General features: G+C 39.5%; 3 protein-coding genes and 6 long non-coding RNA genes across 14 annotated transcripts; 1 reads left to right on the top strand and 8 right to left on the bottom strand.

Annotated features, from left to right (window-relative positions):
- Positions 1 to 3,020: 3,020 nt before the first annotated feature.
- Positions 3,021 to 14,977, bottom strand: LOC121233287. The gene is made up of 4 exons (XR_005932324.1): positions 14,830 to 14,977; positions 11,217 to 11,388; positions 10,252 to 10,355; positions 3,021 to 3,264 (listed from the first exon to the last, which is right to left on the bottom strand). It is a non-coding gene; the product is annotated as an uncharacterized LOC121233287 (long non-coding RNA).
- A 2,107-nt stretch (positions 14,978 to 17,084) lies between these two features.
- Positions 17,085 to 50,042, top strand: IL16 (interleukin 16). Of its 4 annotated transcripts, none has more exons than XM_030014262.2 (20): positions 17,085 to 17,497; positions 27,784 to 27,920; positions 28,613 to 28,745; positions 31,001 to 31,094; positions 31,550 to 31,692; positions 33,861 to 33,971; positions 34,546 to 34,660; positions 34,877 to 34,950; positions 35,044 to 35,257; positions 36,324 to 36,441; positions 37,630 to 37,762; positions 38,702 to 38,789; positions 39,525 to 40,000; positions 42,498 to 42,636; positions 43,834 to 44,923; positions 45,438 to 45,621; positions 47,253 to 47,354; positions 48,058 to 48,310; positions 49,204 to 49,329; positions 49,590 to 50,042. In XM_030014262.2, the coding sequence occupies exons 1-20, from the start codon at positions 17,129 to 17,131 to the stop codon at positions 49,781 to 49,783; spliced, it is 4,293 nt and encodes a 1,430-aa protein (XP_029870122.1). In that variant the 5' UTR covers positions 17,085 to 17,128; the 3' UTR covers positions 49,784 to 50,042. The 4 variants fall into 4 exon arrangements, with proteins under 4 accessions (XP_029870122.1, XP_029870121.1, XP_029870120.1 ...); XM_030014261.2 differs by having other exon boundaries at positions 42,495 to 42,636; XM_030014260.2 differs by lacking the exon at positions 17,085 to 17,497 and adding an exon at positions 26,868 to 26,925 and having other exon boundaries at positions 42,495 to 42,636.
- Positions 17,383 to 21,368, bottom strand: LOC121233289. Its single transcript, XR_005932326.1, has 3 exons — positions 21,224 to 21,368; positions 18,598 to 20,086; positions 17,383 to 17,447 (listed from the first exon to the last, which is right to left on the bottom strand). It is a non-coding gene; the product is annotated as an uncharacterized LOC121233289 (long non-coding RNA).
- On the bottom strand, positions 21,738 to 31,577 carry LOC115341384. Its single transcript, XR_003923379.2, has 4 exons — positions 31,479 to 31,577; positions 26,233 to 26,311; positions 23,569 to 23,771; positions 21,738 to 21,896 (listed from the first exon to the last, which is right to left on the bottom strand). It is a non-coding gene; the product is annotated as an uncharacterized LOC115341384 (long non-coding RNA).
- LOC115341387 lies at positions 33,983 to 36,055 on the bottom strand. Its single transcript, XR_003923381.1, has 2 exons — positions 35,793 to 36,055; positions 33,983 to 34,208 (listed from the first exon to the last, which is right to left on the bottom strand). It is a non-coding gene; the product is annotated as an uncharacterized LOC115341387 (long non-coding RNA).
- Positions 50,043 to 52,553: 2,511 nt separating the features above from the next.
- STARD5 (StAR related lipid transfer domain containing 5) lies at positions 52,554 to 57,786 on the bottom strand. The gene is made up of 6 exons (XM_030014267.2): positions 57,620 to 57,786; positions 57,459 to 57,508; positions 57,187 to 57,319; positions 55,697 to 55,814; positions 54,608 to 54,701; positions 52,554 to 54,038 (listed from the first exon to the last, which is right to left on the bottom strand). Exons 1-6 carry the CDS (start codon positions 57,707 to 57,709, stop codon positions 53,891 to 53,893), a joined length of 633 nt encoding a protein of 210 aa, XP_029870127.2. The 5' UTR covers positions 57,710 to 57,786; the 3' UTR covers positions 52,554 to 53,890.
- A 906-nt stretch (positions 57,787 to 58,692) lies between these two features.
- TMC3 (transmembrane channel like 3) lies at positions 58,693 to 81,958 on the bottom strand. Of its 3 annotated transcripts, XM_030014264.2 has the most exons (22): positions 81,413 to 81,958; positions 79,996 to 80,139; positions 78,579 to 78,654; positions 75,501 to 75,582; positions 74,683 to 74,789; positions 73,611 to 73,709; positions 73,375 to 73,517; positions 71,178 to 71,325; positions 70,210 to 70,253; positions 69,896 to 70,043; positions 69,007 to 69,116; positions 68,773 to 68,851; positions 68,038 to 68,277; positions 66,295 to 66,423; positions 65,563 to 65,630; positions 65,208 to 65,336; positions 64,305 to 64,415; positions 63,648 to 63,773; positions 62,205 to 62,283; positions 61,965 to 62,007; positions 60,594 to 60,891; positions 58,693 to 59,859 (listed from the first exon to the last, which is right to left on the bottom strand). In XM_030014264.2, the coding sequence occupies exons 1-22, from the start codon at positions 81,520 to 81,522 to the stop codon at positions 59,019 to 59,021; spliced, it is 3,354 nt and encodes a 1,117-aa protein (XP_029870124.1). In that variant the 5' UTR covers positions 81,523 to 81,958; the 3' UTR covers positions 58,693 to 59,018. The 3 variants fall into 3 exon arrangements, with proteins under 3 accessions (XP_029870124.1, XP_029870125.1, XP_029870126.1); XM_030014265.2 differs by lacking the exons at positions 78,579 to 78,654; positions 81,413 to 81,958 and having other exon boundaries at positions 79,996 to 80,446; XM_030014266.2 differs by lacking the exons at positions 73,611 to 73,709; positions 78,579 to 78,654; positions 79,996 to 80,139; positions 81,413 to 81,958 and having other exon boundaries at positions 74,251 to 74,789; positions 75,501 to 75,514.
- Positions 81,959 to 84,549: 2,591 nt separating this feature from the next.
- On the bottom strand, positions 84,550 to 95,128 carry LOC115341386. Its single transcript, XR_003923380.2, has 5 exons — positions 95,012 to 95,128; positions 94,590 to 94,679; positions 92,939 to 93,164; positions 92,324 to 92,468; positions 84,550 to 89,919 (listed from the first exon to the last, which is right to left on the bottom strand). It is a non-coding gene; the product is annotated as an uncharacterized LOC115341386 (long non-coding RNA).
- A 21,969-nt stretch (positions 95,129 to 117,097) lies between these two features.
- Positions 117,098 to 122,361, bottom strand: LOC121233335. Its single transcript, XR_005932483.1, has 4 exons — positions 122,278 to 122,361; positions 119,831 to 119,941; positions 117,385 to 117,482; positions 117,098 to 117,231 (listed from the first exon to the last, which is right to left on the bottom strand). It is a non-coding gene; the product is annotated as an uncharacterized LOC121233335 (long non-coding RNA).
- Positions 122,362 to 124,384: the final 2,023 nt, after the last annotated feature.

The raw sequence follows: 124,384 nt of genomic DNA, 5'->3' as shown, positions 1-124,384 counted from the left end.
AAACAAGGATAGCCGATCCACTGACCTTTATCATATATACAGAGATGAATGGATGAAAAGTGGCATACAGACTGTGGATGAACTTCTTTTGAGCACAAGGCCTGAATGTCATTTCCCTGCTGCTCCAGAGAAAAAGGGAAGTGTCAGTTCCTCACTGAACCTCTTCTCTGCTCTCCCCTGAGCCCAGTCTGCAGGGTCCAATCCAGTATCACATCTTATCCAGCTTAGGTTCAGCTGATGCCTATACCCAGCACCTTCTATTCAATCTTTACCCACATCCTCAAATCCAGCCTAACATCCTAACTTCAGACCTTTCCTGCTTTAATCCCTTCCTTCCCCTCATGCCCTGCACTTACATATCTGAACTACTCTCTGCTGCTTCCACTGTCTCACACTAGTTACCCCACTGCTCCCCACATGGCTTTTTAGCCCACTTTCCTCTCATGGCAGGCACAGCTCACCAGCTTAGTTCCTTCAGTGTCTGCCGTCACGATTATCAGCACTGTTAGACATCCATTAATTTGCCTCCCCTGCTGTACCTACACAGCAGGTCTCTTCCCCGTGTTCTGCAGACCACTGGTAGAAGCGCAGGATGCTGTTGACATTATCAATTACTATTCATGGTAAACAAGAAAAAATAAAATCAGAGGTTAATTTACAGCAAAGAAACACCCACCACCCAGCTTATGGCTATAGCATGTCTCAAATCATGTATTGCTTAGATACTAATTAAGGTGGGAGGCTTCTCTCCTAATTACTTGACATACCAGGCTGAAAGCTGTCCTGCGGATTATGGACAATGATACACACCAACCTCTGTGGTTCCTAGGGTAGAGTGCTTGCTATAAATAGAAGTCAGGTTTGTAAATTTAACATTGTTTAGTCTGAGGATAAGTGAGGAAAATGGGAAAATCATTTGCCCAGCAGTGGGAGGGTGTGGAGTGTTGTTTTCTGCTGGGGATTTTTATTACTAAACTCTTGAGAGCCTAGAGATGTCACAAGGTCCTTTTGCCGTTCTGGGCTGTGAAACCAGGAGGGGAAAATATGAACTGATGCAGTTATATAAACCTTACAAATGTGTTTAGCATTTTCTGTGACAGTGAAGGCAGTCAGAAAATTTAACTGTTTCCTTTGTGAACTTTATTTTGTTTGTCTGGAAGTTTGCTCTGTTCCAGCAGAACCAGCAGTAGTCTTGTCCAGAGCAGGGGCAGAACATTTTCCGACATAAGCAAAATAAATTCTAATTACAATAAAAAGGGGAGGAAAAAAAGAAAAATTAAAGTTATGCTGTGAAATGGCATTATTACCTCTCTAACAGGAAGCATATGGAATAGTAGCATGCACATAGGTCTAAGAGCCAGGAATAAATCAGTGCTAGTCTAGACATGCTGATTCCAGCTGTGGTCCTGAAGCAGGCTGTTAGGGCTAGAATTTGATTAAGTCTAATACCAATCTGGAGAGGATGATGAACGAAGGCAGAGTAACACTGTCCCATCAGAGTTGTGCTAGAGGTACTTATATTATGGCTGGGACACAGGCAGGACAACAAGGGTTACCCATTGTAATCCCCTCCTTCTAACAGTGACTGGGTCCACAGCCAGTATCAGAAATCAGGGTGGTACATCCTATGGAAAAATAACTTATCATGTAGCCCCGTTCTCTCCAGTATAGATAAAGGAGCAGAGGAAATGTCTTAGCTCAGTCCTGTTTTCCACTTCTTAGTATGGCCCTTACTCATGATTTCACTTGTGCTTTCCCCACTCTGGCTATTACATTCAATTAATTAATATTTATAAGCACCCAGAAGACAGAAAGCCTACATATCATCTATTTAGGGTAATTGCCTCACAAAAAATACATAAATAAGTGTTGACCAATGATGTAATTTCAGAGAGTAAAGCACTAGCAGAGTCTTACAAACCCTCACAAAAATACTTCCTCTCTCCTTCTGGATCCACTCGCTTCCCCAAAATAGTGAATCCTTCTCAAGTGATCTGATATGAATATTATTTGCACCTCCTTTACTATTATCTTATTTTCACACAGCAAAAGGATCCTAGTTTGTGTCTGTTTGTTTTAGCTTGATTTCTGCCATCCTCAGACAAAACTCTTCCCTCCACTACACAGACTTTATTCACCAAAGAAAAACCTCCCAAAGCCCTTGCAGACCTTATGAAAGGCGTTTTCACTCACTTGGGTTAAATAAGCACTGTGTGTTTTCCTTCTTTTTTTTGGGGGGGTGGGGGGTGGGAAGGGAGGGTAAAAAGTAATAAATGAATCATTTCAACTTTGGGTGAGAAGTTTAGGTGTTGTGTTTGTACCATGCAACTACATAAACACAGAACGAGCCAGTTAACCAATGAATTGCAGGAATAAGAAGCAATGAGATGATCTAAAACGTTTTAACACATTTTCCATATATTAGCCCTTGGACTAGTTGTGTTTTGCTTTCTTAAAACAGACACAAGTCAGTAAAAGTCCAAAAGGAAAGTCTGAGGTTTTACATTTCTGTTTGTGGTACAGGAAAAGGGTTACGATCTCAGTGGTTGATTCAGTGAAATAACATCTCTTTTATACACATCTGCCTAGCAAGTAGGGCGGTAGTTGGAAATACCCAATCTAAAGCATTAAAGATTTGCTGGCAAATAGCAAGGCATTTTCTGCAGAGGAAAAGTTGTTATATTGAGTAGTCACTTTGAATGCTTAGGAGTTACAGTCAAATACCCAAACACTGTGGAGTTACACTGCATTTATTATTTTGTTAAGTATTTAACACACTGGGAATTGACTCTGCTGCATATTTCATATCCAAGAAGGCATGATAACAGTGGACTTAAATAAGAAGATACTTGGCAATGGTAAGTAATATTTTTATAGCAAATTATTTAAGCATCATACAGTCGGCACTTTTTACATGTCAGTATGTATCATTTTGAACTGTTTTAATTTGAGAATTTAAAAGAGTAAACATGTAAGAGGTAAAACTAGAGGTGTTTCACAAACTATGTTTTTGTCTGCCTATTCACTGTGATCACTTTTGCTTTTAAATTATTTGACAAATTTGAAGTAAATTATTGTTGTTCAATAATCAGCATTATGACTTAAAGCAGAGATGCTCTACATGGAAGTACCTTAATTTAGGACACCTTTAGTTTGTTGTATAATATTTCCCCTATTTCTTCTGACACATATAAAAGCCAGCAGAGTGGACCAGAGACTTTTGTGAGTTTGTAGCTTTCTTCAGTTTTGAAGGCCTCTCTAAACCTGCAAAGTTATGAGGCAGAAAAGAAACAAAATCACAAATCAAATGGTTCATTACTCAAAACCATTTTAAATCTACAAAATCTCTCTCACTAGCAATTAAACTTCATAAATAAGAGGAATGAATTAATTTAAAAAACAGATGAAAAGGAGAGGCTATAGGAATTTTTTTCTTTTTTAGCTTTTGCTAAATCTTTTTTTTCCCTGAATTGTTTCTAACCTTTCTAGTCATTTCAACTCTGCTGCATAACTGCAGGATATATTCTTTAAATATTTTTTCTTTAAAGAGGCAATGCAGAAAAATGCATTTCTTCATGAGAACTGGATAGGGGTAGTATCTAATCCTCTGAAAAAACATACACGTTTCCAAACCACTTTAAAATTAAACATTAATATGATTATCTACTACAGTTTCAGAGTATAGTTCCAAGCAAGACATCCAAATGCACTATTTACTTGAATCTCTGTATGAACTAGCCTATACAGGAAGTCAGTAAATTGCTCCAGAGTCTCAGCCTCAAAGGGGATACGTATTTGTTTAGTCATATACTATAAATAACATCTGTAGACTTGAAACCTTGCCAGCATTATTAATGCAGTGTTCACTTCATAGCATCCTTTATTATGAGCCTCATTAGTAACTCATTCATACAGTATAAGCCTACAGAAAAAACATGCAGGCAAGTATAGCACACACATATTGATGATATATTATCCACCCTGCCAGTGTAACCTCATTTGTTGTGGAGCTGGTATGCTCTGAGCTGAGCGCACACCTCCTGGCAAGCAGCCCCTTGGGAGATGCAGCCAGGGCAGAGACTTCTGGAGCATCCCTTGCTGCTCCTCTGCAGGGGGATTGCTGTCAGGGTGCAGGTGGGGCCAAACCACTCCCCTCTTTCCCCACTGTACCAGCCTGTGGCTGTGAATGGGTGGCATAAAGCTATGGGGCTGTCAAATTGCTTCAATTTATGCTGAAGGACTGACCTAACAGACGATGGCCTCATCATCACTTTTACAGCTCTTTGCTATTAGAGAGCACCAGTGATGTGATCTGCTGCTTTTATTTGCCTAGGGCTGCTATAACAGAATATTTATGCTGTCTATATTACAGTATGACACATAGTGTACACTGTAAAATAACTTGCATGCTTTATCATATGGAATAAAATTTGTATGCGATCGATTCTGCATAACAAGAGATGGGTTGGTGTAGGATATCATTATTTGACACCAGCAAATTCTTATTGTTTTCTAAGAGTAGTTGTTAATTGTTTTGTTCATTGTCCCAGTAAAAAAACCCCAACATTTAATTATTTTAGTGCTTTTCATCAGAGAAATCCCCACCCCACACATCCAAGAAAGAAGGTGACATCCACAACCCATTTTCATTGATGAGGACAAGGATTCAGAAGTGATGGAAAGTAAAAGTATCTAGGGTCAAAACCACAGGTCACTATCAGAGCTGGAACGAGGTCTCCAGACTCAATATAGTGTTCTGTCAAAAAATGAGCTGGGGCAGATTGTTACTGCTTTATAGTGAATGGTGTGTATTAGATGTGGTTGGTAAGGTTCAGTTATAGGTCATTTATCCCTTTGCCCAAGATTAATGCTGAGCCCAAACTGATATTGTCAAAATCTTAACAGTTTTCCTCTACTCATTTTATGCATTTAGGGTCCACTCCTGTTCTTGCATGCAACCCCCAAAGGTCTGCGTATTCTTACCTCTTGAATGTTTGATTCAAGTCTTTTAGGATTCACTCCACGAATTAGAAGACAAAATTTATAATCAGTTTAAAAGATGTTGAAGGAAAAGGGAAGAACCAGAATGGAAATCCTGGGTTATGTTGGTGGTTGTATGGTTGTCTTGGAACATGATTTTGGACAATTACTTGGGACTTAAATTCCAGAAGAGGATGTTTCATTTGGGAAATCCAAACTGAGACAAAGGATATAGTATTAATTCCTCTGGAGAGATGATTAGATATTCTCTAGATCAAAAATGAGCATACATAAGGAAAGGTCACTTGAAAATTTGACCTCCCTAAGCACATCTCTGCTCTAGTGTCAGGGTCATTCAGTGGCTGCCCTCAGGAGTAAGCCTACTGTAGTACATTGCATTGTGTGAACCTCAACATGGTGTTTTACACACTCACAGGCATACCAGCTTGTTGTGCATATCCAGACAGCCTTTCCAGATAGTCTATTCACAAGACAGCCATGTATCTGGAGGCAGACAATCTGTCACACAATCCAATCATATATCTGCTCTTGTCCCCTCCATCAGCTGCAAAATAAATATAGTACCTGTGATCTGAGTTATACCGATTTCTTACGGATTAAGGTATCCTTTCCACTCCCTAATGCTATGGAGCTTAATTAGTTACTATCTGGTAGCCCTGGACTACAGACACTGTGGACCTAACAGTTATCTTTCCAGTGTTTAAACTGACATCATCACAAAACCCCCAAAGCAATCAAATATTAGATCATGCAATAAAGTTCCGTGATACCTTCCACCCCATGGTCCCCCTTACTGACCTTCACAAAAAATGCTGGGGAAGTGATCATGGGCCATAACAGTAATAGTCAAGCTCTTTTAGACAAATACAGAAATAAAAGCAAATGAGTATCAGGACACAGCAATGTTTAAAAGAAATGGTAACTAAACAGTGTAACAATCTACCTGAAAGTATAGTAAATTTTCAAGATTAGTAGAATAATATCTGTACGTTCAGATTTGTTGCTTATTTTCAAAGATATGCTTTAGCTGGAGCAGAAATTATTGCCATCAGTACAGGAATTACAGGTTAAATTTTTCTCTTTGACAGGTTGATTAGACTAGCTAATTAGAACAACTTCTTCTGGGCTTGAAACCTGTGTTCTGTAGGAAAAACAAAACCCAAGATCAGGAATCCTCAGCTGAGATATCTCAGTCACTAGCTCCAAGTTATTTAACATTAGACACTGCTCTGAAGGTGTAGGCTGATTTCAAAACATGAAAAAAAAGTCATCTCCCAAAGACACTAGATCCTAGACTGTTTAGGATGCTACAGCTGACTCCAGCACCATCTATCATACCTATGAGCAGGGTGTCATCAGATCTCATGAAGCACCAGAAGCATTGTGTTTTGTGTCTTAACAGGAAGCTATTTATATGACAGATTATACTGTTTCACTCATGAGAAAGCTGTAAAATAATCTAGTCTCATTTTGCTGTCATCAATAATGCTAGTGAGTAACATTCGTGGTGTGCATTATTACAACTAAAGTTAGTGTTAAATGCTACAGTATTGCAGAAGATAAGAGCAAGAGAGCTGCCATTGTGGCTTTATACTGTTATCTTCAACACCACAAATAAAAACTATCTATTCAGCTTCATTCTGATTGTCACAGCCTTAGAGAGAAAGTGAAGCAGCAGAAATGTGAAGGGTCCTCAAGACCTGTTTAGTGCAGAGTTAAGCAGCAGCGTGTATTAAGTAGCTTTGCCTCTGCCAGGCACCAGGAATGGCAATTACTCAGAAGCAGCAACTGCTAAAGCCTTGCAGTTGAAATGATGACTGTACTTATAAATGTGGTAAAGTCATCTTATTCAGGCATAGATATCCAAGAGAAGAGATTGCATAATTCCTCATCAATCACTGACAATACTAATTAAAAAAAAAAACAAAACACCAAACCAAAAAACTCCACAACATCCCCCCTTAAAAAAAAACCACCCCAAACCCAAACAAACTAACAAACCCAACAACCAAGACAGGACCATGCATGCTATCTGTGAAATGCTAAAGGATAACAAGCCCCTGACTTTGGTGAGACTGAGATCAGGCTGCTGTAGAAAGTAGTGTCTGTACCAGAGCGTAAAATATGGAGCAAATTCTGCCATGGTACTCAGATGGACCAAATGTATTCACCTTTTCAGTACTTCCATTCATTTATATCTGGCTGTTCAAGGAGTAAAGGAGAAGGCAGTAGCAATGAATATAACAGAATACAACATGGACTCGCAATAAAATGTAAAACCAGACAGGCCTAAATATACCTTTTATACTGAACTCATGAAAAATACAGAGAAAATTTTCATATGATTTTTGTATGTAGAGTAAGTTCATTTTTCTTTTGCCCTTTACTTTTTTTCCTGATAAATCATAGTTTTGGCAATTGATAATTCTCCTTTCATTCAACCTAAAGGGCCCCTTGTGTCAGCCTACAGTTCAGGGGAATATAAATCAAAAGGAATGCAAAGTCAGATGAAAAAGGAACATTATGTGATTGGAAATGTGGAAAGAAGAGGTAAAGTCATAACTTTTTAAAATATTTGTTTTAAATTAGAATGACACCATACAGGGGAGCTCACATAATGTTTTACTACTCTGGTGCTGCAGTAAGTTATAAACTGTGTATTGGTCAATGGCTTTAAAAAAATTGATGGACCTTTTCGTCAGTACCAGGTATTTAGCAACTTCATAGCTGACAAAAATATTCTGCAGTGTTTCACTAAGCCCAACATAATCTCTTACACATAGTCTATATACCCAGTACAAAAATATTAAAATAACAAACACAACCCACAACTCTTTGTTAAAAGGGTACCTTTCTTGCTATGCCTCATACACCACTCCTTGGCTACAGACAATGCCTTTTATACTGACAGTGCTGTAATTTTGCAATCACACACTCTTACCGCAATACTTAGTAGATCACATGGGCTACTTTTTCTGTAAGCATTGTACGTATACAGTAATATACTCTTCATAGAGTTCCAGGATATGTTCTCAAGATGACGTAAAAATACTTTTTGATGAGTGTACACTTAGTATTAGACCCTCTTCCATGGAAGTAGATAGCAATATTTTACAGTTTATCTTTAAGTCACTGCAACAAGTAAGGACACCAGAAAAAGGTTAGTAATCACGCAGAGTGTGAGCGCATGTCATGCGACACAAACATATTTGGGAAGACAAGTCTAGGAAATTTTATTAACTCACAGGAAGGCAATTCACTGGAAAACAGTCTAGAAGGCTGCAGAGCTGGATACCATTATGAAAGAGTCAGGTAATAAAGTTCACAAAAGGAAGCGGAATTTTAAAAAAGGATCTGAAGAAAAAGGAGGAGATCCAAACATATGAAAGCAGCATGAAGCTGACAGAAGGAGGGGCAGAAGAATAAAAGATAAAACTATGTAGAAGATAGAGGATGACATCAGTACAGAGATCAAAGAGAAAAGGATTCTACAGAGACTTGAAGATCAGGATATTTTTCCTAGTACAAGAACTGAACAAATCTTAGAGGCAACGGATTTAAAACAATTGCAAGGAAGTACATTTTTATGTAATACATGAAACTCGTTGCCTCTGGATACTCTTGAAATCAAAAGCTTAATGGGAACCAGAAATGGATAAATTACAGTTGCATTACACAGGATTCATTTCATCTGTAGAAGGAAACAAAAATTTTTTGTGCTTCCTAGCAAAAGTTAGGTACTAAGTGATGAAAGGAATTAGAGAGAGATTTACGTAATCTGACATAATGAAATACTTATCCATTATGGGGCAGCTGTAGCTTCTGCTAAAACAAGACTATCCAACTGTAATGTAAAAAGCTCCAACAATTTTGGAATACATACAAAACCTCAGAGTGCCAGCTTACTCTTACCAATAAGGTACTCAGAAGAAACTCTTCCTGAAAGCAAGCTCTTGATTCTTTTTTTTTTTTTTTTTTTTACAAGGCAATTCCTTTGAAGCAATTGCTATTAGCCATTGATGGAGAGGCATACTGGATTAACTGTGTTTATAGGGTGACTCAATGTGCCATGTTGCTATGTTTTGACGGATGGAAGGGCAGAGTGAAAGTTGCGAAACCCAAGACAGAGATGACTAATCCAGTCCTGGCTTAGCAGCAACGAGGGGAGGGATTGTCCTGTGCAACATAACTGTTGTCTGGAGTATGGCAAAATATGAAAATTGTGACTGTGTTTAAGGCAAAAGTAATTCATCAGTTTGCTGAGCAATGTAATGACAGGACAAAAACTAGAACACTCCAAACTATTGGCTTTCTTTCCTATTGACACAAGCAGTATTTGAAGTTGGGTGGAGATCAGGACTGAGAATAAGTTCCATCACTACTTAGATTTGCTTTGCCCAGCACTAATGTTCTGTTTAAATTTATATGCTCCTTTTTGGAAAAGGTTGTCACCAGTAGCAACGGGCAAAATATTTACTACTGAATAGTCTGCATACTTGTCCTCTTGATCCAAACCTTTGGATATGGAAAATAATTTGGGGAAAAGAGGGATCAGCTCCTGTATCTGCTGTGGTTCTAGACACATCCTGATTTTAGTCAGGCAAAAGAGAAGAACTGTCATAAAAAATAAATTCAATGGCTCCTCTATTTCCTTTTCCCACCTCCAATAGATACTAACTCCAGACATCAGAAAAGTTACTCCACTTTATGGTAACTAGGACCCTATCCCTCGGCAGAAGTATCACTCTACCTGTGAATGGTGCCATTTGACTTTTATTCTGAAGCAAGAGTTGCTGCCCCTTCTGCATGCTATTCCCTTTAACTGCAGATATTATTGTCATCAACTCACCTCTTGGGGTGAAATCTCTGTCCCACTGAAATCAAAGGCAAAACAGCTAACTTCAAAGTGCTCATAATTTCTGCTATCTTCTTGTTCCACACATTAATTATGCTTTAGGTTTCAAGTATTTCCTTTTATTTGTTTGAACTCTCTTCATTTTACTGTATTCTTCTTTCCTGTCCCTCGCATGAGAAGGCAGTAAAGAAACCCAGCTGATTTTCCTTATAATACCTATTATTTCATAAACCTTTATCAATGCAGCTCCTTTCTGCAAAGGAGAGTCCACATAATTTCAATCTTTTAATACAAAATTCCAGCCTCTGATCAGTGTGTTCATTGCCCTTTTCCTGGTACAATACTTTTGAGCTAAGTAATGAAGATTGACCACAGTATTCAATATCAAAGCATACCATTAGTGCAACATGGCAGGCGCAGCAGAGGTTCTCTCTCTCTCCTTTTTCTTATGGCTTCTGAAAAACTGCTTTTCTGTGCACCACTGGGCACTGAACAATTACTGTACAGAGAAGATGGAAAAAACTGCAAAAGGTTAGAGTGAAACAACATGAAAAAACAGCCCCTCCTTGTGATATTTATGTTTCTGCTGCTGGCCCTGGCAGAAGTCCAGATTCTGAATGAACAAAACTCCCAGTGGCTTAGGGACTACAGTATTCAGCCCATAGTCAGGAAATGCAATAGCATGTGACAATGGGAAGAAATAAAAAAAACTTTCCAATGCTTTTGAGCTTCCAGCTCAATCAGTTTGGATCAAAACTCAGGGGCTGTTGAGATTTGTGTGAATGAGTTCTCTATTGCTAAACAAAAAACTGTGTGTGTTACAGTGTAAGACAGTTAAGTGGTAAACAGTATGTGGCTTTGCTTTCTCATTAATATTTCATTTTTACAGTTCTAGCACTGTAAAACCCCATTTTATGTACAAGGCCACTGTCCTCTTTATTCAAATACAGTGAGGAACTCTTTCCCAAAACACAAAGTCAGCTTCCTATTTCTCCTCCTTTCCAGAAAAGCTACTTGATAACTGTTGTTCACTACTCAGTGTCAAATCTCAGTTCTTCTACAAGGTTAGAATTTAAAAGAGTTGGGTAATGTTCCATGTTTATTGGCATCCAGTGATTCAGGTTAAAACTGTGTCCTTTACAACAGATTTCCTTTGGGGAACTAACATCCTGAAAACTTAATTTTTGGGAAAATGATGTCAAATTCTCTTCTTTTTGTAAACATTTAAAATATAAACGAGCCACAACTGTATTTTCAGGGACAGAAATTTTCAGGGCTCCTGTAGACACTATATAGAGCAGAGATTTCATCTTCACTTTTTCTCCCAGTAAGTACATCATTCTCATGGGGCAGATAATACCTTCACAGTTTATAATTTCTCTCTCTTTTGCAAATTTAGTGACAGACCAATAAAACCAGGACCTTCAAGCCACAGAATGCAGAGGGCAGCAGGTGTCTAAGCACTCTCATGTTGACCATTTCCATGACCAGACAGGGCCAGGTGTAAAATTCAGGTTTCTGTTTACATTTTCCTGAAAAGTATAGGATTTATAGTTTGTGAGAACATTCCAAAGAGGCCTCACTATTTCAACAAACTAACATTAACTGTTTCAGAGACAATTCTTTCTTTTATGGAACATTTTTTTTAATTTTACAAACTCCCTACCTATCTTATCACACAAATTCACTGAAGAAAGGTTTCTGCAGCAAGATTGTTATTTGTCAGTGTGAGCAGAACTGAGGATTGACAGACGGGGACTGACAGATTGATCTGCGTGATCAGTGAAAAACAGCTAAGCGTGCCTAGGGATGTGGCAGAAAGGTGGCTGCCTGCTCCCACAACTGAAGGTGGACACAACTCAAGCAGTGTTTCATGGGGTGAGTCGCCACAATAGTAGAATAGATCATGAACCATTTACTTTGCAGCAAATGAAAGGTGTAATTGAGGCAATTAGGAATCCGTGGCATAGTTCTCATGTCCCAGATGCTCTACAGGAAAAGCAACAATTTTCTGAGTCCTTGATCAGGTTGGATCACAAAGTTCCAGTCTAGCCCATAAAGGGGAGAGTATTTAAGAATTGGTAGGTTAAAGGGACCATGCCACTTCATGGTGAGCAATATAAAGGCTTGGCATTCAAAAGTGGCTCCTATTATGTTTTGCTCCTGGAGCAGAAGGGGTCTATGAAATTCTTACTAGCTTAATGTTTAAAATATCTGCTAAAAATTATGAGAAACATGCTTGCCATCTCAGCCTCCAGCAGGAAATCCTGCACTTGATTAGCACGGTTTCTGGCTGCTCCCCCCCACCTCCTCCCTAGTAGGTTTAACATGCCTGAACCCCATCAATCCTAGGACCAGAGAGCGATGGGTAAAAACAAATGACACAAACTCCTTAAATGGTCTTGCCTTCTCCGGGTAGCTGGGAGCCTGCTGGAAACAGTTTCCCCCATACTGCATCCCATTGCTTTTGTTTATCTATCCTTGCTGACATTTTCTTCAATTAGGAAACAATAGCTCCGTTCCAATGTACTGAGCAGAATTACTGAAACCAAGTCACGTGACACCATGAGAGTGTGTTTTCAATTATTCACTCTATCTTTTTTTGCCAGGCCTATGAAGAGGACCAGCCTTCTGCAGGAGTCAGGTTTGTCTGCCTCGCTGTTGTAAGTTCCTCCTTTTGAATTTTTATTTTCCAATTAGGTATTTATTTTTTTTTTTAATTTTTAACAGTAAATTCAACTCTCCAAGAGTTTCTTAATCTTTATTAGAAAACTTCCAAATCTCTAGCTCTTCCTACTGCCTGGAAATCCTAGACAGCTGCAATAGTTCAGTGCTAATAGTACTGCTCAGTAATGAATCTGACAAAGATCACAAGATCTAGATTAAAATGGGATGCAAGATATCATGTTGTTAGCACTTGGTAATGTAAAATTCATCTTGTCCTTGCTAGTAAAGAAAAGTTTTATCTTTCCTACTGTCTGGTTAACAGCAGAGCATTCGCATTCAATCTGGGAGCTACACCAAATTATTTGCGTCTTGTAAATGCTCGGTTTAATATCCAACCAAAAATTTGAACCAAATGGGCACAGCTCAAATCATGTATTTTGTTTGCAGAAAACAGACTGAGTTAGGGCTTTTTAGACTTAAAGCTGGAAAAATAAAGCTTGGGAAAAAAAAAGAAACAGAGAAGGAACATTTGGTTTGCATTACAAACCACAGACAACTTCCATCAGGCGTGCTGGAGGTATAAGAATGGCAAGAGAAAATGACAAGCAGTGAGTGCACTGGAGGAAAAGATGAATGGTTTAGAGAATCGACTTTGAAGTAATTGTCCATGCCACCAATACCTTGAATTAAATTTGGTGGAAGATGGCAATGAATCATAAAGCTTCTCTGGCACTTGTGATATTGTTTTCTGTGTAAAATAACATTTCTGGATATTTTTATTGGAAAACTTATAGACTATGTTTTTGGTACCTCCTATATTTCTGTCACTTATGCAGCCCTGAATCAGCAGCTCTGGAAAGGATGTTGCCTTAGTTAAGACTTGGGCTGTGATCTAATACTTAGAGCAAGAGCAAGTATTTAACTGGAACTCTTCAGGTCTGCTGGGTTTGTTTTCACCTCAGCCACTGGCTTGCTTTGAGATATTAGGTAAGTCATTCAGGGTTAAACGTGGTCTGAGCCAATGGAGCTCTGATGGGAGTGGGGGAGGAGGAAATAGCTAATGCAGCAGGGCAAAAGAGATGTTCTCTCTGCATAAGGTAAAATTCCTCAGGAGCATTGCAGGGGGGAGGGATGGCAGAATGCACTTCGAGCAATGTTTCCTTCACTGTTTCAACAGGTGCTTCTATGTGTTCCCTGCATCCCAGATGCTTAGCATTGTCAGAGAGGTACCTCTTGGAGCATTTAGTACTGATGGCAGTGCTCCCTTCTTAAGCTCAGCAGCTTCAGGCAGAGTGAGAAAGGGCTCCTGCATCTCTCCATCCTTCATTCTAGCATGCCAGTCCCCAGAGATCTGTATTTTGACCATTAAGCTATCGAGTCCTCTGCTTACCCATGTGCTTAACAGCTCTTTTAAAATTCTTTCACTTTGGAGAAGTACGAGTGCAGTTAATGTTTGTACAACACTGAAATCCTTGAATGTAAAGTGCTATTTCTTCTAATTTTCCCCCATAGGCATGATTGTTTAGCTCTGAATATGCAACTCAGGCTTATTTCTGACATTCTTATTGCTAGTGTCTAATAACAATTGCCAGAATCACAGAAGGAGCACCAATCCCTGTTGCAGACTTTCAAGTGATGCGCATTCCACAGACCTTCAGCAAGTAGTTCTGTTGCTTCGAACCCAGGTGCTGAGGGGAGGTACTTGCAGAAGTTCCCCTCATCCTAGCCATCCTATTGCTTTTTGAACTCCACATTCTGGTCTAATGGGCCAGATTTCATTTTTACCTACCTTCAGACATACCGGAAGAGCAACATTAAGCTTTGCAAGATTAATTTCCTAATATACTGGGGATGCTAACAGGGATTTCCCAACTCAAAAATTGCAATTAGGTACATACATATTATGGTAGACTAAAGCTTTAGCCTTACCAAAACACTAAAACATGTCTTTTTTAAAAGAAACAAACAAAGAAAATCTCCAAACCTTGAAAGTCTTTACATATTAGTAGGGATAACCATCAGTCAGCTTTTAACTAAAGTAATCAACAAAAAAGCATACAAAAAAATTGCAAACTTGTGATGCTGAATCACACCACCACCAACTACTTATTTCAGTTCTCAGAATTATTGTTCTGAGATAATTCATGGCACTTTTCATCTCTGTACTTCAAAATAAATTACCACATAGAGACTCTGAAAAGTATGTTCTCTCAATAGTGCAGGAGGGGAGATTAATCCTAGAGAAATAAGACCCCATGTCAACTACAAAGCCCATGTGTTGAAGCTGAGCTCCATCTATGTCATACCTTTCCCCATCCCCTCTGGCCTCTGTGTCCTTACACATAGGCTTGGATGTCCTTTTATTCAGCGTGTGCTCTGTGTCACAGGAAGGAAGCATGGCTGTGCTATTGGGCAGTCCTCCATCTACACCATGGCTGCATTCAGTCATGGTTGCAAATCTTGTTATTCATAAGAAGAGAGGCTACTCTGAAAAAGAAAAAAAGTAGAACATTCTGTGTACTGAGGGGAATGGAGATTATGCTAGTTCAGTTTGACCCTGAAAACTTCCCTTATGCCAGTGTGGGGGAGGCTGGAAGCCTTCAGTTCCATTATTCCTATCCAGTGGGGTCAGCCTGTCCCACAGGAGAAGAGAGGATCACAAAGACACACAGAAGAGGGGCAGAAAACACACCAGCTTTATGGAACTTGACATGTTCTCTGGATACTTTCAAACTTAAACTTTGCCCTGGAATAGTGTCCTGCTAGGAAATTTGATGAGTTCCAATACTCAGGGCATGAGTTTCTGAAGTGTTGGAGATTTTATTTTGGAAAAGAGACATCAGGGAGCAGAGCAATATTAGGACTGGTATGACAGAAAATAAATTAGGATGGAAGGCTGTAGGAGCGTTACGTATCATAAATGCCAGAAAGGACTGCACAAATAAATATCCTTCTCCCTCAGAGATGAAGGGATCCCTTTGCTGCTTCTGAAAAAGCTACATGCAAATTTTTTTTCTTTTACAAATCCAAACAAATTCAGATTCATGCTGAACTGTGTATTTCTCCAGCAATGCCATGTAGCTCCTTTAGACAGGTATCCAAGGACATAGTGTTTATCATCTGTTTTTGTTCTTCCTGGTTATTTGTATCAGATGGGGGAAAAAAAAATCCTGCAGATTTATTATAAGGCTGGCTTGGATTTATTATATGAATCTGTCTTGGTCAGAACTTGCAGGCCTGTGTTTATTGTTGTGACTGTAAGGAGCCTTTAGAAAACCTGCTTTATTCTATTTCTATAGCACCAGTGGCATTTCAGGTACAAAGTGCATACATACCTACCTAATTCTGCATAGAAGCTGGGAAAAAAATACCTCAGACAAACACAACAACCCAGTTTACAGCACAATGTACAAACCTTTTCTCTCAATAGTATACTTAAGAAGTGCTTTTCAAATTAAATTGATTTTCAATTTTGTGTATAACACCTACAGCATCTTTGATTTATGCAAATCCTTTACTTTTAATAGGTATTTTCTCTAGAACAGCAGCCTACAGTATCAATTAGGTACTGTGAAGAGAATAGAAAAAAATGTGTAATAAAACTGATAATAAAAATCAAGTAAGAAAGTCGAAGTGATTAATTTAGACTTCCTCTTGTTGAATTTTCAGCACTGACACATACCTACCAAAATATTTCTAGAAAACTTTTTCTGAGAGAAAAAGGAAACAGTTTAACAAAGCTTCCCTTTGTTACCTTAACGTGCTCATTACTCATTTTACAAAAGCTCCAACTTTTACCACATTTTGATTGTATAGCATTTCTTCCATTTTCTCTTAATTTTGTATGCTGAATCATACTCTGAAACAAACCACTTCTGTAATGGGATGCTTTTTGATTGATGTATTGGAGCTGTATTCCTTTATAGAGTTCAATCCCTAATCAGATATTCACATCTTAAGTGCTTCACTGGATCTCTCTGTTACTGTTAAATGCACGGTCTTAAGTGAGTTCTGGTCTGCAAAGGTAGGAGTTTTATAGCAGCCTGACATTCCTTACTCTCTCATGGCTAAGATCTACTTTTGCTAAACCACTTACAAATCAGATGTGCCAGGTGGAGAACTTAACCTCGACAATTTGATTAATCTTCTTTGAATTATAGTGGTTTCATGAATCAAACTTCAGAAGGAGCTTCCTCTTTCCAAATAATGTTAGAAGGACAGAATAATGCTTTTAAAGTATCTTCCTTTTCAATTTGGGATTTCAACATGCAAATTCAGCAGAAGCCCAAAGGAAGCAGCACAATGGAAACATCAAAAACATTTATTAAAAGCACTCCGTTGTGCTTGGGGAGCATGGGAAGAGAATGAAAAGGTGAAGGAGAATTTAGTAGAGCACTGCACAGAAACAGAATTAGCAAGTCATGAGATACCACGTGGCTGTTAGCAGACTGAAAGGCTCTGTTGATTCGATTTATTCATTAGGGCTTTTCAGTAGTGTAGGTTATTAAGTGGGAGAAAGTGGGGTATATTACAACTTACTTTTTATATTTCCTTTCCTGGAGAATATTTCACACCAGAGGAGCAAAGAAAGTTACTGAAAGTATCATGCCACATAAATGGGAGAATGATAGGAAAAAGAGCAGCACCACCAGCTCTCTGAAGATGGATCGAAAGAGCAATGCTGGGAACAGGAAGTCAAGAAAATTTCGTTCCATTTCGAGATCACTTATACTTTGCAATGCCAAGAACAGTGACGATGGGTCAAGTCCTGATGAGAGATGCCCTGATCCCTTTGAGATCTCTACCAGTTGGGGTCAAGAGGATTTTGACTGCTGTCCTAGAACACAACTGCCATGCTCATCAGAGACAGAAGACAGCCCACCTGATCCTCCGCGTGTGATTACCAGCATGGTCCAGTCCAAAGCTGCAGCAAATGAGAATTGCAACAATATGAGAAGACAGTTACTCACCAAGGTAGGCAGCTCTGTGCAGTATATTGTAATCTTTCCCATTGCAGTAGTTCCTAAATGGATTAATTCATATTTCTCAGGAACACAGGATTCTACTTGACTTTTTCAGAGCCTATGAGCCTGCAGTGTTCCTGCTCTGTATAAACAGCATGAAAATGTATTAGCTTCCCTGCTGTGTTGTTGTACTCTGCTGATTGATGTTCTGCTGAAATCAGTGACTGCTAGGCCACTCTCAGTGTATTCAGACTAGCACAGCTGGTGCTTTCTACCTGTAATATAGTATTCAGCTCAAAATAGAAAACTGTCACAATAGTAAAGTGCATTTGTAAAGTGTGATACCATGAGATCTCACAAGCTATGCAATTATGAATTATATTAATACTATGAAAGACACAGCAGATTCAGCAGGCAGATGTTCTTTCTCTCTGATTCAGGAAGGAGGTTGTGATTGCTCTAAAACCCCCAGAGATGTAAAAAATCTTAACAGCCTCATATTACAACATTATTCTTTAATCAAGAAGTAACTATGTTAACCCTAATGATCTGAACAATTTTTCAGTCTGAGCAATATATTTTAGATGCCTTTAGAAAGTTCCTTTTCAGTGACATATCCTAATTTTTCCACTTTCTCTCTACCTATTGGTGTGATGTGTGAAAGGGACCTCACTGCAAGTATGACATGTCTTTTAATACAGTTTGTGTCCTCCTGGCACCTCCCTTATTATATGCCTTTTACCTGTCCAAATAGTGGCTTATATGAAAGAACTGATTCTTTCACCTAAAATATTTCTTTCATATATATTCTATTTTATTTTACATACCTTCAATAGAAATTGGTGAAAACTAGACCTCTACATCTAAACACACAGTGGCACAGTGGTACTGAAAATCAGAATGTCCCCTTACTCCTTGAGTTTCTTGCTAATGATCAGAGCATGCAGCCCAATATTGCAGAGACTGCAGCAGGACAGTTCTGGATGTGAGGTGTTTCAGCCCCTGGCAAAGTCCCAGCATGAGGACAAAAACAAGCCAACTTTCTCTTACATTCTGACAGAAAACACAAATAGGTAACACTGACCCAAGTCCCAAAATACACTCAGTTACCTGCAAAACCATACCGTCTCCTCCCTTTTGGAAACAGTCCATATGCACTCTGCTGATTTCCTTCTGTGACTGAAGAAGGAGCTGGTCTCTGTGGACTCTCCCTCTTCTCTTTTAACAAAGCTGAAGCACTTTCTTAGGTGTGTGTCAGCTGCCAGTCTACTTGCTTGCATACCTCAAAAATATGCAGGGCTCCAATAACTGTTGTGAGCCATACCCGTATGAAACGACTCAGTATCTTCTTGCAGACTGTAAGTTTAGATCATTTGCTTTTATAGCTAGCAAGCAGCTCAAATAGGGATCTGGGGAACAGAGTAAGTCTCATTACTAATGCCATTGCACAGATAAAATATAACTGCTAAGGGTATAAATCCACTCTTAGGCTGGAGCGTTCGTGTCACTGAACAGGATGGTTCAGGAGTCTGGATGGAGACATAAATTAGTCAGCAACCCAGTCCCTTACAGCAGTGTTTGGGTTGCTTAGTGCCACTGTAGACAATAGGTACATTAAATTCCCTCTCCAAAGCTCTCATAGCAATATAAACCTTTTCAGATGCTGCTTGCTGATTTTCCAAACCTTTCAGAGTCATGGATCGATGAGTGATTCTAAAAAGTCTTATCTCAGCATGCTAAATAGGATGAACTTTGGTCACAGCTACACTGACTTTATCCTGTACTACTATTGCTGAGGCTTTGCTCTATATTATGAAAGCAGTGATCTCTATCTTCCATATGGCACAAAAGCCTGTCAGAACAATCTTCCTGTACCACATGTCTTAGAAAGCTTAAAAGCTCTTTCTTTAAGAAAGGAGTCAACAAGCATTTTTCAAGTCCCAGCGTAATGCTCACTCTCTCCATCTCCATGTGACACTTCAGAAATCCATGATGTGTGACTCAGAGCTGAAGGATCCTTCTTTTTGTTCAAGAAAATTGATTCCATTCTTTCTGTGGTGTTGCTGAGGATATTCCACTATTCTGCTTTCCAGGGCCTGCAGCCCTAAGCATGACTCTGAAGGTGCTAATAACTCCCACAGAACTGAACAACTTAATTTTTCGTGTCACATTGGAAGGAAAGAAGAATGTTTAAAAGTGCTGCATGATTTAATGCTCCCTGTACATTTCTCCTCCAGAGCTAAGGGGGAACCTGGAACATCAGTATTCCAAATACTAGTTCCTCTCTTCAGTTCAAAAACTTAAGCATCTGTCTGACCCATACTCTGCCGATTGCATGGGATTCACCATAAGCAATAAACCATGAGCAAATCAGTGTTTTAGGACTTCTGCATATGTATTAGAGGCATGTTTTCCTGATTTCAAAGTCTTTAGGATCCCACGGAATAGTCCTATTTCCCATTACTAACAGTCTGAGAAACTAGGTGCTACTTACAAGAAGGAAATGAGAGGTAAGAGGACGATTTTTGAAGAGAGGGCATCTATGCACCATGACATCAATTCCTTTCACTTCAGTCTTCAATATAAAACGTTGCTGCAGCTGTTGAGGGAAGCACTGCAGCATGAGCACAACCTATATTAGACTACAGAGAATCCCCACAGAAACACAGTTCTTATTGCACTACCTGTAGAAAAGACTTTGAGCTGGAACTCAGGTCTTATTATACAATAGAGAATTTCAGAAGGCTGAAATTCCGATGATACGAGGTTTTGTTCGTTCTTCTTTCCAATAAAATATGCACAGGTTTTGGTGCCAATAGTACTACACTGATTGGGGTGGGACTGCAAGTTGATATCACTGCTCCTCTATCATCTGACTCAGCACAGTGCTAGCATGTGTGTGTGAAGGGACCACAACCTCATATCTTGAGTAAATTTGGCTCTTGTGAGGAGTGCTGCAAAGGCTGGACCCAGATGCAAAAAACTGGCTTGTACCTGTGCAGGTATTTTTGATTTTAACCGAAGCATCCAGAGTCTGCATTTACACCACTAGTGTGCACCAAAAGGGCAGAGGATGGACATTATTTAACCATGATGCTGCCTACCACTTTTACTGTGAAGAAGGCAACTTCTTTAACCAACAGTATGTGGCATGGTGGCACACTCAGCTGCAGGGATTGACCTTTCATCTGTATAGAAGTTGTAACAGGTGGAAGAAAATAAGGTTGAGACAAGGCTTAAATAGGAGCCCATCAACAACTCTTCAGTGGTTCATTACATTCAGGGCAAAAACCTCAGTCAGTGCTACATCCATGTGAACTGTGCAGTTACCTCAGACATTTGGATGACCAGATGGTCATTCACATCCTGCCAAGTCATGGCCACTATATGTCACATAGGGCCCTGTGTAACAGTCCTTAGTGGTTATGTCCTCCTTTGACCTCAGCCTACCCTACTGCCACAGATATCTCACTTTACTGCTGGAGTCCTATTTCCAGTCATTTTTTGTCACAGAAACGCTGCTGCCATGACACACAGAGAATGGAATAAAACAGGAGATAATCTGGGAAAACGGAAATAGAGAGGGAAGAGAGAGTGTGGAATTACAAAGACAGGAAAAGAGGAAACAGTTGACTATGGAATACTTTAAAACAAGCGAAGTGAGGGGAGGAGAAGCAACAGTCAGGAGCAGTGAAGGAATCGTATCTGCAGCAAAGTGCATCACCTGACTACTCACCACTTCCTACCAAATGCCACTTTCTTCTTTCTTTTCTTCTCTGTGTCCTCAGCACATTTTGTGCATTGCAACAGCAGCTTCATTCACCTACATGCTGCTCAGCAGAAAGGCAGGTAGAGATGTTCCCACTAAGGACTATCATTTCATAAACTTCCCAGCCATCTCCTTCTGCCTGGGTGATTGTACAGGAAAGAAGTAGAAGCAAATAATAAATCACCATGCATGCCCAGGCAAAGAAAAGCTGTATCAAAATCTTATAGCACATAATAACTTATGTTTTGTGAGATAGCACCTGGGAAAGAATGTCTCAGTCTGATCCATTAATGTCTACATCCTCTTCAAAGTATCTCCCTTCATTATATATTCTAAATAGGAAAGATTTTTTTTTTTCCCTTCTCTAATGTACTCTCAGCAACAGATAAAGAATGTTTTAATTCATTTGGTTTCTGTGTTCCAATATTCACTCTTATTGACTATGGATCATTGTGTCTAGAGCACCCAGGATTACCTGGGTGTCTGTCATCTGTTCAGCCAGCTCCCAGACCACTTAGGTTCCAAGATGAGTTGCACTTAGTCTGGTATGGACAGAGCTGGAAAGCCAGCTTGTCAGTGTATAAACAAGCAGATCTCCTTTACAGTTTGCTTCTCACAAAATCAGCAATTTTCAGGTGGCCTGAAAGGAAAAGAAAACAAAAAAATTGTAAGCAGTATCTGATACCTTGTGCGCTGACACAGCAAACACTGTGGAAGATGGCCTTGCCTGCTCGTGTCATTACAAAGTCTGAAACTATGCCAGTTGTAGGGAGAACGGACAGGACTAGATAGTATCAACTCGTATTTTTCAGAGAACATCAGTCTCTGCTGAGTTTGAGAGATGCTTCAAGAAGCATTCCATTACCTCCTCCCTGCACCACCAACACCCTGGGAAGCACCAAGATTTACCAGCCAGATGGGCTGGTAGCAGGGTTGAAATAGTATCTAGAATAAAACATAACAGGGAAGGGCTCACACTTTATGCAAACTTTATGCAGATCCAAGCTGATGTGACTGGCACGGCTCCACTTAGTTCTAGGAACTTCTCTGTCGTTGCTTCCTTTGGTCCCTGACCCTCTGCTTGAAGGAGGAAAAAAGCAAAAGGTCATTTTTCTCCCTTGGTCATCACCAGAATATATTTTTAACTCACCTTCATGCAAACACCAGTTAGCTGGCCCTTTGGTCCCAGGTCAAGTGTTATGACAACAGACTGTAATGTTACAAACATTAGCCTACGGGCAGGATGGAAAAACAAAGCCAAGAGAGGAGACTGCATTTATTTAGACATTTATTTCTTCTCCTCCCTTTTCCTACTTGTTCTCTCTTTCTGTCTTTCTGGCCTTCTTGCATTTGTGACATCAGGGCCATGTCGTCTCCAGAGCAAGTTGGGAAAGAGGCTGTTATATTAAGACAGTGTGTGCTGCAAAACGCAGGCCAGGGCAAAGGCTCCCAGAAAAACACACTGAAGGCCAGATGATGGGTGGAAATGTCCGTCTGTAACATCTGATGTGCTGAATCGTCTGTCTAGGGCAGAACCTTAATCCCATGCCCTGCTTCTTGCATCATCCAAAGGCTTTCTAGCTTCTGCCATTTTATTAATTGCAAAGGGAATATGCTGCTGGGAAAATGAATTACATCCAGTATAAATATTTTGAAAAGACCAAGGCATCGGCTAGGGTACGTCAGAATCAGTGGAGTCGTGTCAGTTTATGCCAGAGAGACTCTGGCCCTTTCTTTGTTAGAACTGATGCAGAAAAAAATGCTTCTTGAAGAAAATCCCCAAAGACTATATTCTCTTAATCTTCCACTTGGAAATCCCAGCCATTTCATAGTCAGGAGACCAGAAAAGCTAAATATTTAAATTCATTGTTGTACTGTTGTTAGATTTTTTTTTTTTAATTATTTTTTTGCTTTTTTTAAAACAGCAGTCAATCAGCTCATTGTCATATACTTGGTTAACTGAGTCAAAGACCTTACTTGAACTACCCTTGTATAACACTTCATTTCAGACAATCCAACTACTGTGTCTTACTTAAGAGTGCACAAAAGTTTTTCAGTTTTCCACAGATGCCATGGTTACCCTTATTTCTAAACAACATCTGGAATTAGATGTTTTGAGATGGGACTCTGAGCTAGAAACATCTAATGAGAGCATGAAGGAAAAAGAAATCTTTTAAATAGCAGATAGAAAAGCATCCTTAGAAGCTTTGCATTTTGCATGACAAAAAAAGGGGAGCAGGAAGAGAGAGGTGACCTAGACATGCAAGTTACTTCTCCAGAACTAAACACCTGAAAAATTAATCTCCTCTCACCTGTGACAAAAATGCATTCAAGAAGGCTCTTGAACTCCACCTTTGATTTTTATCTTTCAGCCAAGTAGATTCAGCTTAAAGACGAATTTTGCTTATAATGCACTCCCACAGACTTTCTTCATTTTGTTTTCACAGCAATGAGTGGATATTATAATGCAGATACAAGTTCTCCCAGAGTCTTGAAGTGCTTGGTGGCAAAGCCCCTTATGAGAAGAGAGACTTTATTCACTAGCAGCAAATATGCATTTAAACATATGTTCTAATAATGAGTAGGCAAGGTTGACCTAGAATCCACCTGCCCACACACCAAACCTGCCAACCTTATTTTAGCAAATTTTCAGCATTCACTACATTCAGAGCTATAAATCACCTTTCAAAATGAGCAGGACACTTTAAAAAGGAGGAGGATGCAAAATAAATACTGTCTTTACTCTTGGAAACATCAGCAGTATTTCTATGCATAAAATAATAAGTGAGACAGGAAATAAAAGATATTAAAGAACAAAACCCAAAGCAAATTGACTGCTGGCACATGAATTGGTCAAATGTTTATTTTTCTAAAGAACAGCTTTTATTAATTTTCTGTCATGTTGCAATAACTTGGATGTGAATATAGTGATCTATATCCAGGACCCAAAAAAGTGCAGATGCTGACAACATACAGATATTTGCCACATGTCCCTACAGCCCAACAGAAACTTTTTTTTTAAGTAATTCACATAAATGAATCGCAGAAACGATTGACACACAGAGCTTATTTGAAATGTAGCCCAACTTGGATTTAAACAAAAATTGTTCCCAAGATTTTTCTGTGGTGCACAATGGATTTAACCTCTACTTTCCTTCTGAGTAAGTGCATGCAACTTACTGCTCTTGGAAAGAATATTCATATCAGTTTTTATTTGGTGTCATTTCACATATATGTCTCAATACAACCCAGAATTTCCAGCCTGGCATGTGTCCCATTGTACAAAATACAATGTCTTGCCCAAAGGATTTACGTAGTGCTGCAATGAAAAACCCCAGAGCCAAACCCACTGCACTCTGTGATGTCCCGTGAAACTGATGAGAGCCAAATAACTTTTGGACAATTAATTGTGAGGATTTTTATAAATACCATGAAGGCAGCAGCTATACACTGTGAACAAGTTATAGGAAAGGCATAAGCATGACTGTGCTCTTAACAGAGAAGAGTTTGGGACAGTCTGAAAAGGCCCACTATCAAGTTAAAATCAAGAACAAAATGAAGTGTTGAGAACAGCTATGCAAAGTTCCGTGTGTGTGTGTCCTGGTTAAACTATGACAGTGTGCCTGACCAGTATCTGTGAGAGGATACATAGATATTTCAAGGGAGCAGTACACAAGAGTAAGGACTCCTAAGAAGAGAAGTTGGCAAGTCCAAACATGAATTCTGACTACAGAAAAAAAGGGAAACAACTTTTTTTAAACACTGACTCTGTAATACAATTCTTCTTTCACAACAGCCCCAATCCATGATCAGCTGAGATCTCAAAATACTTAGCCAACTGGCAGAATAATTTCCTACCTTTAATATCTATCTTACATTTCTCATGTTTTAGAACAAGCACACTACCCTATTGAAAATCCTGTGAGTTTAATGGATGCTTCGTGTATGTAGAATCTGGCCTGTAATTTCTTACTGATAAGTGACAATGTTCTGCACAACATCCTTGTCTCTAAATTGGAGAGACATGGATTTGACCAATGGACCATGGTGTGGATAAGGAATTGGCTGGATGGCCGCAATCCAAGAGTTGCGCTTAACAGCTGGATGTCCAAGTGGAGAGCAGTGACGAGTGGCATTCCTCAGGGGTCGGTACTGCGACCGGTGGTGTTTAACATCTTTGTCGGCAATACAGAGAGTGGCACTGAGTGCACCCTCAGGAATTTTGCCTACGACACCAAGCTGTGTGGTGCAATCGACACACTGGAGGGAAGGGATGCCATCCAGAGGGACCTTGACAGGCTTGAGAGGTGGGCCCATGCGAACCTCATGAAGTTCAACAAAGCCAAGTACAAGGTCCTGCACATTGGTCAGGGCAATCCCAAGCATGAATACAGGCTGGGTGATGAGTGGATTGAAAGCAGCCCTGAGGAGAGGGACTTGGGGGTATTAGTGGATGAAAAACTGAAAGAGGGTAGGTTTAGATTAGGTATTAGGAAAAAATTCTTTACTGTGAGGGTGGTGAGACACTGGAACAGGTTGCCCAGAAAGGCTGCGGATGCCCCATCCCTGGAAGTGTTCAAGGCCAGGTTGGATGGGGCTTTGAGCAACCTGATCTAGTGGAATGTGTCCCTGCCCATTGTGGGGGGTGGAACTAGATGATCTTTAAGGTCCCTTCCAACCCAAACTATTCTATGATTCTAAAACAAAGGACCAATGCAAACAAACAGAAAAGGTAGCTCACATTTTTGGCTACTCAAGATCTGAAATTTTAAGGCATCAGAATTCTAATCTTTATTTTGTTACCATGCTGAAGACTACTATAGGATAAAAAAGAACATAATGTAGTCCCAATTTCAAGTATGTATTTCCCAAGATATTTACCTTAGGTGAAAATTAAATATAGAAGCTCCAAAACAAATATTAGAGTTCAAAAAAACTGGTTTAAAATAGAATTCTGTCTATGCTTATACACTTACCTGTTACTCACTAGAAGCACTATTCATGAACAAAAGAGGCTTCGTAAAATTCAGACACTCCTCATTAATAGCAGACAATCTGGAATGCAAGCAAACCCACAGAGTTAACTAGGCAGTCAATACAAGTATAGCCCTTACCCATTACCTACTGAATTCAGCCTGCAGTGAGCCTAGGGCTCCAAGTTAAATACTTCATTCACAGACTTAGATTTACTCTGGCAGGTTTCAGAATGGGAGCCAGGCTTCAACAGTCAGCCTGGAAGATGATGACCTTTGTTGACATTACTGTAAATTTGAAGTTTGTGTTTGCTGTCAGTCAGGTATGATGTGATCCCTATTGATTTGTGGTGAAAGGGCGTAATGATTCTAACCCTCAGGGCTGGATGAACTCTGCTTAGGGCAGAAATTAAGCCCTACTGATGGTGAAGAAGATGGTTACACAGCTTTCCTTGTGCTGTCAGGCTACAGATGACTAGAAATAGTTCATGCCACTCTCGCCAGGGGACCCAGGAACAATACAGACAGTTGACCACTGCTATATTTTGTGGCCTGTCCTAACATATGAAATTTGCCTCCCCTTCAGAAATCTATACCTCAGTCATACAAATCTTTTGGGAACAAGCCTGGATCCAGGATACACTGAGAGCTCTCTTCACTTTGTGGAGTATGGAGAGGCTGGCAAGGGCAGAGGAGGTGGGTTCAGCTGGGAGTAGAACGAGTGGATACTTAAAGTAGAGGATTTACTAAGCAAATGGAAAAGCAGTTGTGTGCTAACTTTCCAGCTTTCCTTGTCTCTTTAGAATTTTTACGTGTTCACGCATTTGTGCTGCAGGAGTATATTTCCTAGACAAATGTGTTGTCCTTCATGTGCTTAGTCAATCCATTGTTTGCTTTACTTACTCATACGACTTAAGACACTATTTCTCTTTCTGTATGGCCATATGTTAATGATTCATAACAGTGTTAAAAATGTGCTTGCAATTAGTCCTCCAGATGCAACACATAGACTACAGCAACCTCAAACAGTCTGGAGTGGACAAAGAATCTTCCGCTGTTGCAGACCTCACCACTCCCCTGCCCCCACTTAACAAGTCAGCAGGAGGGGTGGAGCTTCTAGTGTTTTGTATACACTTATTTTCCATTCAGATTCTGTTTTCCAGAGTATTTCCTTTTCTGGCATATGTTTATTTTCCTCCCTGTCTTTTCTTGTAATAGTTAGCATAGGCAAAATTTATCCAGTTACTATGAAAAGCCTATTACCTGTTCTCTTCCACTCTATGCAAAGGGGCCATCTATTCTAATACTTCTTGTAGCCAGAAGCCACTGAAGTCCTAATGAAAACAACTTTTTTGTAAACACTGACTCTGTAATACAATTATTCTATCACAACTGCACAGTGTTAAAGGCCTGTTCCTGTTCTACTTGGAGGCAATCTGGTTTTAAGAACAAGAACATTTTCCGTATTTCTTAAAAAGGCTCAAGATAACTGTAAATAACCTTTAACATCCTTGGTACATTTTATTTCATGCAACCTTTCATCTTCTGAATCAGGACAGCTGCATCTGCAGGCTGTGTACAACCACAGGGAACAGCAGCTCAGGAGTCAAGCTCTCTAGGAATCCAAAATGTGCATCTCTCTGGAAAGGGTTCACAGGCAGCCATGTGCCTGCTGGAGACGCAGCAAACAGGTACGGTACATGTGGAGTCAACAAGCTTATTAGGGAGCCATTTGTCTGCATGAATTTTGCATGACCCGCTTTCTGTGACAAGCTATGCCTTGAAGCTCAGTTTCAGAGAAAGGCAGTGATGTTTGGGAATCATTTCTTACAACGCTTCCAGTTGGAGAGACAGGTCAAGACTAGAAAAATAAAACTGTGACCATTCAGTGATCTAATGCTTCTTAATTACACTAAGAAATAAAACCTGGAAGAATGAAAGATTGTACATAACATCAAGTTTTCAAATGGTGTTTTCCTAGTTGCCCTATTAAAGGGCAATGTAGGATGTCACCAGCCTAGCAAGGCCACTGGAAAGCAATGTGAGCCAAAGTTCCTCAAAGGGAGTAAAGTGTATAGTCTCTGATCAATTTGCAAATCCAAGATGGTGAGAGAGGATGAATATTTTGCCTGGATGTAAGCTATATGTGGAAAGGCAGCCTTTGATCACCAGGACTGAGCAGAAGAGAGCAGCAACAGGAAAAAAATCTAGCAGGGGATGGGGTGCCTCACACATCAAGACATCTCATGGCAGCTCTTTTCAAGGCAAATGGAGGATTGCAGCCAATTCCTCAGTTAGTGAAACACTTAGCACAATAGTGCCGTATTGTTCTTTGTAAAATGATATACAAGCATGTTCCTTTTTTCTTTTTTTTTTTTTTAAGGGATGGTCGTCTGAGCCCAAGGGATGAACTGTTAACACTAAATGGACAATCACTTAAAGATCTGTCCACCAAGGAGGCCGAATCTTTCATTCACCCAGCAACACAGCTGATGAACATCATGATGGCTAGTAAAGTAAGCATGAAAGTTGTGGTCCCCTCCCACAACGGTGGGGTGATTTGACAACATTTACTTGAGAGAAAAGGGGAATTTATGCATCAGACATTTGAAGAACGTGGTTTTGCTCTTCCTGACAAAACCCCAAACCTCTTGTGGTCAGACTCTGGTGACTTTCAGCATAGCTTTTTCCCAGATAAACAGAGGCTATGGGGAGGCCAAGGCCCTGGGAAATTCTAGCATGGACTGTACAACCCCTCCTTTTAGAAACACATAGCTTGCCAATGTTAATTTTTCATTTGGAAGTTGAGCAAAGACAGAGGTGGATTTAAGGGACGATCCATGAATCAAGAAGCCAGAGAGCAGGCCCTGTACTGAAGTAGTTCTGTGGACCTATGATCTACAGCTAGGAAATTCCCATGGTGAATCTTACTGGAGTCTGCTACAGAGAGAGGGGAACAGGAGGCAGTATTAACAGGTCAGCAACCCAGGATTATCACCAAATCTTTCAGTGGAAAATCCTTTTGAACTTTCTTTCAGAGTCCATTTCATTGGATTAGACACATTTCATTTCAGGTTTCTTGTCCTCTCAACCCCACCCCAAACTAGATGGCACCAAAGGCTTTTCACTCGCAAATTCTGGAGGAAACCCAAGGATGATGAATGGACTGAGTTAGTCCCCTACCATACATTTACCACTTTGAAGACAATAGAGCTCAGCCAGAGATTTGTTGCAGGCTTAAGATCTTGATACTCAAGGAAAAAAGGCACTTTCTGCTTGTTACCTGCAATAAGGTCACGCAGAAAGCTCTGATATGATCCTAGACTGAGAAAACACCCCTGACTGGAGCTGCTATCAGGTCTGAGTGTGCTTCTTTCTAGGACAGCAGTGAACTGTCTCACCCAGATGTCTGCTGGATTCTGCCAAGATTTTTGTTTATTTTCTCTCCTTTAAATGCCTAAGTGGCCAGAGATGAACTATATTAAACTTTTGTAGCATAGTACCACTCAAGAGGCAGCCAGGTGAACTGTGCATTTCAAGACAAGCCTGCACCAAATTAATTAATGGTTAATAGCAAAGGCTTTTCAAGCTAGCTAGCTTGGTAAGAGAAACACCGCAGAATCATTTTCAAAATGCCTCTTTGTCTTCTCTGCGTTTCTTATTCTGAAGAGTTCCCTAGGGGAATGGGACTGGAAAGCCCTAGCAGGATTTTGCTACTGGGCAATGCCTCCACCTGCTGTCGAAAAGGAAAATTATCATTCATTAGTTCTTGAGGTATCTCCAGACAGCACTACTAAAATCAGGCTTCTGGAAGAAAGCGTTAGTCTTAGTTGGCTCCAGACAGATTAGAACGTATAGATCCTGCTGTAATGCTGCTCTTGTGGCCTGCAGCCCCTGCAGAATATCACAGGACAAAACCCTTTTATATTTGGAAGTTTGCTATATTTCAATCAATTTCCATATGCTGTCTACATTTAGTAATGTTCTTCCTTTAACTATGATTCCCTCAGGATTAATAGCATTCCCCATGTCATAACAGGAGGAGGACTTTCAGGAACCATACACATCCAGAAATTATTCATAACATCAACTGTTATTCAGATGTGATCATTTATTTATTTTCAAACTGTTCTAAAAACATGCCTGTTTTATCTACCAGTTTTTAAATGCTAGAATTAGTGGCCATATTTTCAAAAGCAACTAAAAGTTTCCAAGTAGAAGGGGCTGAATTTTTAGAAAACACTAAAGCCTAGTCCTCAAAGGTTTTTAAGCACCTGGATCATATTTTGACTAAAACCCATCCCTCTGAAATCAGGAGAAGACACCTATCCACCACTGCAAAGCTGGGCCTAAGAATTTTCCTTTTGAAAATAAGGCCTTTCTAAGGTGATGGAAACCGAGTACCCAAAACCACCAGTTATCTCCAGAAATTAGAAAAGCACGGCTACAATTTATCCATAAATCAAAATATTAGTCTGTCTGAACCAACTGGGGGTGTCCAATTAATTTTCTGTCCATTTTGACTAAAGACCAGAATCTATTTCTATCTTATTACTTTGGCAAGTTATAATCATGTTTATAGCAAAGTTTTGAGCTGTATTCTCCTTTATCATCCTAGTCATTTTAAATAATTAATTTTTCTCCATGTATTTTGATTCAGGCTGAAATTTGTGCAAGCCAAATTAGGAGAAATTCTATTTGTAAGTTTAGATCGCTTTCAAGAATTTCTTGCATAGCAATAGATTTTTTTTTTTTTTTTTTTTTTTTTTAGGAAACACCAACCTGTAAGGAAAGGCCTTTGGAAATACAAAATGGTTTTCTGCACAGTAAAGCTGCATGTCAACGGACTCGCAGTAACTCAACCAGTAAGCTGCTAAGAAGTAATCTTTTCTCTTGTAATATTCAGGGAGCACACAGTACAGCACTTCATCATGTGATGGTACTGCAGTGTTGAAAGAAATTGCAGCTGTTGTCCAAATTTAGTCTGGGATCCTCAGCTAAGAATTGCTGATGCATAAAAGCATCAGCTTTTTATATTCACAATATCCTACAGTCATGAGTTTTGTGCATAATCATTCCATTTTATGTTTTTTAAGGTGTATTCTAAATAGGCCAATGCTTTTTTGGCAGGGAATGTTTGCTTTTTACTATGTTTAACATTAATGGCTACCCCTACAGGGAGGATTGAAAAGATCACTCCCTTCACAGAGAGATTTACAAGAGGAAAAACATTTCTAAGTAACATTTACCTGGCAAAATGAATGTGCAGAAGTGTCCAATGCTCAAGAAATAACCCAGCCTCTCTCTCCACGTCTGACAGGTGTAAACCCGTACTGGATCGGGGAGATGGACTGCACAGCACCCCAGAAAGCTGTGCCCTTCAGAGACCGGCAGCCCCACGCTCTCCACACCAGCCGCAAATCTCTTTCCCAACAGCTGGACTGCTCTGGAGGGAGAACCCCAGTAAGTGCTGCAGGAAATCACCTGAAAAACAGACGAAACTGTCTCCAGTAAGAATCTCTCAACGACCTTGGCAGTCATGTTTCCTGCCAAAACCTACCTTCCTTGCAGGCCCTGTCAGGGAAGATGGCACACGCCTGCTTCCTCCACTTTTTAACCCCATCCCTCCTCTGCGAGGACTAGGAGAGCAGGAAAGGCTCTGTGCCAGCAAACTCCCATTTCTTCAGCAGCTTCTCCCTCCCGTTGCCCCGGCAGGTTTTACAGTGTGTGTAAATCCCCCTGTGTGGTTCGCACCACCTTGGTAGCCACCCGAAGCCGCCTCAGAGCTCACCGCTGGAGAGGCCCTTCCCAGGCGTCTCCCCGCCGCTGGCCGTGGAGATGCTCTGTGCACATGGCTGATAAAACCTCGGCCTGAGCTTTGGGCCCCGCCGCCGCGAGCCTCCCGAGTCACCTCCGTTGGCCCAGCCATGGCCACAAGCAGGTATGGACTCGCCTCATGGCTGGTAATCGCTGCCCTCAGCTGCGCTGGCTGCGCGAGGCATCCCCCTTTCTGCCCCACAGTGAATCGGACATATTTAAACCACCTTGTCAATGTAGGCTAGAGACGGACAGTCTCTTGCTCTCCAGATGGATGCGAAGTGATTCACCACAGACTAGGAGAGCGGAGGCTGGGCAAGGTGGAAAGGGTGGGGGTATTTATGGCCAAAGGTCCCCAGGCTCAAGCCTGGAGTGGGAAGATGGAGGTGAAGCTCCTCACGCACAGCTGCCAGCTCCCGCCCTGCCTGAGGCCTGGCTGGGGGACTCGCTCCTCCTCCCCTGTCTTTTCCTGGCCAGTCCCTCACCCTGGAGGCACCACAGCCTGATCTAGGGCTTTAATGGGGGTGAGGAGGTGGCAAAGCGGAGCACAAACCCCAACCAAACGCCACCTCTGCAGAGTGACAGACCGACCCTCGGGGATATGCCGGGCAGTCCTGCATGGGCAGATGCTGCTCGTTGGCAAGGGCTCTTCGGTGGCATCCCTGTTTTGGGTATCGTTACCCACCACACACAGAAATACAAAAGATACCCCCTCACACAGAAGCAAAAGAAATTTGAAAACTTCTGATTTCAGATTCAGAAGACCCACAACAGACTAAGCGATCACCCTGATCTGGCAGAGGTACACTTCCTGGAGAGCACATTTTTGGTATTGCACAGACATTTCCCGCTTAGTCGTGTTCCCAATCCCATGTTGAATAAATAATCTTGTTTTCATGTCAAAACTGAGACATATTTTCTCATATATGCAGAAGCTGAAATCTTGGCTGATGTTCCACACACTTCAACACCTGTTAGTTTCACTTTGCTGCATTAAAAAAAAGTGTTGAACTCTCTTGGACTTGTAATGAGTGCAATTAACTCTGGCCCTGCTGAACTTCATGCATAGTTAGCTTTAGGTAATGACTTTTGCCAGTGCTTAAATTAGTTTGTGATACCCAATTCCATGTTCAAATAGAAGGTTTTCATTAAGTATTTCATTAAAGGTTCATTAAAATGGGTCAGATCTCAGGGGCTGGAGTTAAGAAATCCACCATCTGTGGAATGAAGGGAGGAAATGCACTGAGAAATTGCTTACCTTGGTTATCAAACAGTAGAAAGAAACCTATGTGGTGGCTTAACAGAGGCAGCACAGGGTAGTTCACAGTCTGAAGAACTTTTGTGAGCACTAATTCATATCTTGGGGGAAATGCTGAAAACAGGTTCTATTTGTCCCAAGATAAAGTTATTTAGTTGCAAGATGAGGGAAGGAGTTAGAATTTCTTGTTTCTTAGTTCAGTTCATAGAGGCAAATATGATAATACTTGTTTAGGACCCCTAATGGCCACAAATGGGATTTTGGCATGGAGAACCAAGTGAGAGCACAAATATATCTTTCTACACCATCGCACCACTTCAAGGGCCAACATTCTAGTTTAGTCACTGTGGGACAATTTCAGTGAGTAGTGATTGTCTGAGTAACAAGTGGCTTCTGAAAATTAGAGAGAATTGATTTTTTTTTTTTTTAAATATTTAGTACTAACAGTTATAAGGAGGAAAAACTGAAATAAACAAGTTGTCCTAATGTATGTCCAAGAATTTCTGGTTCTGCGTTAAAATGATTTTTGTGTGTGTGTGTGTGTGTGTGTTCACAGGCAATTTCAAGGCCATCTAGATCACTAAGTACAGCACAGCTAGTGCACACATCCTGTGGCTCACAGGCTTCAGTAATCTCAAACATCGTACTGATGAAAGGACAAGGGAAGGTAAGACTGGGTCTGTTGATTTACCATAGAGTTTTACTTCATTTCAGAAATGTAATCTGCAAAGTGCAGGGAAGTGACTTCAGGTATTAAGGTTGCTACTTCTGGGTTGCCAATTCATATCCAGGCTTTGCCAGGAGTGATTAGTTGCTTCTTAACCTTCTGAAGTATCTTTTTGCTGAGGCACAGTTTTCAGGTTCTAGTAACACATCCACATCAAGCTCTGACATTCGCTCTTACCTTTATGGGAGAGGAAATTAAAGAGAAGAACAGATAAATACATCTCTCGAGACTGCTTATTGGTTTAAGGACAAAAAAAAAAAATAATTTAGACACCTTCCTGTGTGTTTATAATAGTGAATTAATTGCTTGCAACAAACAAAAAGTAAATCATGAGGGTATTCCACTGAAATTTTAATTTGCTTTTACTACTAGCACGTAGTTGACTATTTTTTCATGGATTATACTACTCCATTGACTAGTACTGCCCATGTAGGTAACGCAGAAGAAACTGCAAATGAACTATTATAAGAACTGAACATGGGCTCTCACACACTGGTTTTCTTCCATAAATTAGGGTTTGGGCTTCAGTATTGTTGGAGGGAAAGACAGCATTTATGGACCAATAGGCATCTATGTCAAAACCATCTTTCCTGGTGGAGCTGCTGCTGCTGATGGAAGGCTACAAGAAGGTGGGAAATCCCTCTTCTCTCCCTTTTCCCACTCCAGATTCACAAATAATAATACTTAAAGGCAGATTAAAGTGAAGCTGAAATGAGCCATAAGTGACTCTTATACCTGCATCCATTACTGCATTTGCAAGACTCCTTTTGAGTACATGTATCTATCATGAACTTATTGCACTATCAGTAATAGTAACATAGTACAATTTTTCTCTTTAAAAACAGGTGATGAAATCCTGGAACTGAATGGAGAATCCATGCATGGATTAACACATTATGATGCTTTACAAAAATTCAAGGTTATGTACTCTCCTTCCAGAACAATTTCTGTCTTTACACACAACGTGCATGTGAACTCAACCCATTCATTCATTAACTTTTCTTTCTAGCAGGCCAAAAAGGGTCTTCTGACACTTACAGTCAGGACAAGCTTCAGCACGCCTCATTCTGCTTCCAGCTGTCTGTCACCCCACTTGTGTCAGTCACTGAGCTCTAGTACATGCATAACCAAAGAAAACAGCTCTTTCAGTTCGGAAAGTGCAGCATTCTCATTAAATGCTGCAAAGCCCAACGACAGGGTCATAATGGAAGTTACCCTAAACAAAGGTAAGTGCTAAAATTAACTGAGTACTAGCAAACAAGGCACTGATTGACAAAACACTGGTCATTTGCTCTCTGAATGTCTTTCCTCACTAATTGATTCTTTTCCTGAACTAAGTTTTTTTAATACACTACATTAGATCTTGGTTCCTGTCAGTGCTAACAACTATCTATCAACAGCAGGATTTTGAACACCATCTGTCCTCAAGAGCCAATCACTCATTTTTTTTCATTCAAGCATTAGAGTCACATTCATATCCTTAATGTGAAAAAGTAAACCCCTTGGCAACAACTACCAATTATTAAGCAGATTATGCAACTCTTACCCATAATTATGCAAGCAGTTCATTTAATTCTTGAAAAGGCTTAAAAACAAATAAAATATATATTTATATCTTCTTGTAGTTCTTTCACCTCCCTTCCAACTGTCATCATCTTCTATTTATAAACAACCACTTGCAAAATGAAATAAACTTTTAAATATGGGAACATGAAAGAAATGAACAAAGCAAAGTCTCTATGAGGTAACAGTATGACTCACCAAACACACGGTATGGGATCTGACATCAGAATGACTGTCCAGAGCAGAGGGTAAATCCACAAAAATCTTAAACTGTATTATATAAAACAGAAAGGGGATTGAGATGATACAGCCAACAATAGCCACATATCTTTAATTTTTGTTCTTTTTTTTTTTCTATTCAGTCTCCTTGTAAAATCATTTGAATTCTTCTGTAATGACAGGTATTTTGCAAAATTAACCTGCATTGTATTGTGTCTGTGACACCAATAATAAATTGCAAACCAGATCTTGGAACCCCAGAAGAAATATTGGTGTGCACTCACTTTAATCATGGTGGTGGTGGGGGGGAACAGAAAGGGAAAAAAAAAAAAAAGAAAAAAGCAGTAGGAGCAGCAGCTAATATTGAATGTGAAACATTTGTGAACACAAGACTTTGGTTCTGGTTTGTATAGAAAAAAATAATTAAATTGAAGACAGCTTTAAAAAAGATAATTCCAATGGTTTGTTTTGACTGCTTACATCTTTTTTAATTATTATTAATTCTTTCAGAGCCAGGTGTTGGCCTTGGAATCGGGTTATGTAGCATCCCTTACTTCCAGTGTATTTCAGGGATTTTTATTCACACCCTCTCACCAGGCTCAGTGGCACATATGGATGGGAGACTCAGGTAGGATGAGAAAGACTGTCTGTCTTATGCCACAAGTTTTTCATTGCTCTGTGTTATGGGTTTATTTTTGACTTGTTTGGGCAGGAAGTCTTAGTGCTTTCTTGGAGTTTTGCGTTTAAAGCATATGTGCTATTTTGAGGGTTTGAGCATGCGTATTTAGGATATGTGGGATTTACAGATCTATAGCAACCCAGTGAAATTACTGTCTTTTGTCCAGGCTGGGCTAGCTTTGAAGGTCTCAGACAAGCATATAGCATTCTTCCTGGAGGAGATTTCCAAATGAGGAAGTATCTGGAAAAACCCAAACATACAGCATAATCTGGCTTGTTTGACCACTAGTTTTTCCTGATACAAGCTCCTCAAATTCTACCCCTTCTTGCACAATAGAAATACAGATTTGCTGAAATGAGCTTTGGTGGGAGTGTAGAAATTCACTTTGTAAGATTTATGACCAATTAGTAGTGTTGAACATATTTAGAATTGAACAGAACACAGCATTATCAGTGAAGGCTTTTTGTTTAATTTTAGGTGCTGTGTAACGCTCCTCTCTACATGGCTAAGACTTTAGCTGAAAGAACCGTGGTCTTAGACTTTGAAAGTTTGTATAATAATGAATCAGTGCCTTCAGTCAGCCTCTTAACGTATGTGGGTATTTGCAGTAAGGCAGAGAAAGGCAGTCTCAGTTTCCACGTGGGCCAAATTTGGATTTCACCTAGACAGATTCAGTCTAGCAGCCAGCAGGATTACAACAGTTTGGCATTAGAATTCTTCTGTTAACAAGTTATTCATACGTAGCAGAAACACAACATCCTTTCTGACCTTAAATAACACTAGCAGACCATAAAGATGTGAAAAGTGTTAACCTGAAGAAAGGAAGATGTAGGTGGAAGCAGCAGCAGAGCTGCATTCAGCAGAAAGATCACAGACACAAAGTGTGCATAGCTGAACACGAAGAAAGCTCAAAGGTCACATGCAACAAGGCAGTTAGATCAAAAAAACCCTTAATGTCCAACTCATTCCCATTCCATTTTCTGTAACAGGAACAGAGAGACATAATGATTTAATCTGTGATTAAATTAGAGGTCAACCACATGAATTTGCTTTTTGTATACTTTCACGTGGGTGAGACAAGTTTGGGAGAAAATCTGTTTTGTTTACATCCTCACTCTTTTTTTAATACCTCTGTAGGTGTGGAGACGAAATTATTGAAATCAACGAAGCTTCAGTACAAAATACGACTCTTAATGAAGTTTATGCTGTGCTAAGCCATTGTGATCCTGGTGCAGTGCAGATTATTATTAGCAGACACCCTGAACCACAGGTAGCATGCTGTATTCTTTCTGACTTTCAATAAAGGACATGCTGATAACTAAGTGAGGGAACAGGTGCCAATCTAAAACAGGTGGAAAAAAGTTGATAACAAAGATGTTGATCTCTTTATAAGCATCACTGCACACAAACAAACCTGAGATATGCACTATCTTAAATATAATCATGTAAGATTTAAAGATCACTGGAGACAGTCTTGCATGAGTTTCTGTGCTGTGAACAAGGAAACTACAAAAATAACACTTAAGGAATAAACCAAAATATATTTCTTATGCAAGAAAGAATTCCCAGTAATAAGAAAATAATTTGAAAGAGGGAACATACCCTCAAAATAAAGAAATGTTTATACACCTGTCTTTCAATAATTAAAATTCAGGTCTTGCCCAGCCAATATTTATAATTAAATTAATATTAAAGTAAAATATTTTATTCTTGCAAGGTTTTTCTACAAAATCATTCCTAACACCAATTACTGTATAAATGATTATCAGGTTTAAATTGTTGCATTAATTATCATAAAACCATGCTTATACCAGTAAACCCAGAACTCCACTTCTAGTGAAATATGCAAAAGAACATTTATCTTTGAAAGATCCCATTTTATCTAAACAACCACTATAAACAGGACATACATAGATATACTTCACTGTCCTAGTTTCAGCTGGGATAGAGTTAACTGTCTTCCTAGTAGCTGGTACGGTGCTATGTTTTGAGTTAAACCACGACATTCACCTATACTGGAATATATACAAATATAATAGTGTGCCCTTACTTAGCTTTAAAATTAATTGATGTGTGATATAACTAGGTTTATTCACTTCCATTAGAGGACTTGCAGGACTTGGAAATCTTTGTGAAAGGAATAAATGTTAAATGTTACTCACCACCCCACAGCAATCTCATGAGAGTATAATGGCATGATATTTCCTAGGTGTCTGAGCAACAGCTAAAAGAAGCTGTCGCACAAGCTGTGGAAAGCAACAGACTTGGAAAGGAGAGACACCAATGGAGTACTGAAGGTAAGGGAGTAAGTGCATTCACTGAGACATGGTAATTTTGACTTAAAAGATACATAGGATGAGTACACACTGTATTAGAATCCTTGGTAACAGTCAAGTAAGCCAGAGCAAAAAGGAAGAGGAGGAAACCTCACAGGACAGCGCTCCTAACATGCCTCCTAAAATATGTTACCAGAGTGATGAGAAAAGACCACATCTGTCTGATTGCCAGCAAAAATTTTTGTGCAAACTTCCTCCTGCTGTTGCTCATCCTTTCCAATTCATAACCTCTGCTCAAAGCTTTTCAAACACCTGTCAGTAGCAGACAGGACTATGATAGCAAGGAACTGCACAATGCAGGTGATGTCCTGGGGACAAATAGCTTGTTAATACCCCTTGGAAAGGCATATGCAATCATGGTTAGAGCTATTTGCCCAGTTCAGGTATGACATCCTCCCACGGTAACATATTGCAATGATACTCCTTTTAGTGTCCTCATTTCTCCTAAAGGGCCAAAGGTAACAGAAAACTATACTGCTGAGATATATATATATATATATGTAGGGAAAATGTAACATTATTTTACTGTCCAAGAATGTTAACTGTTGACTTGTCAATCTACAAGCCTTTAATGCATAAATCATACCTTTGCATCAACCAACGATGGTATTTAGCTGCAAATTCAATTGGCTGAATCTTAGAAGTGAGCACTTTCCATGTAACTGAAAAGACATTTTGAACATGTTCCTGATACAGGTGTTAAAAAACTAGAAACGAGCTGGCACGGAAGACACCCATGTGAAAAGCATATTGAAAGGAATGCTGCTCATTGCAGCCGCAGGACACAGAAGCTAATGACCCGCTCCAGCAGTGACAGCAGCTACAACCCTAGGTCCTCATGTAGTAATGGTGCTGCATGCCAACTGGTTGACTTGAAAGCAAGAGTACATAGCATCGATGTACCAATTACCAGACAACCTGGCCTGCTGTACTCATTGTCTGGTAATAATTCAGAGAGAAGTTCCCCTCCTACTTGTAGTGAGGGAGGTCGACCCTTGCAAAACACTAAGAAATCCTCAGAGATCCTCGTTAGAAAACCTAAATCATCAAAGCCCAAACCTCCACCAAGGAAATATTTTAAGCAGGACTGTACATGTAATGACCAGTGTAATGCAGACAGAAGAGAAAAGCTTGTATCAGAAGTGGCTGTATCACCTCCTGCAAGCATTCAGGTAAAGCAAAATTTGCAAAATTTTTCTTGTGTTTGAGTATTTGTGAGGCAGGGGAAGGAGAAAGGCAAAGTGACTTTGTATGATGGCAGGAAGAAGGGCAGGGAAGAATGAGAAAGCGTGAATACATATGTGAGGACCGGGGGAAGGGGATGAGGCTCTTCTCTTTTCAAAATAACATATGTATCTTAGTGAAGCCAGTTTTGTTCAAAATGTGATGTTCAAACTACGGTCAGAAGACAGAGAAGTGTCTAAAGGAAATTTTCTTCCATATCAAGGAATCTGAGTTAAAATCCCAGTGAGAGCAGCAGTGAGAATAAATTTGAGTCCCTCACTGTCATTCCTTGTGAACACGTGCCACTGGTGGTATTGAGCGCTCTCTGGTTCCAGTACGACTGGAACAGCAATGTACTCTGGGCTGGGACTACAGGAGTTTTCACAGCCTCTGATATCAGCTTGGTACGGTTGACCCTAACCTCGACACTCAGAGTCAAATCATTTATGAAGTTAAGAAGTCGTGAAAAAATTTCCTTGTTTCAGTAGTGGATTTTTATTGGAAGAAAGCACTAATGTTATGTACAGCAGGTAATCTTGGGCTCATATACATTTCTTGAGACCAGGAGGTACTAAACTCATTTAGATTGCGAGGCACATATATATTTGTTGATGAGCTACAGTATTTGAAAACTGACTATATATTTGTACATTACTACATTTCAGTTCCCTCTCTCATCTAAGATAGAACAGAAAGACAGTATTTCACGTCTGCATGAGTGTGAGAGATTGTGAGAGCTGCATGTTGAAACAAAGTTGTGGTTTGTTTAAAAATGAAACCTCTTTCCCCTCGGTTTAGTAATATGCCAGTAGAAACAAACAGATCTCAATGCAATGCAAAAAAACCCCCACAAAAAAACCCAAACCAGTTCCCAAGCTGCAGAGATCGAAATAAAATGATACAGCTCAGACTGAAGTCCACCTATAATGTTAATATCCAAGACAGTTTCAATTCAGCACCTCGCGTGAGATCGCTCTTACCATCCCCTAAGAAGAGAGCAGTAGAAACATATTCATCAACAGCTACTACAAAATCACCTTTCAGAATTAAAATTCAGGGAAGTAAGTACTTGTTGAACTTATCACTGCATGCAACTTACTATTCTTCAGTACTCAGTTATTCTAAATGATATGGAGAAAAAAAAAAATTAAGATCAATAAAGTCCATGAAAAGTCAAGCTGTGTTAGTGAAGATAACTTCCTCTAGTAACACAGTCTGTATATCTCAGGGCAATAGCTCCTTTAAGTCCCCAGGAGAGAGGGTTTCTTGTCAGCATGTGTTTCAGATCATTAAGAGAAGGCTTTATTATTGCTTTTTTAAATTATCTGTGTTTAACCTGTACTCCCCAAACATTTTGTATTAGTTTGAGGCCTGTATACCACAGTTTTATATGGGGATTCTGTAGACTGTAAGGTTGCTTTTTCATAACCAAGAATGCTTAACTGATATTTTCAACTGTGCTTTAAGCTACATCAGTCAAAAGGTAGGTGTAACTGGATCAGTAAAGAGTCAGATCAAACTGTGTGTTCATAGTGCTTCCAGATTGGCTACTTCACTTACTGAACATCTGATGCCCACGTCTAACAGCAACAGAACACAAGTGCAACTTTCAAGAAGGACCTTAGTTAGCAGGGGATGGAGACAGGCTTTCCTAGAATAAGAAAGTTGCATAACAAACACGAGCCCATTACAGAAAATCTAAGAGATTGTTCAATTACTGATTTTGTCAGGACAATCTCATTTGTTTCTAGACCTTCACTTTCTGTCCTGCTTGGTTTTGGTTCCTATTAGTAGACCTGAAGCTTAACTACATAGCAGAGAGCACTTCTGGTGTCACAGCAGGGCAGAGGGTAACTTGGTATCATTGGCTACAAAGGAATCAAGTAATTCCAGAGCATGTGTTAATGATGTTGAGCATAGCATTTACCACAACCTCAAACTAATACTCTCACCCTATGTTTCCAGCCAAAACCAAAAAAAGGGAGAGCTCTGAAACTGCAGTGATGATTTAGCTTGTCTAGCTTGTGCTTAAGGGCAAAAGGCTTCAACAGGAAAGAGACATTAATATGAAGTTAGAGGAAATTTGCTTGACTGGTTTGCAAAAGTCTACTGAATGGCTGATTTTACAAAAAATTAAAATTATAGTAGGCAGTCTTTTAGTTTATTATAAAGTTTATTAGTGATTTTTTGAGATGTTAATTGCAGATTTTCACAGTCTGTTTACAAGTGTAACCATAAAATATCATGCCAGCACTCTTGAAATATAGAATAAATTAAGTCCTATGAAGATTACCTCCCAAGCAGAAGTGAAAGCTTGATTTCTATTCAATATTTCTTTTCAGATTAAAAACAAATGAAAATATGGTGGGAGTTTTTTTCAGATTCATATATAGTGTGGTTTGTATAATTACATTGACACATTTCTATTTCCTGTTTGTTCAGCAGGAAGTTGGAGAACCAATGCTAGAGGGACATCAAACTGATGTAACCCACAGTGTCTTTACCACTTCTCCTACAGCATATGATACTGAACACATAACTGCTGTTCCAGTGGGCAGAGATCAAGAAAGAAAAGCAAACTTAGGTATGTTTAATTCCATGGACTTTTTTTTGCAGCTAAACCTAGCATTTAGTTTGGATTCCAAAATAGGTATCAAGCTGACTTCACCTTTCTCTTTTAATGTACACTTCAACTCATATCTGTAAATTTTGGGGTGACAGGTAAAATTTCAAATTATTGATTAATCTTTGAAAAAAAGGGAAACTATATCAAAAGAAGCATAATAGATGATTTATTGTGAAAAAAGTGTTAATGGACAGGTACACACTACTGCTGTATTTCTTCAGATGAAACTGCTTATTTGTATTGAAGATTTGATATTAAAGGTTAGTTTTAGCATTTCTAAAGGACATTTTTAGGCATAGTTTCAAGGCTCAAGTGTTGCAATGGTACAAACTACTGATAATAAGTTAGTATTCTGTTGTGCTAGTTAGAATTAAGGAAACTTAGTGTTAAGGGAACTAGACAATCTCAAGAGGTCTCTTACAACCTAAACAGTTACATAATTCTGTAACTTACGGCTCAGATCATTAAAAAAATAATGATACCTAAAAAAAAAAATCATTTACACCAAAGCTGATAACAGTAACTATGCAACTGCACAAACAAAAGTTTGCTGCCGTTCAGCTCTATGTCTAACATTAAAATGCTTAATCAGTCTGTGATGTAAAAAATATTCGTGTATTAGAATTAAGTTTTATTTACTAGAAAAATACAACTGGAAATGCCTAAACAAATTTAAGAAAGCATAAATGTCAATCAAAGATCTTAATGGGAGAGTTTTTTTACAGTGGGATTTACTTAGAAATGTAGGAAAGAAAAATGATTTTTTTTTAAAGAATTTACTGTAACATCAGCTTTTTCATGAGTCTGCAAACAACATTGCAATTTTGGCCTTCTATTTTAGCTGTTATAACCTATATTATTACTTCAGCACCCCAGAATTTCAGGTTACCTTTAGAAGTTGCATGCCCTTTAGACAAGGGATATTGTACATAAGCATGGAAGAGCCTTGTTTTTCAGTTAATTTCAGTGTCAGGAATCGGAACTTGTAGATCAAGAGTTGTGCATTTTAAAAAAGTTTAAACTTTTTAGAAACTTAAAAAAATACCTATCGGAGGGTTGAATGAAATTCAAATTTAATTAATTAAGAACAATGCTTAGATAAGGGATGGAGAAGCAGAAGGAGGCTTGTTTATAATCAATGTTTCTCTAATACAGGGAATCCACTTTCATCAATACAAAGACCTATACTTAAAAGACAAGCACGGGTAGATTACAGTCTTGATACAACAACAGAAGACCCTTGGGTTAAAATTTCTGACTGCATAAAAAGCTTATTTAATCCTACCATGACGGAAGACAGCGTCCACTTAGATTTGCAACCTGACATCAGTACAAACAAGGAGAATCAAAATCGAAGCAGCTCAGAGACAGTTCTGAAGAAATCAGAATCGGAAATAGGTGGTTCAAAAGTGCTAAAATCAGATGGAAATGACAGTGTGAAAAAGGGTCCTCCTGTTGCACCTAAGCCAGCCTGGTTTCGCCAAAGTCTGAAAGGATTGAGGAAAGCAAATTCAGATCTAAAAACGCAGGCAGATAGAAGCCCTCCTGACCTTGAGAGTATTTCCAGGAAAGAACTGCAATCCAGCTTACCCCGTGTCTCTCCTAGGGGATCATCAATAAAACAAAGAATAAGCTCATTTGAATCCTTCAGTGCCCCGCAGTCACCTGAAAAAATACACCGAAGATTTAGCCTGAAACCATCAGTCCAGAAAGAACACTCTGCCACTGCAACAGGGTCAGAAGCGGCTCCAGCCCATTTAAACCAAGCCTTTCTCCAACTCTGTGAAACTAGCCAACAACAGTCACCTGTGGTCACGGGTACAAAGAGCCTAGATAGATCTTCCTCTCCCAGGGAGGTCCTTGTGGCTAGCTCAGAGACAAGCAACACCACTAACACTGAAAATTCCTCGGGTCTCTTAACTACAGAAGCCATTGCAACTTCCCATCTTGTATCGGTAGCAAAAGCACAAAGCCTAAGATCACAAAGCTTCCCACTTACTGCCACCCAGTCTTGTGAGATGATGAAACCATATGATGAAAAGTGTAGCAAAATCTATTCCATCAGTAGCCAGGTGTCATCTGCTTTAATGAAATCTTTGCTTTGCCTTCCTCAGTCTCCAGCCTCTTCTGGGAACAGTGCATCTGAAACTCTAGACACATTGTCCCAGTCCTCTGTGGAGGAGGATGGGACTTCTCTTTCACCTGCAAGTGAGAATCATCACCTGGACACTGGGTTTTCACTAAAGTAAGATACCATATTTAAAAATCAGATTTACAGATCAGCATTGGTGAGCATCTGTGCTGATCCACTGACAGATTAACATTCTAAGGTAGTAGCACACAATAGTAAAGTACACACCAAGTTAAGAACATTTTAGAGCAAAGGTCAAATGACTCACATGCCTGTTACACTTGTTTTTAATTTGTACTATATAAGCTTATGTACATTTCAAACTCCTTCTTGCTTAAGGAGGAATATTTCTAGCACCTCCATGACAAAGGAGATTTAAATCTGCTTTTGCCTGGGGCCAAGAGATTATTCCTATTCTTTTATGTGATGGCTCCTACTTCTGTTAGGCTAACATGATTAATTTACATTTGTATGTATTTATAATACTTATTATTATAGGAGGTACCACCCCAATTAAATGCTAATAAGATCAGAAGATGACTGCTCAAAAATTGTCTGTGCTATGCTTTTGTGGGTATGTTCTTTCATAACTCGATGTTTCTTTTTTATTCTTGTCACAATGGGACAGCCTCTCAGAGTTGAGAGAATATACTGTGGGCCTAGCAGACAATGAGAAAGAGGAAGAGAAACAGGAACACGGCTCACCTCAAGCATCTGGTGTGTCAGGGCAGTCTGTCATCTCTCTGCTTTCCCCTGAAGAGTTAGCAAAGCTTATAGAGGAAGTCAAATCGCTAGACGAAGCAACCTTAAAGGTAAATTGGCTTTTTCTTTTTGTGCATGATTTTCAGAAAGCTGTGGAGTGAATGCACCTGGTTAAATCCTTTCAACTTGATATTATAACAAATAAAACAGTCATCTTGATATTTAGTAGTAGAAATGTTTATCTCTTTTGATCAAAAATCTTGAAGAAGTCTTCAAAGATAACTAAGCAAGAGTAATACCCATTTAACTAATGGGATAACAGTTATTCAGCAGGTAAGGTCAGTGTATTTAGAAGCATGCACTGAAATTTTGGAGGCCTTTTTTTTTATTTGGGTTGCCAGTCTGAGACACTCAATGCCTCATTTTTGGGTTATTGAGCAACCTTTAGTCTTGCTGGATTAATCTAGAATTGCAATAAAGCTCAGAATAAGTCAAAATCAAGGTTAAACGTGTGCAATTCAGAGCTAGAAAGACTTTTGAAGACTGCTCACACTCAGAAAAAGCAGATAACATCCAGAGTTCTGCATTGAAAATAGTTCAGCTTCTGCTGGCAGCTACGTGCTTGCTGTGTTAAAGACACTCCAAGCTGTACAAAAGCAGCATAACTGCATTAATGCATCAGTGAGGCTAAGCTAACGCAGTTTTTGCCTCTTAGCTAACTGCAGTGGCATGTGTCCCAGGTTAGTCCTGGTTTGTGTCTGTACTGCATGGAGCACAGATAGTGAATTCATGTCTGCCTATCAGAATACTAGGTAGACATATCCTCGTGTCAGAGACAAATTCTTACTGACTACATCAAACTTTGCTAGTATGTTGCAAACAAAAAGCAGTTCAACAGGCAGAATTTATGAAAGCCAAATTTTGTATAAATTTGTGTTTCTCGTCAACATCCCATGTTGATATTTTTGGTCTGATTAGCAGTAAAAGCTATGTTGCATCGTTGCCCTCAATGGGACATTAGCGTCTCACATCAAGTTGTCTATTTTCATGGAACTTTCAGGACAACCTCTGAGGAGCACATACCCTCTGCCTGGTTGCAGCTGGCTGGTGGATTCAATTGTGGAAGGAAACAAGACACAGTATCAAAAGATGCAACTACAATTGCTCACATACTGAACGTAACTGTGAAATTGTGGTCAAGAAAGCTGTGTTTCCTAGGAAACTAAGTTAAACAGGAGTTGTTGCCCTATACAAACTCATCTTTGGGATAACATAGTCAGAGACAGCTTACTCTACCTGTTAGTAGAACATTGTTAAAAAATAAAAATAAGAATGAGAAGCAATTTTTAAGCTGTGACACTTGTATCCATGCAAGTTGCATGCCAAATTATTTTTCCACTTTTTCAATGAAAAGGTCCTCTAACACAATTCAGCAATATTTTCTTTTTCTACAGTACTTGTTATCTATACTCTTTAATATAATTCAATTTATGGTCCAGATCCAACTGATAACCTGTTTACCAAACCAGAACAACTTTAGACACAGAATAGCATTTTATAAAATAGGTAATTGATAGGTAAATTTGATGAAAACCAAATACTAAACACATCTCCGTATTATGCTTATGCCACTAAGTTTCATTATAAAATGCACAATGAACAAAAAGAAAACATGCTGATTTTCCAATCATCTTGACATATCTATCGGGAAGTTCTTGACTTCATCTCTTTCTCTGCCTAGGAATTTGATGATATTCATGTTACAATTTTGCATAAAGAAGAAGATACTGGGCTTGGATTCAGCCTGGCAGGGGGCATTGATCTAGAAAACAAAGTGATAACAGTAAGTAGCATCTTTCTTAAAAACTACTCCAAAACCAACTACTCTTTCTAAAAATATATAACTTACTGGTTTTCTACTACAGAGGTTGGCTTTCGGCATATTCAAAGTAGGCAGCTGTACTGATAGAGTCAGAAGAATCATGGTCTTAACGGGTGAAAACAGGATCCTTCTGCATAGAGATGCCCTCTGCAGGTGGTGGGCAGTCCTCTTTCCTTGGGCACCATACTCCCCAACAGCTCTGAAAGCCAAGGCAGAACAACACACAGCCCTCAGCAGGAAGTAACCAATACTTATTCATGTGCTTAGAGAAGACCATACAGGGTGGTCAGGAGGAATGAGGTGAGCACGTAGACACGTAAGGGGTCTGGAAGCTAGAGACTGGCCTCACGCCGCCTTCCTCCCACTAGCAGACCAGTGAGAGGGTCAGGAAGTAGCACAGGCAAGGTATGTACCGTGGGTAGAAAGGCTTTGGCCACCTGATGCTGGGGCTAAACAGATTGCCTAGCTGCTTGAGGAGGGCTGTGCACAGGAGAACTTCTCTGTACAAATTTATTCAGCCCTCAGTCCTGAAACATGCTAGAAGCAACTTGTTCCTGGCAAAGAATGGAAAATGCACATGGTGAAAAGTATTAACTGAGTGATACAGTGATTTGTCATTTTTTTCCTCTTTCCTTGTGCGTGTGGTGACTGGGCTCTTCAATAGGTTCACAAAGTGTTTCCCAATGGACTAGCATCTCAGGAAGGAACTATTCAGAAAGGAGATGAAGTACTATCCATTAATGGAAAGTCTCTTAAAGGTGCAACTCACAACGATGCCTCAGCAATCATGCGACAGGCTCGACAACCCAGACAAGCTGTCGTTGTCACTAGAAAAGCTAAAGATGCAGAAAAAACCCTCAATGTTTCAACTGGCTCTAGCACATCTTCAGTAGCAAGTGATGTCTCACAAGAGTCTGGTGAGTAAGTTCAGTTACATTACCCTGCAGCCCCCACCTGCTAAGTCTTTACTCATCACCTGAAATCCATGTGTTCATAAAGAAGCTCAGCATTGGCTGTGTAAATCTGAGAACCATGATTAAAGATAGCATGGTTAATAAAATATTCCTGAAACATACATTTGGAATAACTTTGTTGGAAAGAGAAAGAATTAATGGATTTCTAAAATAAAGGAACCCTCTGAAAAAAATGAATGTGATCATCTGTATGAATTTCTGTGGACATACAAAGATTATTATTGTAGTAACACATCTAATTGAAGGTATAAATAATGACAACTCAGTGAACAGTGATTCTCTATTCTAATATTATTAGATTCTAGTTTACAAGACTTTTCCTCTGTGAAAGAGAATTTCAGTTTGAACAAACAATGTACTATTGTTTGATATAGCAGGTGGCTACATCTGAAACATAGCAATGTCAGATTTTTGCAGAACCTTAAGATATTTTCGTGGGTTTTTTTTCTAAAGCATGATCTGGAGATATGTAGCTTTATTTATATACTGCAAATAAACATTAGCAGCTTTGTAGATGATAATTTCATAACTAACATAAAGTCAAATATGCTTACCTTAAATTCTGTTCATTGAACAGATTTTTCTATTTCTAGTAAATGTCACCAGCTTTCATCCTTATATTTCCATTCTGCCATGAACTCAAACACAACTTTCTCTCCCCAGCTTCCCAGAGGGCCTTACAATGACAAAAAGAGGAATTAGAAGTCATAGTTTTCTCTTTCATTTGGCAGTTTATGGTGCCTTTGCAAACAAAACAGAAGTTCATTTTTTGTAACAGATGTTTTAGCTTTTCAGACTATGTGGTGCCCATCTGCTAACTTTCTGTTTGTTTCCAGCAACTGAAGATACAATCTGCACTGTAACTCTAGAAAAAACACCTGCCGGTTTAGGATTCAGTTTGGAAGGAGGGAAGGGCTCTATTCATGGAGATAAACCCATCATCATCAACAGGATATTTAAAGGTAAACACACTTAAATGCATACACAGCAGGTCCTTAGCTGATGCCAACTTGTGCAGTTCATAACTGGCTGCTGATTTATACCCATGAAAATGGTATTTTTTGTAAATGCAGCATTCTCCTTTGCAGTGCCAGTAATTTATTGTTTGCTGAGACCAGGTGGTTTATACCAAACATGCTAGTGATCCTCAATAAGTGAAAGATATATTAAAGTCTCCTCCACACAAAGAATTAAAGGAAATTAATTTTCTTTCTTTCTCCAGGGACTGCATTAGAACAAAGCAGCCCTGTTCAGCCTGGTGATGAGCTATTACAAGTGCACACAACTGCCATGCAAGGACTGACTCGTTTTGAAGCATGGAATATAATCAAGGCATTACCTGAGGGGCCCATCACAGCTATCATCAAGAGAAAGAATCCGAGCTCTGTTACCACCAAGTCATCTGAAACTTTGTAAGAGGAGGAATTAGACTACTGTCAATATTACAAACAAAAAAGGATTTTATTACTTGCAGCCATTTGGCTAGCCCAGCAAGATACTCAGAAAGCGCATATGAAAAGCACATACACATGATCTTACTGCCACTTACAGAGGAAGCTGTCTATGATAAAATAAGATGTGCATAAAATGTGCATGACTTATTTCAACATTCAGAAACAGATGTTACAAAGTGTAGAATTATAAAATGACTTTAATAATAAAATACTGGTTGTAATAAAATACGTCACAGCTATAGTACTCTCCTATTTTAAGCCATTAACCTAACAAGTATCAGAAGCACATTCTGTGCTAAGTTTTCAGTCCTACTCTTCAAGTCTTGCTCCCTACCTTACCTTCCCAGGAAGAAATGCGTCTACAAGCCTACAACTAAACACTGCCTTAAAGAATGTGTAAAGCCTTAGAGAATGTGTAAGGAGCAGAGAAAGGGGGATACAACTTTGTGTGTCAAAACAACAACGTGCCCTGGAAAACTCCAGATTTTCTGTTCAAACCACACAACATCCAGGACAGCCCAAACCTTTCAAGGCAACTTTCTACTAGCAGTTGACAGAGCCATCTCAACTCCAGCAGGCAAACACAGGGTGCGGCAGAAAGGAGTGTCTCATGGTATTGCAAGGGTGAGGCAGGAAGCTGAGGGTAATACAGCAGAGGTTTCACTAACCTTCCTCTGGCCAGAGGTCTCAAGAGGACTACAGCAGGAGAGTAACAAGGCCATTCAGAACCAGGCCACCACACGTATTTTTTGAAATGCCTTTGCGTTAATTTTGTAAGGGAAAGTACCAGTGAGAGTATTTGGGAATGAGAAGTTCTGAATCCAAATGTTTATTCTGGAAACACTAAATAACTTGGAGACAAACCTACGCTTCAAATGCTGCTATCAGCATTCTGGCAGTGCTCTCTAAGCATTATATGGAATTCTACCAGCAGCAGCATGTGTATCTATGGTAAGATGGTCTTGTGCACCCATTTGGTCTTCTCTGACCTACTTCACTAAAGGGAGAGAGGCAACATCAGGATGGAAGTAGCGACTCACCAGTTGAAAGCCAGATGGCTGCACTGATTACTGTCCTTAGCTGCTCACCTTCCCATAGTTGGGACTTTGCTGCACCCTTCTTTGGTCACTTAATGTCACCAAACCATAAACTGCAGGAGTTCAGAAGTTATTTTCCATGCACTTAACGCATTGTCACAGAAATAGCAATTGAGAGAAAGGGAAGTAGGACAGACAGCAGAAGGTATTAGTTGCATACAGGCACATAACTTGCTTTATCCTTTCCTCATGAGTCAACTCTATGTTAATCCCTGAAAGAACGTTCTTGACAAGCCATCTGCCCCCATGCTTCCAAACCCCCTCCCAATTGAGTTGCCTTTTCCAAAAACAAACCAAACAATCCTCAAAACAAAGTTTCTACGAATCAGGTAGCAACCAAAATAGGAGAAAAATGTGAGAGGGAATCTTTTTGTACATTTTTTTTAACTGGTACCTACATGAAACACTCTGAATATTTCAGGTTTTTTTTGTAGAATTTCCTGTATTTAACTTAATCCACATTATTGGCTTAGGCTTAACAAATCTCAGTAAAGGCCTGGTGCATATAAAAGATTCTAAGATTTTTCAACCACTTGCCCATACCACCAATATAGGAAAAATATTAATGATTTCTGTACAGAAAAGCAGGCCTGAACTCTTTAGCACTGTTAAAGCTATTTCCTGCAAAAGACAGATCACACTTTTTGGTCAGCTGCGTAACTTTATAACAACAGAGACTGGACTAGCTACAGCCATGGCACAGAATGCCTTAATTACTTCAATGCTATCTGCTGAAGGTGTCCTCACCTGAAACAGCTATTTAATTTCATCAATTTAAGAACTGATATAGAACCACCAAGACAGGTTTGATCTCGTTCTTTTCCAGAGGTGCTCTTCTCACTTCAACTCCTAAGCTTCTCAGTTTTTGCATGCCTCTGCATTTCCTGGCATTTGCCAAGATCAAAAGTAGTCAAAACATGCTGTGTGACAGGCAGCACATCTCACTGGGGAGTCCTCCAAGACCTTACATGATGATCTTTGCCAAGACATTTCCATCTCTAATTTGGCAGCAGAGAAAGCTGAATGTTAAGGGCTTTTAATTCCTGCTGCATAGAATGTGTTGAGCACTCAGAAAAAGGATCCTTAAATTATTTCAAGGAAGATCTTTCTTGCTCAGAGCAATTAAAAAAAATTAAATATATAATAAATAGCTAATAAAAAGCCCCATTGTCTGCAAAAGTTTTACTTGCAGGAATAATGAGTGGTGACTTGAGCTCTGCTCCTTGACCTTTCTGCTAATTAAATTAATCATAATCCTGCAAAGTCTTGCCAAGATACTTAACTTCACGCCCAACAACTTTAGTACATTTAGATAAGTTATGTATGAGCCTCTGTAATTATCAGGGCCCAAATCTCTCCTCAGTAAATTTGTTACTCTTCTTATGTACAGAAAGCAGCAATCTAAATTGGAAATAAGGACCAACCAAGGGCAAAGAAGTTGGGAGAGTGAGTGCTCTCACCAAAACACGCTTATCCTGTTAGTGGGGAGTGTAAATGGGACAGAAGGCTTTTCCCTGCCTTGTTGCTTGGAATTCAGAGAGATGCTGGAGGTCCAAGTGGCTCTTACATTTCCTTGCTGGCAAAGCAGGTACATGAGGAACTATTTTAAAGGATGATCCAGGAAAACCAGCAAGATGTAGCACAAATATATTTATTATATCACACTCATACAAGTTTTTACATCTTTGTAGACACAGGAGACTAGATTAAAAACTGATTCCTTGAAAATTCTATTCCATAGGGTGAGATTTACAGTGGGAAACTTTGTGTGCAAGTCCATGCCCTATACTAAATATAAAACAAATACAGCAACAGAAAGCAGAGCATATTAACCTTGTTAAATAATTGAATTACAGCATTAAAATCACAACCTGCATTTAAATTCCTAATTCAGCAATTAGTTTTCCTTTTGTAATTATATGTAATCCATAGTAACGTCTGACATTCCTGCAGTAACCAGCACCATTAAGTATTTTCTAAACCTGGACGCATCATTGCACACAAGATCAGAAGCTGGTTTCCCAAGACAGTGCTGTGAGGCAAACCAGTCTTAGAGAAAAAACCAATGTCCTTATAGACTGTCAAGTCAAGATTAAGCTACAGAAAAGATTATTTACCCGTTAAAACCTCTCACCACAAGAGACCAAAAAACATTCAAGTGCAGTTTAAAAAATGGCAAGTAAAGTGCTTAATCCTCTTAATTTATTGCCACTATGTCAGTGCAGTTTGTTTCACAACACTGTGGAAATCACTGGTTTTGGTACAGAGGGGAGAAAGGAAGAGTGTCTGTTTGCCAACCCACAGACCTGTGAATTGATTTGCACTGCTAGACCTTGATTTAGGAAAAAAGCATGTAAGGCGTATTTACCGTCAGTACTGAATTCTGCTGGAACAAACAAGTGGGATCCTCCACACATCCCAATTTGTTCTGGCTTTTACCATTTGCTGGTTTGAACCCACTGAAGCATCTCAGCAGCTCTACAAGTGCTGGCAGCACAACAGCTACCTCTTCTTTTGGGGAAGCAACGCCTGTTCCACAGGTGTCTACAGGGAGCTTCAGAGACAAACCAGGGCTGGCCTGCACCTGGCTAATGCTGTAGAGCTAAGTGGATTTTACCAATGCTCCTCCTCACAGACACTGACACAGTATGGCTATGAACAGATCCAGTATGTGTGCCTTCTCCCCACAGACAGCCACCAGTGCTGCCTCCAGGATTCTTCCAGCCTCTGGTGTGGTATTTTTCTAATTATGAAAATGTAGGAAATCATATTAGAAAAGATGCATTGCTTTGCATAGAGACAGGTAGAAAGTGCTGTTTTAAACATTTGCTTTACTCAATTCATTGTTCCCCTTTCACCTTTCCTAAGTATCTTTGCTGGTAGAAAAGTCCTGTAGGCCAACTTCCTACTTCTACCCTCAAGCTGCCAGGTTTTTTCCTACCCTCAGCTGGCGATGTCAGCAATTGGTCTTGTCACGCTTTTAATGCTTTAACAGCTTTGGTCAGGTTACTGTAAAATCCAGCTATACTAGCTGGAAAGAAGGAATCCACCACCGTCTGGGGAAGATAGCCACCAAGATCAGTCTGAAAGAAACTGAGGAGTTGAGTCCTGTCTGGCTCCCTGCAAAGACAATGCAAGTGATTTTATAGCCAGTGGTTTAAAAGCATTAAGAACTTTACAATGACTCTTATATGTATTGTCCGATGATAGATATTTCCAAGTACTTTTTTTTTTTCTTTAAACAAACAACAGACACTAATTCCAAATGTCAATGAATGTAGCTATCCCCACAGGTCAAATTACAGTTAAACTAGGCCCTAATTAGGTACATGACTCTGTTTATGAATTATGGCAACGTAATAAACAACCGGATACTCATTTACCAAAAATTAAGACCATACTTGTATGTTCTGCTAAATCTCTGCTTAAGAGGTCAGCGAGAGTCCTACCATGATGATGGTTCCTGTAACATTAAAGACTTCCCTCAAGGAAATGAAGGGAGACTAATTCGTTGCTCAAAAAAGAGAACAAAAGGGGCACTCAGTCGTAATGATGACCAGTCAAAGGAAGACAGAAACTCGCCATTGCCAAGAGGCTACAGATCACATGTGGTCATATACACATAAACACCCACACAGTGGATGCGAAGGCCTTTAGAACACATAACATTCAAACAGATCGCTTCTTACCCTGGTAGAGGTATACAGAAACAGCCACAGGGGTAATTAAAACCTCTCACAAAATTTGGTTGAGGAGGACACAGCGGGTGTTCCACATTGGTGGCTAGAAGAAAAAGCATTCAAGAAAAGCATCATTTTCACAGAAGATGGGAAAGAGTCCTTGGTAGTCAAAGCACCATCTGGGAAGCAAACTCATGGTATGAGAATATATTTAAGAAGAATGGCGGTATAACTTTTTCAATGTGGGGCTGTGCCATACAAGTGGTCAGAAAAGACCATTAAAAGGAACCACTCTGGCCATGGAATGGGGAAATCAAAGAAGTGTTGAATTTAGAAGCAATTGTTACTTCAAGCAAGACACTTTGAGGGAGTTGTGTGAGGGCATTGCTTTTCTGGAGAGATCATTCAAGTTACTTCCTTACTTCCAACAAATCCATGCCCCAGAGGTACATACCACTTGACTGCTGAGAAGCTGAACTCTAGCAAGTATATAATTTCCTGGCAAGGCACTCCTGAACAGGATGGGAAAATGGGACAGCTGAACAGTGGGGCAATAAAAGCACTGACTTGTAACAGGTAAACAACAGGATGAGTGAAAAAACAAAGAAACATCCTTCCACGTGGTGGCAGCACCTTAAAAATCAGCACTATTTGGTTTCATAAGAACAATTATTTCCACATACAGGAGTAGTACATTTATTCAGTGGCTTCATCAAAATCTAGAGACAGTCCAAAAAAAAAGTTAAAACAGGATTTACCCTAAATAGGACTCATTTTAGAAAGTTCTGTAAATTCTTAAAAAAACCAACAACAAAGCCCACAGAACTTAATAGTAAATTAAATAGTTATTTGATCTCAAAAGCATACCAAGGGAAGAAACCACAGGCCAACAATAACATCATTACCTGAATGTTAAGATGACATACATACTCTGAGAACAACAATGTAGAGAGACCACTAATATTTTATCTTCTGATCAAGATCAGATCAACAACTACTGAATAGCATGTTACCTATTTTTTATTTTATATTTATTTCCAGTAGCTGCTGGTTATCTCCTAACATAACGTGAACACATCGAGAACACAAGCATCTTACCAGCAGACAGCATCGTCCCATCTTCAAATTGCTTCATTAGTACCACATCCACAAATTCTCTTGGTGAAATAATCCTCATGAAAGCTGAAGGAGTTGTGGTTCTGCATACAGAGACAGTCTGGAAATCACAAAACAGAGTTATGTCAGTTGATGCTTTCAAAAGTATAGCAGAAAAATCCCAGTACTTTCTGATACTCTTTCAGTTACACTTTCTAAACTATATCAAGGAGTTCTATTACACCCTTTGTTGAACTAAATGCAAATCAGCACAGTCAAAAGGCACTATAGTGTGTTGATGAAGGACAATTTAATGGAGAAAAACAGAGTACTAATACATTGCTTCCAGGCTGTTTAAGGACAGATACCACAAGGGATGCTGAAAAGCAAATCTGGCACATCTGTGCTCATAGGACAGTTAAAATGCTTCTCCTTTCCAGGAAGCTAAAGATAAAGATAACTTCTTTATATCGTATCACATGGGATACAACTTGATAACCAGATTTGTTACACTGCAGAAACGTTAACACTACCATCCCCTCTGTGGTGGCTCTTGTGGTGACAGGCTCCCCAAAACAGAGTTTTCTACCACACTGGTAAGTGCTGGCAAGTTTGATAAGTCTATGAATTTCAAGTGGCAGGTTGCAGCATTCCTGAAGTTGAAGTTTATAATTAATACTAAACACCTGTAATGTTCCCCCAAGAAAAAGAATCTTCCCAGGACTTCTATGAACATTCCTGGGACTGGCTGTGTTTGCACCCTGGCTGTCTCTGAGCACCTACAACCACTTAAGATTTGGGGATCTAAATCCAATGCCTTTTTAAGGTTCTGACACACTTAAAAATAAAAGGAAATTGGACTGTATAACCACAGCAGCAGAAACTACTGCTCACACGTAACCCTTTTCATCTGTAATGCTCCAAGTTGCAGCAGCTCTATTTTAATGACAGAGACACCAGGGCAAAGCGCTGGGTCCCAAGGTCGGTCAGCCAGTTAAAGACAGAGTGTGACGCGCACAGCGCAGAGTGTCTTGAGCTGCCACGGTGAAAGATGGGGCCTGAATTAACAGCTGATGATAGGAAAGCTTCACTGCTTAGCTAAGTCTACATATTCTCTAAACCTCCTCTTCCCTCACAAATAGCTTGTTAAAAATAACCACGCTTGGCTTGATTTGCAGCGTTAACAACAACATAGCGCAGGAATCTTTAACGTTATACATTTACATGTTTTAAGTATGCAGTATTTAGCCAAGAATGTATTAGTAGGTCCTTTCAGAAAGATAAGCTATTATTAAGAGAACATATGCAATTTAGGGAAAAGAAAAGAAAAAAAAAAGATTCCTAATCCCAGTGTTGTCAGACTGATCCAGGCAGAGAGGCTGTCCCTGCCCATAACACTGCCCGTCTCGTGAGGCACGACAACTTTGTGGGGCCCAAAGCTTCTAAATGCAACACTGCGTTAATCACACCAGAACGGTTTTTAAGGAACTTACAGCGCTGACGGCTTCGACGACCTCGAAGTCCTTCACGTTTTGGTCCCACTTGGTCCTGGGCCCGCCGGCCACCGGCTTTATGCATTCCCAGACGTCCTGGGGGCTGGCAGGCAGGATCCCCTCTCCCCTGTACCTGCGGCCGGACGAAACGAAACCAAAACCCGGGGCTCTACCCTGCGCGGCCCCAAGCACCCCGCGGCAGCACCGCGGGGAGGGGCGATCCCTCACCCCGGCACCTCGGGAAACGAACGCGGGGCGCCGGGCGTACTCACGCGTTGCCAGCAAACTCCGCGGAGGGTCTCCAAGAAACCGAAACCTCGCTCTGCGGGGAGAGGAAGCTTTCAGCCGCCACGCCGGGCCAGCCCCCCGCCCCTCCTCAGCCGCTCCTGCCGCAGCCCCTGCGCCGCCCCCGCTCCCCCCAACCCCCGCTCACCGTGCGCCGGCAGCCCCGCCAGCCGCCGGGGTCCCGCCGGTAGAGCCCCATCTTCTCGGCCGCCGCCTCGGCGAGCCCCGCGTAGTCCATGGCCGGGCAGGGCAGGGCCGGGCCGAGCCGCCGCTCGGCCGCCGCCTCGCAGGGCGCCGCTCCGCCCCGCCCCCATGGGCCGATGGCGGCGCCGCCCCCTCACCTGAGGGGCCGCGGCCTCCCGCCGGGCAGGGCGGCCGCCACCGCGGAGGAGGCGGCTCGCCTCGCTTCTCCTCTCGGCGGGGAGGGAGAGAGGGCGGCGGGGCCGGGCGGGCACCAGGCGACAGGCAGCTGTGAGGAATCGCCTCGGCGGGGAGCCGAGGGCAGAGGCTTTGCTGTTCTCCCACCTAAAGATGGGGCCACCCGGCTCACCCGCTTGCAGTCCGGCTGCGGTGCGGCCGTGCCGGCTGACGGCCGGTCAGAGGCACCCCGGCAAGGCCTGGGGCTGCGGGGCGGCCGGCGGGAGGGGGGCGGCCGTCCTCCGTCCGGCCTTGGGCGGCACGGCACGGCTTGGCGGAACCGACTGGAAGGGGATGGCGCGGTTCTGGCTAAAGGCCAACGTCCTTTATGCCGCTGTCATCCAAATGACATGAAAATAATAAAAAAAAAAGCAATCTTCGGCATCTAAAGAAGGTGTAAAATTGCAATGGTGTGTGAAAAACAGGATAGAATTAAATTGGGAATAATGAAGCAAGTTTTTTAAAAGCCAGGAATAGAAAGTTTTCCACACTGAAGCTTATCGGGCTGGGCCGAGGAGTCTCGCCAGAAAATTTCTAGTGGTTTCATCTCGAAGGCTGGCATGCGTTGCTACGATCAAGGAACTCCATTGCCTGTGCAAATGCACTCTAAAGAAACTCAATATTCTCTGTAATTAACCTATTGCTGATTTGCTCGAGCTACACGATATTCAAACTAGGCACATCAAGATGTCATAAATTATACTGTAAATAGCAACTCTATTTGTAGGAAGCTGATTACCTGCTGAATTCATTCAGTGGAAGCATCTTTAGCTGTGACTGTGTCAAAGAGAGCCTCATCTGACATATTTTTGTACTGGTTTAATTAAAGTGCCCCAAGTACATTGCTTTTGATTTACCAGTAGGTGGGGTTTTTGGTTTTTAACAGCCTGACAGTAAGTAATAAGCAAGAATAATTTTCTCTTCCAAATTTTGCAGTGTATCAGTTTTGATATTAAAGCAAGGTACAGTGAACAGCAAAACACAAGGCTAACTATGCTTTTCCCACCTTGAGAGGCTGCGTACACTGTTGCTGCAAAGACTATGTCGTAGTTATTCTGATAGACCTCAAACAGCAAGTACAACAAATGCACGTACACCAGTTGAAAACACAAAAAGGTTGGGGTGCTTTCTCAGACATTTGAGCATACCAGTTCATTAGACTCAGACATATTTAGATCAACACTGTTTTTTGATTTCTTTTTGGTGAGTTTTGTCCCAGGTTTTGGATACTTTTCCTTGCTATGAATGACCTGGATATACTGGTCATTGCTGCTGTTCTGTGGATCACTGCTGGATTCAACGGAAATAGAATCAGATTCTGTTAGAGATTGCTCCAGCTTTTGCTTTGATTTTGGTTTCACATGTGGCTCAGGATAGTTCAGGTGCACTTTCTTGTAAGCATATGGAGGCCTGTCCAGGTCTAGCTCAAAACCATCGTCCCAGGATTTGTAATGCACTCTGGCTAGATCCTTGCTCATAAGAATGTGGCCATCAGCACGTTCCCCAATGTAAAATCGTGGTGCTGGGCGAAGATCAGACAGTGAGCGAGGGCGATGGGATCTGGTAATGAATTCTCTCCCAAGTTCCTCGTCGTCCTCCTCATCTTCACTGGGATGAGGGGAATACATCTGGTGTGGTGTTCGAACCACATATCTTCTGACATTGCGTGGGTACAACTCAATAATGTCTCCCGATTCGCCCTTTCTGAAGTGCCTTTGGAGTCGGGAGGTAGAACGGAGTGATTTTTTGCGGGACTCATTTTCATTAACAAGAAAATACCTGGTAGCATATGGTCTACGTCCCACAAAAACAGGAGCCCCTGCCCCAAGGGCATCCGGATTTACCTGCCGAATCCCTTTTCTGAAGAGAGGCTCAGAATGAACATCTTCAGTGTGCTTTTTGAAAGTCACTGGCGTGTAGGGCTTTGTTTTGCAGAGCTCACTTGCACTCCCATGCACAACACTTGGGTACCTTTAGGAAGGAAAAAAAGTAAGGAAATATTGACATACACATTTATCTATTAATGTAGTTAAAACGTATAAAAGATTCATTGCTCTGGAAAGTCAAAGACTAGGTTGTAAGGGTGGAGATTACAGAATCTCCATTGATCCCAATATTTAGGACCAGTTTGAGAAACATACCCTAGAAATTAGGAGATATATTTGTTCTTCCCTGGGAAAAGGCAGCAGACAATTGACCTCTCAAGTTACGTTCCCGTTCTGTTTTCTTATTATTCTGAGAACTGTTTAAAAATGCTCTTTACCTGATCCCTTGGGAAAAAACCAACAGGTAGCTTAAAGCGTCAGTCTGCTGATGTCCAAAACTGGTTGTCCTACAAGGGATTCTGCATAGAGTTCCTTCACTCTTACTGTGTTTGTCTTGTTCATGTAAACAGTATCCTGCACAAACTATTTTAGTTACATGCTTGAGGGAAAGCTTAGTGTTTACCGTTGCTTGAGGTGTCTGTAAACTCCATCAGCTACATGATTTCAAAAGTTTTATAAACCCATCTCAATAAAGGGAAAGTTAAGGAGGTGGTGTCACCAGCAATCTGAATAGTACCCATAATTGAATCTGCTTTTAAAAAATTCCTCAGCTGTTTTACTGCTCCAGGCAGTCTGAATACACATCTATTTTGTAAATAAACACAGGTATGTCATGGAGCTGCTAGAAGAAATGCCATTTCAAAACCAAAGCAGTCTTGCCTGTTTGTGATATTATCATTTCTTGGTTTCTGTACGCTTGATACTGAGGGAGCTGGCGTTAAAGAGGCTGAAGTCGTGGGAGTTGCATTGACAGGTCTTGCAACATCAGTTGAGGGCACAGTTTGGGGCACAGACTGGGAAATGGTTTGTATTCTGGTGCCTTTGCTCACAGGAGATTCAAAGTTCAAGACACTGCCATTCTTTCGGGGAGTTGAGGACCGAACAGAAGACTCCTGGCTGATAATATCACTTTCTTGCTCTGGTCTCTTGTCATTCCCATCCAGATTTTGGATTCGGGCTAGAAAACAGAAATTATTACAGGAACTGTCCAGGTTTCTAAATTTAGAAGCTGCTGTGTAAATGCAGTGGCTCAAATTCACCCTTCAGTCAGGACATCCAATGCCAACAGAACCCCACTGTGTTCAGAAAAGAGAAACTGGTGTCACACTGGGAGACATGGTGATAAAGGGGTGGATCGGCATACTACGGTACATGGCAGATGTGGTGCTGGGGAACATAGCAAAAACACTAGACATTGCACTGTAGGATTCCAAAATGAACAACAAGCCAATGCCTCTTTTCAAGAGTCCCGTTTCAGTTCACAATGTACACCGCTTCCAGTATGAAGGTGGCCCCATTCAGCAAACTGCCTCCAGTGACTGTGCTGGTCCAACTAGGACACATACCTTATTACCCTTAATAGTCAATCCTGATCACTATATTGCTATACATCAGGTATTTCACCATTTACATGTCCACTGGAGAGCTCTAAGGGGGTCACAGTAGCATTAAGATCTAGCCATAAGGCTACTGAATCCTGTCTTCCCTTTGGCTTGGCAAATTTTTACTTGTTCCTTTCACTGGGAGGTATTAGAAGGACGGCATCCTTTCTATGGTTTCTCGTTGCTAAAATCTGAGAAGTGGAAGGTGCAGGTTCAAAATCCCTCAGGCACAGTAGACAATTAAGTCTGAAATCTTTTCATTGCTGATTAAATATTCAACCATCGCAGGTCAAAGAATAGGGACCATTCCCTTCCTCCTTTCTGCCTACTAGCCTCTGAATTTTATGCAAGGTCTGACATGATTTGAATCATCAGAGATGCCTCCCAGGTTCTGCCCTGTTGGTGGTAAAAGCAGGAACATACCCAGTCCAAAGATCCCAGCAGAAATTAGGTATAAACTACACACCTTGTCTTTCAGTGCTGCCAAGATTAAGTCAAGCTGAGCTCAAAAACCATCTAAAAGGAAGACTCCACAGGAAATACAGGTTTTTTAAATGTAGTTGAACTTCCCTATGTGTATGAGAAATCAAAATGGCTTTGCATCCAAATGCTTTATTAATAGTGGCATTTCTAAAGCTCACCAACTTACCTACTGCCATCTGAACTACCTTTTTCTTATCTTCAGTTCTTTCCTAAAATACATTCAGAAGAATGAGAAGCAGTAAATTACTATGGATTAGAGAGTAAATACACTGCTGTGTAAGGATGAAAAATACAGGATTGGTTTTAAACTGTGAAACACTGAAAGTGACTTCAGAGTTTTAATTGGGCTAGTACTTTACTGAAGACCCACCAAATTGCATGTAAAAGCACTTTGTGCTGTACTTACTGTTTGGATCTTCATTCTCAGTTGATTGTTGGTGAATTTTAATGATCTTGCAATACTTTGTAGGTAATAGATTAACATGCTAGAAGTGAAACAGGTGATTACAAGTCATTTCAAACATTCTTGACAGTTTTTTCTTTGAGGGTTTATAGGTCATCAAAATGATGTACAGGTTCAGTTGCTGCTTTGTAGCATTTCCTTTATAACTGATAATGGATCACAGCCTTCTTTCAAGCAAACATACATGAAAGAAAGAAATGACACTGAAACCAGAATTAACAGCAGTTCTAATTATGCCTGTGCTTTTTGCAGGTCTTTTTATTGTGCATGTAACCCTGGGTGCATTTCTAGCTTTTTTTTTTGTTTACATTCTGGACACGCTCATAACGAAAATTTTGATAAATATTTTCTTGGGTTTTTTTTCCCAGTCCAAGGTTATGGAAGAGAGACACCAGAATTACAGCTGAGTTTGCACACTCATACCAATGTAATTTTGTTGACTGACTGGAATAAGACCTTGTTTACACTGGCACAGCTGAGATCAGATCTGGCTTGACATAATGGATTACACTGGCTTTCAGATGAAGTAAAGTCTTATAGCTAGGCTTCATACCACAAACATCTGCACATGTGCTTAGCCATCAGTTTGAAGCAGTCAATAGATCTACTTATATTTGTAAATATGTTCATATTTACATGGCTGGGACCTCTGAGGAAAAAGTTACAAATAGGAAGCATTGCTTCAGACTTTTTGATTTGCCTGAAAAGCCCACTGGTGGGACGAACTGCATTCATCTGTAGTTTACATGGAAAAAAACGATGCAAAGGTACATGCAAGACAAATGATACTTCATAGAAGTAAAGTGAATTTCAAACAGCTCAAAATAAATATTAATTCCCAGCTGTGAACAATTATTTAGAAACTAGAGTAAGAAAGGACTTCCACTGGAAAGTCTGCAGCAAATTATATTACATAAACACTTAAGAGCAGAACTTCATAATTGATTTATCTTGTCAGAAATCAGGATGACTGAGTAGCTTCTTTAAATGATAGACTGAGCCCTGTTCACAATCATAAACTGAATGAATGACCCTGAGGAAATGGAAAATTAATTTCTGAGGAGCTCTTGAGAGGGAAGAAGGATCTTAAAACTTCCTGGAACCAGCAGCACTGCAAGCCTTGACACAATATAGTGAACTTGCTCTAACACAGTATCCCAGAACAAGAAATTCCTTTTGAAAACGTGATGACAGTCTGTTTAACATACTCTCATTCCTGTCTGATCCATATACCGTATATTCAATAAGGTGGTTTTTTTTCAGATATGCTTAATAAAATTACAATAATGCAGTGTTTGTTCCTCAGCATCAACATTTGACTCTCCAGAGATAAGGCCAGTATTAATACAATCAATTTAACCTGCCTGTGAAAACCAAAGTACTTACAATAAAAGTAGTAGTGCAGGGAGGACAACCACAGGACTGCTGATGTAAGTAATCACTGTGTTGAACCATGTGGGAAAATCATTTTGAATCGTTTCAGAAACAATATCATATATTTTTTCTTGTCCACTACAAGAGGAAAAAAAAAAAAGGTAAAATTAAGTCGTAAGAAATCCTAGGTACATCAGTTTGTTAAGCAGTGTTGCACTGAATAAACAAGGACTTTCATCCAAAACTGCTTTGGAACAGTATAGTGAAAGGGGGAAGGAAAAAAAAAAAAAAAAAAAAAAAAAGCAACTCATTCATTATTTGCTTTTTGACAATTTTTCCAAAGCACAAAAGCATTGCCCAGGCTTGGAGGGTGCTTGAGTTGAGACACAAGACGATGATGTGTGCCAGATTGCTCAGTGGCACATTGCAGTATGTAAACATAAAATAACAGAGCCATGTATATAAAGCAAAATGTCAAGCCTCACTCAGAACGTTGACATATTTGCCTAATTAAATCTTAACTGAAAAATATTGGCAGCAGAAAAACATTGTCCTGTCTATCAATTATTTTTTTTTAATTGATAATTTGGGTATTATTGAACCTGATGAATTTATCATGAGAGGGTAAAATAAAACCTTTGCAATTTTCATTAGTCTGTTATAACTTACCTGAAGGGACCACAGCTTAAAGATGGCTTATATCGGGCAATAGCAAAAATTGTTGGTAACATGCATAAGAACAACATGAACAGCAACATGGCCAAGTAGAAATTATTGGATCTGCAAGAAGGAATAACATGTTTCAGATTATACTAATCAGAGAGAAAAACAGAGGCAACATAAAAGGTGCAAGTCTCTGTCTACCTAACAAGTTCAAGATCTAAATTTCTGGAAGATCAAAATCATTCTGCCATGATTAGAAAGTATGAACAGAGCCAGTTTAAACAGACTTAATTATCAAAATCTTATTTGCACTGCTTTCCAGATACCACTGCTGCAGCCAGGGAACTGTTTATAGCACCCTTCTGTAAAAACTGACCTTACTGCCCAGTTGTGTTGGCAGAGAAAAATAACAGTGGCAGAAGCTGATTCATCTTCAAAACATGTTAGAAATAACTGACTCTTAAGAATTAAAGATGCCCTAAATTATTTCCATTTTGAGTAAACAAGATATTCATCATGATAGAAGAAAAATGGGGAAATCTGTTGTGCAACGCAACAGACAAAAGCAGGTATTTCATAGCTTTCAAAGAAAGAAACATCAAGAAATGGAACTTGCAACAGTTAACACCTGTAGGTTATTGTGCTCAATCAGATTTGTAGGGAAATAAAGCATTTATGTTAGGCCACATATTCCCTGACATATTTTTCAGTTCTTGCATATCTTTACAAACCCTCCAGTTTCTCAGTAACTATGTTTTTTTCACAGACCTTTGCTATCAGTATTACTGTCAAATTTGATTGTTAACTTTCAGAGCTAATATCTCCCGTCATTTTGTTCCTATACACAGAAGACATTTCCATTGTCTGCATTTGATTTATTCTTTATCTTTTGTTCTTATTTTGACTAACCGAGATGCTCTGAAAACCTGCTGATGTGGTACATTACACGTTAGCACAGCCCAGCTCCTCAGGTACATGAGTCCAATCAACTTGAGAACATTGAATGCTGGTAAGCAAGGTGAAAAGAAAGCTCCCATCCTGGAAGAATAATATCATGTCAGTGCTCAGTGTTGCCAGAAGCAAAAGAACATATGAAGAAAAAACCAGGTAAAAACCAACTCACTATCAGCAGGCAATCTCTTATAATAAAGTATAAAAGACTGCATTACCAGTATCCTACTTGAATAAGTTTAATTGGAAATCATTAGATTGCCTTAGTAATCAGCCAACAAAAGACAAGAAAAATCTCTTATGGACTACATACCAGATCATTCCTTGGTTGTAGACCAAATGCAATACATTCTCTGCAATTTTGAATTCTCCATATTCTGGCTACAAGAAACACAGTGTAGGATGAATACTTTGTCTTAATCGTTTTTTCAGATCATTTATTAGAAGCATTTGACTGAATCAGTTTGCAGACAGCACATAGCCTGAAACATCCAGATCAAATACCAGCTTTTGGCAGGCAGTGAGAACACAGTAAAACCTACTCTGCAGCAGGGGATTAAATAAACTAATTCGTCTCTAGTTCACTTCACTTCTTTAGTTAAGGACAAAGAACAGTCCTCAGCCTTTCATACCAACAGCTTATTCCTAACCGTAATTTTCTTAAAGGGCTATATGCTTTTGATTATTGTTTCTTGGACCACTGTCTACATTATGGATAGATGTTACAGCTACAGAAAAGAGGATGTGGGGAGAAACTCCATGCCCTCTGTCTCATCTTTGACTCTGGGATTTCTTCATGATCTCATTTTGGGAAAGACAAAGATTGTTGCACCATGGCCATGGGAGTAGGCTTGAGAAAATAATCCAGTCTCAGCATTTACCCTGTGCCCTCCAATTTAAACTCAGTTTGAGCTGTGCCTTTATATATATGTGTGCTACCAAGAAATTATTTATCTGTTGAAAGGCTTTAAGGACATTCAGTACTAAGGGAAGGACCCTACCCGTCTTCAGCATCTTAGTTTGATAAAATAAAGACTATACTTACAAACTTGCTTTCTAGATCCCAGCACCAGCAATCACTTAAATATCGAACACACAGTCCACGGAAAAAATCAATTAACAGGATGCTTGCGACTGTGAAAATCATGTCGATAATTGAAAGCTTTAGCATCTCCTGAAATACATATTGTTCACACATACTGAGTAATTCTGGAAGCAAATGGACTGCATACGGCTCTTTTGCATTTGTGCTTGTATTTTGGTTCAAGCTTAGTATCCTGATAAAATATGATTTGCATATATAAATTATTTCCTCTTTCCTGTTTGACTTTTCCCTTACTTGTCTTTATTCTAGCAAAGAGAACAAATATAATCAAGCTTCCAGTGTGCCTTCTATTGCTTGCAGCAATAAAACTCTGGTCATGATGGCTTCAAACTTTCTTTTTAATGACTGTTTTGAAAATTTATCTAGATAAACTTAAATGGGTTGGTTTTTCTATTGTATCCAATCCTTTATTATACTGACTGTTGTAATACATACTTGCTAAGTGCTTCACAATGAGAAATGCTTATTATTCATACAAAACCAAACCCCAATGGCAGTAGGATCATCAAGCCATAAAAGAAACTTGTTTAGTGCTTACAAATGAATGGGGTTATCCTATATTTAATTGAGCTTTAAAAATGTACAATTAATAGAAAAGATTCAATTCTAAACATTTCTGGCCCATTCTGGGGAAAAAACAAAACAATCAAAAAACCCCATGAACACTGAGTCTAAAAATTTCCTGATGACTGTGCAATAGGGAGAGGGGCATCCAAGAATGGAAGTCAGGGTAATAAACCTAGGAGGGGTCTTTTGCTCCAGATGATCAAACAAGACCTTTCATATTGCTCACTCTGGAACAAGGAGCTCAGCAAGTCCGGAGCACACTAGCGTCATTCTCAATCTAGCGGCCTAGGCAAAAAGTGCAACACTGACAGAGACCAAAGTACGTTGGGATCAAATGGCATCTTTTGAATTTTGCATGGTTAAAATTTCTCTCTGTGTGTGTTAGTGCCACTGCTAGTCACTCAAAGTAAAGACCACAAATGATGTATGCTTCACACGTAGGGAAACAAAAAGTGTCATGTTAAGTCTGCAGATTTTCTGCAACCTAGCTGTGGGAACATGCAGACATGGTGCTGCCACCCAAGTGGCTTAGTTCTTACGAGCTGACAGTATTTTGAAACCTTTTGTTATTGTCCTCTTTCTCTCTGAAGAAGTGGAGAATACTTGATTCTCTAGTGATATACTGAGGCAGAATAAATAGAGACTTCAGAGATATTATACAGATGACCATGCACAAAATCCCATGCTTGGCTCGGGTCTGCATCCCCATCTATCCAGGCAGCAATCTGAATCTGCAGAGGGTGCATGTTACTGCTTATATATTTTTATAGTCTTGTTTCTCTGTATGAGTTTAATAGGATGTATCCTATTAAAACAGGAACTGTCTCACACATCTGTAGAGATCTGCCTGTGCAGAGCTGAAGACAGAGACCGAAGCCTGGCAAAAGAACATTTGTACAACACTGAACACATTGTAGCTACTGAACAAAAAACAAAGCTTGTATCTGTGGTCATATCACTTTGTGTAGTCTCTACTTTTTCTACACAATCCTTAGCTAAATTCTGGAATTTATACAAAGAAAAGCTCTAAAATTGAATACAGCGCAATATTATTTTAATTTTTTGTCAAATAAACATAAGAACAATTGTAAGAACAACATAAGAACAATTACATACTTGACCAACATATGTCTCCCAGCACTGATCCTGTGGGTTCCGGGCGTTAAAGGGAGCTGTTTTGTTAACCAGTGAGTCAGAGACTGTCAAGCCTTGAGTGCGACTCCCTTCCAATGTGACAATGCTGTTTCTCTTAATTTGTACATTAGGAATAGTTGTAGATAAATTGTCTTCTTTAGAAAGAGTTTTGGTTGCTAAGGCAGCGGTAGAATTACTTGCATTGGTATTAACGTCAGAGTCCTGAAATAATAAATGTCCCGAAAGCTACTTTTTCAACTGTACATACATGCAGATGTTTGTGCCTTCTACAGTGTACAAATATAGAGACATATCTTCATGTATTTTCCAGCAGCAGTTAGGTGACTTAAGTAGGTGTCAATGTACAGAGTCAGATGGAATTTGTAAGGACAGTAATGAAAGCTGATTTTAGGTAGCTGGAAATATTTGGCCTAAAGCGATGGCTTTTTTTTTTTTTTACATAGTTTAGCAATGCACAGAAATCTATTCATCGTATTGCATCAGCAGTCAAATAGATCCAGTTACCCTAAAAAACTACACATAGTTGTAAATGAACATTACAAACTAAACTTAACTTTACAATCCTATCAAACTGTAATGTGTTTTAATCAATTTCAAACAAATTTTCATCTGACTTCATATATGATCACAATAAATGGAATCCTATCTATAAAGTCTACTAGCTTTACACATCAGAAAACATCAAGTTAAACTTACAGTGACACTCATACTGTCCACTTTATCCAGGAGAGCAATGATTAAACTGTAGAGGTTTCCCAGGTATAGAACAAGAACCCTGAAAACAAGAAGAAGAAGGTACAGGTAATCGGCATTGTTATCCCATCAGCTTCTCATACATTCTCTGGTTTGGCTGGACTAAAACACATGACCAGAACACATCTCTTCCTCTCTTTCTTCCCACATATTTTCTACGCTGCATAATGCCCATACCTGGCAAGCTGGAAGCGAAGAGTGGTCCTTGGGTGATACATCTCCAGAGCTGCCACAAGTTCAAAAGCAGAGGGTGCGATCATTGTAATCAGTGACACAACTACGCTTACCTACAGAACAGAAAGACACAGCATTTGTGTGGCTTTTCACATAGACCTTCTGTGGTACCTTGAGTGCTGATTGAAATACTGCTGATGCACATGCTTTTGTGATTGCTTTTCTTGGAGGAGATGCTTTAAAAAGTTATTATTGACATTAGTAATAGCAGTAGTTATGATCCAAAATTACAGATCTGGAAGACCACTCAGGAATCTTTAGTCTGGACATTATAGCTTTAAAGTTACTACTGTATTAATTAAAATAAAAACTTAACGTGTGGGAAATATGAAGCCAACATCTTCCCCTGAAATGGATGAGTAGCTTCTCTGTACCTATTCATTTCCTACCTTCAGTATCCACTCATTCCTGTGAATGGAAATATTCACAGAACATTCAGTATCCCCCAGCTGAAATCAATAGCTATTGTCAGAGCTGATTCCTTTCTAGTCCATTGGCCCAGTGTTCACTCAGCTCAATCATGGGTGCAAAAGTATGTTTGTAAGTGACAGGAGAGTTTATGCTTTGTCCTCACAAAATAGGGGCCAGCTAGAACAGCAGCCTGGGAAATGAGGACCTGCGGCATCCCCCTGCCCACTTCAGCTCTGCTAACACCTTGCTGTAGAGCAGAGGGAGCAAGTGGGCGAAGACAGATCCAGGTAACCACCACTCTGCCCTCTCATTCCTCCTAGCTAATCTCTTGTAATTTACACCTCAGCGCACACCGTTGCTACAGAGAGCCCTGAGACAATAATCCTGCTTCTAGCACAGTGGTGGCATAAAGACAGCGTACCTCATTTTTTTCCCAAAGAGTCAATTCCTTTTTGGTGCGCTCTAACCTTTGGGATCGATCCACGACAAAGTATATGATGTAAATACTTCCAGCAAGCGAGAGAAGCACAAGGATGTTTGCAATAATTCTTAAGCTTATAGTCACTGCCCTGGGGGAAAAAAAAAAAAAAAAAGACACAGCCAATACAGTAGGTTGTCTTACGACACCAGGGGTCTTTTCTAACATGGTTTTTAGAAGTATGAGACAAGCAGATTAGCACTGCTATCTGCATTGAAACAATGCTTTGAAAAGTGTATCTGATCTTATATACATACAAGTTTTTGCTTTTCTTCTTTTCCTGCTCTTCCAATATAGCTTCCTTGAAAGAAACACAGCATTATCATTTTAATAGTGTTCAGCAAAAATAATAATAATGCACATATCTTTCACAGAAGGTATCAAGTGTACTAATAAAAAACTTCACATCCTGGAAGTGCAAGTAGATAAATACCTCTCTGCCATGCATAGACTTTTAGGAGTGATAAGTGAGCTTAAATAGCGAAGGAGATTTCTGAGAAACAAATGCACAGTAATCAAATACTTGTTCACTTTCAGTCATGCATGTTTAATGGGATACAACCAGAGGTTTACACTACCAGATCTTTTTGCAGGATGAGCCTATAGAACCTATGTGTCAGTAATATAATACAGAACTGTCAAAAGTTATCTTCATAATAACTAAATATCATAGCTTATTAATTTATCCTTGTTACAATTTGAAGTAATTTTATTCAATAACTTAATGAGAATACACCAAATTGGGGAAATAAATTACTTTTGATGAAAATCACATCTGTTCTTAAATTCTAAATGGAAAACATCTGTATTTAAAGCAATTTTCTAATATTGAGAGCACTGTAGGATGTCCGTGGACCATTTGTTATGGAGAGTTGAAATAAATGAGTGTTTTCACATCGTTAACATGAATTTGATTCTATTACTCAATGAAATTGCGTCACAAGCAAATTTGTTTCTAGTTATCTAACTTCTTGTCACATATACAGTGGCATTAAATAAAACTCTTCTGAAGAAGAACACAATAGCCTTGCTGGGACAGAATGACAGTGTCAGCAAGTACGATGTGACTGCACTACCACACAGAGATATGATACCAGCCCTCCCCTAGGCAAACAGATCTGTACATGAATACCGAAAACCAATAGGAAATGCAAGGGAATGAGAACAAAGACTTACAGAATAACAAACAAATCAACTCCAAATAATTTGAAGGTCAGTTGCTCACCCTAATGCTATTAACAATGGCAGCAGCTTTGCTCTCTGCAGCCTCGGGGTTTCCTATTAAATAGTCCCAAGCACAGAACAGTCTCCAACAGAAAGTGTAATTTTCATCAGAGGCACTTGCTAAACTCATTCTTGAGTTCTTTGCCATTCTGCAAAAAAGTAACAAATATTCAACTGTTGTTAATGCGTGAAGATGAATATGAAGGAAATCACTGGTTTGCTTCATAGTTTTCAGATGTCTACGCCTTTAGAACTACCAAAAGTTTGCAGCAGTTAGTGTCATCGTTGGCAGCTTTCTGAAGAAAATAAAACAGGGTGAGGTTCAGAGCATGAACTTCACTTTTGTTCTAGTGCAGAAGTGACTCATTGTGGAAGGGCATTTTAATATTTACATTCTTTATAGCTGACGAATACAGCAAATAAATCTCACTAGAGCTGTGGACTTAAATGTGTTTCAGTTTTACAATCTCCAGGTAGGATCCCGCTGGAAGATACCATCACTAAGATCACTATTACTGTGATTACAAGCTAGTTTGGCAAAACTAGTGATCATGCACAAGATCTGTCTGTTTTCTGTATGTTTTCACCCTCAAAATATACGTTATTGTCAAATAGAAACCCAGTGCCGTTTTACAGACCTTGGAAAAAGAAAGAAAACCCCACCTACTCATCTCAGATAGGCAAGATGGCAGAATATTGCAAAGTGTAAGAAATGAAATGAAGATTAATAGCTTATGAAAGAAAGGGTATCCAAAAAGACAATGTTAAAAGGGGAACTGTAAGCAACTAAGCAAAGAGTCAGTGAGCTAAATCAGAAGGAGAAGAGCTAATCGTATCCAGAAACTGCAGATGCATAGATCAGTGTCAAACATGTCAGTGACCCTTGGCACAAACCAGCAGGTAGAATAAAAATAAATGAAAAGGGAAGGATCGGCTTCAAAACAGAGTTATTATAGGCAGTGGTAAAAATGTCCCTGGACTGCACTGTGCTGGATAAATAGGTATCCAGAAGGGAAGGGAAAGCAAATCAGGAGAGGACAGAGTGACCTTGTCCCTCTCCAAGCATTGCACGTTCCTGGATTTATGGTCAGCGCTAGCAGTCTTGCTCTCTCTGCTGAGTAACTCCTACTCCTGGCCCTTGAACAGCAAAGAAATTAAGCTTACATTCAAACGGGATGCCACATACTGGCTGAACCAATGCAAATGATATTACATCTAGGATGGTATTTTAATATCTGTATTTCAATAGATGGGAATAATAATGTTGAAAGCATTACACTTAAAATATAAATTTCTGTCATAGCAATATTTATACCAGAAAAGAAGAAAACAGAAAGGACTTCCATGAGTGTCGGACCTTACACTACGCAAACACAACGCGCACAGATCATCTTCTCTGCTGCCCTCCTTTTATAGACTGGGAAACTGAAGAAAGAGCGAAGATAAATGATAGCAAGATAAAGAGCAAGCTAGAATTAAACTCAGTCTGCCTCCCTGATATTAGCAGACTTGAACAGATTAATAGAACTATTGTCATGGTTTAACCCCAGCCAGCAATTAAGCACAACGCAGCTGCTCACTCACTCCCCCCCGCCCAGTGTGATGGGGAAGAGAATTGGGAAAAAAAGCAAAACTCGTGGGTTGAGATAAAGACAGTTTAATAGGACAGAAAGAAAGAAAAAAAATCATAATAATATGACAATAATAAAAGAATTGGAATATACAAAACAAGTGATGCACAATGCAGTTGCTCACCACTCGCCGACTGATGCCCAGTTAGTTCCTGAGGAGCGATCCACCCCCCAGGCCAACTGCCCCCAGTTTATGTACTGGGCATGACATCACATGGTATGGAATACCCCTTTGGCCAGTTTGGGTCAGCTGTACTGGCTGCGACCCCTCCCAACTTCTTGTGCCCCACCAGCCTGTTTGCTGGCTGGGCATGAGAAGCTGAAAAATCCTTGACTTAGTATAAACACTGCTTAGCAACAACTGCAAACGTCAGTGTGTTATCAACATTCTTCTCAGACTAAATCTAAAACATAACACTGTAGCAGCTACTAGAAAGAAAATTTACTCTATCCGAGCCGAAACCAGGACAACTATGCAGAATAAATACAGAGGAAAGGCGATAAATACGCCATTAACGATTGCCTGAACACACAAGCTTATGAACAGCAATAAATGGGAAGTCTTACTTTTTTAAGAGAATGATGAAGCTGTAAGCAAACACTGCCATTCCAACAAGGAAGTAGGCAAGAGGCAGCCGATATCCAGCTTTCCCAATCTTCCTGTCATGACCGTAGTAGCCATAAAACAAAACAGAGTACTGGAGGTAGCCCTGCAAAGACCAGAGCCCGTAAGTAAGAGCAGTAACTAATGATTACAACAGAACAGCGATAGGGAAAACAATAAAGAGTGGTTTTAGTCTTGCCCCTAGTGACCAGATGGTGTCCAGGTCTTGAGCAGATGCAATATGCTCCTTGGGAATGGTCTTGCTGACCGTGCTGCCGAACGGTGCTCCGGCCAGTAGCTGGGAAAGAGAGAAAAGGTCTCAGAAGCTGTGTGAGCCCATCTGACCTGGGGCTGCACAGCAGAACCCACCAAGAGCTGCCCACACGGACGATACTATCAGGATAGCAAGCATTGGGTCATTCCTCGTCCTAAACTAGAAACTCCATGAGAAATCCTGCATTCGTTTTCCACTAAACATCTTCAAAGTGGCTGAGAAATGAAAAGAGAGATCAACTGAAACCATTAACAAAATAGCTTTAAAAGTTATGTTTGTTTTAATTCAAGAATTTTTAAATTACATATGACAGTGTTTGATCTCAAAATGGTATTTCAAGACTAAATCTACTTTTCCTTAAAAAAGTAAAAAATGAAAGTGAATACCTTTTTTATTTCATGGTTTACTTTTTTGTTTGTTTGGGGTGTATTTACTTTTTTAGTTTAGCCAATGAGAAGAAAAAATCAGATATTCCCATGTTTTCTGATAATGTTATTAAAACACAGGTTAGATGAGGCAAAATAATATTTATGAATAATTTAACAAAGTTAACAAAAAGCCTTACTTGCATGCAAGAACTAAACATAGTTGTGGCTATTCAGAACTTCTAGAAAATATTTTCTAATGGACAATCATCCAGAGTCTGGAGAGGGATGTTATGTTTTTCTGCCTGTAAACGACACTAACAGGACTTGAGCATACTCAACACCAACTACAGCTTTTAGGATTTGGTTCTCCATTTTAGTAATCGGATACAAACATATTCTATAAAAGCATTAGTACCATGTTGACAAAATATCATCTCTAACACTAATAGCAAAAATCTCTTATCCTTTGGCAGTAAAAAACCTCTTAACAGGGGAATTTATTTTAAATAATTCATTTTAAATTGTGCATTTCAAATTGACGTATGCCTTTAAGTATGGCATTTGTTTAATTCAGAAAGGAAAGTGCAACAGTAAGCGTTTTTCTGTAAATATTAACAACATGTTCTTACCTCTGGTAAGACTACAAATGCTCCTGTCATTATGGTAAGTACAATATTGATTCCAAATAGCCATCTCAGGAAGATGAAGTAAGAGGCAACTCCGGACCCAAAATGACCTTAAACCACAGAAAATAGTTATCTGAGCTACACAGTCTATAAAAGCTCACATCATTTATTCATGAAGTATTATTTGAATAATAAAACAAAAGAAAAGCCTTTCTTATTCATGCAGTGTATAGAGCAAAACAGAGAAAATGTTAACATGTCATTGAGAAAGATGTAATTCCAACACAAACTCCGTTGGGGAAGTCTCATGATTACCAGCAGCATTTACTCCAGAAGCTGCTAAGCTGGGTGGCATCACGCATCCCTTTTCCTTTACCACTGAAGCACAGAGGTATGACCTGACTGCTGATGTAATGTTAAGGGCTGCTTTAATTCAATTCAAAGACTCAAGGGCTGGTGACACAGGTTACAACCACGCTTAACGCTGGGCAGATCTGGGGATGTTGGCCTGAGGCTGCTGCCCTATGGGCTGTGATAAACCGTAACCAAATCTTGCTGCGCTTTCAGAACCACAATGGCACAAATTTGACTTTTTAAAAGTTACCCCCCACTAAGACCATAAATCAGAACTGCACAGTGTCTAAGGCACCAGGAAAAGAAGAAAAAGCAAAATTTTAAATGATAATGCCACTGCTGAAAGTTTGCATTTAAGTCTCTCCCAAATATTATTTATTTAATTTGGTAAATTAAAAAATAAACCCTAAGGCTCAGCATTTTAGCAAGTGCTTTACTGTTCAATACCATTAAATCTTTATACTTACTCTCAATTTTCTTTATTCTCATTTCCCAAGGAATAAAGATTACCACAAAATTATATGCAAGTCGAATAAACTTCCTCCATAGCTGAGAAACAAGCAGAGAAATGAGAAATATGACACTTCTGCGTGTAAAAAAAAAAACCAACAGAAATGCAGAGTATTTTGCTCACGTTTCTTTCATCTTGTGATACAAGAAATATTACAAACATTAATTACTAAGATCTTAGAGCACGTCTGTGGGTAAGGTGGGCAAAGCAAACCACAGAGGGTTTTAGAAACACACAAAACGTGGGGAGCACTGGAGCCCTTGACTCTGCTTACCAGCCAAAAGGCAACAAAGACGAGACAGAGGGCCCTTTATACACCTCTGAGGGTACAGTCAGGAGCCACCAATCTACATCTTTTACACAGAAAGACCTTGAAGAACCAACAGAAGGAAGCCAACGGGCACCGTTCCTGGTCGCCTTCTCCATGGTTGGGGGTTGCGGAGAGGAGGAACTGCAGCGAAGGGCCAGGCAGCAGCTCCGGGCAGCAGAAGTCATCCAGGTTGGGTACTGCTGGGACGCCTAGCCTCTGTGTAATTTATGAGGGAATCCCGCTGCACTACACGTAATAAATTTGATTTCAAGGACAAACAAATGAACAGACAACTAACTTCAAATTTAAGAGAAGCATAATGCCTTAGAAGAAATTTTCTTAGAGGAAAAATAAGCTTTTGTATTCAACAGCAGCAAATTCAACTACTATATTCTCAGCTCTGTGTGTTACAGCTGACACCTGGAGAAAACCTGTGGTTATATTTTGTAGAGTCTTTATTCAACCTCCATTTTTTACGTGGCCAGAGGAAAGCATCTTGCTGCACACAGTGGGGTGTGCATATGCATGTGGGAGAAGAAAAAAAATCTGCACGTGCAAAACTGAGTGCAGTTTTTGATTTGTTGAATTAGAGCTATAACTTTACAGTATTGACAGAAAAATAATATTTGTATATCATGCATTATAAAGTATTTTTAGTACAACTAGATAGTAAAAAAACCCTATATTTTAGGCAGTAGCAGTGTCAATATTGTATCATGTAATCTAATCTTCCAAAACTGAAGAGGAGTAAATAACATTTTAATTACTGAATATATCATCAAAGTCTTTGGCCAAAGTTAATTAATTTTTATGGCTGTATTGGTATTTTATTGCATGAACAGGAAGTATTTTAATTAAACAAAGAAATTGTAGATGCTGGGAATTGGATGGGAATTGCTGGGACTGCTACTTTCATTTCAAAACAGGGTTCACAAGACTGAGAAAGGAAGCAAGCAGCTTGTGCCAGTTGTTCTGCAGATTTATAAAGTATACAAAGGTGTCCCTGGGGGAGCAGTATTTGTTAAAATTATAGTTAGACAGCTATCGCCTCTTTTCCTGCCTACTTCTTACCTGAACAGCTAATTTATACTCTTAGAATCCAGGGTATGGGCATCTGGCATTAATTAAAAATGTAAAAAATACAATGCAAATCTAAAATAATTGAACTGAAAGGGAAAAATGCTTTCAGTGTCAAAACAGTAAAAGGTATTTTAACTTCAATTTTCATAAATAATAGCATGAACGGATTGCCCAGTTATGAACAGTGGGTATTTTGCCAATTTTAAAAACTTATTTAAAAACGTATACACTTACAGCTGCATTTTGTTCTTAGCACATTTCAACCATTGAGTTCTTCTTTTTGATGATGTAGTGCTTGTTTTGCTGCACTACAATTTTTGTCTCCTTGGTTGCCATGCTATTTTCTGAGAAAATATGTGAAAATGAAGCCCTTCCAATTAAAAAAAAATGCAGCTCATTCTGTTGCATTTGCTGCATTTAGCCCTGATGTAAAGGCTATATTCCCTAATTTGTGGTAGGAAAAAAGATGACAGTTCCCCTACACATAATGAGTGGTGCTAATTGAATGCTGAATTATATCCCTGTGAATATCTTCAAGCAAATACACACAATAAAGGCAATTAGATTAGACACAAACTTTTATTCTTTGTGAATTCTAAGATGAAAGCCTCCCTCTTTTTTATAGGAAGGGGAATATGAACAAGTAATGAACCCAATCTCTGATTTACTGACACGTATTGCAGACCCTTAGCACTTCTCTTTCTAGGCAACATCCTAGTTCCACTCAAGTCAAAGGCAAAACCCAGTATTTATTTTAACAGCATTTGTTACTTCCACTGCATTTGCCACACACACAAAGCAGAACAAGGAAAAATGACTCTTTCCTACCTTGGAAAGTAGTACTTTTAACCTTTGCTGTGGGCCAACATAACAGAAGAAGAGATACACGTATGCAGTCTTTAATTTGTTCACATAAATAAAATGCATAGTATTCTATTTTAGTGTTACAACCCTGCCTTTTTGAATTAAGATAAGTTACTCATTAAAACTCTACTCATTATGATGACAAAAATATTCTTGACTGCTTAGATGACTGAAGATCTCTTCTCTGTTGTTTGCATATTAGGGACAATTTCCTATATGTTATTATTTTCCAGAAATTCGGGCCAGGGTCTATTTTCAGTGGTGTAAGTAGATTTGCTAAGATTAGATTCAAATTCTTTGAGTATTATGCAAGCAAAACCTTTCTTTAATAATGTATTTACCATAAGCTATTGTAGGATTGTATTCCAAACTAAAAGCTAGACGCATTTTTCATACTAAACTATTGAACTGTGGCCCCAGCGTCTGGTGAAATAGCTCTTCAGAGAACACTGGCATCGTGTTGTTGGTACCCCATTCCCATCATCCCCTGTAGCAGGCAACAATATTTGTAGACTATTTGAGAAGGAAGCTTATACCGCGTTAATAGAAGGACATCCATCCCTCAACACATCAAATTAGTCTGCAAAATTGTAATAACTAAATTCACAATAGAAAAGGAAAAAAAAAAAAAAAAAGCAGCTCTTAACTGCTTTTACCTCCCTCTACAGAGTTCCTGAGTTGGAGATCAGGACTGCATAGCAAACACGCTCTTCTGTGAATGAAAACTGCAGAAGACTATTGGTATAGAAAAAGCTGTAATTTAAGAAAAAGCAGCCCTACCTCTGCACCAGCAGCTTGGTAACCTCTTGTTCTAGTGAGCCTCCCTTCATACTTCAGCACAATCTCCTTCGCCTGTCTGCACAAGAAGGTGGAAGTTCATTCTACATAGATCCCGTTACTCGGAACCCCTTATTCTACACAAGCGGCAACTAGCAAGGTTGTCAAATGCTCTGAAATACAATTGTGGACTGTCTCACCATAAAATCCTTATCTGGGCAAAGCTGCCTCTTTTCCTATTGAGGTTTTTACTGACACTTTAAAACCACTGAGAATTTTGGCTGAGAAAACTCAGCATTCAAAACTTTGACTGCAGGGAGAGTTTTCTATTCCACTAATTTTTTTCTCTGTCCTTTTGATTCAAAGTCTTTCTTTTAAAACGGCGCAACCCAAATGAGTAAGATGAAAAGATCCACGTTACAGTCTGGTTAATCTCATGTTAATCATGGATACTAACACCTCTTCTGCAAATATGGTGTAGCGCTCCTGTAATATGCAAAGAAGTGCATATTCATCTGGTCATGTGCAGTCTTTGACCTCAGCAGAAGGTGGATGGGGACCACCAAAATCTCATCAACAGGAACAGGAAGGCAGCAAGTCACAGACTCTGCCTAAGAGAGAAAAATCTCTCTTTGCTTCCAAGATTACACAAGGGCTTTACTGCTGGTAGGGATTCCTCGTGACTAAAATGCCATCCTAGCATCATACAGGGTTTTAAGAGAAAGTTGCCAGGTGTAAAGGTAAAATAAAGGAAGCCCCAAACATATCATGCTGTGAAAGACCTGACACAATTTAGAGAGGTGGCCCAAAGGGTTAGGCACCCACTCTTTCATTGTAAATTTGGAATTCTTAATATAATAATTGCAGTCTTGAGATGTGAAACGCTATTACTACACTGAACGTACCTTTTAAACCTACAAGCATCCAGTATTTACTGCCATTTACAATATATTACCCGAAGATTACGACCAGCTTCTGTTCTCATACCATGCAATCGTCACATACAATTACCTTGAAAATAGCAAACTGTTTTTCCTTTTTGGGACAGAGTGAAACAATTTAGCTTAAAAATGTATTACTGAGCATTACCAAGAGCCTTTCCTTAGATGACTGAACAGCTGACACACTGTTTTAATAGTTAATAGCCAAAGCGTGATTTCTTGCTCTCTTCTGTACAGCGACTGTCTAAAGGGAGCCACAGGCATGCACGGGAGACAACTTCACCTACAGACTTTCCACCCCGAGGCTGCTGCCTTCAGCCGGCTCTCCGATCTCATCAGAGCATCCTCATGGCATGCTTTCTTAGCAGCTCTTAATCATTTCTGTGCGTAATCCCTTCCAGCTTACGCTGAGAAACTTCTGAGGCTGGAGGCACTGTCACAGTCAGTAAGCCCGAAAGCTTTCATGCAAACACCCTCACCTGAGCGCCCTCAGCTTCTGCCTCATAGGCCACGGCCGGCAGCGGATGTTGGACATAATCTCCTTCTGGTACTGGATGTTCTGAAAGATCTGCTCTGGGTCATGGCTCTCGGCCTTTTCTTCACCGATGTCATCGTCCGAGTTGCTGGCAGCCCAGCACACACCCCACAAGAGGAAAACCAAGACAAATTATTCCCATTCCAATCCCCAGCAAACTGTTGATTTGTACAGCATCCAACCTATTTATTAGAGCAACGTAACAGCAGTGAATTCGGGAACTAGCGCGACCTTATTATTTTAAAGTTGATGAATAATTAGGATGATTTCCCCATCTCCAGGATGTGCCTCTCTTCCTCCCCACCGCTTGCTGCTCAGTCATAAATTATCCCTGCTCCCCACCACAAATCCCAGTCTGTCCTCTCCGAGCATTTCCAGCCATACAGCTTGTACATCATACTAGCAAGACACTGTATATTTTTCTAGAACAAAGTGCTGTCTGAACATTTCCAGCAAGAGCACTTAACATTCATTTATTCACCACGTGGTGTTGGCCTTTTATTTTGATTGTAATAATGATAAAATATTTTCTTGTTAGAATGGGGAGAGCAGATGCTTCGATCGAGGTCACCCTTTGTTCCCTGCTGAGGGGAACGGGAGCGTGGGACCCCGCACACCAAGAATTACTCGTCTGTGTGTAAAAAGATTCATGTGCTTTGATGCAGATTTCTGTGGATGATTATTAAATCATCTTTTCTGATGCTGTCACCACGTTTGCTAAGCTACAGCTCTTGCGGTTACCCCCTTTTGAAACAGCAAGAATATTCAGCCTTGCAGAGGCTTAGGTCTAAAAACCCGTGGTGAACTGTTTCCCCCGAATAAAATGAAGAGATCTGAAGTACTGCAACAACCACCAGCTAGGAAGTTTTCTAGTTGTATTGCTATGTACTTGTTGGGAAAGTTCCCTGCAGTTTTGCTGAAAAAGCAACACCTTTTAATCACTTAGAAATAAATGGTAACCTAAACCATGCCTTGTAAGAACATTCGAAGGACATACTTCATCGGACCACTGATCCATCCGTCCACAGTCCTGTCCCCTCGCTCACAGGGGACATTCAAGGGAAACGTATAATTACACGGGGGAAGTATAGAGAGAGTTCTTACCCTGCTATACACTGAACTCATAGGAGTGACACTGTTTTACGTACAGCATTTATGTTGCAGTATGAACCACGACTTTTGTGAAAAGAAAAACCCAAAGAGGTTGGAAATACATCTAAACGTAGAGAGAAGGGTGGTTTTCTGACGCTCCTCTCCACGTTAGCGTGTTACTCTGTCTAAACTGAAGTGAGAAGACAAGGTTCCCGCGTCTGCGCCAGGTAAGGCAGATTTGCACCTGAGGAGAGAGGAGGGTCTCTTACCTGTGGGGCGGCTCCTGGTAGGTGTAGATGCCAGCGTGCCGCTTCACCGTCCGGTACTTTTTGCAGGACTTGCCAGTTTTTCCCGCAGCGGAGCCCGTTGCCGCTGCCATGGTGGCAGCTGCCGCCCGCCCCGGGTGAAAGCCTGCCACGCCAGAAGGAAGCCTTTGGCTCGCCGGTGCGCTGTCTCCGAAGCAGCCGAACGTTACCGAGCGGAGAGACGGCGAGCGCCGCAGAGCCCCGCCGGGCAGAGGCTGGCCGCCGGCCGGCGGTGCCCGCCCGCCTTAAAGCGGCAGCGCACGGCAGCCCCGGCCAGGGCGACTTCAAGCGAGGTGCCCCCAAGCGAGGTAGGGAGCAGAGCCTGAGGGTGGGCCAGCTGCGGGCCTTAATTCAGAGCCACGTTTCTCTTGTCACGGATGAGGTATTCCCTCGAAGCACCATCCCACCGCGCCACGCTGGCCTGCTCCGGGTGAAGTTTCCGATGAACGCAGCGGGCGGACTGTTGATCTTTGCTTGAGAGGACGTTCTTGCTCGGGTAAAGCAAGACAGTTCGCATCTGGGCCTTACTGACAGAGAAAAATGTGATGTCATTCTTCTGCAGGGCTTCCAGATCCTCTCACATAGGACAGCCCCGCCAGAACGTGCTGCTGCTGCTTTCCCGGGTCCGGCCCCAACCTCTCAGCATGACCTCCAGTCCTTACACCTAAATTGATGGCTTTTCTCTTGGAGGTATCAAAGTACCTGCTATTCAGACGAGTACGGATCACCAAGCAATTAACTTTTTCTTGATAGTTGTGGTGTCTTAATTATGTTCAATTCCATTCATTACCGTATCATCTTTAACATTTACAATAATCATTGACTAGATTATAGATAACAATAATGGTTAGTCCTAGAGCTAAAATGCTAGAAAACATCACCATCTGATGCTCATTTCCCATTTCTTTAGCTCTACTACTTAAGGAATTTTATTACAAAATTAATTTAATAGATACTAAAAGTATATTTAACACAGAGAATCACTCTGCAAGACAATAAATGGACTGGTGCTGTGAGCTTGAGGACCCAGTATTAAATAACTATTCTCTCTCACTTTCTGTATGTCCTGGGGCAAATTCTTGCACGTTTATGCCTGATTTGCCATCCTTAAATAGGGATAGCATTTCTGCATTTCACAGGAGCGTTGCACTCAGTGCCTGTTGTATGATGCTTACTTGTTATCACATCATTAACTAGCATCATATGGGCATGAACTTCCTAACTCAAAGTATTCATGTGCATGAGGTGAGAATCACCTTAAGGGAGGTGATTCTGCCCCTCTACTCCACTCTCCTGAGACCCCACCTGGAGTACTGCATTCAGCTCTGGGGCCCCCAACGCAAGAAGGACATGGACCTGTTGGAGCGAGTCCAGAGGAGGGTCACGAAGATGATCAGAGGGCTGGAGCACCTCTGCTACGAAGACAGGCTGAGAGAGTTGGGATTGTTCAGCCTGGAGAAGAGAAGGCTCCGGGGAGACCTTATAGCAGCCTTCCAGTACCTAAAGGGGGCCTACAGGAAAGCCAGAGAAGGACTTTTTACAAGGGCAGGCAGTCATAGGACGAGGGGTAATGGCTTTCAACTGAAAGAGGGTAGATTTAGATTAGATGTAAGGAAGAAGCTCTTCACTGTGGGGGTGGTGAGGCACTGGAACAGGTTGCCCAGAGAGGTTGTGGATGCCCCATCCCTGGAAGTGTTCAAGGCCAGGTTGGATGGGGCTTTGAGCAACCTGGTCTAGTGGAAGGTGTCCCTGCCCATGGCAGGGGAGTTGGAAGTAGGTGATCTTTAAGGTCCCTTCCAACACAAACCATTCTGTGATAAAACTGATAACAAAATGCCACTTTTCAGTTTTGAATGTCTCAACCAAAATACAGTAGCAATAGCTTTGACTCAGTTTACATCTTCTCAAAAAGTAATCCATCCATTTAATCCAAGATTAACTACTGGGCAACTGACATACTCTACTTGCCAGCGGTCATATTTCCATGGTGGAGAGTCCCCTGACACCATTCCCGTATTCAGCACCACCTCTCCATCAGCATCTCTGCAATACTGGTGTTGGGTTGTCAGGACAGAATAGACTGCTCCAAGCTTTGCTGGGACCAGGGCATCTGAAGAACTTGACACATGGTTAAGTGAATTTCCAGTGCCTTTCTCCATCATAGAAGTTGTATTCTGGGTCACATTATTAAAAGAGAGCAAAACAGACCAAGAAAACTTGATATGAATAGTTTCTATGGCCATAATTCGATGCTCAGAATGTGGGAGAGAAAGGAAGAGTTCACTTGTTCCTAACTTGGTAGTTTGTCTCCTTAATAGCTCTGTGCACAATGCAGCAAGGGTTTCAGTTACATAAATCAATGATCTGTTGTAGTTAACTTTTATTTGCAGCCTCTGACAAGAAAGAACATTAAGTTCTCTCACTAAATTTCCTGTAGAGAGTAGCACAGGCTGCTTTTTCCCTCTGCTCTGAGTTAATCTAAAATTTTGCCATTTCCTGAGAAATTTTACTTTTCCATGACCATGGTTCTGTCCATTGTACTGTACTTATTTAGTTAAATAACTGAAGAGCTAAGTAGTCACAAGCCTCATTATTTGTAGTCTGAGAGTTACTTGCATGGTTTTACAGTTTTGAAAGAGTAAGTCTATTTGGTGTAATTGACTCCACACTCTTTAGATGACAAGGACCAGATAAAGACAAGACTGCATTTCCAAAACGTAGCCAACAGTAAAGCCCAGAGGCCATTTAGTGTATCTTGTTTGAAGCTTTCCCAGAAATCTGGGAATTCCACAAAGCAGAAGAGCCCCGGAATTGTAAAGAAATGCCCCTATTCGGAGTTCAGTAAAATCAGGCAGCTGTATTCTGCACCACCCATTTCAATCCCCCTTTTGTCACATATGCATGACTTTTAAACCTGGTAAAAACCATTGGTTGAAACACCACTTAGCCATGTCCTACTTCCTACACAGGTTTTTCTGTGAACCGAACTGGCTAGTCCCATCTCCATTCTGAGCATCTCTTGTGCACACCTCCTTTAGCCACAATAGAGACTAGAGGCTGTGGACTCCAGTTTCCAGCTTCCCAAGGATGGACCACAATAATTTTACTTTTTCTGTGCTGCATTTTATTATTTTTCATAACAAAGTCCGTAAAATAGAGGCTGTCAGAGCTTTGACATATTAAACTATCTGTACCATACTTAAATCTACCAGCCTTTGAATGGTTTTCCTATTTGGCTTCTAGTTCATAGGACAGAAGCAGCATCCTACTGTCCTCCATGTGTGTCAGACCATTCATCAAGTGAAAGCAAACAGCCAGAAGGAATGGGTATCAGCCCAGAAACACATCTCCATTAAAAGGCTTGTCACCTTGTTCCAGCTGGAAAAAACAGAGGAACGATTCTGAATGCCAGGAAAGCCCTTTAAAGCTTTGATGCTCAGAGTACTGCAAACACGCCCACATCACACTTTTTTTGACCTGCTACAAGATATTCTTTCAATTTTGTAATTTAAAAGCAATAATATGTCAGTTCAAATGTATTTCCTTGGTTGTAGTTAGTTATTTTCCTTTGCATCTTAGCCAGTGGCACAGCACTGGAGGCCGGATTCTGCTGCCTTAGCTCATGAGAATAAGTGCCTCTCTAGTCAGGCCAATCTACTAAAATCCATTAGCTGCCTGCTTAGTCCAGTTACGTGCAGAAACATTAAACTCCTGTTGCAGATAGACATCTCGCTAAGGAAAATTCCCCTACACCCAGAAAGTGGGTTTTGACACAGTAACGTCCTGAATCCCCCAGAGAGCATAAGCTAGATCACCAAAAACTACAGGAGAAAAACACAGCTGTTTCTCCCTCTGTATTACCGTTCCTACTTCATACTTTTCCATGAGCTTTTGGATGCCCTAGTTTTCATTTGAAGGAACCACAGTGGAGAGATTAAGCCTTAACTTCATTGGTAGCTCCCAGGGATTACTACATTTCACAGATAAAGCAGTATCCTTTAATATGATGGTGGTATAGCACTACCAAAAACATTAAAATACTAACATTAATGATTTACATAGACTTAATTAGCTAGTATATCTTATCATGTCAGCAAGGAAGATAAATTGTTTCCCTTTGTTAGAAGGAAGCCTAAAGTCTAAAAAACAAAGGGACAATTTAAACCTGACATTTATATAGCTCTAATACTGCCAGTGCTGAAGTCACATACGTAATATGAAGTTACTACCAAACACTAAAAGCACAACGAGCAGCAAGAGACTCATGAATTCAGAGCCCATCTGACAGAAGGATGCAGAGTGCTTTATAAGAGAAAATAGAAAGCAGGCTTCAATAGCTTATCACTGAAGTTGGTGGCATCCTCCGTTGCCCACGATCCCTGCAATGGCCTCTTTAAAGAACTCAAACATTAACTCAGATCACAAAGAGGGTTGTGGTTTTGCTTTTCAACTCAGCAAGCAGTTTAGCAACCAGAACACCCAGCTGCCCATTTCAATATGCTCTATTGAATCCAGAAACCTACTGGGGTTTGTTTTACGCTGAATGAATACTACAGGGGTTATAGATTTGATTTCAATTGCCATTAACTGGATGTAAAACAGGACATTAACCTTTTACTGCAAAACTTATAGTGGCAGCTCTCCGTGCGTAATAGGAAGCCTCACATTTGATCCATAGGATCATTTTGCATTTTCAAACACTTATCCAGGAAAAAGCTGGGTTAGTGAACTCTGCTTATTGAAAATTCAGGCAAACAGTCGGCTATATTCTGCATGCTTGTCCATTCCCATGGAGTTTCAGTTTAAATTTTACCCATCTTTCCAGCACTGCAGTTAAACTCTGGGACCTTTTCAAAATCTCCCTGCTTGGGAGGTTCACAACATTGCTGAACCCTGTTCCAAGGTAAAAATTCAGAAAGTACTGAGTTTTCCAGTCATCTCTGTAAAAAAAGAGTATTACCCCTCCAGATTCTTAGGTACATAAAACAGGTGGGGGGAAAAAAGTATTTGGAAACACTGAAAAAAGGATCTTTAAGTGAACTAATTATTAGTGCTAAAAGCATTCAACCGCATAGAAACCAGTGATAGGTGATTATGCTGTACAGCATCCAAGTTTGCGTAAAAATACTGAAACTCCTTTTAGTTTGAGGACCTTTACTTTTAGAGCTGAAAGAACTAAGATCAAAGGACAACCCAGCTGGACTTCAAAGAAAGGCATCCATTCTCAGATTACAATCTCAGTTCACCTGTTTAGTCCCCAGACATATTATAGATGTGCAGCTGGACGTAAGAGCAGTTATGGGATTTCCAGGGTAACAATGCCAAAGCCATTGTCTTCACTTACTGAGAGTAAAATTGATCTACTGAACTCTGTTAAATCCTTGTCTCCCCATAAGATTGTTTGGACAGTTTAATTTCATGCAGTAGGTTTTGGTCTTCAATTTCAGCATGTTCATAACTCTTGCTGACATTTATCAGACTTGGATCAAGGGGAATACTCCCATTGTGGTTCACTTTTGTTTGTGAATTCACATGCCCCACAAAAAATATTCCATTTAAAAAGCTCCTCCTGTGCAGTTAACTGATCTTACATCATCATGACTATTTTTATTCTTGGATGAGTATCATGACTATTAAAATATACATTTACATGACAGTACAATCCACAACAGAATATATTGAATTCAGAAAATTGTCAAGAGCGTTTTAGAGCCTAATGCTAAGAGAGTGGCTAAGGACAAACAGAAGGGGAGCAGAGAGGGGCTAAGGATAAACAGAAGTAGCCACAAGCCAAGCACCCATGGTGGGGGAGAACAAGCCCCAACAGCTTTTACAGCCCATTCAACTGAGGCGCACAGCTTGCAGCACTGCCCTGGTTTGCAAGACACACTGCCCCTGTGACTCGCAGGGCTCTGCTTTCGGGTGACAAGAAAGTAATTAGGCACTGTAAAAAAACCCTTATTTTTCAAGTGTCATAGGCTGTCACTGCTTCTGCTGAGAGGGAATCTGTATTATGTACAGCTTTGTCTATCCACCAGTATGACGTGCATCCTACGGACATATGCATTTCACCAGAGACCTTTTTGAAAGCACTGTAACCAAATTATTTTCCAGACTTACGTAAGTCATTACAAGCCAGACCTAGGAATCGGTGAAAATGAAGAAGATAATTTTAGAACATTTAAAAAAATAAAGGAAGAAATTTCACATTTTCAAAGAAAAGAGGAAGAGTTCAAGGGATTGACAATGCCAGAAAGTAACTGAATAGTCAGGGCTTGGGGTTGTTTTTTCATTTTTGACTGAGATGAAAACCTTGAATTTGCACAAGTGATTTTAAGGGTCTTTGGGAACACATTCTTCTATAAGATTGTCTCATTTTGTCCCAGGGTGAGGAATCGAGGAACTGTCAACATTTGAAACACAGAAAGTTTGGGTCTGGTTCAATTCAAGTTGGTTGTCATTATCCTCTAAATATTAGAATGTTGTTTTGCGCCATTTCTAATATTCACCAAAACCACACCTTCAGTCAGAGCTCAGCGTCACTTTGAAATGCATATGATGAAGTTCTTCAGCTAAGGAGAACTGAAACAGAGCAGTCAGCAGTTTTTTCAGCCAAGGCAAGGGCTTCTGAGCACCAATAGTCAAGCCTCTAAACTTTGTCCTGATCTCTGAGAGCTTGATTTTACATTGGTCAAGTTCTTCAGACAGTCCCTGTTTCTCCCCAGATCTTCTACCATCTGTGAGAGTTGAGGTGCTACATGTTTATGCCATGCCTAAGCCCCCGCAGATTTTTATCCCATATGCCTAGCATGGAACAACATGACTGAGCTCCTCACACAGAGTGACCACAACCACCTTCCTTTAAAAGAATATGAAAAAGATTATGATAATTTTGTCCAGGATCCTAATGTTGAAAGCATGCGCTGAGGAAATACAAGACCTGAATTCTGTCTGTGTCTCAAACTAAAGGGATTCAGAAAATCATACTTTTCCCCTTCTAGAAGAACGCTTAGGCTATATCAACTGGTTAAAGGTAGAGAGTCAGAAGAAAGAAGTGACACTATCACTTAATGTAAAGTGTATTAAAAATACAAGAAACAGTTCTGATTGACTAAGAATTTCTAGAGTGATGATACTTGGGAAAGTCTTACAAAGCAAAAGCCTGGGACACGTGGGGTGTGGCTGGAGCAGTTATCCATAAAAATCTGTGTTCTAGTTTCCTTGCTTTTTGTAACAGCCACTCAATTTTACAGCCTAAAATTGCACCCCGATTTTAGAGGGCCTTTGGCATTGAAATAGTATAGTTCTCTGGCATTTGTTGTCTAACCTCTTCACAAACCCAATGTTCACAAAAAATGGGAGGAAATCCAGACCAGCTTAATTCATTGCATGAGGAATGTTATTAATTCTATTACTGCATCACCTAGGAAGTTGTTTAGATACACAACAGTTAACTCATTAGCAAACAACAATCATCATTTGTCCAAGGAAAAAACCCCAAACACAGCCGTTCTAATTATTGTCTGCAAAGAGATGTGCTTGTTCCACTTGCTCTCCAGGATATTGCATCAATGCAGTACTTAGAAAAGCTAGGTGTATGAGGCTGTGATTGCATGATCGCTTGAATTCAGCACCTCTGCATAATACTTCTGACAATCTTCTGCCTTTCCCCACTTTCCAGATTAGTTTTCAGCAGATCGGTTCTTTGATTCAGCTACCATTCAGCAGCATAATCCTTACTGCGAACGCAAGAGAGGTGGTGGGAATGAACCAGGGGAATGCAGGGAGTCGGGTGGGCTCATCCCTTTCGACTGTAGCATGGATTTATGGTACCATGTAACAACTGCCTGAGAGCCTAAGGGCCACAGGATCCCCCTGCAGTAGTTCATTCACAGCCTGTGCCTTTTACAGGATGTTTCCTTCAAGCTCTGGCTGGTCCCCTCCTCACTTCCTTGGAAATGTACCTGCTTCCTCTGTTAAACTTGTCTCCTCATTTCCTTATTCAGACCCAAAACTCCTTTAGTCTTCCCAAGATCAGACTTTAAAGGCTTCACCAAAATCCATCCATCTGTTCTCTGGGGAAAGCTGCTCCCTGTAGTTTTCCCACAGGGAATTTGGAGCAAACTTTCTCTTTACACCAAGGAGGCAAAGCGAACCAAATGTTGCTTTCAGTGGCCAACATGCTCATTAGCATTTGTCTTGTGGCCCATTTCTGTTCGTTAGCACATGAAATATATGGTAAGAACGCAGTGAAAGGCACCCAAGTGTATACAGTGTTTGCAGTATTAAAACAGGATTCAGAAGTTCTACCTAGACAAAGTCCACAAACCCTCAGAGTCACCAGTGCATAATGAAGATACACAATATCCTTAGCCTGGAAAACAAATCCAGCTGATTACCTCTAGATGTAACGTAGACCAGGCTGGTGATGAGAGGAACTGGCGGCATAATGTTTTAGCTACAAGATTTTTCTAAAGGGGAAAAAAAAATTGGCATTAAGAAACACATTAGTTAAAAAAATACATCTAGTGCCATCAAGAAACTGCCAAGGGGGAAACTTTGAAAGTGTAACAAAACAAAATCGCAAAGCTTTTAAGACTTCAAAACATTATGCCCTGGCACAAAACTGTTCTTAGTATTCTTCACACAAAGACAGTGTGCTAGTGGCCAAATGCCACAGCAATTCAACACAATAAGATTTGGCATTTCTTCTTACTCTACCCATAAGACACACCTCTATTTCTAGGAATAATGATGTTAAGACTGATGTTTATTAAAAGCAGCAAAACGCTTTTATTTTATACAGTCTTAGAAGTGCTGTGCTGCCTGAGCTCACTACATATTGGGTGACCTTGAAAGTGCCTGAGTCATTGGCAGTCTGAGCTGCAATCTAAACAACCATCTTAAATCTTATACATTGTCATGTTCTCATTATCTGGACTTTGTGCTTTCCTACCATGGAAGGATTTTCACATAAATTATACAGGAAATGAAGCAAAATGTAATTACAGTGTCTAACAGCTCCAAGGCAGATAGATAGCACAAGGAATGGAACACAGTTCAAGAGTCAGCTTTCAATAAACGTCACCTATTAGGAAGAATCTAAATGAAACATATATATCACTAAGCCACCCACTTTTAAATTATATCATTATCTCATCACTGGAATAAGGACTTATAAGATTACAGAAATTTCAAATAGTCAGCTTTCAAGCAGATTTCTCAAAGGGACTTTCATTCTTTGCTTTTACACATCACCGTTTAGACTTTAACATATACTAGAAAATTCTATTATACTTTATTAAATTGAGTTATCCCAATGAAAACATCTCTAGTAAGGTTAACCCAAATATTTAATAATCCATTAGCACCCTCACTTTTTTAACATAACAAATTTTCTCATAATAGCTTTTTAGTCTCAAAAGGAAAAGACACAGCTATGGAGCTTTTGAGTATTCTGAATTGATGTGATTCAGCTGAACAGAAGGAGCACTACAATGATGAATGAAATCTCATTTTTGCCCTTGACTTCAGTGGATGGTAAGTCAGACCCATAGCCTTTGCATTAAAAGTTCATAGCCTAGTTTTTAGAAGAGAGTGCAGAACACTCACATCTTCAAGGGAAGATCCTTTCTTAACCCATTTTTGCAGAGTAAGGATCTTGGATTTTTTGCTTGTTTGGATTTGGGGGGGCTTTTGTGCGTGCTATCCTCAGTGCAAAAGGATTATAAAAACAATGCAAAAATTAAGTAAATACTAACAAAATTGTAATATATATTTCAAATAGTCCTTTCCTCCAAGGACCTCATGATGCAAATACATAAGCCTTATTCTGCTGCTGAACTAAATGTTATCATCAAGGTTATGGAGGTCGAGTGTTTGAGCCCAAAAGTTAGAAGAAAACCCTCAAATTATGTAAGCAGTGTAGAGACTTTCTCAGATATGGTGGTAACAATCTTCTTCCTGTCAGCACATGTTAAACACGTGTTGTTTTTTTTAAGTTTGTCTGTTGTGTTCACTGGTCTCATGGTATTTTTTTATATGCACCGTAGATGCAATGTTTTGAGAAACCCTATAGTAGGCAGCATGGGCTTGGCTAAATTAACTCATCTAAGATTTGAGAGGTGCTACAAAGTTGCATACGGACAGTCTCTAAGGCTCAGCTCCTGCAAAGCACTTTTAAGTCTTGATGAAAGGGCTGTGGCTCAAAACCTATCATTAACATTTAGTTCTTCATTAAGATTGCACAACAAAAGTAGTCTGATCAGCTTTGTTTTGCTCCCCTTTCTTGTCTTTTCCTGCTTACAGAGTAATCATGAAGTTCTCTTCTAGTCACAAAATTTAATCTTCACACATTTTTTAAAAACATACGTTCTTCTCAAAGTTCTAAGCTATACGGTTCTTTTCACAATTTAAAAATGTTTCAAGGTGACACCTAAATGCAGAAGTTATATTGATGGAATTAAATCAACTTCTGTAGGTTTAATTAAATGAGTGCAATCTCTTTGTATGCTCGTAAATCATCTTAGCTGTAACTAATACTGATTTGTTTAATTGGGTAACTGGTTTAAATGCCTAAAGAATTAAACTGAACTGACTCCAAGTTAGGAAGTTATTTAATTCAGCCTGTGCAATTTATATGTATAGACAGACCTTTAAATTTGTATTCTAATTCAAAGCACACAAAAGTGAGTGAGAAAACAGAACCACTGAAAATATTGTTATATGATCTAATTAGTTCTTGCAAGATGAGTGCTCATTTCTAAAGGGATAACACATCTACCAATAGGTAAGAAAAGATGACAAAAATAACTCTGGGGAAAAAAAAAAAAGAACAGAACATCAGTGAAAGTTAGTTCTTATAAAAAGTCTTACTTTTATCAGCAAAAGGATTTTCCTTTGAGGCTTCATTTATATTATCACACAATGAATCTTCTGCCATCACAAACACAGATGTTCCCTCAAGTCTGCACAAATGCCAAAAGCTCTTTGTCTTAATATCCACTCTGGAAGGACTTCTCTGTTAATGAGGATGGATTAGCAATTTATTAAGTAATGTTCCTGCATCTGCTGCTGATCCTTAGCCTCTCCCTTCAATGTGATCCAAGTACTATACAAGATGAGCGTGGAGGAAGGTAAAGCATATAATAAGCTTCTTGTAGGCAGAAGTCCAGTGTGGAAACAGGGCAAGGATAGTATACTGCATTTATTTGTAAAATAAATGTATATGTATGATGAATTTGATGCATCTAGGGATGATGAGTAGGCTGGGGACCCCTTCATCTGCATCTGACAGTAGGCTAAAAGTGCAACCATAATGCCAGAAGTAAACTGGAATTTGCCAGTCTGAATTAAATGCATTGGTAGTTAATTTCACCATTAGATGCAGTTTCCAGACTTGGAGGGGAAAAAAAAAAAAGCCATCCACACCCCTCATTACACATATAAGCAGAAATCACCATAAAGAACGGTATTTCTAGGAGAACTTACAGGACTTAGTATCTCCCTCTTTGCTGGAGGATGCTGGCAGTCAGCTCTTCTGGCCGTTTTTCCCGCAGAGAGAGCAGAAAGCTCCACCATGTGGCCAAGTTGCTTCCCTGTGTATTGCTTGCTAACAGGTTTAACGGGTTCCTTTGGTAAAAGTGTTTTATCTTTAATAAAATTTAGATCAGCTCTTGGGAAAGTAAGGAAAACATTGAAAGGAAGATGTTTTCAGCTGAACGAGAAAAAAGATAAATAGTTTATTAGGACATATTCTGACCTGAATATTTCTTTTCAACTATCACAATTTCATTTGGAAGACTTGAAATGTTTTCCTTGGCCATTTGACTAGCAACTCTGCCACAATTACAGTTCTTGAACTAGTAACTGGTACAATTTGCAACTTCAGATGTATGATCTATTCAAATAACAATAACTTTGACTCATACAATTTTTTTTTTAATTATTCCCCCTTCCTGTTCTTTCCACTAACTTACTTGCAGTACACTTGTGACAAGACACTTCTAGCTGAAAAAGAACTCCAGATACAGTTGTGTATATCTAGTTTAATTGCACAGCATAAGGTGGCACTGGGAAGCTGAGATAAGCCCAAGAATACTGAAGTCACAGGAAATAGATGTGAAAGTCTAGAAACAATTAAATCCCCATTTGAAATCCAGACCAGCATTTAAAACTCAAAGACCATTCTTCAGACCTGTTAATAAGAAATAGTGAGCAATTAATTAGAAATAAAAAAGAGAACCCATGTAACATGCAAGATATTTGTATTATCCTTCTTTCTTCCTCTCTCAGATACATGGGCTGCATTACTTTTTCAGCTAAGGTTGTTTTTTTTTCTTTAATATCAGAATAATTAAGAATAGAATGTTTTTTATTTTATCCTTTTTGCTTAAGTCTTCAGTGAACTTTTTAAGCACTACTTCAGCATAGCATAAATATTCAATGCCACATTAAATGCTTAATATCTGCAGATGACTAGAAATGAGTATTATTGTTATTAACATTTATCAATAGGAAAACTAAATGAAGGCAAGTTTAGGCTCTGATTCAAAGCCTACTTGAAGGTTTTCAGTAGTTTTTCCTGTGCTTTCTAAGGGCTTTGAAAATGCTCTAGTGGAACTGAGGATTCCAGACATAAAGACCTTGAAAATATCATTTCTATAGGATGAGGACTCCACCTCCAATTAATTGCCCATCATGGAGCAGCTGAAAACACGGCAATGCAATATAGCTTTCTTCAAAGTCTGGTCCCACACCCTCTGACCTAGAAAAAATTCATACATTTACAGAAACAACATCTTCTGCTGAAAGGTGAAGCCCTCATAAGTAATTAGATGTTTTTGATATAAAAGAGAGACATCTGATTCAGATGAGTAATGTGTTTCCTAGAAATGTGACTCCATTGTCTGTCATAGAAAAAATCTCTTCTCATAATAATGAATAGTAAAGTCAATATATTGTAAGTGCCAGATCATAAAACAAGCTTGGAGTGCAGACCACATTATATTTTGTGTTCATAGGAATTTTTGAAGACGGTAAATGAAACTTTTGGTGGGAAGAGCAGCGACATTTCAACTGCCAGAGCGTTCTTCTGAAAACTACTTTCTCAGGCTATTAGTTTAATCCACTGTTTACTTACTATGGAAAGTCTCCTCAAAATAAAATTAAGGTGGTGATGCATCCAATACTGAGTGCTCTGCTCCTCCTGCACGCCCAAAGTGGACAGATTCTCTAAAATATAAATTTTTAAGTACCAGGTCCAGACATTTAAGCTGTTCTGTTTAAGAACAAGAAACTAATCTGATTTTGTTGTAACCTGATTTGGAATTTGTAACATGACCTAATATGAAGAAACCAGATCAATGAGATTAGGAACCTGCACTTCTCTGAGGAAAAAAAGCTAACAGAATAAATCCACAGACATACACAGAGACGAAACAACTGGAATTTGAGATGAATGTAGCTAAACCAGATTCTATCATTTGAGATGACATACACTAATTTCCTGGAACATTTAACATTAATGTTATTTGATATAGATCAATTAGGAACCAAGAATACCTGAAAGGGAAGTGTTCAAGTCATGGGATCACAAATCTCCATTTCAGAAGGTGAAAATTCTCATGCACCCATTCCTGATGGTAATATTCTCACTCTGGCCAGCGCAGCACGTAGCAGGAATTTCTGTAATGGAAAGAAAAGGCATAAAAGCAATGCCTAAAGCATTTGTCTCCTGATTAGGGGAAGTGTCCGCAAGATACAATTTTATAAAAGTGGGAAATGTAGCAATGCATCAGCTACCAGACAACAACAGGAAGAATTGGAGGGGAACAGGTTGCGTAAGACCTGATGCTGGAGCTCAGTTATTCAGGATGCTATGACTCATACCATATCCAAACCAATCTGAAAGGAATTTCTCTGTGAGACTGGTATGATAAACAGCACGTTGTCATCTCTAAATGTGCCACAAAGTCCAGATCTCACAATATCTAAAAGATCAATTAGCAATGGGTTTCACTGATAGTTCATGAACCGTCCATGTTTCAGCTAATAATATGAGTGACATATGACGATGAATTATCAGGTTAGGACAAATTCTTGAGAGATTCCTGGGAACAGAAATTACAGGGGAAACATTAAGATGTCTGAAGATTTTCTTTTCGTAACAAACATCTTTCAAAACCTGGAGAGCCATGTCAATAATTATTACACTTTTGGTAATTACACTTCGATTTAGCTCTCACATCTCATATCCGGTTGACAACTGCTTAATCAATTTATGTTGCTTCTTCACCCAAACATAGGTGGTTCAGCTGTTTAATCCTTTTCATTGCAAGATCATCTATTGGGGATAATAGTCTCTGAGCATTTATGTGAGTGCTACAATAAACTGCAATTCCCTGATTAAACAGCAAAAAAAATATTTTTTTCTTTTATCCTTTTCTGCATATGTATTTCTGAAGCACAGTTCACAGAGCTACCTTCAGTGGTGGACCAAAGCCAGAGGAACCTTAGGAGGAAGCAGAGGCCACAGCCTCTCCAACCACTCAGCTCTTCACAAAGCTTTGGACATGAACTTCTCATGGCAGCCTTTTGCCACAGCCTCCCAAAATGGTGCACAGATAATCTTGGTTTTCAGTTCAGCAATTTACCCATGATAAACTAGGTATATATTTAGAACAAAGGCACAAGCCATCACCAAGAAACCATTTCCACACTGCCCACCGTATCAAGGAAACAGGGTCACTAGGAGACAAACGTGAGGACTGGAGCCCTCCCGTTGGCAAGTGGATAGTTGCACATGGCCAGCTCACCTGGGGAGGGGATGGTGGTGGTAGGCCAGCTCGCTAGAGATCTCCAGGACGTTCCCCATAGGAATTCAAAGAAAAATGCTGTTCAGCATTATGAACATATTTCTACCTGGCTGGGTTAACAGCTCTGACTACCTTTCTGACCTGGATTGCCAATGAAGCACTAGAAGCAGAAAGGGAAGCTTTGACTGGAATACATAACGGCACGTGCTGTGGGAAAAGGCTGACTGCTGGCAGCAGTATGGTAGCAGGACACCGGGATAAGCATCGTCAAAAGGCATTAAGAGTCCTTAGAGAAGAATTAGTGAACTGAATGGCCTGTACCTCCATCACTTGATCCTGTCAGGACAAGTCTGTTTCTGAAGGAAGCTTGCTTGGTCTCTGTCTGAACCCACAAAACCCCCAGGAAAATGATTGCCGTTTCTAGTGAAGTGAGCATCCTTTGTTTCACTGATTCGCAGAGCACAGAACAGGCAAGAAGACATAGTGAAGAAGACAGTAAAGCAGTTATGAAAAGAAAGAAAATAACTGTCCCCAAGTCGAATTTGGCTGGTTGAGTTGGCAGGATGGGAACAGTAAGGGTATAATCAGAGAGAACAGGAAAACAGAAGGCATCTAAGTTGACAGAAGGAGGAAACAGAAATGGACTGTTCAGCCTTTCAGTACTGCTGTCGAACACAGCTAACCCTTCCAAGGCTCCTTAGGGAAGTCAACAGCAGCTCTGACGACTGCTGTGCCATAACACGATAGACTTAGCTTCAGCATGAAAGGGACCTTCAGCTGCTCCGCAGCCAGTGCCCCAAACTCTGCATACTTACTAAGTAAGTCTATGGTGACTGGGGGGGGGGGGGGGGGGGGTGGAACCAGGATTTAAATGTAAAACAGCCACTATTGACATATGCCATAGGACTCTGCTCACTCTGACCCAGTAAAAATTCACTGGGACAAGGACGCAAAGCTTAGAGTTTAGACTTTACCAGCAAGAAGACTGCGTGCTGCTTACTACCCGCATGTCCCTCCGTGGCTCTGTGGCCGTGAACATGCACAGACTCCCCGCGAGATGGCTGCAGAGACTGCGGCATCAGAGCTGGAGGTGTGGGGTCTCAGTCAAAGGGCTCAAAGTACTTCAAATCCACATAGGCACTCCAAAAAGTTGCTTCTTTCAAAAATGCAAATACTTGTGAGATTTGTGAAAACCTCATTAAAAAGGGTGAAGAAAAATAAACAATTCCTCCTTTTTTTGAGATTTTTTTTTTCCTTCATATCTTTAATTTTATTTTTCTCGTTCCATTTTTGGTTATATGCTGCACATGATTCAAATCATCAGCATCAAATTATCTTTTCTTTCTGCTTTTTTGAAATAAATTGGGGGCGGGGGGAAGAACTTTTGAAGCCACTACATTTCTGTCTTCTGCAATTAGGCTTTTTGTGTTGATTACACTGATTGTCAAACCTTTCATCTTTCCTGTGTTTGGCTGTCATTTAGCTGTTTTTATTACTGTTCATGGTGCCTGGTCACTATACCACCTATCTCTTTTCATTTTGTACTTTTTGATAATTGGCCATTCCACGCCCTAGCTTGACAACACTGGCTGTGGGTCTTAAGCACTAATTAAGCCAAAGAACAGATGCATAAATCTAAACATAAGCTTGGCCAGGCACCTAGCCCTGGAAACCTTGCCCTGACAAAGAAGATCACCACCACCTAAACAGAAATCTAAGCCAAGGACTCCTACTCACTCTGTCTTACTGTGAACTGCTGCAATTCAAATTTTACCTCATTCTACCTGAAACAGTTTTAGCATGGGTAACGCAAAAACTTTAGTCCAGGGAGATCTATATGCCCTTACCCTAATAGTAATTTTCTGAGGTCTGGACATAACATTGATTTTAGCCTGGGAACCTCTTCTGTGACAGATATTAAATGTCAACACAGCCCAGGATCCCTTTTTTTTGCCTGTATCTAATTACAGCCTTAGTTTGGAAAGTCCCACAGAGAAAACCTGCAGAAGACTTCTCCAAAATGCATCTCTATCCCTCTCTTGGTTGAAATCTAGCTCTTGCCAGGTTTCTCTGCCATTCAGAATTCTTACACTTATTCAAATCCATTTGATATGCCTATATTGGAGCAAACTTTTGGCTAAACAGTAAACCAAAGCCTACCTATTTCCACCCAGTCAGGCTTTAGGCATGATCACTTACAGATTTACATCCCCTTCTTACCATGCATCCATTTTTCAGACTGATTATTCTAAAGTTTAGTCAAAATATTGATGCCAGCCTCAGCCACAACCTTAGCATGGAAGCCAGTTACTGTTGCTGGCTTTGATTTTCACCTAGGTCTAATGAGAAACCCTATTGTTATCCTTTAAATGTGCCCAACCATCAGCCAAAAAAAGCTACCTTCACACGCATACTTAGTACCTTCGGTTTTTTTATATCCCTCTTCCTGCCCCAACAGTGAACAAAATGAATCAGTGTCAGACTTCCATGGACCTCGTTCATCAGAAAAAAACAAACCAAAACAAACAACAACCCACCCTGATCCAACTTTCCAATATGAATCAAACCTCATGGCCTCATCTAAACCCAGTCCCTTAATTTTCATGATTACAGTGTATGCAAAGTAATGTGAGTCACACAGATATCCATTTGGATAAGGCCATAAAGACTTTGTTCTCTAAGCCCTGAATGTGCACATTTAACCTTCTGAAATCAATTTATACAGCCATTACTAGCTGTTGTTTCATGCCTGTGGATTTGAGGCTTGGCTCTTATTGAAGAGTTGATTGATTAATTTCAGCATTGCAGAAACCTCATTTAGCTAGGGGGACATTTCTGGGGTTTAATTTTCTAACTGAAAACCAAACATAAGAGTACATTAAAATTATCTAATTTTGAAACTCTGAACCTTTTCATGAGAATTTGCATTTGGACATATTTCTCATTTGTTTTTTAAAAATAATTCCAGTCATTGTGTCACTGAAATTAGACACGTGTATAACTTTTTCCCTATTTCCTATTATAGACTCTGAAGGAGATTCTCTTGTAGCCTGCTTGTAATTTACAACCTCTAAAAAATGCAAGAATTAAGAGAGTTAAGACATCCCAAAACAAGGTCCAGAACATACCATATATAGGTTGAGGTCCTAGAACTGTGCATAAATATGTAAGAGAGAAGTGCCAAACCAGGCAAAACTATTTATTTTAGAATTATCTCGTTACTAAAGCAGAAAGGACAGTCAATCACTTTGTTTCTGTTTCCCTGGGAAACTGTTCCGTTAATGGAATTTCCCACCAAGAAAAATTAATATTTTATTAATATTTTATTTGAAATTAAACGATATTATCATCATTTGAAGAAAGTGATATAATTGCAATTTAATTTCTTTTCCATTTTCCCTTCTAATTTAATTCAATATGTGATAAAGAATGTGAAAATGGGAGGGGGCATCTTTTTTATATCTACACTTCATAGTTGTGAGAAAAGAGTGGGTAGTAGTAAATATTTGGGGAAACTTTAAATCTTCAAAAAACAACATGAAAACATGGAACGCTTTCATGTACAGTTCATAAACCAGCCTTTGAGGTGAAATAAAGCACACTGCAATATTCTAAGATTTTTAAAAGAAGTGATTACTTTTATCCAGGCTTGGAAACAAAGAAAGTTGCAAAAGAAAGATTCCTCAATGAACACACACAGATGAAGAAATTGTATCATCAGATGAAGTATGAGAAGAGAGTTACTTTCCCTGCCTAACAAATTACTATTTTCCCCCTTTCACAGAAGTCCTGTAATGGCTCACTGCAGATGTTAAAAAATCCTGGTAAGAAATACCTTTACAATATGTATCAATTAATACATAACAAACATTGTCAATCAGAGGTGAACTCTAATTTTTTGAATGTTTTACATTCTGAAGTAGGATTAAAATTCATCCAACATCATTTGGAAAAAAGAAGTTAGTGTTAAATTATTATTAAACTATATTCTGAATATAAACATTACCTTTATATCCATTTGTTTTATACTATAATCTATCCTGCATGTATTTCATTTTTCTATAAGTGATACATACAAGTGAACGTATATGTATGTCTTATAAAATTATGGAAACAAATGGAACATTAAAATTACTATGAAATTATATATGTTCAGACCACTTACATCTGCTGTCTGAAAAGGCCATATCAGATATATTCCGTAGACTATCAAGTGCTGTAAGCTTTTTAATTATGCAGCGAAACAAGTGACACAAAGAACAGTACACTTTAAATGGTTTTATGATATCTAATATTGATATTTTTGTTGATCCCACCTACTCCTCTCCAGACTCTGCTTTTTTACTCTGCTGATTAAACAGTTAATCAATACGATACAGTTTTTCTCAGTTGAGAGGCTCACCTTTTCTTTACTTCAAATGCCCTTCTGTATGGTCTTATGATTCTGCACATTTAAACAACCTCAACGCATGTTTGACTTATTCTCACCTTTCAGGAGGCACGAAAATGCTGAAGAACTCTTACAGATGCCCATGAAAAACATTCCATACAGAACGGTCACTTCAAGTCCAGCAGAGACAGACTTATTTGCCCATCCATACCCCTGAGGCTATAGACAAAATACTGAGATCTCTTGGGAGAAGCCTAGTTGCTTAAAAGAAAGCTAAGCAGTGAACAAAAGACACAACAGTTTGACTGGAAACAAATCTTGTCTAACTGGGAAAACGTACCCATTGAAAGTAATTTCTTTGCAGGACAGAAACCTAAACTAACATCGAGACAACAAGCTGTCTCAGGAATCCCAATCTTGGGGCAATTCTGGTAGGGTAGCTGTGTTGTGGGTGAGGGGTATGGGATATGCTCTACAGCAATTATCTCCTATTAATGTTGTTTTAGGAAACCAACATCTAGCTCTTCCTCTTACATGGACAGAAGTGCCCTAGAGTTGGCCAACTCATTCTTATTTGATCCAAGAAATATCTGTATATGAAAGACAAACACAGTCCATCCCTTATTTGGCTAATTAAGCAGAAAACCAGTATTAGCAGCTTTAAGAAAATCCAAGACAAATTTAAGCATCTGGTATTTTCCACTCATCTCTTAACTTGGGCTTTCTTGGCATATGAGCTGTCTTTTGGCTGAATTCCACTACAAGCAGAGAGCTTGCATTATAGGAGAAGTCAAGAAGAGTCCTCACTTTCCCACCATCCATCCTCACTCTTTTCCAAAAAACCAGTGATAAGGCCAAAGTAATCTCTTTGGGCATCCCAGGCATAGAGGGACGTGATTCTTTTCTAAAAAATTTGTAGTAAATACAGTTGCAATATTTTTGACATATTTTCCCTACACATCAAATTACTTGGGGATTCTTGATAGCCCTTCTGGCAACTGCTTTTCTTGATGCCTCATCTGCTACAAAAGGCTGTTTTCCTTGTCAATCCTAGTTGCGTTTGTGAAAAAAAATAGCCAAGACAAGATTGCCAACAAATCAGCAAGAGAAGAAAAAAACTTATAACTACTCTTTTCCTCCTCAAATGTTTTCACCTGTCTACATTCTGTAAAAACTATATATTCCCACATTAACCAGGGGTTGTAATCATTACTGAAAAAGGAAAATTTCATGTTACTAATCTTCAAAATGATAGTGCTTGAAAAACATTCAGTCTCTTAACTGGGTTTATTTGACTTCACTTTATCAAGAACACAAGTTTGCAATAGCTGATGCCCCAAATGTTTAAAACCTGTTTCTTGCACATGATGAATACAGGTCTTGCACACATTCCCTCTAAACAGTTCCAGCTTCGGTTCAAGCAAGACTACAGTGAAATGTAGTTTGGGGTCTCATGTATAACACCAGAAAAAGAAATCACAGCAATATAAATTACAATTTGATCTCCAACATAAACAGTTTAATAGGCTGTGATTTAGCAAAGCATTTAAGCAAATGTTTAAATCCCATTGATGTAAGTGGGATTTAAGTACATATTAAGTACTTAGTTGAATTGGGGCCATACTGTGAAGGGATTCTTAGAACAAGGAAAGCACAGTAGGCTTTGGGGATCTTTATTTACAGCTCAGATGTTTAACTTAACAAATTTGGCTTAGGAACCTGTATAATGCAAAAGGAGCCAAGGACAGACTGCAAGACCATTTGGCTACCCAGGGTCACTTCAGGATAATGCAACATACCAATATGGGATGGATTTAGTTTCTAAAATACTTTTATCTTGTAATTTACCACACGTAATTTATAATTAAGGTGGTTCACCTTAATGCGTCATTCAGCACTTCATTGTACATATAGATTTCTGATGCTGCCAAATTTCTTGCGCTCTTATTTATTCCTCTTCCATTCTTCCCTCCCACTTTTAACCCCACCCTTCTGGTTACAGGGTGAGGAGGAGGCATATGACATTTGTTTGTCAGTCACTCTCACTGCATAACTAGAAACATAAAAAGCTAAGAGCAACAAGTGCATCATTCTGGAATAGGAAGACGTGGGCCTTCAAGAGGGCATCAAACCAAGCATTTCATCACAGTTAAAGGAGTTCTGTTAAAATTATTCTACAGTTTCTCACATAGGTGTCCTAGAGTGATATCAAAACTATGTTTAGTCTATATGTACTTTCCTAAATATTGTAGCTGTTACAAAGTATTATATTGCCTATAGGATGACTTTTAATTACTTCCTTGTCTTTTCTTCTTGACCCCAGATATTATATAAGTTATCTAACTCTACTAAGACTATTGCAGATGGTTGAAATATTTCTATTTATCTTGCAGTGTAGGAGGTAGCTTTTGGGGACATTAATAATTCTTGTTGTCAGCTTTTCTTTTTGAGAATAAGCCTATTTCTGGGGAGGTCTGGGAAGCTTGGTTTTCTTGGTCTAATAATAGCCCAACAGGAAACGGAACATTATATATCACGTCCAAGCACTGCCATTTGTAGTGAAAATAAGACTCAGGGTTTTATGAAATCACTTAATCATATTTTAAAATAGATTACTTTTGAGACAAGTTCTTATTTAGCAGTATGCTCTGAGACTTATTAGAAGCCTTTTTCTTGGTACTATCTTCATGGCAAGTCCAAATTAAACCATGACCAAATTTTAGACATCTAAAAAACCATCGCCTTAATTTTATTGCTCAGGCTTATTTCTAATAAACTTTTAGTAGGTAATCCTGTAGAAATCAATGATATCCATAATTCCACAAATAAATAATAAGGATTATTTTCTGTTAGATAAGAAAGATGAGCAACGTTTTTCAGGCATTTAATTTGGTGTCGGGAAAGGATTCTAACAAAACTAATCCCTGGTTTATAGAAAACATTTTCAGATTTGTGCTGAATAAATTTGTAATAGTGCTAGAAGTTAATCTCACCTTTCCTGACATCTGCCAGGTGGTAAATTTTCAGAAAACCATGTTTCATTCCAGGGAAGATACACGAATCCATTTACAGTACAGCCACCACAATGAAAGTACATACAATTATTCACCCAGCAAAAAACCATCTACCTGAAACAGTGCAAGACCAATTTAATTACACGAGAAACTAACTTTTCTGTCATTGCATGCTCTTTTATTTCTGGTAATTAAACCCTGCTAAGGAAGTTGCATTAACCAGTGAAAATCCTGACCTTTATGGGTGTAGGTGGAGATAAGTACACACAACCCTAAGCATACAAACAATCAGCCCTACTTGTTCTCACCTGAGCGTGTGCAAAATACTCTAATTCCGTTACACAGACTTGTTTTGGATTTCTTAGTACTGTGTTAATCCCAGCTTGAAATTAGGACACAACAGACTCTGAACTGAGGCCAAATGTGTTTCTAGTGATTAGCAGACAAATTAGGAAAATACTTAGCCTATTAAAATGAGCATACTCAGAAATGTAATTGGATAGTGAATGAAATCATTCCTTTCACACTGATTAAAACAATAAAGTGGGATGACGGTTCAAGCTCTGAAAGTGTACTACCTGACATTTCATACAGTCTGTCAGAAAACAAAGAAGAAAGAGTAACTAAGTTTTAGCAATAACATTCAGAACGTTATGACTACTTAAAGAACAGTGTTTCTACTGTAAACACTTATCCCACAGCAAATTTTTGCACTACCCAACTTGTAAGTATTTACAGTGGAAAGGGACTTAATTTTTCTTCATTCTCAATCATGACAAAACACATTGGTCTCATTTACCTCCTCAGTTGAATCAAATCTTTTTGATAGTAGTATAGCATGGCTACAAAAATCTGCTGTGGGAAAAGATTTAAATGAACAACTAAATAAGGGTAATATTTTTTTTAAGAAATACAGTAGAAGTGTCCAATACTTTTTGTTTTCACTTGCAGGCTCTCCAAACAGTCTAAATTCCCAAGCAGTATAAAGCAAATAGCTTACATTACACAGTAACACAGTGGGTTTGTGCTGGAGGGGGGGGGAAATTAAAGATTTTTCAGTAAACTTCCTGTTCAGTATATTACTACATTAAGGTGATGTCAGTTCTATTCAGAATTTATGTTGCATGTTGTCTATCTTAACAAAATAAATGCTGAAGAGGGGTTGTTCTCATTCAGAAAATACAAATCCATATCCCATTTCAATTAACTGTGAAGTAGGAAACTAAGGAATTACAGTGGATCTGAGAATCTCATGCCTGTCGAGTTAAAATGTACACAGTAGTCACACCCCAAGTGTTTTCTGGGGTTTTTGGGGGTCACTTTTTGTTGGTGGGGGTTTTGATTTTTTTTTAAATCATCATGAAAGTGTCTAATGATTTAGAACAACTGTTAGTGTCTCTGTCCTAGAGAGGGTAAAGTCTGGGGCTGATGAGCTATAACCAGGGCAACTGCACTTGGTTTGAGTCCTTCTGAAAGTCTCAGTAAATGCAGCCACCGAGGTCTGTCACTGTGTTCTGTCCTCTACCTCATTACAGAGCTGCCAATGCCATGAATGAAGAACTAAAGCAGCATTTATGGGATATGCCTTTTTTCAGACCACAGGAATCCTGAAGTACTCGAGCTAATGCTACACAGGCCTGCTTGAGTCTTGGAAGCCATCCAGCTGTTGCAACGGAGAGATCAGGAGAGATTAATTTCATCTACAGCTTGAGTAAAATATCCCGCTTTAGGGTAAAGTGCCACTTTTTGACCTCATCCTGGTAAGATTAGACTGTTCCTGGTACCGGTTATTTTAACACAGCGAAGGACTTCATTGCGGGTTTCAGAGAAGGCAGACTGCTCTTTTCATTTCCTTGGGTTTGTGACTATCAGTTTAAAACTGCATTCATACCTTCTACAGTAACATATACGGGGAATGCCCAAGGTAGGAGCATCACAGAAGGCTCCCGGCAAGCCACTATCAACAGCATGGCACAAGTGAAGAGATGGCACTTTGCCTGCCAGGCAAGGATGCACAGCTTCACCACCTCAGTGCTTTGCTAGACTAAGACATCTATTGGGACTCATCCAGTGATGAGACTTTAAAGGAATGTGGTGAAAACCCGACTCGGCCTGGAGAATTTATTGAGGAATCATCCCGGATGAGGAGGGAATTTACTGAAGGAATTATCCAAATGAGGCTGGAAGGCTCTAAACAATGTAATAGGTCTTGTTTATTGCTAGCATCTAGGGGATAAATTATCCCTCAGATGGAAACTAAACCCGTAAGAGGGGAAAGTTACGTGGTAAATTCACCACAATAAACCAGAAAAAGTCAACATATCTTCAAAAGCAAAGCTATTTTCAGGCCAACAAAGAGATAAGGATTTTGAATTCTCAGCTACAAATATTCAAAATCTTCTAAGCAGCACTTTGAGATCCCCTTAGATGTGGCCAAAAGCACAAACCTTCCAGCTGTTCCTGTTTCTGTGATGTTGGCATTGGGTAATTTTTCTATATTTTTGCACTGAAATCTTTGTCTCGTCCTCCACAGCTCATGACCTCTCTAAGGCTACCGAGGAACAATGCCACTGACAACAGTTTTTCCTGTAGCTTTCCTCCATTTTTATAGGTTATCCTTTATGGTTTGAATGTACTGAGGTAGGCTTAAAAGGCAATTACTTATTCCATGTCCTACAAATTTTATACCAGAGCTATGATTCTACTATATAAACATTTCTGCAGCGCCTCAATGCAAGCTGTAACTTACTTGCAGATAACACAGTGTTTCCATGTGAGTTCCTGCTAATAATTACTTAGGAATGTAAAGCAACTAAATTAAACAACTATCCCTATAATCAAAGCCACAATAATCTCTATAATTAGTTCTTTGTCTCTTTTTCCCTTTTTCTTCCATAATAAAACAGCAAAAGGTCAGGGCTTCTAGCACACAAACAAGAATCAAGAACAGAGAATAAGATCAAATATCTTTGTTTTACCAACAATTTTTAGGCTCAGAGACTAGCAAGTCTGTGGAAGAGTCAATACACAGAATTTGTGGGTAGTATTATATCATTTCCTGTTGTTTTTCCAAGAATCCACTGATCATTTCATGTGGCACTTGCAGGAAATACATAAAAAGGAGCATTGAAGGCAGCACTACAGCAGTGTGGTGACATCAATACAAATGCAAATACACACTATCCAAAGATTATTCCCAAGAATGTAGTTAAAAATAATCAGCTCTATGAATTCTGAAAGCCCAGGATAGGTGTGCCTAAGTACCTTTCTGGAAGACAATTGCCAGCAGTCAGATTACAAAAGGCAGAATCCAATAAATTAGGCCATTCTTTTGAAGAAATGCTAAGGTTGATACATAACCAGTGTCTGAAGAACCACCCAAATCCTAGGAAGGCAATACAAGTACTGAAATGAGTACAAAACCACGAAAAAGTAGTGAATTTATGTTTCCAGAGGACTGGGGAGACACCTGTTTGTTCAGCTGCGGTGGGCACAAAACATACATTTTTCCTTTGTCCCAGTTATTTTATAGAGTAATAATCTTGAGGACTAACACCTTCAAAGTTTTACCTGCATTTGAGCATTAATGAATGGCACCTCTGTATCTCACCACAGTGTATTCCCTGCACCAGCCAGGAGAGGCTAGAAGCTGGGTGTACCGGCTTGGCACATACTGCAGAAACTCCCAGGTCAACAAGCTAAGAGAGAGGACCAATATTTGCTGCAGTAGAGCAGCAGCAGAAAGCGGGGTGGAAAACCGTTTTCATCAGGGTTTAATTTAACCCTCTGCTAGCACAGTTTAAACTGTGTTAGTGTCAGCTACTACTATGAGATTTATTAGAAATGAGTGTAAATGGTGCTTTAAACCAGTATCCTCTGTTTGGAAGTGGAAAGTACTTGGGATTGCTAATACTATGCCCAAATACACTCAAGATTCTAAAACAGGCTGTGGGTAGTAGATTTTATTAGAATCAAATTTTAGCAACTTATTTTTAGTATATGTCAAGCACTCAGTGGAGGGGAAGAGATCCCCCACCAAGTATTCAATTAGTAACAATGATTTCACAATCATATTTGTGCTGCATAGGACACCGATTACTCATAAAATACTGAGTTCTGAATACTGACTGAAAATACTGTAATCAAGTATAATATAAGGCAATGGGAAAGGATAGTGAATAATAAGAAAAAAAGACTTTTAAAAGTTATAAACCTATAAAAAGAAGTCTGAAGATTACAAAGTAGAAAGCAGGAGGTGTTGGAGAAATGCCCACGTAGGAAGGCCTCGGGCTTCTACTTTTTATGCCATCTATCTCAAGGGACTTGGAAATCTGTAGATTTTCTTTAGTATGCAGTTAGGATCACTGGAACCACAATACCTGCTCTGTCCTGTTGTAATGATTTTCAGAGGAAGGTGAAAAATTTGTGAAGGGCAATTACAAGACAAAGAGAATGGTATCAAAACATCTGCATAACAGGTAGGATAGCACTTTCAGTATTTCTCTATCCCCCTGCAAATGTACTCTAAACTCTTATTAGCTGCTCTGACAGCCGCTGCCGGTGGTGTCTGCATGATGCACGTATCCAAGAATTCCACATTGGGCCTAAGCTCAGCTGCTTTCCAAGAACCTTATTCTGCCACCCCTTACAACAAATTTCCACTAGCATCACATTGCCCTGGCACTCCGTTTCAACTCCTGCTATACCTTGTCACGATGTGTATAATCTCAACTAAACTAAATAATGTTGTTTCTCTTATACTTGGTGACTTGCACCTGATGACTGGAGAGGGCTCTAGTCACCAGGGCTGGAAATCTATTTCCCCTTTGTCTCTATATGTGTTACGCCCCAGCCTGGATTTTCTGTTGAAGGCGGCAAGAGGCTCAAGATGGCAATAGAGAGCTGGAAAAAGCATATTCCAGGAAAGTACTATAAATATCCCTTTTGTTGCTTAATGTGTTGATAAACCTCTTGCTCGAGAGGCCTCTAGTGTTAATCTGCCCATCAGTGTCTCAACAATTCCCATCTAAAAATATCAACAAATAGTTTTGTCAGTAGAGAATGTTTATTTGCAGTTGCACAACTCTCAGTTTGCAGAATATTAGCCGCTTAAAGCATAAGCAAACAGCCACAGTCTAGAAAAGCCAGTACCGTGACAATTAATTCATAACCTTATTTTGCAGTAAATTTAGCGTTAGAAGATTTAGCAACATTTAGCAGACTTTGGACATATCAAGTGCCTTCAGGGCAAACATTTTATAAGAATTTTTTTAGATGGTGATCAGTAAAAAACATGATTTTAAGACGATTTTAGAAGACAAACATAGATTTTTATGAAGAAGAGGTTTCTACTTTCCCTCTGCGTGGAAACACCCTACAATGCAGAGTTTCTGAATATGCCTTGAGACTGCTGTGCGCTCCTTGACAGCTGCTGCCTTCCATCCCAGAGGTGGCAGCCTATAAATGATGAATGAACTTATTCATACAGTCTGTAGGTATCTGAGTGTAAGAGATATACCTAATAAGCATTACATACATCTGTCTACAGATATGTACACACAAACTAAATTTGTTTTAGTAGCATTGAAAAGCCTTCCAAAAGTAAGGAATTGTAGAATTATCACTTTACCAGTATTTCCCATGTTAAACATGTCCAAAAAGGTAACATTTTCTACCAGATTATCCTTAATTAGTATTTGTCCCTTGAAGACCTTATAATAGTATGCCTCTTTCAGCCTCAGTGACTCTACTGGCCAAAGAACTCACTGTGTTAAGGGCTGGGCCAGAGCTGATAAGGGTTTATCCCTTTACTTCTGTGGACTTCAGATCAAGCCTACAGCTCCTGCCAGGGGAGAAAAAAAAAATAATCTTTTTTTATACATAGGAAAGAGCCTGAGCTCCTGTTTCTGATCAGAGTAAATGTTGAAGGCTTTAAAGCTGATTACGAATTAAAATATCTGTGTCCCCAAGTGCTTGCCTAACTTCAAACAATTGTTTGACACTGCTGAGCTGGAGCTGCAGGGACAGGTGTGCCGAGACCTGACACCTATTTCAAGATCGGAAGAGGGCACTAAGGTTTAAGCTATGTTCAGAATAATCCCAGACAAAGAGGGGGGGAAAAACACCCAGCGAAATGTGTTAGAAATAGTCTTCTGTTATTCTGCTGGTTCTCTCGTATGAAGTGAGAAAACACAGGCAGGGCTGGAGGCCCATGGGACCAGGTGCCATGGCAGCTCCAGCGCTGCTTCAGGGGCACGTTCAGTCACCAGCATTTACACCAGTGCCTCCAAACTGCAGTAGCCTCACCCCACCTACTGCAGTCCTCCCCTTTGTCCCACCCTGCAGGGGCAGATCTTTGCACGTTGTTTCTCTGTTGGGCTCTCCGCTTGTGACTGTGCTGGCAGCAAACGGGTACGCCACCAGAATGACAGCTATTCACAGAGACGCTGAGCTGCCCAATCCACCGTGCTGAGAAGCAGTCAGAAGGGTCAAGAGATGTCCCTTGGGGGCTTCAGAGATACAGTGAATTTTACACTGCAGCTTAATAGTGATAAAAAGCCACATGCACCCAACAATAAGCCCCATTGTGTCTTGTTCTCCTTGTAGCTATGAAATAGAGTAATTGCATTATGATTGTTATTCCCTGTTAAATCCGATATGATATTTTGATACAGCACAACGCAAATTTTCATTACACGGGACTTGCCACAGATTGTGCGTGTTCTGTGTTAAGGGGGTACATTCAGTGGTGATGGACAGGCTGGGGTCAGGAGAAACCACTCAATGCTATGCAGCTTGTATCAGCCAGCTCAGATGTTTTATCTCCCTCTGCTATCAGTGGATAGAGGATTACCTGGATGAAGAGAACCCAAGCTAGGCTTTTTCTCTGAAACACCTCCTGCAGGAACGTTTTGCTCCCCATTGACTCTGCAGGGGATTTAGGAAGAACTATACCACATGCTAGCTAAAATGGACATGTAAATATCCACTGTGTATCAATAAACCCATATAAATCTGAGTGCAAGACATAAGAACAGCTGTACTAGGTTAAGCCAAATTATCCTGTGTGTAGAAGTTAAATGCAGAAGACTGTAATAGAAGAGTAAGCAATACTTTCCCAGGTATCCTCTCCCAGCTTCCAGCAATTTCTGGCTCAGTGACTTCAAGTCAGGTGTTATCTTTTTGTTAAATAGCCCTTGGTGAATTTTTCCTGCATGGATTTCCTCCATCTTCCTCCAGAGATGAAACAAAGACCTAGAAGACAATATAGTGAATTAATTTTCCTGACATTCATTTATGTTGTCACCAAAGACCAGCCCCAAGATTCATCCTTACTCCACATAGAAGTCAGTCCTATGCAAGGCTGCTAAAGAAGTACCTGTTGGCTACAACTGGCTTAGAGGCATAAGCTAAACATTTTGTCTATAAAACCTCTCATTATGTCCATTCCTTACTGCTGAAGATGAAACACATGTGAACGTACCTCCTGAAAGTCCACATTTGCCTAAGCCAGCCTAATAGAAGCATTTAGCTTTGAGTTTCCAGGACTTGGAGAAGTCAGAGGCCAGAAAGCCCTTTAAGAGAAGAGAAAACCCTTTAAAGAAGCATCTCAAATGCAATTGCTGTTTAAAAATACATTTACATCTTATTAAAATGGAAAAGTCAGGTACAGCACCAATGTTGGGAAACACTATTTGTAAAAACCACCAGGATAGATATGTATGTATAGCAGCTTACACACCACAGACATCAGCTATCCTACAATCGATGTGGGATCACTACATTGTACCCTTCCTACTGGCATTAACTGTATAATATATTGAAATATTGGAGGATGCATTTGCTAGGAAAGTTGCATCCTAAGAACTTTTTCTGTCAATTTTAAATTGTAAAAGAGTTATTTGATTCTATGTACTAAAATACCTGAATAATCTACATGACTGTCCAGTATAGATTGTATAACGATTTCTTACTGTAGCTTGCAATATGTGTACATGTATACAATGGGTATATTTAAGAGGCATCTCACAGTGAGCAAGAAATTGTGCAAAGTATTATATTATCTAGTGTATATTTCTCTGTAAGCTAGAGGGGGAAAAAAATTGGGCTTATGCCTAGAAAAAAGATGTTCCAAACCAACTGAGAGTAATTCAAATTGCATTTTATAACAAACGATTTTGGGTACAACAGGCCATCAGTCTTTATTTTTTTAAATGTTGCCTGTCAAAATGCAAGATCCTTAGCATGAGTTTATTTTCTACTTAAAAAAATAATTATTATTGTGTTCTACTGAAAAGTAAGTGGGGAAAAACTGAATTTCTCACGCTGCTTCTAAGATAGACAGGAACAGAAGGGGACTGGCACATTTATGTGTAAATTAGGGAGTAACTTTAGCAAAGGAATTAATACATTGGGTAGAATGCAAAAAAAAATAAATTAAGAAAGGTCAGGGAACAAAACATTTGGGTTTCTGAGGCAGCCTATGTTCAGAGAGAGACTCTACCATCCTATAGAGTACAGCACCTCCCCACAGACTGACCCTATAAAAGCTTATTAATATGCAGTTTTCCAATGTATTTGAGTCTAGCATGTCTTTTTGTAGCAGAAGTCAAATATTCTGGGATGACTTGATACTGCTCTAGCCTCTCTCTTGGACCAAGACTCTTAAATTGCATTCTGCAGCTTTTAGATCATCTTCCCAACCTGCTGTTACCCAGACAGATATCTCGTCTGTTCCAGTGAGAAGATGCTAATACTAGTCTTCTAATACCTTAGAAAAAGAGCCCACGTTGGAGCAGGTTTTCTGGCAGGACTTGTGACCCCACAGGGACTCACACTGGAGCAGTCTGTGCCTGAAGGACTGCAGCTTGCAGAAGGGACCCACGCTGGAGCAGTTTGTGAAGAACTGCAGCCCGCGGAAAGGACTCACATTGGAGAAGTTCATGGAAGACTCTCTCCCATGATAGGGACCCCAGACTGGAGCAGGGGAAGAGTGTGAGAAGTCCTCCCCCTGAGGAGGAAGGAGCGGCAGAGACAGCATGTGATGAACTGACCACAACCCCCATTCCCCATTCCCCCTGCGCCGCTGAGGGGGAGGAGGTAGAGAAAATTGGCTTAAAGTTAAGCCCAGGAAGAAGGGAGGGGTGAGGGGAAGGTGTTTTTAAGATTTGGTTTTATTTCTCATTATCCTACTCTGATTTGATTGGTAATAGATTAATTTTCCCCAAGTCAAGTCTGTTTTGCCCATGACGGTAATTGGTGGGTGATCTCTCCCTGTCCTTATCTCGACCCACAAGCCTCTTGTTATGTTTTCTCTCCCCTGTCCAGCTGAGGAGGGGAGTGATAAAGCAGATTTGGTGGGCACCTGGCATCCAGCCAGGGTCAACCCACCACAAAGATACACATCATTAGCACAAATATCAGCACTCAAGGAATCCATGTGAACTTGAAAGGAAAGGAATGAAAAGGCTCAGCTACAGTGAGGTAAAGCTGTGGTACATGCCATACAAACGGGCTTTGCCAGGAGGCCTAAACAACCTGTGTTGTTCATCTGGTAAAAACGTGTGCGTATATGTATAATATCAATTACAAATCAACAACAGAATATATAGAATTCCTAAAATATAAACTTTGTTAACAGGGAAGACCTTGTCAGAATTTTTTTAACTCCTTACAATTGACTCATGACACCACTGAAGTGTTCTTGACTAATATCACAGATTGGCTATCACTTCTCTCCAAAACTATCTCCTTTTGGTTTTGTCTTTGCTTTTCAAACTCAGTTGATTGAATAAGCTAAAACCACAGATTATCAGACAAACACAAACAGTATCATCTTTCATATAGTCCGTCGCATGCTTACAGAAGGCATGCCATTTTTATCTAAGGACCAAAATAAGAACCTGTATCTTGCCAGATTCTTCTTGTAGTCAGTAATCACACCTCAAAATTAGCAAAGTCACAAGTATACATCACTGAAATGTATTATGTTACTGGGCAGCTAATCTTTTCATGCACACAGACATGACAACATGCATGGCTTAAAGATATGATCTGTCGCAAGGAACTAAAAAGGCAGTAACACCTACAAAAATCTACTACAGTTACGATTCAGGATCATGCCACCATTGTCTTGGAATGTCTGGATACTTTAGCACAGGCAGTGCAGGGGGCATACACTATCAGAAATATCCAAAGGATTTCCATTAGCCAAGAAAGAGTAAGAAATTACTTAAGGAGGAGATAATCTTGACTGCAAACAAGATTATACTGAGGTTCAGCTCTTAAAACCTCAAAATTGGTCTCCCTGTTCCTCTGGTGTAAGGCTGGCTAGGAGAGAAGGATTCTTGACATTACCTTAGGAGAACTGGGACCTGAAATTGAGCTGAAGTAGTTAATTTATGGCTGATGCCAGCTAATGAAAGCAGCAATAGTGCAGGTTTATCACAAACGTTAAAAACTTCAAGGGCAAACATTCACAAAGGTGAGGGTCAATAATGCCTTAATAAAGCTGGAAGGTAAAGGGACATAAATGAGTATTAATATTATTTTTAAAAGGGAGAAGACCAAAGTTATATTAATGCAGATGTGGAATAAGAAACGCTCACAGCAAATGGAAAAATAATTAGGATAAAAAGTGTGGCAGCTTAGTGGGATTGATTTGCTCTTTGAAAGTTAATAATGAAAGACACTGCTTTGAAAAGGAAAACAGGTCCGCTTAAAGGCAAACACTCAATACTTTTATTTATAAAAACCTGCAAAATAATGTGGAAAAGTTGAAAGCTAGTGGTGTATTTTGGGGGAATATAGGATGCTCTAGAAGTTAAATGGGAATAAAGACCAAACAGGAGCAAAAAGTGATTTCAAACTAAGACTTCTGGAGAGATGAGATATATATTATAGGAATTGCCCCTTTCTCTTGGAAAGGGGACAATGATTTTACAGATCTGCCTTTAAATTTAGACCTTTGGTATTTTCAAGTATTGAATATACCATCAGGAAGGGTTAGGAGCAATATGCCAGCTTCACTGATATCATCCATTTCCATCTGATCAAGCCAGTAACAGATTGGACACAGATTGATCAGGATAAATTTGTGCGGAGATCAGGTCTCCCTGGAAGAAAGCGCTACATGAAGTTAAACATGGTTTCACGGTATTATGAAAAAATGATGAAAACAGCACAGAAAAGCAGAGAAATACTTTGAGACATTCGGAGTTTGTAAAATGAAGGGACTTTTAAAGGAAGCAATAAAAATTATGCAGGAATTGCCCTAACACCTAACATTGAGCCTTTTGAACATACTCTGCCACCTAATGGGAGGGCACTTTTATATTGATTGCTGTAGGATAGTTGAACATGCACTTATTATTATTCCCTATTAAATCCTCCCAGCTCTTATTAAGGCAAGGAAAGGAGACAGGAGAACGAGTCATGCTCCTTTTTGTATTATCCTCGTCTTAGAGCACAGTGGGGATTTGCAGTGAGGGTTTAGTTTAGTTCCAGCTTGTGCACAGCTCTCCCTAATAACCATCCAAGTGACCAGCGCATTCCACGACTGTGGCCCTCTGATTATAAAAGATGTTTCCTCCGAAGACAAAAGAGAACAACTACCCCCAAATCCAAACCAGACTAAAACCGTGGAGAATTTACAAATTTACAATAAAATAAAACCATAGCTAACTTCTAACAGATCAGTGCTCTATCTTTTCAAGCTTTGTCTAGCAACACATCATTCACTTCACTTTAATGTCACCATTACATTATAGTTCGCACCACTGTAATTACCTCTGAAGAGATATCCCAAAAGGATTCAGAAAGGTGTCCAATTATTGTGGCCATTTACATAATGTGTTGACTGTGCTTATTTATGTAATTAGAGTGGTAGAATAATTTGCATGCCAGCTATTAAGATATTCTACAGCCAATTTATAATCTTATATTTTCACGGCATTTATAATGAACATCTTAATGAAAGAAGGCTGACTGACTTCATGGCGTGGATTCTTAGTTTGGGGGATGACAACATTACTTTTTAAAATCTCAGATGAAGACATCTGAAGACCTCAAAAGATTCTTCATCACAGAGCTGCATTGTCTATATTCCAACATGTAGCGGAGCTGTACATAAAAGCTGGAAATGTGAAAATGCTTAAGGAGACAAAGTGCTTTCCCTGGGTGTGTATCACATTAAGCATCTACCATGACCACATGCACAAGGCCTCCATGCATAGCTGAACGTGCAAAGTGCAAAAATGCTGATACCCAGTAACCGCATGGGAGTTGCTCAGATGTAACTAATGACAGCATCTGTTCTTATCTCTTCTGCATTTGTATTTTTTGAGAGAAAAACCCTCCCAACTTCTGCTTCTCTGTGGTAGACGTTGAGAAATATAACATTTACACTGCAACAGTCACAAGTGCGCAGACCTCATGCACAGCATACACAAAATAGCATTTTACGCAATTGAACTGAAGAGTGCGCAGAGTCTTGCTCAATATGCTTCTTCCTTTAACCACAGAATTTACTGCATGTTAAAACAGCTAACAAAATTTTAAATTGTGGTTTTACCGAAATGTACAGCTAACCAACAATTCTCATGTAAGAAAAACTGATAAAGCATTGCAGCATAACAATGCACACATTTAAGATCCAAAAATTTTCAGAAAAATAAGTAATTAGGAAATGTCACAAAGACCTTGGTGGACTTAAGACAATTTGTACAAACTGAGGCGTCAGCCCTGAGACAGGAACAGAGTTTCTGTAGAGGGAAGGCAGTAGGTAGGATTGGCTTTGTAAAGGCAATGCTCTTCCATAGCTCAGGAAGTGGTTTTGGTGAGCCTCATGGGACAGGGACAGCTCCTTCCACCCTACAGGCTAAAATTCTTAAGTTTCACACAGAGCTCCCAATAACCATAAAGGACACTGTTAAAAAAAAAAAAAAAAAAAAGCGCTGTATTCTCTCACCCCATAGATTCCTGCAGTAACATCCACAGTTCTGAATGCATGGAAGAAGTGGTACTTTCCTACAGGAGGAAAGCAGTTACAGTAACATTACGGGCTAAATTAATGTGATATGAATAATGACAACTTACTCCTTAACTGAATGCTAATGTTACCCTGCAGCCCCATGAGATGTTGGCAACACCTGTGCAAGCTAAACCTCAAAACTTAAAGTCTCCATATGCTTGTTCCCTAGAAGGAAGAGTCACCTTTAAAAAAAATATAACCTCTCTTTCTTTACTGTGGTATTTTCCTTTGATACTGGTAAACAGAACATGAAAACTACTCCAGCAATGTAAATCTCCTGAAGGTGAAAACCATACTACTTTGCTACACTAAACCTCATATTGTCTGCATGGCACTTTGTTTTATGTTTGTAATGAGGCACTGTGAAAACGCAAGCGAACTTGACCTTATCCTCATCTTTGGACTTGCAAAATTATCTCTGCTTGAAACTTCCTCACATTTTCTTTCATGTTCCAGATCAAGACTGAGACCAATCAGATAAAGCAGCGTGTCTTGAAGGCTTGACTCACAGCTGTCCAGACAGTTAACCTTAGCTACGGAAGAAAAAAAAATAATCAAACAATCTGTTTTCTTTGCAGACTTACAACCACTGTATCACATGATGTGACACTAATTTCCCAACAGTGTATACTTTGAAGCTGGCAAGTGCTAAGCCATGATTAAAAATTCCAAATGAATGTAAGTACCTGTCACTCAGATGGGTCCCTCAGATGCATTGGTGACCACAGGAAAACAATCAGGAATCCATCTGCCCATTTATGTATGAGGAAGGTGATGCAGAGACCTAATTATAGGGTGAATCAGTCAACTTTCTCAGCAGCTGTAGATTAGAGTTGACTTACAATCAGTCTAAATTAAATGCAGTTAGTTTTTATTTTACCATTAGGATCAAGGATGATACAGTAGACCAAAAAAAACCCCGAAACCAAACCCCCAAAAAACACTATGGGAAATTTTGCATTCTTGCTTCCAAAAACTCACAGGTCTGTTGTGATCAGTTTTACTAACTGGTTCAGAAAAATAGTTGGTTTATCAATTAATTAAAACGTCTCCATGAAACAGCTGTACCAAGTATGCACTATTTGTAATAAATAAATAAGAAGTGTATAACTTCAGTACCTGCAAGGGGAAATTGCGACTTTTGAAATAACCTCACATCAGACAAAAATGACAGCTTTTTACAGACAGTATCTCTTTGATAAGTATACTACAGCTTATTGTATATGCTTTGAATATGCATTTGCAATTAAACAAATATGCAGTGCCTTGTTAGCAGGACAGAGAGTTTTAGGTATTTTTGCTTCTTTGTTAAATCACTCATTCCAGAACCCTTTTAGACTAATAAATTAACTTTAAGTAAAAAGCAGCTAACTGTAGAGGTTGTTAAATTGTAATAAACAGAAATTATAAATGTTAAATACCAAGTGAACACACTAAGTAGGAACACTACAGATGATTTAAATCAAGAACTAAAGCTAGGAAATGAATAGAAAAATTCAAAACATTTTCAATAATTAACAGTTACAGCAAATATTCAAAACAGTTGTTTAGTCTAGATTAAATCCTTATTTGGGACATGTTAGACTAAAAATGCCTACTGATGTTCATGTGCTGGCTTTCTTTCATGGAGGAACAGGAGGAATGTGGGATAGCACCACTGACATTTTGCTCTCAAACACTTACTTGTATAAGTAATTTTACTGCATGAAGAGTCCTGTTGAGTTTACCAGGACTATTTGTGTAAAGACTTCCTCATGGGCATGACTGTTCACAGAATTTAAGGCATTAAAGGCTATTAACTCTCCTCCCTGGTAATAACATTATTTACATATTTCTTCTCAATGAACAGGGCCAGTCATTAAGAGGAAATAAGGAAAAGATTTCACTGGACAATACATTTCTCAAAAGTACAATTATTTAAATCATAGATGGTCAAAGATGCTATCAAGCAAGGAGTTAACTAAAAGCAAATCAGAAGTTTGGAAATCAGTTTAGACTTACAAGCACCTTTTTTTTTTTTTTTTTTTAAAAACACTTATTCTTTAAAAAATCGTCCCAAAAGAGAGAGGGAAAAAAATCCCTGACACGGTAAACATCTGTAGCTTGTGAACACCCTCCTTTGACTACAGTGCAGAAGCTCCCAGGGCAAAACAGTTCCTTCTGCATTACCCACACCGGGAAAAGTGACGCTCAGAAAAATATTACAAAGCAGACTCCTCTCTCTTGTTTTGGCTTACAAATGTCCACATTATTTTTGATGAAAGCAGGAGCTAAATAGTACAGTAGTTTGCCCTTAAATTTTTTGAAAATAGCAGCCCCTTTCACTGTCATAATAATTTTCTCAGGTCACTCAATATCCACGATAGTGTGGGCATATGTTTCTCTACGGAGGACCTCTGTGTTGTGTGTGTGCAGTGCCCCAGTAAATTCCAGGACTCATACAGCAGCGGAGAATATGGTGATTTAAAACCCTTTAAACACACTTCCTTAGGGCTCTCTATGTATTATACACATCAGATGTCCTCTTCTGAAAAATCTTCACTTCCCCCACCTCTTTTCATTTAAGCTGGGAGAAGTCAATGTTAGCATTGGATGCCTCCTTGGATTCTAGTTTCCCTGTGCAATCACAACTGTTTTCAAAAAAGGGATAGCGATGGCATGGCACTCCAGTATTTAGGTCTATACAGACTCACAGTTACCCGATTTGCACATCCACCTACAGTAAGTTCTCTTTCCTTTACAAATCTTTTTTTGCCACTGAAAATGATATTTGTCTCCCCCAAGAGCAATGGGCTTTAAGATACACAGCTATACCAATTCAAAAACTACTCGCAACAAGAAATTAATATCTTGTTAGAAACATGACACTGAAATGATGGCATTATAATCACTGAAAGATTTAAGCGGACATGATTACAGTAATTTATATCTCGATGTGATTACAGTAATTTGTATCTATTAACACACATTTTAAGTCTCTTGCCATGTTAACTTTTTTAAGCAAATGATATGCTTCAACTTAAATGACATGAAATTCACCCCAAATATGTTACTTGTTTCTTTTCAATTTTGTTGCACAACCATAACGTAGTCACAAAACAAAAAGTACCAGCTACCGAAGTATGAAGTTACCTATATGTGATCAGAATGAAGTTGTGGGTATTTCTAGCAGTGCCAGTGAAGACTTTTTTTTGAAGGGTCTTCTGCATAAGTGACATAACTGTTCTCTTCTCTTGACTTCACCTGTCATATAAATATAGCATTAAAGAAACATATCAATGTATCTTCTATCCATATCAGTATATCCCAAGTCAGATTTTGCTTGTATGTCATTCAGATCCATCCGCATTTCCAAACTACAGGGGAGAGGTGATTTCTGAAGAAATATATAAAGCAATTAAAATGAATGCCTAGAGTGGAATCTTGCTAGGATAATAATAGATAAGTAATAACAAGTAAGTAATAACACCTCATACTTTGTGTTGAATGGAATTTGAAAATGCGAATCACTCACCTGAGCAGCAGCTAGGCAGACATGCTATTGGTATTTTACAGCTGAGGAACGTGAGAGGCAGCAACAGAAACATTTGGAAGAAAAATGAAATCAACGCAAGGAAAGGCTTCTCTTCCTTTTCTCTTATGTCTCCCTGTGACATGAGGGCTCTCTAACGATGTTCAAGAACTGGAAAAAAGCTGGTGTTGACCAACACTTCAGTCTACCTACTTTTAACCCACTAGCTGATGTTTAGCTCTTAATGCTGGCCAAGCATTTTCTCCAGAATTTGGATGATCCCTATCTTTGGAGAAGGATGTGTAAGCAGTGGCAAGCACTCAGGTTAGATGATGAGGATAATGAAGAAAAATAACTAACAAACCCCAGAAGCAGGTTAGATAAAAAGGTCACAGACCAAACAGTGCCAAAGTGAATTTGGCATATAGGAAAAGAGAGGGGAGGAAAACCAGCACCAAAACCAAATTACCACTCGTTAGCACCACCTAGAGCAATCCCTTCCTTCTTAGGGCACACAATCAAATGGTATTGATCTTCCCCAAGTTCTAGCAGAATTCAGGCAGAGAGGAATCAAGTTTCAAGACAACAAATCAGGCCCCAGAGCCATGATACATATCTCTGCCTCCTTTCCCTGTTAGGTCGTTGAATTTCCTGGGCAGGATTGAATTCCATCCATTTCTCATTAATCATCATTTTAATGTTTTACATTTACAGTAGCAAGCCAGAGCCAGCAGCACTTTTGCTTGTATCTTAAACTGGCATAATTTCAAAATGTTGTGCCATAATTTCACAAAACAGGCTGGGGACACACTTGATTTGTATTTACTCTTGGCAGCAGTTTATAGCTAAGAAACACTGTGTCAGGATACTAAAATAGTTTTTAAAAGTCCAGGAAAGTGGTCTATACAGAATACCTTTTTGTAGTTAGTTTCAAGCAGCCCATGCATAATGCTGTTACACTGCTGTCTCATAAGAACTGAACAGCAAAGCTGAGCTTTGTTTTATAGGCTGACTTGAGCATGAGTCATGAACATGTGTATTTTTAACTTAAGAGCTAAATCAGAAGGAGTATTTGACTCCAGATACAGCATTTAAATAAATCTACATAGCTGCTAAAACCAATTCCAGAAATTATGTGAGGACATGCAAGGAGGAAAGTGCAAAAGTTAGTTTATATTAAAATTCATGACAAATTGGCTGTTGTGTTAATTAAAAAAAATACAAAGTTCTCCATTTGTCAATTTGATAAAATACATGTTTAAAAAAGCCCAATCCTCCCAGATATTGTTTTTATATGGCTTACTTTGTACAGTTCACATAAAACGAATACATGGTTTATATAATTATTTTTGGAAGCTTTCAAGGATTTCAGAAAATCCTTTAACAAATTGTCAAAAAATATAAGTTAGCCCCTTTAGAAGAAAGAGCAGATAACATACTTATTCATTAATTACCAGACGTTGGTTCAATACCCAACATCTCCCAACTTTCATTACAAAAGTGGCCGTGTTATTTAGCTGTGTTCCTGGCTGCCCAACTTCTTCCTAATTCACCCTAGAATTTCTTGCTACCTCTGCCTACATTATTTATGAAGGTAATACCTTCCCTGAAGCAGAGACTTTGATTTCTTATAAATGTATACAGTAACTAGAACAAAGGGGACCTAAACTAATAACGGAAGATTTAATCACAGTAAATCAAGTAAATATTATGGAACACATTTTACAGCTAGGTAAACTGAACTGAATTGACCAAGGTGATGGAACAAAGTAACAGCAGACTTGGAAATCAAAGCAAGAAATCTTATCTTGCTATTTATTTTAACTAAGCCCACCGGATATAAGCAACACACATGACACACTCTCCATTGCATGCCTTCCCTATGCAGCAGATGTTTCTTAGAGAGAGGCTCGTTACTGTCCAGAGCACTACTTCTTGCTTAATGTCAACCACCAACACAAAAGTTACCTCCCTTGCTGGAAATTATGAATATGCGACAGAAGAGGGGCCGTATATACTATAGACTTCCCTCCCGCCTCCCTTCTTTTTCAAGACAATGTTACATTACCTTTGAAATTTAGATGGAAGAACATACCTATATGGTGAGATAACTCTACCAAGGAGACTGTGCTTTGACTGTTTTTCTGTTTTGTCAACTGTTCAGCTATTAAATGGCCATACTATAGTTATGTCTCAGAATTTTAATCTTCAAAACAAAAAGTACAAGAAGCCTGTAATACTGGGATAAGTATTTTCTTTCCTTTTTTTTTTCCTTCTTTTTAAAAACTGACCACTTCTAACTCTAGAAATAGCAGTATATCACATAAGACAAGAAATTACCTTTAGCTTCATGTTTTTCAAGATGTCTCCCTTTCCCAGCTCTCTCAACTCATCTGTGCTGCATCACTTAAAAATTCCTTATAAAGGTAATACTGAGACCCTTTTCTTCTCCCACTTACTCACACCATGAGACTAATCAATACCAATAGACTTATCATGCTAATGACTGTAAAAGGTTTACAGTCTGTCCCTAATAGAATAATTGAATAAACAATGACAAAGACAGAAAAAAATTCTGTGGTGTTACCCTCACTTTCCCCCAAAAAGCCACATCAGAAGGAAGGAAGGAAGGAAGAATGCTTGACTTGATACACTAAGGAATGCATTTAAATTAAAACCTGATTATTGTCATAATGCATTTGTACTTAGGAAACCCAATGATTAACTGAAGAGAAAATCAAAAGAAATGAAGTGTGGCCTACAATGGACTTGTGGAGGCAGCATTCTTTAGTTGACTAAAAATGCAGATATCTTTATGTAAAACTGCTAGCAGGCTTTGTTTGATTGGGTTTTTTTGTTGTGTTTGGTTTATGTTTTTGATTTTTCAAAAGTCTTAACTTCATGAACTCTGTATAAAATCTAGTTTCAGTACCAATTAATTTCTGTAGCTTAATGAGAAAATATATTCATAGTAATGCAGATTTCATGTGTTTAAATTTCATTTGAATATCTAATGAGGAAAATGCAGACAAAAAAAATTATTGTGCTTCTCCAGGTTGAATGGAAATCAGCTAATGTTACTGTAACAGAACTTCTTGCTGGACAGATTTCATAGACATTTCTAATCTATCTGCAACTTCCTGAGCAGGTGGAATGTGTTTGAAATAGGAGCAGTCCTAGCTTTGCAGTGCTAATTCTATAAATGTGAAACGTGGGCATTTTCTCTGGTAATTTGCAGGTGTCTGTACTGCCACCACCAATGCCACTAACTATTTGACTAACACAATAATATATTGGTCAGTGCTGTGTTAATATTATCTTTTATTTAAATAGAATCATTCATTCATTATTCGTTGTTCATTTGGGAATGTTTCTTTTAATTTTCTGTATTTTTATCTTTTTAAAAACAGCCTATGCTTGGACATTTATATAATAAATTCCTCTTCCAGTTGAGGCTGACTAATATTTCTCACTGTCACTGCAAGTGAGAAAGAGCAACTCAAATCAGAACTGAGTCTCTAAAAAGATGAAATGACCAAAACAGAAGTACTAAAAGTCTGGAGGTGAAAAATAAGTGGTAGGACAACTTCTCGGCCATATATAAAATGTACTGAAACAGTTAAATGATATAGGAAATTCTAGTTGCTGTGATAACACACAACCATCATGACACACTTTGCACTCCAAAAAGGGTTTCCTTTGATGGAATCATCAACAGTCATTATGGTTTTCTTACTTCCTACCTTTAGACTAATGGACATATTACAATACACTAACATATCTACATTTTATTATACATTATAAACTCCCAAGATTTTGTTGGAAAAGGCTGAGAAAAAATGTCACAGAAGAAAGAACAAAGAGGACTGGAAACAGATCCCACCCTTGTCCCAACTAACAAAAGTGTTTCGTGAGCCAAGGACATCATTCACGTGGAGACAGACCACGCCTCTCTCACCTAAAAACTTGCAGTGTTGGTGGTGATTTAATACTTCTAGCCTCGACGGAGCTAGCCTGGCTCAGCAATGTGCTACTTGAAAAGAAAACCACAGCCCAGATTGAAGAGGTTTCATGGAAGTCTCATGAAAACCCCACAGCAGCCAAGACTCCAAGAAAGCTTCCTTCACTACTGTCCTCATGGGACTACTCATATGGGTTTGAAGGCTTGGGTAGAC

This window comes from Aquila chrysaetos, chromosome 5 (assembly GCF_900496995.4).
Source record: "Aquila chrysaetos chrysaetos chromosome 5, bAquChr1.4, whole genome shotgun sequence".
Classification (NCBI taxonomy): Eukaryota; Metazoa; Chordata; class Aves; order Accipitriformes; family Accipitridae; genus Aquila; species Aquila chrysaetos.
This window is presented reverse-complemented; position numbering and strand designations above follow the sequence as displayed.

Coding starts and splice junctions, on each gene's coding strand:
- STARD5 (XM_030014267.2), bottom strand. CDS start 57,709: ATGGACTACGCGGGGCTCGCCGAGGCGGCGGCCGAGAAGATGGGGCTC. Junction 57,509..57,619: donor GGCGGGGCTGCCGGCGCACG/GTGAGCGGGGGT, acceptor CTCTCCCCGCAG/AGCGAGGTTTCGGTTTCTTG. Junction 54,039..54,607: donor TTCTGTATACCTCTACCAGG/GTAAGAAGCGAT, acceptor TTGTCTTTGCAG/GGAGCCAGACAGGACTCAAC.
- TMC3 (XM_030014264.2), bottom strand. CDS start 81,522: ATGGCAGCGGCAACGGGCTCCGCTGCGGGAAAAACTGGCAAGTCCTGC. Junction 68,852..69,006: donor CTTCGCTTCCAGCTTGCCAG/GTATGGGCATTA, acceptor TCTTGTTTTCAG/GGTTCTTGTTCTATACCTGG. Junction 62,284..63,647: donor CCTGCACTACTACTTTTATT/GTAAGTACTTTG, acceptor TTTCACTTCTAG/CATGTTAATCTATTACCTAC.
- IL16 (XM_030014261.2), top strand. CDS start 17,129: ATGCCACATAAATGGGAGAATGATAGGAAAAAGAGCAGCACCACCAGC. Junction 33,972..34,545: donor TGATGAAAGGACAAGGGAAG/GTAAGACTGGGT, acceptor TCCATAAATTAG/GGTTTGGGCTTCAGTATTGT. Junction 40,001..42,494: donor CACCTCCTGCAAGCATTCAG/GTAAAGCAAAAT, acceptor CTGTTTGTTCAG/CAGGAAGTTGGAGAACCAAT.